Below are 144179 nucleotides of genomic sequence, written 5' to 3'. Positions count from 1 at the left end.
TTCCTAAAATCATGGATCAATACCATAGATAACCAATACAAGGGGCCCAAAAACATGGGGCTCAATAATAATAATAATATAAAACAATACCACGGGCCAAGACCATAGAATCAAGAACAGCGGGCTAAATACCACAGGCCAAACATAAGAAACCCCACGTGAACGCGCTTCTCTGCCTTGAAGTAAGTGAACTGGGGGTACGCACCTTTTGAACGGGTGACCTGCGTGTATGGACGCACTTCCTGGTTGGCGTACCTGCGGGTACGCATCTTTTGAACTATTCTCCTGCGTACCTCTTAATTTCCAACATTTTGAGAGCCTGATCAGAGTATTGCCACCTGTATGAGTTGCCATCAAGTACAACACATGAATCATAGAGCCATACCAGAAACATAATGCCAACAATCTCCCCCTTTGGACTTGATGGCAACCTCAAAATCTTCAACATCATTCTCCCCCTTTGACATCAAGGGCAAAGGGTTATGCTCCCCCTAAGAACATGCTCCTCCTGAATATAAACCAGATCTGCGAAGAAGAACCATAGTCCACCAAACACCATAAATGACCATGAAAGAGATAGAGACATATTGCAGCAATATCCATGATGTACTTCCTCCATAATGCCAGCAATGCATTATATGTTCCCCCTGAACCTATGCCATTCGATCTTTGACCAATCTGCAACCCAGCAAGTCTACGCATATACCCCAGACGAACCTTGCGTACAACCGTCAATCAAAAGAGATTCAACAACATGATGATGCATCAACAACCCCCAGCTTTTGCCTGAGGTATTCAAAGGTCTCCCTGGGCAATGGTTTGGTGAGTATATCAGCAACTTGTTCCTTAGAAGCAACATACTCCAACTTGACCTTTTGTTCAAGTACTTGTTCCCGGAGAAAATGATACTTGATCGGTATGTGCTTGGTCTTTGAATGCATGACTGGGTTCTTTGAAATGCTGATTGCACTTGTATTATCACATAAGATGGAGATGGGTGGTATACAAGTGATTTGAAAATCCTGCAAGGTCTGCATCATCCAAAGGAGTTGAGTGCAGCAAGATGTAGCAGCAACATATTCCGCTTCAGCTGTAGACAAGGCAATCGAACTCTGTTTCTTGTTGAACCAAGATACTAATCTGGAACCCATAAAGAATGCACCACCACTTGTGCTCTTTCTGTCATCCATGCTTCCGGCCCAATCTGCATCTGTATAAGCATGAAGTGTGAGATCTGTATCTCTAGGATACCATAAGCCATAGTTTTAAGTTCCTTGAAGATATTTGAAGATTCTCTTTACTGCCTGAAGATGAGTTTCCTTTGGATTTGCCTGAAATCTTCCAACTATTCCTACTGCATGCATTATGTCTGGTCGGGTACCTGTCAAATAAAGTAAACTTCCAATCATAGATCTGTAGGTTGGTTGATGCACTGCTGCTGATTCATCATTTTCACTGAGGCTACATCCTGTGACCATGGGTGTACATACTAGTTTTGCATCTTCCATGCCATATTTCTTTAAAATCTGCTTGAGATACTTGGTTTGAGACAAAAAGATCCCTCCTTCTTTTTGTTGGATTTGTAAACCAAGAAAATATGTCAGTTCTCCCAGCAAGGACATTTCGAATTCTTTCTGCATCACCAAGGAAAAGCTTTGACTCATAGTTTCTTCATTGCTGCCAAAGATAATGTCATCTACATACACAACAAGTATTAGCAATTTGTCATTTTCAACTTTTATATAAAGATTGATGTCTACTGATCCTTTTGAAAAACCTTGTTGATGAAGATATTTGTCCAAACGATAGTACCAAGCCCTTGGAGCTTGTTTGAGACCATAGAGAGCCTTTCTCAATCTGCATACAAGATTTGGATCATTTCCAAGAATGAAACCATCTGGCTGCTCAATGTATACTTCTTCTTCCAAGTCTCCATTCAGAAAGGATGATTTCACGTCCATTTGAAATACTTTGAAGTTTTGAAAGCTTGAGAGAGCAAGGAACATTCGGATGGCCTCAAGTCTTGCAACAGGAGCAAAGGTTTCTTCAAAATCTATTCCTTCTTGTTGCGCATACCCTTTACAAACAAGTCTGGCCTTGTTTCTAATTACTTCTCCATTTTCATTCAATTTATTTTTGAAGACCCATTTTGTCCCTATAACATTCTTATCCTTTGGTCTAGGAACCAGCTCCCAAGTGTTGTTCTTTTCGATCTGCTCAAGTTCTTCATCCATTGCTTTGACCCAACATTCATCTTTGCATGCCTCTTTCACATTTTGTGGTTCAGTGGAAGAGAGTAATGCCAAATAGCTTGAAGCTTCTGCAACTGTTCTTCTTCTTTGTACACGTGCTTCTTTCTGCCCCAAAATCTGAGATTCTGGATGATTCTTCTGAACATATCTGGATGGAGTCTTCTCTTCTATTCTTATCTGCTCCTCTGGTTCTTCTTGGGGTTCTTCTTCTTCATCATTCTGTCTTTGAGGGTAGTCTTCATCTTCTTCGATATCTTCATGACTTACTTGCCTAGGAATGTATCCCTTCTCATCAACCACTACATCAATGCTGTCAACAGTTCTTCCAAGTATTTTATTGTAGCACTTGTATGCTTTGCTGTGTGGAGAATAACCAAGAAGAATGCCTTCATCTGCTCTAGGTTCAAGTTTTCCAAGTTGCTCATCAGTATTCTTAATATAGCATTTGCTCCCAAAGATTTTTAAGTGCTTTACCGAAGGAGTCTCACCATACTAGAGCTCATGAGGAGTTTGAGTGTTGTTCACTCGGACATTTGTTTTGTTGAGAATAACAACCATAGCATATGCAGCTTCACCCCAAAAAGTTGAGGGAGTTCCAGACTCATCAAGCATAGCACGAGCCATTTGTTGGACTGTTCTGTTCATTCTTTCCACTACTCCATTTTGCTGAGGAGTTCTAGCTGTAGAGAATTCTCTTCTTATCCCATGTTCTTCACAGAAATCGAAAAATTCATTTGAGGTAAACTCCCCACCTCTGTCAGATCTGAGGCACTTAATTTTGTATCCTGATTCATTTTCAACCAAGGCTTTAAAGGATTTGAATTTTTCGAATGCTTCATCTTTGTGCTTCATAAGTCCTAGCCAGACAAACCTAGAGAAATCGTCAATGAATAATATCAAGTATTCTTCTCCTCGAGGTGTCCTTTTCCTGAATGGTCCACATACATCTGTATGTACAAGCTCAAGAGGCATGCTAGCTGATCCTTCCTTCTCTGGAAAGTTAGTTTTGGTTTGCTTTCCAAACTGACATGATTTGCATATGGTGTTGTCTGGAATTTTGATATCTGGAAGACCGCGAACTGCCTGATATTTGCATTCTTTCCTTATTTGTGAAAAGCTTAGATGCCCCAATCTCTGGTGCCATAACCAGTGTTCATCATCCTTGCTTAGATAGCATTGTTGTTGCCCTTCTTCAAATATGTATAGATTATTTGGAGTTCTTTTACCTTTGATCACCGCTTTACCTGTATCAAGATCACAAACAAGACATCCATTTGATCTAAATATCACCTCGGTTCCTTGATCACACATCTGGCTGACACTCAGAAGATTATGCTTCAATCCATCAACATACAAAACATTTCCAACTTTGACCTTTTCTTTTAACTGAGTAGTGCCTTTTCCTTTTATAGCTGCGGGAGTATCATTTCCAAAAGAAAATTTCTTTCCCTTTTCTAAAGCAGAATATGATTCAAGTTTTTCTTTATCACCTGTCATATGCTTCGAACATCCACTCTCAATGTACCATAGATTTTCCTGTCCCTCTGCATAAAATGCTATCCCACATCTTTCTGTTTGTGGTTCCTTTATTCTCCATGTTTTGGTGCTTGAGGCTTGTTCCTTTGTCTGTTGAAACCTGCTCCTGCATTCAGAATCTTCATGACCAAAGTTATTGCAAATAGAACATTCAACATCATTTTCAAGAACCGAAAATTTGTTATAGGTCCTTTTTGTAATCCCGGTCATACTTCTTTGTTTTTGAGCTTCTCTAGTCATGATCGTTTTATATGCAACACATTGAGCTGCTTTGTGACCAAAGTTATGGCAAGAAAAGCATTGTCCATTGAAGAAATTTCTGCGGTTATCAAATCTTCCGGCCAAACGATTGTAATTTCTATTGTCATTCATTCTTGAAGCAAATTGAGAGGATTTTACCTGTGGCTGGTTGTAGCTTTTGTTCATCCTTAAGACGGATTGCCCCTGGTTTACCTGATAGTCTTTGTTTGTAATTGGTCCCTGCTTTACCTGGTGATCTCCATTGTGCTTTTGCTCATTCCTTCTTGCTGCATCAAGATAACTCTTTGAGGTAGATGCTTGAGAAGTTTCTCCATTATAGCCCAGATCTGTCTTGTTTAGAGGAGAACGTTGTACATTGATGATCTCATCCAGAGTTTCAGATCCTTTGACAAACTTAAGATTAATAGCCTTTGTTTTCTCAATCTTTTTTCTAAGACCAACAATTTCACCTTCTAGCTTTTCAAGATATTTTTCTTTTTCATCAATTTGAAGTTGTAGAGTATCAATGATCCTATTCTTTTCTTCTATACATGTCTTGAGTCTAGAAATTTCTTCATAAAAGCTATCCACATCTATAGCATCCATGTAATCATCATCTTCAAATGCCATTAAAAGTTTATAGTCATTACCTCGTTCATATTCATCACTATTTGATAGACCATCACTATCTTCATGAGTGTAGTAGCTTTTCTTATTTGCATTCTGTATCTTGTTCCATCTAGCAGGTTCCTTTCCTTTGTCAATCTTATCCTTATGAGGAAATTTTGCAGCATAATGACCTACTCTTCCACAAGCAAAGCATTTAAAAGGTAACTTACCTCTGAACCTTCCAGTACCCCTTTGAAGATTTCTGACAAAATTTGATTCTTCTTCTTCTTCTTCTGGCACGTGACTTGCTTCATAGTAGTCTCCTTTGCCTGAAGCCTTGAAAGCAGCTTCTCTTTTGTCTGATCGACCTCCCTTTCTCATTTCATAAGCAGTTAGAATTCTGTGTAGCTGAGACATAGTAAGAATTTGTAGATTTTCCTTTTCTTCTATTGCAGACACTTTAGATTCAAACTTGGGGGACAATGATCTTAAAACTTTTTTAACCACAATAGCCTCTTTTATTTCTTCATCCAAGTTTTTCATGAAATTAACAATCTTGTCTACCCGAAGAAAATAGTTAGCCACACTTTCATCATTATACATTCTGAGATTCTCATACTGAATCCTCAGGGTTTGAAGTTTAGCACACTTTACCTGTTCATCTTCTTCATAGCTCAAGACAATCTTGTCCCATATTTCCTTTGCGGATTTATATTGCATAACCTTTACGAATTCTGTTTGAGATAAGCATCCTAGCAGAGTATTGACTGCTTTAGCATTTGTTTCATATTTCTTCTTCTCGGCCGAATCTGTAGGAGTAGCTGAAGGAAAAGTGTAGCCTGTATCTATGATATCCCAAACTTCTGTACCAAGAGATTGAAGATAGGCAGTAACTCTTACCTTCCAATAATTGATGTTTGTCCCATCAAAGATTGGTGGCCTGATTGATGCTTCCCTCTCGTAGTTGCTCATGATGAATGATCTTCCTTCAAGCGATCAAGCTTCTCTGAAGGACCTGCTCTGATACCAATTGTTGGAAATAATACTGAGAGGGGCGGTGAATCAATATTATCAAGTTCTTTTAATAAATCTTCCTTATTTATACTTTGAATTATTTTTGCATGTCAGTACCATAAAATAATGAGCATGAACAAGAAAAAACAGATAGTCACACCAAAGAACACCAGATATAAGGTGGAAACCCAATGTGGGTGAAAACCACCTGCTGCAATATGTCTCTACCTTCTTTCAAATTAGAAACTCCTTTTACAATGGTTTTGTACTAGTGCAGTCCTTTACCAGTACGCAGGCTGCAACCTGCAGAGAGCTACAACTCTCTCTCATTTTCCAGTCTATCTTGGAAGGGAGCTACAACCCCCTACTTCTTTTCTTTCAAGGACCACTTTTCATAAATTTTCAAACTGGATCCATAAACATCAAGAGATCATCAAGTACAAGTAAATCACCTAGTCAACTGCAGTAACCAGATCAATAATAACAGTAAACTAAACCCATAGTACCTTATCAACAGAAAAATTCAGCCAACAAAAAGTCTTAAGACAGATACGCATTTTTCCTTTATCTAGCCTGCGTGGCTCCGCACTTCACCTTCTGCTCCCCTGCGTATACCCGCAGAGAGCCTTCTGCTGCACCGCGTACCCACGCACTGTCTCTTCGATCACGCCACATACTGTTACTGTAGGCACGCACCCACAGATGCTATCACACCGCGTACTACTACTATAGCCACGCACCCACATATGCTATCGCGCTGCGTACCTACGCACCTGCGGCTTCTGAAGCGACACATACTTTCACTGTGCCTACGCATCTGAACCTCTGTCGCGCTGCGTACCCACGCACTACACCTTCTTCTGCTCTGCATACCCACGCATTGTTCCGTCTTCTGCTTTGCGTACCCACACACTTGCACCGTTAATCACCTGCGTACCTCTGATTAGGGCCGAATTGGCAGTCCCCCAGTGTGCCACAGATAGTCAGATGCTCAGATCTGATCATGCGCTCAAGAGATCACCCTTCATAGATTCGCTTTCAACTTCACTTTTATATAGATCAAGCTTTTAAAACAATAACCCAATATTTCAGATCTTAAGATATTCAATTAGCAAAAAGATGCTTAGCCAAGTGATCTCCTTGGCTTTATATAGGCAAGCTCTTCCTAAAATCATGGATCAATACCATAGATAACCAATACAAGGGGCCCAAAAACATGGGGCTCAAGAATAATAATAATATAAAACAATACCACGGGCCAAGACCATAGAATCAAGAACGGCGGGCTAAATACCACGGGCCAAACATAAGAAACGCCACGTGAACGCACTTCTCTGCCTTGAAGTATGTGAACTGGGGTTACGCACCTTCTGAACGGGTGACCTGCATGTATGGCCGCACTTCCTGGCCAGCGTACCTACGGGTACGCACCTTTTGAACTATTCTCCTGCGTAGCTCTTAATTTGCAACATTTTGAGAGCCTGATCAGAGTATTGCCACCTGTATGAGTTTCCATCAAGTACAACACATGAATCATAGAGCCATACCAGAAACATAATGCCATCAGGTTGTAGCCGTAAGAATACCCAATCACCTACATTGAAACTTCTTTCGCTGTGATGTTGATCTACTTGTTGTTTCATTCTATTCTGTGCCAACACCAGGTTATCCTTTAAGAGTTGGAGGACTTGTTGTTGATGTTCGATGTGATTTTCCACTGCTTAAACCTTAGAATTTTCTCTTAAATATGATGTGATGGATGGTGGTTGATATCCATAAAGTTCCATAAATGGGGTCATTTTTGTTGCTGTATGGAAGGAAGTGTTATACCACCATTTAGCCAAAGGCAACCATTTGACCCATTGTGTCTATTTATCAGATACAAAGCAATGAAGATATCCTTCCAAACATTTGTTTACTATCTCAGTTTGCCAATCAAATTGAGGATGATAAGATGAGCTATGAGCTAACTGAGTACCAAGACAAGAAATTTTTTTTTTCCAAAAATTTCCAGTGAAAATGGGATCTCTGTCACTTACAATAATCTTTGGGTTTCCATGTAGCTTTTGAATTGTTTCCATAAATGCAATAGAAATTGTACTGGCTTTAAATGGATGTGACAATGCACAAAAGTGTGCATACTTGGTAAGTCTATCAACTACCACCATGATGACACTCTTTCGCTCAGACTTGGGTAAACCTATAATAAAATCCATTGAAACCTCCTCCAAACATTGGCTTGGAATGGATAAAGGTTTTAATAGACGCAGGATCTTAATTGTTTCAACTTTATTTTGTTGGCAAACCAAACATTCCACCATAAAATTTTGAATATCCAATTTAAGGCCATCCCAAAAAAAATCCTTCTTAACCCTATGGTAAGTTTTTAAAAATCCTGAGTGCCCTCCTAAGGGAGTAGTGTGAAATTCCATAAGAATTTTTTGTTTGAGTTGCGAATTCTTATAGAGGTATAAGCGATCTTTGTACCATAACGAATCATTTTTCCAGCTAAATGTATCAGATGTACTGGAATCTTGTTGTAACTTTCGAATAAGTGGCCATACTTCTTCATCATTCTTCCATTTCTCCCTTGCTTCATTTATCCAATCTGGTTGGATAATAGAAATGGCACACAAGAATGCTTCCACATCCTCATCCTTTCTTGAGACTGCATCTGCCACATTTTGCTTCCCATTCTTGTAAATGATTTCAAAGTCATAACCCAACGTCTTTGTGACCCACTTTTGTTGCTCTTTAGAGGATAATCTTTGTTTTAAAAAGTATTTAAGGCTATCATGATCTATTTTTACCATTAAGTGTCTTCCCATTAGGTAGGGTAACCATTTCTTAAGTGCATTTAGTATTGCAAACATTTCCTTCTCATAAATAGCTTTGTGTAAAAAACTTTGCCTTGATTGGACGACTTTTGAAAGCAATGGGTGTTTCATCTTGCATTAAAATAGCACCAATTCCATTTCCTGAAGCATCGCATTCCACAATAAAGGTTTTTGTGAAGTCCGATATAGCTAAGACTGGTGCTTGGCACATTGCCTCTTTAAGATGTTCGAAGGCCTTTGTTGCTTCTGGAGTCCATGAAAATGCATCTTTCTTCAATAATGTTGTTAGAGGTGCTGCTATTCTCCCATAATTCTTAACAAGCTTGCGATAATACCCTGTCAACTCGAGAAATCCTCATAGATGCTTTATGGATGTGGGGATTTTCCATTCCTTAATGACTTTAATTTTGCTAGGGTCTACCTTAACTCCTTCATGAGATACAATATTACCCAGATATTCCACCTCTTGTACTCCAAAGAAACATTTGGATCCTTTTGCATATAATTGTTTCTCCTCCAATAGTTGTAGCACCCTGTCAACATGTTCAACATGATCCTTCCAAGACTTTTTATAGGTTAGTATATCATCAAAAAATACTAACACAAATTTTCTAAGGAAGGGTTTGAAAATGGAATTCATCAAACCTTGAAATGTAGAAGGTGCATTGGTAAGGCCAAAAGGCATGATCAAAAATTCATAATGACCCTCATGAGTTATAAATGTTGTTTTCAGAATGTCTTCAGTCTTCATTCTGATTTGATGATATCCTGAACGAAGATCCAACTTGGTGAAGTAAATTGATCCATGCAATTCATCCAGTAATTCATCAATGGCAGGAATGGGAAACTTATCTTTAATAGTGAGCTTTTTGAGCTCCCTATAATCTGGACACATGTGCCATGATCCATCCTTCTTGTGCACCAATACTACTGGAGCAGAGAAAGAAGTTTGACTAGGTTGAATTATACCAGCCTCTAGCATTTCAAAAACCATACGTTCAATTTCACTCTTTTGGGCATAGGGATATCTGTATGGCCTGATGTTTGGAGGAACACTTCCTGGAATCAGATGAATAGCATGATCATGATCACGAATAGGTGGGAGACCTTTCAGAGTCTCAAACACCTTCGAATGATTTTCCAAGACTTTTTGGAGATTTGGAGAAATAGATGATTCTGATGTGGAAACATCTAGCAAACATAATTGAGCAATTATACCTCTTTTTTCCTTTTTTAGAAGCTTTGTCATTCCGTTAGAGCTGATTATCTTTCCTAGTTTCCCTACAATACCCGTTAATTCAACTTCCTTTCCTTCGGCAGAAAATTTCATGAAAAGTTTTTGAAAATTAAAAGATATTGAACCCAGGGATTGTAGCCATTGGACTCCTAGTACAACATCAACACCTCCCATTGGAATGGAAAGCATTGGGCTAGTCAATACATATTCTCCTATGGATAGCTTGATATTATGGCACTTTCCAGAGAAATTTATCGTTCCTCCATTTGCAATCATCACTTGACACTCTAGTGCTGGATATAGGAAGCAATTCAATTCTTTTGCTACCTTACAATGAATGAAATTATGGGTACTTCCTGAATCAATCAACAATATTACCTTTTTCTTCTTGACTTGTCCTTCTATGTTGATGGTTTGAGGAGTGGTAATTCCAGCCAATGCATTACAAGATATGGTCAGATTCATTTCTTCTTTATATAGTCTTTTTTCCTAGAGTATATCCTATTCCTTTGACCTTTCTTGCTCCTTTTCTTCTTCCTCTTCACAATCTATGTAGAATAATTTCTTCTCAGCACACTTATGACCATTAGTGTATTTGCTATCACAACTGTAACAAAGCCCTTTTGCTCTTTTTTCTTCCAATTAGTGTGGTGTCAACCTTATAGGTTGTGGAAGGCTAGGGGTAACAACACTTCCATCTTTGTAGTTGTGATTGGTATGCTTCCTGGTTTCCATCATTTTTCTTTCCATTTTTCTTTCTAACCTAAATGCCTTCTCTAATGAATCAGGTTCCCAAAGGTGAACATCATGTTGGATATTATCCTTTAAAGTCCCTATGAACACATCAATCCTACGAGCCTCCGGAATATTTTTTACCCTTATGTTCAATTTTTGGAACTCCTCAATATGCTCCATTATTGAAGCCTTTTGTTTGAGACTAATCAATTGGCTAAAAAAAGTGTTGCTTTTTGTATCCTCATAATGTGCTGTCAATTCTTCCGTAAAAATTTCCCAAGTGATAATATTTTTATGAGAGCAAAGCCATTGATACCATACAAACTGATTTGGTTCCAAATATAAAGTTGCAATACGTACCTTTTGTGTGTTTTTCACATTATTGAGATCGAAAAATTGCTCCATCTGTAATATCCATGTTGCGGGATCCTTGCCATCAAACTTCCTCATATATATTTTTGGAATATGGTGGGTCTTCGATCCAACATTAGAGTCTATGGAATCATGATTAACATTTTTTTTGTTCTCATCATGAGTTTCCTTTACTACCCTTTCACTATTAGTGACCATTTCTTGTAGCAACTTATTCATATTTATCTTCAATTCTTCCATCTTATCATCCATGCCATCCATTTTAACGTCCATGCCATTCATATTAGCTTCCATGCCATCCATTTTAGCTTCTACACCTTTCTTTAAACAATCCATCTTAGCTTCTACTCCTTTCTTTAAACCATCCATCTTAGCTTCTACATCGTTCATCTTAGATTCTATTACTTTTTGTGCAAGTGACACTTGTTGCACTTGGTCTCGTAATTTTGATAGATCATGTTGCATTTCTTCCTCTTCTTCATGAGTCACGCTAGAGATTTCAGGTTTCTTACTAGGTGTTTGCATTTTATTTCCTCGAGGCACCAATTACTGATAATAATTCTTTACTAGGCCCTTTGGATTCTTCAAACTAATTTTTCAAACCAAGCTTAAGCAAAAATAAAATAAAAAACTACACACCTTTTTTCACTTTGTAGGAGCTTGATATTGAATTTGATGTATCTCTTTAATTTCAGATCATCTAGTTCTAAAATTGCGATTCCTAGTAGCCCTCTGGGTCCTCTTTCCAATGTCTCCAGTCTAATCTAAATTGGATTCTCCAAGAAAGAGTTATACACAATCTCCCAAGATGACCTGATTATAGACCTTTCCAGAAGAGCGAACTTATATGAAGTGCCACATGTCACTGTTTCAACCTATGACACTGAAAAATATATGCAAGAAACTATAGTCCATCTTCTTTCTTTACCTTCTTACAAAATTTCAATCCGATGCTCAGAGAGAAAGTTATGTCGATTTTCCCCAGGTCACCTATTTGGAATGTAATTTAGGAGTCTGCAAAAAGTCCAACTTCCTCAGATCATATCTCCGCAATCATAGCGCGAAAAGCTCTGAAATTTGGACCTGAGGTTCAGTGCGATTTCTTCTCAAATGGGTTTTTTTTTGCTTCTGAAAGGTCGTAGAAACAAACTTATAGCGAAAATGCCACGATGACTTATTTGGAGCAGCGAAACCCTAGAATCCAAAGCTCTGATACAAAATGTTATGAAACCAGCTCACAAAAAGATAGAAAAGAGATATCAACGCCTTAGAATTTAGTCTCTTCGAGGCGGCAACCTCCTTTACATTACACAAATGAACAATTCTTGGATGATACAAATGACAAAACCTCCTTTCTATATATAGGAGTCTATGGAGTCACAATATAACCCAGTCGACCTAACAATAATAATATAAAGCCACAAAAATAATGATAGAGGGATTTTATGGGGCACAGTAATAAAAATATGGGGACAATAGGGGCTCAACAATATTAATAAGGGATACAACTACAATAGTAATGGGGTAATCACTAGTATTATAGGGACCTAATAAGGTAACTCTATTATCTTGCCTCGTAGACATTGTTTTTAGAACTTGACCCCTTCTTGCTTGTCTGACATTTGACCCCATAGCCTAATGGTAACAGACAACACTTTTTCATCTAAGTAAGTGATCCCACCACCAAACCTAAATCTATCCAAGCACAGTCATAACTAGCCTAAACTCAAATAACTAAAAAAAGTTAAATAAAAAAGAGAGAGACCTATCTAAGATTAGGAAGGCTAGATCCTATTCTCCAAAGCTGGTTTGTGGGTACTGTTACACTAAAATTTGTCACCATGACTATTTGCAGTTAGTATGGCTCGATCAACTGTCATACTATCCTCCTTGGCAAGCCTCATACCTCTACTCTCCATGTCAAACTTCAAGAAAGAGAGAAAGTCATTAAAAATCTATATATCTATGGGTACGCAGTTTCTCTTAGCCTTACCTGCGTGTACGCACTCCAAGTTCACAATACCTGCGTGCTTGTACGCTCTGCATGTAAATCAATGGGTGCGTACTCCTGTAAAGGTCAAAAGGCGCAAGTTTCACTCCAAAAAAGTTACTTGTGGTCATTTCTAGAGCCTTCTAGAAGCTTGTTTGACGTGTATGAAGCGCCTCCAGATGGTTCATGTATCCCTACCAAAGAGGAACTTATCCCATCAAGAGGGGAGCTATCCCATCCAAAGAGGGGCTTATCCCATTGATGGTGGACCTGAATAACTTCCTCTAGAGCACTATAAATACAGGCATTGGGCCAAAGGGAGAAAGGTTGAAAGATAAACATTCCTAAGGGTAGATGCTGCTGGAATTAGGACTCCCTTGTAAAGCTTGAGAGGAGAGATTCCCATCCTTTCCTAGCCTTATTTGAGAGTGGGTGAGCTGATCAAAGTAAAGGAAAACTCTTGCTGGACCCTAAGAGGGACTTGCACAACACCAAGGCTCAGGTTGTAATGGTTCCTTTTGTTACCTTTTAATGCAAATGAACTTATTTTTCTCAACAGATTGTTATTCATGGTTTGTTTCATATACTCCTTGGTCTATATGATGGATATGTATTGTTTTATGAGTTTATCAGGTGCTATTTAATCTTTTGGCTTGTTAGTGAATGCAGGTTTCGAAGAGAAGGAGGAGCTCATCCGGATCGGCGAGGTTGGACTACTACAAAGCGTTGGACTAAAGGTATGTTAAAGATCCCCTCATTACTTGTATTTGCAATGCATGTTTAGAGAAAGGTAGCTTTATTTGTCTTGTTTGTCACTAGAAAGCTTTTGCTTCTAGGGAGGTCGGTTGTGTCCGCACTAACGACTCTTTCCGCATGACAAAATGGCGACTCCGCATGAAATTTGATGTTACGAGGATAGTTTGTTCCTCTCTCAACCTCGTTAAAAAATGAAATTGGATGTTACGAGGAAAATTCCTTTTACTGTGTCGACCTCGTTAAAAAATGAATCAGTGGGTGTGAGGAAAGTTCCTTTTACTGTGTCAACCTCGTTAAAAAATGAATCAGTGAGTGCGAGGAAAGTTCCTTTTACTGTTTCAACCTCGTTAAAAAATGAATCAGTGTGTACGAGGATAGTTTGTTCCTCTCTCAACCTCGTTAAAAAATGAAATTGGATGTTACGAGGATAGTTTGTTCCTCTCTCAACCTCGTTAAAAAATGAAATTGGATGTTACGAGGAAAGTTCCTTTTACTGTGTCAACCTCGCTAAAAAATGAATCAGTGTGAACGAGGATAGTTTGTTCCTCTCTCAACCTCGTTAAAAAATGAAATTGGATGTTACGAGGAAAGTTCCTTTTACTATGTCAACCTCGCTAAAAAATGAATCAGTGTGAGCGAGGATAGTTTGTTCCCGTCTCAACCTCGTTAAAAAATGAAACTGGATGTAACGAGGAAAGTTCCTTTTACTGTGTCGACCTCGTTAAAAAATGAATCAGTGAGTGAGGAAAGTTCCTTTTACTATGTCAATCTCGTTTAAAAAATGAATCAGTCAGTACGAGGATAGTTTTTTCCTGTATCAACCTCGTTAAAAAATGAAACAGGCTAGTATGAGGATAGTTCTTTTACTGAGTCAACCTCATTAAAAAATGAATCAGGTAGATTTTAGGATATGTAGGTAGATTGTAGAAAGTAGGGTTTGAGGATAGTTCCTGTTACTGAGTCAACCTCGTAAAAAATGAATCAGGTATGAGGATAGTTCTTTTCTTGTGTCAACCTCCTTAAAGATGAAACAACCCCCTTTTCGAGTCGAATCTTTTCAAGAACTTGAAAGTAAACCTTCATTCCATCCACTAGGTTGAATGCAATGAAGCCTAGGGGGCATGTACCTCACTTTGCATCATTATGCTGGGGGCATGCGAACTTATTGAGCATAGTTCCTTGTCTTGTGTCAAGCTCGTTAAAAAATGAATCAAGGATTTTAGAGCATAGTTCCTTGTCTTGTGTCAAGCTTGTTAAAAAAAGAAACAAGGAGTCATGAGCATAGTTCCTTGTCTTGTGTCAAGCTCGTTAAAAAATGAATCAAGGTTTTTAGAGTAAAGTTTTTTGCTAGGTAGATTGTAGAGCATAGTTCCTTGTCTTGTGTCAAGCTCATTAAAAAATGAAACAAGGATTTTAGAGCATAGTTCCTTGTCTTGTGTCAAGCTCATTAAAAAAAGAAACAAGGAGTCATGAGCATAGTTCCTTGTCTTGTGTCAAGCTCGTTAAAAAATGAATCAAGGTTTTTAGAGTAAAGTTTTTTGTTAGGTAGATTGTAGAGAGTAGTTATGAGCATAGTTCCTTATCTTGTGTCAAGCTCGTTTAAAAAATGAAACAAGGGTTTTGAGGATAGTTCTTTTCCTGTGTCAACCTCACTAAAAAATGAAACAACTCCCACGAGTCTTTCCAAGATCTTGAAAGTAAAGCTTCATTCCATCCACCTCATTGAATGCAATGAAGCTTGGGGGGCATGTACCTCGTTTTGCGTCATTACGCTGGGGGCATGTGAACTTATAACAAGCATATTTTTTCGTTTCAAGCTTGTGTAAACATGAAACTGAATCCGAGCATAGTTCTTTTCCTGTGTCATGCTCGTTAAAAAATGAAACAAATACTCCTCTACTTGAGTCGAGAGTTTGACTAGATCTCATAAATGTTAAGTATTTAGGTTAGTTATTTCAGTTTTTTGCATAATTTTCTTACAGTTTTAGGTCGAGTCTTTCAAATGATCTCGTAACTCAACTTTCATTCCATCCAGCTTGTGCTTAGTTGAATGAAATGAAGCTGGGGGGCATGCGCTCTAGGAGTTACGCTTAGGGGGCATCAAGCACAGTTTTTTCTCTGTTTCAAGCTTGTGTAAAAATAAAACTACTTTGAAGCATAGTTTTTCTCTGTTTCAAGCTTTTGTAAAAATGAAACCTATCTCGAGTCAATTTCAGTTATTTTCAAGACTCGTTAAACTCATGAAAATCCCGAGATTATTTTGCTATCTTTCATTCTCGTAAAACAAATGAAAATGCCGAGTTCTTTCCGTCTTTTCCTGCTCGTAAATTAAATTGAAAGTCGGCCATATGAGTACATTTTTATCCCTTTTTCGAACTCGTTAAAACTTACGAAAAAGTGAAACCTCAGAGTCATCTTTTAAGCCCTTTTCTGACTCCTAAAACATGAAAAGATTGCCGAGCGTTTCTTTTACACTTGTTAAAACGGAATTAAAAGACGGTCCCCTTATAGCTCTTTTCTGACCGTAAAAACAGGAAAAGATTGCCGGGTTTTTGTCGTTTCAAACTCAATACTGGAAATAAAACGACGTGTCCTTGATCGCTTTTTACTTTTCAGGTCAGAGGCACTAATCATGAAAGTACTCCTTGGTCGCAAGACTAAGCGGTTCTCTCAAGTATTATTTTATACTTTTTCGGGCTTGGGAGACATAACTTTACGAAAAAGTTCAACCTGGAGTCTTCTTAAGTTTTTTCAGACTCTCTAAAAATGAAAAACGCCGAGTTTTTCCTATATTGGACTCGTTAAAATTTCACAGTAAAGGACCTGTTCGATTACAAATAGGAACGGACCACTCCTTCTTAGGGTTTGAATCAAAACTAAGTTGGACTCATCCGAAGGATGAGCTTATAATCAAGCATATGTTATCCTCCTCAAGCTTGTAAAAAATAAAGAGGTACTTGCCATAAATGGTGGGGGAAAAGAGAGAAAAATGAGCCCATTTGTTATCCTTTGTCTCAAAAGAAGCCTTATTACCACTCTTGAACACGACACTTTCATTCACCTGGGTTGGGAAATCCTTTGCCTCACAGTTGATCAAACCACATTGAAAGTCTTCAACCGGGTATTAACTTTGGGTCAAATGTCACCAAGCCATCTGTCATGTCATTATGTGTTCAAGAGGTCTCTGCAATAAAACATTCATCTGCAAAATACCTGTCGTCCATCTTGACCATCCCTGAGTCAGTCCTTACAGCTACATTTCTTCAACTTGATCTATGATTTTGTGTTGTGGGCTTACCTGCAAAAGGTCGCTTTCTATCGACATCAGCACATTATCTAGAAACATGACCTAGGAATCATCAGTACCTTGAAATCTGCATGCATCAACGGCAGGTTTCTCGCCTTTAACGACGGTTTACATCATTGAATTTCGATCAAAGGATTCCGTGAAATGTTTGACATCAACTCATTCATTCACATCTCATGGATTGTACTGGGTACTTTGAGAACCATTGACATCACTGGTGGTCTCTCTCACGCTTGTTAACAGTTTACATCATTGACTGGTAATCAAGTGGTTTCTACCATGTTCGACATCAACTCATTTATTCGCATGGATAGAATCGTGCCTGTTCGAGAAGTAGAAATCAAGACCCTGGATCTAGTTTCCACCATCCAAGCTGCGAGGATTTTTGTATTCATTATACAGTAGACTAATCATAAACAGATGGCTGCATCCATACTGTGTCTACAAAAGTCTATGATTATGATGTACTGCAAAATCATTCCTGTATCAGAGCAGTAGATAGTCAATTAGTTAAAGTTTTCAATCTGAGTATGGGAATGCCTACCTCAGCAATGATATGATTTTATATATGTATTTTGTGTTGAATACTTGCAGGTTCCAACTGGGCTCTCCACAAAATAATCCTTGAAATGATAAAGTACTTCACCCTTCCTAGATGATATGAAACCCTAATCTACTACAGGCTTCGCACTTTAGGGGCAATCTGTTACACTAAAATTTGTCACCATGACTATTTGCAGTTAGTATGGCTCCATCAACTTTCATACTATCCTCCTTGGCAAGCCTCATACCTCTGCTCTCGATGTCAAACTTCAAGAAAGAGAGAAAGTCATTAAAAATCTATATATCTCTGGGTACGCAGTTGCTCTTAGCCTTACCTGCGTGTACGCACTCCAAGTTCACAATACCTGCATACTTGTATGCTCTGTATGTAAAGAAATGGGTGCATACTCCTGTAAAAGTCAAAAGGCGCAAGTTTCACTCCAAAAAAGTTACTTGTAGTCATTTCTAGAACCTTCTAGAAGCTTGTTTGACGTGTATGAAGCGCCTCCAGATGGTTCATGTATCCCTACCAAAGAGGAACTTATCCCATCAAGAGGGGAGCTATCCCATCCAAAGAGGGGCTTATCCCATTGATGGTGGACCTGAATAACTTCCTCTAGAGCACTATAAATACAGGCATTGGGCCAAAGGGAGAAAGGTTGAAAGCTGAACATTCCTAAAGGTAGATGCTGCTGGAATTAGGACTCCCTTGTAAAGCTTGAGAGGAGAGATTCCCATCCTTTCCTAGCCTTATTTGAGAGTGGGTGAGCTGATCAAAGTAAAGGAAAACTCTTGCTGGACCCTAAGAGGGACTTGCACAACACCAAGGCTTAGGTTGTAATGGTTCCTTTTGTTACCTTTTAATGCAAATGAACTTATTTTTCTCAACAGATTGTTATTCATGGTTTGTTTCATATACTCCTTGGTATGTATGATGGATATGTATTGTTTTATGAGTTTATCAGGTGCTATTTAATCTTTTGGCTTGTTAGTGAATGCAGGTTTCGAAGAGAAGGAGGAGCTCATCTGGATCGGCGAGGCTGGACTACTACAAAGCGTTGGACTAAAGGTATGTTAAAGATCCCCTGATTACTTGTATTTGCAATGCATGTTTAGAGAAAGGTAGATTTATTTGTCTTGTTTGTCACTAGAAAGCTTTTGCTTCTAGGGAGGTCGGTTGTGTCCGCACTAACGACTCTTTTCGCATGACAGGTACCTCTAATCATTACTTTCTCAAAAAATCTAGAAAAATATTGGAGAGATAACATCTTGGTGACCATATTGGGGACTTCAATCCCCAGTGTAATAAAACTTTAAGGAAACCTAAAACTTTATCTTATGCCCCTTAAGGTCATCTTTAAGAGTGTCGTTAAAAAGTTTCATAAAAACAATTAAAAAATTAAAATTTTTGCTCCCAAAAAGACTCACTATACCAGGGAAAATCCAGGTCCAAACCCTGCTACCATAGTTGATGACCCAGACAGGGTTTTAAGAAAAACGAAAAAGGTATAAACTCAAGCAAGTAGTAGCCAGTTAGTTAAAGAAAATTCACTCCCAGAGGAATTATCAACTTTAGAGGAAATTCCATTTGATTTTTCATTTGATCTCTCAGTGTTTAGAACTAAATCAAAGAATGCAATTCATGTAACTATGTTAGACCCTAATTTTATTCAACTCATTGAATAAAAAAGGGTGCCTAAACATCCAGAATTAGAGAAATTTGTGTTGGATACTTTTGACAAGTTAGAAGCTTTAACATCCACATTGATAAGCCATATAGATGATTCTTACCTTCAAAAATCTGTTGAACTAGCTTCCCTTACTACTGTTGTCTCTAAAATTTCTACACAATCTTCAAATACTGTAAATACACCTTCATTTACTACCACCTCACCAATTGTATCCACCACAGTCCATTCCCTTAAACTAGTTTTTCATCAACCAAACAACTAAACCTCATTTGGTTCATCTCCATCCATTTCAAGGCCTTCCTCAAGCACCACTAATTTACCCCATAGTCAAACCAGAACCTCAGCCATGGTAGACCGATATGCACCTTTGGTTTTACCAGCTCAGCTCCATGCCATGCCCGAATATTACCAGAGCAAAATCTTTTTGTTTGATGCTACTGGTGAGTATACTACCCAACATCATGTGAACAAAATGACTGACTATTTTGAATTGCATGAGATAGATGAATCTGATGTCAAATGAGGTTGTTTTCCCAAAAATTAACTGGGGATGTTAATAAATGGTTCAAAGATTTATCAGCTAATCCTATTGTAGATTTAGCTACTTTTCATAGATTATTCATTGATAGATTGGAGATAAAGAAAAACCCTTTGCAAATGCTTTCTTAATACGATAACATTAGAAGAGCTCCTAATGAGTCAGTTAAGGATTATTGTAATATGTTCAATAGCATCTACAATGCAATCCATGCTAATATTAAGCCTCCACCTAGCCTAGCATTAATCAAATTCCCTGATGATAGCATCTACAATGCAATCCATGCTAATATTAAGCCTCCACCTAGCCTAGCATTAATCAAATTCCCTGATGGTTTTGACAATGACATTGTTAGGTCCCTATACTACTAGTGTAATGCCTTATTGTTATTAGTACACCCCCCTTATTATGCTGTTGTGCCCATAGAATCCCACTATTTTTATTAGTGTGCCCTTAGATTCTTATTGTTATGTCAGCTCTGATTATATTATGACCCCTTAGACTACTATATATAGAAAGGAGGTCTTGTCATTTGTATCATCCAATAATTGTTCATTTGTGTAATGTAAAGGAGGTTTCCCCCTCGAAGAGGCTGAATTCTAAGGTGTTGATCTATATTTTCTATCTTTTTTTGAGCTGGTTTCACAACATTTGGTATTAGAGCTATGGATTCTAGGGTTTCACTGCTCCAAACAGGTCATAGTGGCATTTTCACTATAACTTTTTCGCTACGAAGTTTTAGAAGCTAAAAAAAAAACATTTTAGAAGAAATCGGTCTGAACCATGCATCCGAATTTGAGATCTTGTCTCGCTATATTTTCGGAGATATGATCTCAGGAAGTTATGGTTTTTCTAAGCTCCAGAATTTCATCTCAGACAGGTCATCATGAATGTTTCACTATCATATTTGTTCTACGAAGGTTCAGAATCTGAAATTAAAACCCATTTGAAACACAATCTTGGTGAATCTCGGGTCTAAATTTAAAATCTTGTCTCACTATATTTTCGGAGATATAATCTGAGACATTTAGGGTTTTTGTAGGCTCCCGAGTTACATCCTAAATAGGTGACCTTGGGAAAATCGTCATAACTTTCTCTCTGAGCATCAAATTTAAGTTTCGTAAGAAGTTGTAGAAAGAGGATAGACTGTAGTTTTCTATGTATCGGTTTCATGTCCTAAGGTTGAAATAATGACATGAGGCACTTCATATAAGTTCGATCTATTGAACCAGTCTATAATCAGGTCGTCGTGGGAGATTTGACATAACGCTTCCTTACAGAATCCAATGTTGATCAGACATCCAGTATTGGAAATAAGACAAAGAGGGATACTACAAGATGAAATTTTAGAACTTGGAGATCCAAAATTATAGAGTTACAGTTGTTTCAATATCGAGCTCCTAAAATCAAGAAAAGGAAATATGAGGAAGTTCGATACAAGGATCCGATAAATTGGATACTATAGATGGAGCAATATTTTGATCTACATGAGGTGCAATTGTTACAAAAGTTATGTATTGCATCTTCATATTTAGAACCATATAAATTTTTATGGTATAAAGGGTTTTGTTCTCGTAGAGCACTTGTCAGTTGGTCAATTTTCACGGAAGAAATGATAGCACATTATGATGATACAAAGAGTAACACCTTCTTTAGCCAATTGATACATCTCAAACAAAAGGGTTCAAGGGCAGAGCACATTGAGGATTTCAAAAAATTGAATATAAGGGTAAATGATATTCTAGAGAAGAAAATGATTGATGTCTTCATAGGGACTTTAAAGGATAACATTCAACATGAGGTTCGTCTTTGGGAACCTGATTCATTGGAGAAGGCATTCAGGTTGGCAAGAAAAATTGAAAGAGAAATTATGGAAACAAGGAATCCCACCACTCATGACTATAATTATGGAAGTTCTTTTTCTCCTAGACTTCCACAACTGTTATAGACATTTTTGGGCACTGCAACCCCAATCAAATATGTCCATAAACCAAGGGCTCCTAAGTCCTTAAAAGTGTTGTTCCAACCCCTAAAAGAACAATGTCAACTGAATACATCATCTCCCAGAAGTTCTCCACAAAAAACTACTCAGAAATGGTCAAAATTGGACCATACTGATTGCTCAGTGATGAGGGTGCGATGCATCCCACCTAAATGCACACGAGAGGTGTGATGCATACTGAAAAGCCCTTCTATAGGGTGCGATGGATGAGAATAGACAAGTGGCAGAGACATTTTACGAGGTGGATGATCATGGAATCTTCCAGAAACTTCTCCTGTGACACTTGCCTCTCAGAATCGCCCAAAGATGAGTAAGAGGTCAATGAGATCTCCAAGTGGAAACAAGAACTATCAGAGAGAAGACACTAATCAAAAACCTAGAGCTGACTCACACCTTTGCAAATATCTATATATAGATCTCTCATCCCAGAGATCCAAAGGTTGGAGGTTAGAATTTTGTATCTTGTAAGGAGGTACTGCTGGTTTCTTGGTGTAACATCATAGTGTTGGGTGATCTAAGCTTTTCAGGAGGTGAAGAAGGGCTTTCTTACTGAGAGGATGATGGTGGGTCAGAACAATTGGTTGTAACCCTCTTTGCTATTCTTGATTATTAATAAAGCTATTCAAGTTTTCCTCCACATTCTTGTATGATTGATGATATATGCATTTGTGTGGTCAATATATATCTGGTTCTATATTGTTTATGATAGTAGATCTCTGTTCTGGGATAGCGTTATGCTGCTTTGATTCTACAGGTACTCTTTGAAGCTAGGTAAATGAGGAAGCAAGTGGCAAAGATCTATCAGAAGGGAGAGGAATCAAGCAAGGAACCAAGCGCAAGACAGAGGTTGGTCTCCTTCTTTCCCCTCTTATCTAGTTCTCACAAATGAAAACAAAAGTGGTTTTAGTTTGTTTGTTTCTAAGGTAGCTACCAGCCTTAGTGGGACTAGCAACTCTGCATAGACACTAGATTTCCTGATATAAAAATGGCAACTCTATTGGGGAGCGAATAGATTGTTTGTTTGTCTATATTTATTTGCTTTATAAACTTACAGACAGATCCTAAAGTCAAGCCAGCTAGCCTTCGAACTTCATTTTCTATGCAAGTGCAAAGTAGATTAATGTTGCTTCAGTCTATCTCCGGGTTTTGTTTATGAACTGAACAATAGATTTGCAAGCTCTCTATTTGCCCTTGTGGTGGCTCTAGTAACCTCTTTAGATCTACCCCTGTGATTTATTTACTGATTACTACTTGCTCGGCCTAAATCCATGAACTGAGCTGCAAACTGTGACCCAGAACCCAGTTGAAGTCTCGTCCCTGGACCATCACACTGTCTCTTCTTTGGAATCTGGATGCATCGCACTTCCCGTGTGTAGTAGGTACACTGCATCTCACTTTCCCTATGTTACAGCTGTGCTAATCAAACAAGGCCTCTTCTGCTCTTAGATTTTGGTTTCTGTGTTCACTCTTTTCAACCTTATTCAGGGGTTTTGTTGTCTGTAGTCAATATACCTCTGTTGGAAACCCCCTTCCTTGCCATTACTCCACCTCTATTGTGCAAAGAACTGTAAATGTTTTTATGTATTGTGATCCATTTTCAGTTCTCTTTTACAAAGAAGTAGCGTAATTGAACTGTCGTTTCTTGATTTGGAAGTGTCGCAAGTGTCATTTTCATTCATAGAAGAGAATCCGGTTGTTCTTGATAGTCGATTACACTGGTACTCTTGTATTTGATTTGAATTAATAGTTTTTCAAGTGTCGAAAGCAAGTTTTCAATTCCAAATAACAAAGTGTCATCATTGTATTCATTTTGTCTTGAAAAGAAACTTGTTAGTAATGTCACTTTGAAAAATAATTTAGATTTGCACTTAGCTTTCTTTTTATCATTCACACATTAAGAAGGCTGAAAACAAATACATGCATGTGCATTTGCATTTAGACTATTTGTTGGTTTGATTTAGGATAGTGCATATAGTGTGTGCTCTCTACTCTATGTTGAAATAATGTCGTCTCTCTTTCCTTAGTAGCTAGGATTTTCATTACAAAAAGAAGATTAAATGATTGTTTATCACCTTAGATTGCATTTTAGGAAATTGTATATCTACATCACGTGGTGAACTTGAAAGGCAAATTTCTTAATCAAGATCAATTGTAAAAGAAATTTAATGAATCTAAAAATGCTTTGGAACCTAATGCACAACATTTAGAAGTCTAGGCTAGAGACGTATTCCGGTATCGTAAAGCCTGGTAACTGTTGTTTTCATTGCTAGTTGGGTGATTCCTCCACTTTGGGATGACAAGTGCCAGTACCAACTTATGCTCCCACGTACCGTCGAGTATATATTGGGAGACCACAATAGGCTTTATCCTTTATCCATAGGAAGCCATGTCTGCCGCCCTATCGAGCGCAATGCACTGAACACAGCATTCGGGAAGATTGATTGCCGTAGCGTAAAAAGTATTCTATAGTTTTGCGATTGGTTTGGTAATCCCTCTGTCTAAATTTCCAGAGTAGTCTCTTTCGTTCCTTTTTAGACTCCTTAAAAGAAAAGATCCATCTAAGCACTTGTCACTTCAAGCTCATTAAAAATCAAAGGCGACTAGAGTCATCTTTTGTTTTTTCTCGACTCTTAAAAATTGAAAAAAAATGTTGTGTCAAAGCATCTAAAATTCATTTAATTTGGAAACATATTTCCCCTTGATTTTTAATTGATTGAGTAATCCGCAATCGTGGAAGAAAGTCAATGGAAATCGCTAGAAAATCTTTTGGATAGACTAGATATGTCTGAACAACCATCGACATCCAGGACTGTGTCATCTGACGCAGCATCGGCAGAGCCTCCTGCTGCTACTCCAACGATGTTCGCCGGTATACCATCTGTCCGGGCAAGTTATCAACAACAAGCCAGAGTCCAATCAGGGACTATTTCGACGACATGGTTAGTTCCTATTTCTTCATCCGGATTACCATCTGGTATTTCTTATGTTGAAACTCAACAAATTGATCCAATGTGTCTTCAAAGGCCAATCTACCCTTTAAGTACTGGATTGCCACCATATGGAGGGCAGTATACCTTTTCATTGTTCCCTCCCGGAGAACAACCATATGGGAGTTTACAGCAAAGTTTAGGTCAAACTGGAATTACATCTAGCGGTTGGGTACCAATACTGCCTCAGCAACCAAGGGTTGTATATTCAATGCAACCAGTCCACCCTGTGTCGAATATTCCAACTATACCTGCTATGGTGACTGCATCGCAAGTACAAGCGCTACCTGTTGTATGTCAACCCCAAGTTTCTCAGGTTGCAATACAACAGCCTCTTGTCTCAACGACTCAATCACAACCTCAGGTTAGTGCCTCCTTATCTGGAGCGACTCAGGCTCAAACAGGTACTATAAATCCTCATCTTGATCAATCATCCAGTATTGGACAACAGAAAATGGTCCAACAACCATGGCTGGTTCAATCTCGACAACTGCAATTCCAACAATCATATCAAGGACCTGAGCAACAAGTCTTTGTAAGTAGTGGGCAACTGCATTTCCAAAGCAGTTATCAACAACCATACTATAATGGTTATGCCCATCAACCTTATCAAAGTTACCAGCATCAAATACATTATGCTGGTATGCAAAGACCCACCGCTCAGGCGATTCCATCTTATCTTGCGTATGCTTCGCCTAACCTAAATCAACAGTTGCCCTTTGTAGCAACTCTAGAATTACCAGATTTAAACCTGCTAACGAATGATCCAATTGCTTACGCCCCTTGGTGGCTAGTGACTCTGCATAAACTTCCGTCAGATATTCCTAAATTTAATGGAAATCCAGGTGAAGACCCGTCGAATCACATGATGACCTTTCTTCTATGGTGTTCATCCAACACTCTCAACGATGATTCGATCAGGCTTCGCCTTTTTCAGAGAACGTTAACTGGTCAGGCAGCATAATGGTATATCGAATTAGCTAGAGCTTCGTTTGATAACTTCAGTACCCTAACCACTACCTTTTTAACCCATTTTCAATTACCCATAAAGTACGAAACGGGAACAGAACTTCTTACCAATTTCAAGCAAACGATGGCCACTCACATATCTGATCATATTCATGAGTGGCGACGTCATCGCAGAATGGTAAAAACATATGTTCCTGATCAGCTGCTAGCTGAATGGTTTATTAAGTCATTATTACCTTCTATCACAGAAGATGTGGCAAAGGGAGGAGTCATCACTGAAGAGCAAGTTATTGCTCGTGCGCAATATTTAGACTTGATCTATACTCAGTCTGGCACACTCTACGATAAAATACCTGATGCTCCTAAACCAGAATTTTCCATTCCTCCCCCTCCTAAATCAAACAAGGAATCTCATGCCGGTGATGGCGTGATAGGTACGACAAGCATGAAATTGACAAAGGCTACATCTAAGAAAGCCCGTAAGATTTCTGATCAAAATGCAAATGAAGAACTTCTCACCTCGGAGGTAAATTCCGTGTCGATCGACAAGGGCAAACAACTGAAGCAACCAGGGGACAAGAAGAAAAAGAAAGGGAGAAAAAAGAAGCAGGATGAGTCATCTCCTGAGAAACCTTTTGCAAACCCTTATGGGCAAAGGAAACCCCCTGCGGGGTGTCAAATATGCGATGAGGATCATCGGACGAGAGATTGTCCACATAAAGCTGAAGTTAAGAAACTCTTTAAGAGTTCAAAAACCTCAGCAGTATTGACTGATCCGTTTCCAAACCCGGGAACCAAACTGGTTGCTAATCAAAATGCTTCCTGATCCCAAGTGCTTATGTTGTCTATCTCATAGCAGAAAAATGATGCTTTGACAAGGAATAAAGATTATGGGAATCCACAGCTGTCGAATAACAAGGCTAATGAACAACATAGTAGTTCGACAACAACTTTGACTGAATTTGTGCCACCCATCATTCCTGAACCAATGATAAAGCTGCCAAAGGGAGTAGTACACAAATCGACATTTAATCCTCGTGCCAAAGTAGCACAGAATTATAATATAGTAGAGGACCTGGCCCAATCACCGTCCGCTATGTCGACACTTGAGGTACCGCAAAATTGCCTCTCCCAAAAGCAGGATCTATTATCAGTAATAGGTGGGATTGACCCAATGGATTCCAATCTTGTATCCTTTAATCACAAAGGATATGACCCTCAGTTACCAGCTCAACTATCTTTCCTTATTCAAGTGAAAGCTCTCGACAAAACTATTCATCAAACAATTATTGATGAGAGGGCATCTACATGTATTATGTCGATGAGTTGCTGGAAAAATTTAGGCTCACCACCCTTGTCGCGATCATCAACAATGTTAAAAGCATTTGATGGATGATCATACACTCCATAAGGGATTTTAAGTAACTTGAAAATTGAACTAGGGGGCAAAACAGTAGAAATTGATGTTGAAGTAATCAACGGAAACCTCGATTACAACATCCCACTGGGAAGGCCCTGGATATATGCCATGGCCAAAGTTGTGTCGACCTACTTCAGGAAGATTGCATTTCCCTTTCAAGGAGGAATTACAATCATCGACCAACAAACATTTCTCCCCAACAGTTCACAAGTTACGGGAAGCATTCCAATGATCCATGGAAGCAATCATTCGCTTCAAAATATTGGAGTAGGTCTCCTAAAAGACCCTGCCTTAATGGGTACTTTTTCCCTACTACCTCCGAGTAATCTGGCGGAAGTGGCCACAGTGGAAACCTGCAATATGAAATCTTCTATATCTAATGGATTCAGAAGATTCCTAAACATTTTTTCAGCATGGATCGTCGCCATTTTAGAAATATTGTAGCAATCAATTTTCTTGGCCTCGGGGGCAAACCCAAATCAATGCTCATCAAGTGTTTGGATATATAGATCTAAGGAATATGGTACCTCTTCAGATCCTTGGTCACATGTACATTCTACTGACAAAGGAATCATTCAGTCAATGATGTTAGGAGAGGTACCATGGGAAGATTACCACCATCATTCCCATCTTTCGGATTACAACGAAGATTATTCCAATGACCTTAATCATCCTTTAGTTTTTGATTTTCTATCAAATACTGTAATTACGGTGGATTTCGAGGACGGTTCTTATCTTGTGTTATGAAACCAGCTCAAGAAAAGATAGAAAAGAAAGATCAACACCTTAGAATTCAGCCTCTTCGAGGGGGCAACCTCCTTTACATTACATAAATGAACAATTCTTGGATGATACAAATGAAAAACCTCCTTTCTATATATAGGAGTCTAAGGAGTCACAATATAATCAAGCCGACCTAACAATAATAATATAAGCCACAAAAATAACAATAGAGGGATTCTATGGGGCACAATAATAACAATATGGGGGTAATAGGGGCACAACAATATAAATAAGGGGTATAACTACAATAGTAATGGGGTAATCACTAGTATTATAGGGACCCAACATGCCCCTCTCCTTCAAAAAAGTGTTGTCCTCAACGCTTGAGTAGTTCTGGATACTTCTGCATAAAATTCTCATCCTCCCATGTGGAATCTTCAGCGGATAAGTTCTTCCACTTGATAAGATACTCTGAAATTGATCGATTTCGTAGCTGTCGAGTTCTTGTTTCTGTGACTGCTTCCGGTTCCAATATAATTTTTCCTTCCTCGTCAAGTTCTGGCAATATTGTTTGAATTGGGAGCTTGTCACCTATAACCTTCTTTAAACATGAAACATGGAAAACTGGGTGCAATCGAGAAGCTGCAGGAAGCTCCAATTTGTATGCCATAGTACCAATCTTTTGCAACACCTTGTACGGACCATAATACTTTGGTGATAATTTATTATCCTTCTTAGCTTGCTTTAGGGACATTTGCTTATATGGTTGTAGCCGTAGGAATACCCAATCACCTACATCAAAACTTCTTTCACTGCGATGTTGATCTGCCTGTTGTTTCATTCTATTTTGTGCCAACACGAGGTTATCCTTTAAGAGTTGGAGGACTTGTTGTTGATGTTCGATGTGATGTTCCACTGCCTGAACCTTAGAATTTTCTCTTAAATATGATGTGATGGATGGTGGTTGATACCCATAAAGTGCCATAAATGGGGTCATTTTTGTTGCTGTATGGAAGGAAGTGTTATACCACCATTCAGCCAGAGGCAACCATTTGACCCATTGTGTCTGTTTATCAGATACAAAGCAACGAAGATATCCTTCCAAACATTTGTTTACTATCTCAGTTTGCCCATCAGATTGAGGATGATAAGATGAGCTATGAGCTAACTGAGTACCAAGACAAGAAAATAATTCTGTCCAAAAATTTCCAGTGAAAATGGGATCTCTGTCACTTACAATAATCTTTGGGTTTCCATGTAGCTTTTGAACTGTTTCCATAAATGCAGTAGAAACTGTACTGGCTTTAAATGGATGTGATAATGCACAAAAGTGTGCATACTTGGTAAGTCTGTCAACTACCACCATGATGACACTCTTTCCCTCAGACTTGGGTAAACCTGTGATAAAATCCATTGAAACCTCCTCCCAACGTTGGCTTGGAATGGATAAAGGTTGTAATAGACCCGGTGTCTTAATTGTTTCAACTTTATTTTGTTGGCAAACCAAACATTCCGCCACAAACTTTTGAATATCTGATTTAAGGCCATCCCAAAAAAATTCCTTCTTAACCCTGTGGTAAGTTTTTAAAAATCCTGAGTGCCCTCCTAAGGGAGAAGTGTGCAATTCCATAAGAATCTTTTGTTTTAGCTGGGAATTCTTACAGAGGTATAAGCGATCTTTGTACCATAACGAATCATTTTTCCAGCTAAATGTATCAGAAGTACTGGAATCTTGTTGTAGCTTTCGAATAAGTGCCCACACTTCTTCGTCATTCTTCCATTCCTCCCTTGCTTCGTTTATCCAATCTGGTTGGATAATAGAAATGGCACACAACAATGCTTCCACATCCTCATCCTTTCTTGAGAGTGCATCTGCCACCACATTTTGCTTCCCTTTTTTGTAGATGATTTCAAAGTCATAACCCAACATCTTTGTGACCCACTTTTGTTGCTCTTCAGAGGATAATCTTTGTTCTAAAAAGTATTTAAGGCTATCATGATCCGTTTTTACCTTGAAGTGTCTTCCCATTAGGTAGGGTCGCCATTTCTTAAGTGCATGGAGTATTGCCAACATTTCCTTCTCATAAATAGCTTTGCTTAAAAACTTTCCCTTGATTGGACGACTTTCAAAAGCAATGGGTCTTTCATCTTGCATTAGAACAGCACCAATTCCATTTCCTGAAGCATCACATTCCACAATAAAGGTTTTTGTGAAGTCCGGTGTAGCTAAGACCGGTGCTTGGCACATTGCCTCTTTAAGATGTTCAAAGGCCTTTGTTGCTTCCGGAGTCCATGAAAATGAATCTTTCTTCAATAATGTTGTTAGAGGTGCTGCTATTCTCCCATAATTCTTAACAAACTTGCGATAATACCCTGTCAACCCAAGAAATCCTCGCAGATGCTTTATGGATGTGGGGATTTTCCATTCCTTAATGGCTTTAATTTTGCTAGGGTCTACCTTAACTCCTTCATGAGATACAATATGACCCAAATATTCCACCTCCTGGACTCCAAAGAAACATTTGGATCTTTTTGCATATAATTGTTTCTCCTCCAATAGTTGTAGCACCCTGTCAACATGTTCAACATGATCCTTCCAAGACTTGCTGTAGATTAGTATATCATCAAAAAATACTAACACAAATTTTCTAAGGAATGGTTTGAAAATTGAATTCATCAAACCTTGAAATGTTGAAGGTGCATTGGTAAGGCCAAAAGGCATGACCAAAAATTCATAATGACCCTCATGAGTTCTAAATGCCGTTTTTGGAATGTCTTCAATCTTCATTCTGATTTGATGATATCCCGAACGAAGATCCAACTTGGTGAAGTAAATTGATCCATGCAATTCATCCAGTAATTCATCAATGACAGGAATGGGGAACTTATCTTTAATAGTGAGCTTGTTGAGCTCCCTATAATCTGGACACATGCGCCATGATCCATCCTTCTTGTGCACCAATACTACTGGAGCTGAGAAAGAACTTTGACTCGGTTGAATTATACCAGCCTCTAGCATTTCTGCAACCATACGTTCAATTTCACTTTTTTGGACATAGGGATATCTGTACGGCCTGATGTTTGGAGGAACACTTCCTGGAATCAGATGAATAGCATGATCATGATCACGCATAGGTGGGAGACCTTTGGGAGTCTCAAATACCTTGGAATGATTGTCCAGGACTTTTTGGAGATCTGGAGAAATAGATGATTCCAATGTGGAAACATCTAGCGAACATAATTGTGCAATTACACCTCTTTGCTCCTTTTTTAGAAGCTTTGTCATACCATTAGAGCTGATTATCTTTCCTGGTTTCCCTGCAATACCCCTTAATTCAACTTCCTTTCCTTCCACAGAAAATTTGATGAAAAGTTCTTGAAAATTAAAAGCTATTGTACCCAAGGATTGTAGCCATTGGACTCCTAGTACAACATCAGCACCTCCCATTGGAATGGAAAGCATTGGGCTAGTCAATACATATTCTCCCATGGATAGCTTGATATTATGGCACTTTCCAGAGCAATTTATTGTTCCTCCATTTGCAATCATCACTTGACACTCTGGTGCTGGATATAGGAAGCAATTCAATTCTTTTGCTACCCTACAATGAATAAAATTGTGGGTGCTTCCTGAATCAATCAACACTATTACCTTTTTCTTCTTGATTTGTCCTTCTATCTTGATGGTTTGAGGAGTGGTAATTCCCGCCAATGCATTACAAGATATGGTCGGATTTATTTGTTCTTCATCTAGGCTTTGTTCCTGGAATATATCCTCTTCTTTTGACCTTTCTTGCTCCTTTTCTTCTTCCTCTTCACAATCTATGTAGAATAATTTCTTCTCAGCACACTTATGACCTTTTGTGTATTTGCTATCACAATTGTAACAAAGCCCTTTTGCTCTTTTTTCTTCCAATTGTTGTGGTGTCAACCTTGTAGGTTGTGGAAGACTATGGGCAACAACACTTCCGTCTTTATAGTTGTGAGTGGTATGCTTCCTAGTTGCCATAATTTTGCTTTCCATTTTTCTTGCTAACCTGAATGCCTTCTCTAATGAATCAGGTTCCCAAAGGCGAACATCATGTTGGATATTATCCTTTAAAGACCCTATGAACACATCAATCCTATGCTCCTCTGGAATATCTTTTACCCTTATGTTCAATTTTTGGAACTCCTCAATGTGCTCCATTATTGAACCCTTTTGTTTGAGACTTATCAATTGGCTAAAAAAAGTGTTGCTTTTTGTATCCTCATAATGTGCTATCAATTCTTCCGTAAAAATTGCCCAAGTGATAAATTGTTTACGAGAGCAAAGCCATTGATACCATACAAACTGATTTGGTTCCAAATATAAAGTTGCCATACGTACCTTTTGTGTGTTTTGCACATTATTGAGATCGAAGAATTGCTCCATCTGTAATATCCATGTGGCGGGATCCTTGCCATCAAACTTCCTCATATCGATTTTTGGAATATGGTGAGTCTTCGATCCAACATTAGAGTCTATGGAATCATGATTAACATTTCTTTTGTTCTCATCATGAGTTTCCTTTACTACCTTTTCACCATTAGTAAGTATTTCTTGTAGAAAATTTGTCAAATCTGTCTTCAAATCTGCCATGTCTGTCTTCAAATCTGTCTTCAAATCTGCCATGTTTGTCTTCAAATCTGTCTTCAAATCATCCATCTTAGCTTCCATGCCCTTCATCTTAGATTCCATGCCATTTATCTTAGATTCCACGCCATTTATCTTAGCTTCTGTTAGCTTTTGTGAGCGTGACATTTGTTGCACTTGTTCTTGTAATTTTGATATATCATGTAGCATTTCTTCCTCTTCTTCATGAGTCATGCTAGAGCTTTCAGGTTCCTTACTAGGTGTTTGCATTTTCTTTCCTCGGGGCATCAGTTACCGATAATAATGCTTTACTATGCCCTTTGAATTCCGTTAAACCAAGCTTACACAAAAATTTAAAAAAAACTACACACCTTTTTTCACTTTATAGAAGCCTGATATTGAATCTGATGTATCTCTGTAATTTCATATCATCCAATTCTGAAATTGCTACCTGTAGTAGCCTTCTGCGTCCTCTTTCCAATGCCACAAGTCTGAGCCCAATTGGATTCTCCAAGGAAGAGTTATGTGAAATCTCCCACAGTGACTTGCTTTTAGACTGGTTCAGTAGAGCGAACTTGTACGACGTGCCACGAGTCACTGTTTCAACCTTTGAATCTAAAACACATAGAAAATAAACTACAGTCCGTCCTCTTTCTGTACCTTCTTACGAAATTTCAATCCGATCCTCAGAGAGAGAGTTATGACGATTTTCCCCAGGTCACCTGTTTTGAATGTAATTCAGGAGTCTGCAAAAAGGCCAACTTCCTCAGATCATATCTCCGAAATATCACGCGAAAAGCTCTGAAATTCGGACCCAAGGTTCAGCGCCAATTCTTCTCAAATGGGTTTTTTTTGCGACTTCTGAAACGTCACAGAAAAAAAGTTATAGCGAAAATGCCACGATGACCTGTTTGGAGCAGCGAAACCCTAGAATCCAAAGCTCTGATACCAAATGTTATGAAACCAGCTCAAGAAAAGATAGAAAAGAAAGATCAACGCCTTAGAATTCAGCCTCTTCGAGGGGGCAACCTCCTTTACATTACATAAATGAACAATTCTTGGATGATACAAATGAAATACCTCCTTTCTATATATAGGAGTCTAAGGGTCACAATATAATCCAAGCCTACATAACAATAATATTGTAGGGCACAACAATAACAATAGTGGGCTTCTATGTGGCACAATAGTAACAATATGGGGGTAATAGGGGCACAACAGTATAAATAAGGGGTATAACTAGAATAGTAATGGGGTAATCACTAGTATTATAGGGACCCAACATCTTGTGTCGACCTCATTAAAAAATGAAACAAGGAGTCATGAGGATAGTTCTTTTACTATGTCAACCTCATTAGAAAATGAAACAATTTCCTTTCCAAATATCAAAGGTAAACCTTCATTCCAACCATCGAGTTGAATGCAATGAAGCTTGGGGGGCATGCACCTCGATTTGCGTTATTATGCTGGGGGCATGCAAACTTATCACGAGCAGTGTTACTGTAGGGTTCAAGCTCGTTAAAAAATAAACCCGCCTCGAGCAGTTTTAACGCGGAATTCAAGCTCGTTAAAAAAACATAAGCAATGAGCAAACGTTCCCCCAGAGTTTAAGCTCATTAAAAAATGAACCGATTTCGGGTAAATAACCATTGTGAATGCATTATCATCAGCCTCTTAAGCCTTGGTCACGTTCTCATCATCACCTCCACTGTATATTGGCCGGTCATTCACCTCCATTTGATTGTTTACCATTTTTGAGGAACAGCTTCGAAGAGTGATCCTGTTATCCATCCTTGTGACACTGCCATGATTGGAAAATTTCAAACCTTACATAGAATTAGTTGCTACCGAATTTATCACTCGTTCCTCAAAAAACGAGTCTCCTTTAAGCTCTTTTCATCTGACTCGTAAAATATGAAAAGATTGCAGAGCAATTGGCCTCTCCAGCTTGTTAAAGTGACTGGAAGTGCTATCCATTCTTTAGATTTTAATCTTTTTGGACTTGAGGGATTATTACACAAAAAGATCGAGCACTTGTTTTGTTCGACTCATTAAAATTACTGAAAGTTCATCCCTTTTGTATTATTTTATACTTTTTCGGACTCAAGGGATTATATGATGAAAAAGGATTATTGGAGTTTTCTTTACGTCCCTTTTTAGACTCTCTAAAATTGAAAAGGACCTAGTTATCTTTATCGTTAAACTCGTTAAAACCGAATAGCGACGAACTTGTCCATACAGACAAGAACGAGTTTCACTATCGCTAGGCTCATTAAAACATAGCGATGGATTTGCCCGAAGGGAAAATTATAGAACAAGCATATGTTATCCTCCTCAATCTTGAAAAAAAATAAAGAGGTATTGGTCAGCAATGACTGGGGAAACATTGGGAAGAAAACTTGAAGAAACTTTATTGGTAGCAAGTCGCTCTTGAACATGACACTTTCACTCCACATCCGAGTCAGGTTGGGTTGTTCCGTTCACTGGTCATATCACCATTGGTCCGTCACGCCATCCATATTTGGGGTTAACGCTACCAATCCATCATGTCAGTGTCGCTGATATGTTCAAGAGAAGTCGCTTAGAGAATTCACCTGTGTCTCATCCACTGCAATACATTTACGCTCCATTCTTTCATGACCGCCACCCTGAACCTTATGTCATCAGATCGTTTTCACCTCCATTAAAATCATTTTCTCCGTTCCGTGTCATTGATGTGGGATTCACTAAGGCCCTCCTATGATGGATCACTTCTTGTCGACATCAGCTCATTATCCAGGAAGTCGATCTAGGAACAACCCTTTTAGTACTTTGAGGCTTGCATGCCTCAATGGCAAGTTTCTCACTTCCGGCGACAGGTTTACATCAATGGCCTTCGACCGAAAGATTTTGCGTGGTGTTCGACATCAAGTCCCTTTTTCCCACCACGTGAATTGTACTGTCGTACCTTGAGGGTCATCATCATTATCAGTGATTCCTCTCGTGCCTGTTAATAGCTTACATCACTGGCTGGTAATCAGGCGATGTCTTTCCATGTTCGACTCCAGAACATCTCTCACATGGATTGACTTGTACTTTGAGTGACGCTTGAATGAGATTGAAGACCCTGGATCTAGTTTCATCCATCCGGGCTACAATATATATTCAAGAAAATAAAGACATCAAATGTACATCACTGCTGCACTGATAATCATCCAATCTAAGGGATGATGGCTCTACCAGAATCATCAGTCTGCACTCAGACGATTGTTTGTCTTATGTACATGAAAATGAATTTATAAAGTTGAGCATGGGAATGCCCGCCTTAGCTAGATCATGGAAATACTATGAAGATAATGTATTGTATTGTATCTTATTATAGGTCGCCTTCCAGTTCGAAAAAACTTCGGATCCTCATGATAAAGCAATTCCCCCGACATCAAAAGATTAACGACCTCATGCTTTAGGGGGCAACTGTTATAGACATTTTTGGGCACTACAACCCCAATCAAATATGTCCATAAACCAAGGGCTCCTAAGTCCCTAAAAGTGTTGTTCCAACCCCTAAAAGAACAAGGTCAACTGATTACATCACTCCCAGAAGTTCTCCACGAAAAACTACTCAGAAATGGTCAAAATGGGACCATACTGATTGCTCGGTGTTGAGGGTGTGATGCATCCCACCTAAATGTACATGTGAGGTCCGATGCATACTGAAAATCCCTTCTATAGGGTGCGATGGATGAGAATAGATAAGTGGCGGAGACAATTTGCAAGGTGGATGATCATGGAATCTTCCAAAAACTTCTCTTGTGACACTTGCCTCTCAGAATCGCCCAAGGATGAGTAAGAGATCAATGAGATCTCCAAGTGGGAACAAGAACTATCAGAGAGAAGACACTAATAAAAAACCCAGAGCTGACTCACACCTCTGCAAATATCTATATATAGATCTCTCATCCCAGAGATCCAGAGGTTGCAGGCTAGAATTTTGTATCTTGTAAGGAAGTGCTGCTGGTTTCTTGGTGTAGCATCATAGTGTTGGGTGATCTAAGCTTTTGATGAGGTGGAGAAGGGCTTTCTTTCTTAGAGGATGATGCCAGGTCACAACAATTGGTTGTAATCCTCTTTGCTATTCTTGATTATTAATAAAGCTATTCAAGTTTTCCTCCACATTCTTGTATGATTGATGATATATGCATTTGTGTGGTTAATATATATCTGGTCCTATATTGTTTATGATAGTAGATCTATGTTCTTGGATAATGTTATGTTGCTTTGATTCTAGAGGTACTCTTTGAAGCTGGGTAAACGAGGAAGAAAGTGGCAAAATCTATCAGAAGGGAGAGGAATCAAGCAAGGAACCAAGCGCAAGACAGAGGTTGGTCTCCTTCTTTCCCCTCTTATCTACTTCTCATAAAGGAAAACGAAAGTGGTTTTAGTTTGTTTGTTTCTAAGGTAGCTACCAGCCTTACTGGGACTAGCAGCTCTACATAAACACTAGATTTCCCGATAACAACAACCTACAAGATTTACATCGCAACAATTGGAAGAAAAAAGAGAAAAAGGGCTTTGTTACAATTGTGATAGAAAAACACTAAAGGTCATGAGTGTGCTGAAAAGAAATTATTTTACATAGATTATGAAGTGGAGGAAGAAAGGAGTCAAGAAACATCAAAAGAAGATGATATACACCAGAAACCAACCCTAGAGAAAGAAGAAATGAATCCGACCATATCTTGTAAAGAATTGGAAATAATTACCATTCCTCAAACTCTCAAGATAGAAGGACATATCAGGAAGAAAAATGTTCAAGAAGTGAAAGATCACATCGAGAAAGAAGAAATGAATCCTATCATATCTTGTAATTCATTGGCCGAAATTACCAATCTTCAAACTATCAAGATAGAAGGACATATTAAGAAGAAAAATGTTCGAGAAGTGAAAGATCACATTGAGCATCAAGAAATGAATCTGACCATATCTTATAATGCATTGGAAGAAATTACCACTCGAACTCTCAAGATAGAACGACATATGAAGCAGAAAAAGATTCAAGCAGTGAAAGATCAAATCCAGCATCAACAACAAGTTCTCCAACTTTTAAAGAATAATGCCACTTTGGTGTAGAATAAAATGAAACAAGAGGAAAATCAACATCGCAGTGAAAGAAGTTTTGATGTAGGTGATTGGGTATTTTTACGGCTACATCTCAAGCAAGATATTGATGAGAAGGAAACATTGGAAATACTACATGCACTTAAGAAATGGAGACCTTACCTAATGGGAAGACACTTTAAGCTAAAAGTGGATCATGATAGTCTGAAATACTTTTAGAACAAAGATTTAGAAGAAAAGAAAAAATGGGTCACAAATATGTTGAGCTATGATTTTGAAATCATCTACAAAAATGAGAAGCCAAATGTTTTTGCAAATGCCCTCTCAAGAAGGGATGAGGATATGGAAGCATTGTTTTGCGTTATTTATATTATCCAACCGGATTGGATAAACGAAGCAAGGGATGAATGGAGGAAGGATGAAGAGGTGCCGCCACTCATTCAAAAGTTGCAGAAGATCCCAGTTCAAACAATATTACCAAAACTTGACGAGGAAGGAAAAATCATATTGGAACCTAGAGCAGTCATAGAAACAAGAACCCAACAGCTACGAAATCAATCAATTTCAATGTATCTCATCAAGTGGAAGAACTTACTCGCTGAATATTCCACATGGGAGGACAATAATTTTATGCAAAAGCATCAAGAACTACTCAAGCATTGAGGGAAATACTTTTTGAAGGAGAGGGGCATGTTAGGTCCCTATACTACTAGTGTAACCCCTTATTGTTATTATTACAACACCCTTATTATATTGTTGTGCCCATGTAGTCCCCATATTGTTATTATTGTGCCCCATAGAAGCCCACTATTGTTATTATTGTGCCCTTAGATTATTATTGTTAGGCTAGCTCTGATTATATTATGACCCCTTAGACTCCTATATATAGAAAGGAGGTCTTTTCATTTGTATCATCCAAGAATTGTTCATTTGTGTAATGTAAAGGAGGTTGCCCCCTCGAAGAGGATAAATTCTAAGGCGTTGATCTATCTTTTCTATATTTTTGTGAGTTGGTTTCATAACAGACATGTCATACCAATTAAGGGAAAGAAACCTTGAAACATTGGAACAAATGCAAAGTAATGTTAATAGTGTAGAGGCCAATCTATTAGGCAAGAAAGCTAGAATGAGAAATGAAAAAAGAGTTGTCCTTAAAGAGGAAACCTCCACTTCCAATGGTAAAATAGATAGTTTAGAAAAGAGTGTAGGGAGAATAATGGATAGATTAGAAAACATGGAAAGAAAAACTCAGTGCGAGAATCAACAGCCACCCCTAATAAGAAACCCCAACTTCAGGAAGAATCCTAACACTAGAAATAATGCTATACTAGATCAACAAATTTGGCCACCCTTCCAGAAAAACTATGCTGAGGGTTCACAGAGCCATGAAGGAGAGGATGGCACCCAGATAAAATTATTAGGAATAAAAAATGAAGATGTTTTTTTTCTTACACAAGAAGAATAGGAATTGTATATTCTGCAACAATCGCAATTAGAATCTGGAGAGTCCTATGACTTTAAACAGGGCTATGAATCAACCATATATGAGGTTCGAAAACTCTATAGTCTAAGAAGTAAAAACAACACTCAAGCTCCCACTAAAAGATCAATCCAGACCCAAACTAAAAGGATAACAGAAGCTCCTGTCACTAAAGTTTTACAAATCCTCCCTAGGGGAACATAAGAGACTTCTACTCCAAAAATTGTATATATAACTTCATCCAAAACTCAAACTGAAACTGCTACTAAAATCACTCCAAATAGGAGTAATCAAAACAAAACTGTTGAAACACAGATTGAAATGTCAAGTTTTGAAAAACAAGATAAAAACACACAGATCACATTTGTTAAGGAAGATATCATCCAATTAAGAAAATCTCAACTGCCTTTCAACATTAAGACGAAAATAGCAAAATTGAAAATATCACTCCCTCTGACTGAGCTAGTGAAAAATGAATCATATAGATCACAAATCACTCAAACAGTGAATACAGGTGAAGGGGAAGATGTTGTGAATTTAAATGATGATCAGCCTGAGTTATTGTTTGGCCCTAAAGTAAATGGCACCCATCAGCAAGGGGGTATCCATCCTTCCTACATTAGTTTGAACATTCATGACAAAATATTACATAATGCTATGTTGGACTCAGGGGCATCCCATAACTTAATGCCAAAGGAAATCATGGAGAGACTAAACTTAGATATCACCAAAACATATAAGGACCTATTTTCCTTTGACTCTAGCCAAGTTAAATGCCTTAGCCTGATCAAGGATTTGTGTGTAACTCTAGTCAAGTGCCCAACAGAGAGTACTGTGATGGACATAGTAGTTGATGACATCCCACCCAAAGATGGAATGTTGTTATCTCACTCATGGGGAGCAAAATTGCAGGGATATTTACAATTAGACATGTCATATGCTGCCATCTTTGTTTTTGGTCAATAGAGAAAACTTTATAGAGAGACCTTGATGAAATACATGGTGAGAAGTGTAGAAAAGACACAAAATTTCCCTATATACTCCATCCATTCTGATATGGACTCTTTTATATTGTACAATTCAGACCATGAAAAAAAGGAAATCACGGCTGTGGAACAGAAATACAAAACAACTGATAGTGAAAACATTTTTCATGAATCACTATGGCATTTTGATTTTGATGGATCTGTGAATAGACTTGGAGCAAGTGCAGGAGTGTGGTTTCAAAGCATGGAGAATAATCATTCTGAAGGTCATGCATTTACGTTAAATTTTAAATCTACAAATAACATGGAATAATATGAAGCTCTGATCTTTGAATTACAAATGGTTAGAAAACTTGGAGCCAAGAGAGTTTCTATATCGGGAGACTCAGAATTGATTATTAAACAAAACAAAGGTGAATACTCTATAAATAATCCCAGACTGTGTTAATATAGAGAGACTGTCCTAGATTTGATCAAAGACCTTCTGGAAACAGTCTTTACTACCATTCCTAGGAAACAAAATATGCAAGCCTACAGTCTGGCCACTTTTGCTAGTACCTGCAAACTGCCTTTTCAGCCCACCCACTAGTACACTAGAGAAGTGAGACATATGCCTGTCATACTTGGCAATTTGAAATATTGGCATATCTTCTCACAAGATTCCCAAATTTATGATTTCATGAATGTTGAAGGTGAGTTTCAAAATTGTAATATAGATATAGATTGTATAGTAGACAATGACATAGATAGTGGGATAAATGTGTATATTTTATATATAGGTAAAACCACTAATTTCACAAAACTAGAAGTAGATAAATTAGAAAATGTAGAATTAGAGGAAATAATGAATGATGATCCTGAAATTCTAAATCTTAAAAATACTTTTTCTCCTAAGGGATCAGTCCCCTTAGAAGATCTGTTTGATTCCAATGATGTAGCTAGGAAGCCGAAAATGGGGTCTTTAAGATTATATATAGAAGAATGTAGCATAGGAATTGAAGAAAAACCTAAACTCATTAAAATATCAAAAGCCTTACCTCCAGATGAAAAGGTTAAATACATAAATCTGTTTAAAGAGTTTCAAGGTGTATTTGCATGGAGTTATGAAGACATAAAGTCTTATGACATCAACATAATTCAACACAAGATACCTATCAAAGAAGATCATAAACCTTTTAACTAGAAACTTAGGAGAATTAACCTAGTTCTTATGCCATCTATTGAAAAGGAATTAAAGAGAATGTATGATGCCTAAATTATAGCTCCCATTAGATATTCATATTGGCTCTCAAACTTTGTCATTACTAGGAAAAGGATAGGAGAAATCAGACTCTGCATTGATTTCATAAATCTAAACAAGGTCTCATTGAAAGACAACTATCCTCTTCCAAAAATGGACCATATTCTTAAGATGGTAGTAGGTTCATCCAAAATTTGATTGCTTGATGGATTTTCTGGATATAACCAAATCTTAGTTCAACCATAGGACCAGGCACAAATTGCATTTACTACTCCTTGGGGTACTTTCATGTACTTGAAAATGCCTTTTGGATTAATGAATGCAGGAGCAACATTTCAAAGAGCTATGGATATAGATTTTTCCAAATAAATCCATGACTTCATAGTTGTTTACCAAGATGACATCACAATCTTTCCAAATTGAGAAGAGCTTTCATTAAATGCAGAAAAGTTGGGATTTCCTTAAATCCCAAAAAGACACTCTTTGGTCTAGAAGAAGGTAAATTGTTGGGACATATAATATCCAAAGATGGAATTAGAATAGATCCTTCTAGAATAGAGGAAATCTTGACCATCATCGTCCTAGAAACATCAAATAATTGCAGTGATTTTTAGGAAAGATACATTTTCTTAGGAGATTCATTTCAAATTTAGCAGAATTGATTAGAGAAATAAATTACATGTTAAGAAAAGATTCAACACTTAAATTGACATTAGAAGCTAAACAATTTTTTGAGGCTATCAAACAATCCCTTACCAAAACTCCAGTTCTTATCAGTCCTGACTTTCAAAAAAAAATTATAATTTTTTACTTTTCTTCAAAACATAGTATTGCAGCAGTCTTGTTGCAAAAGAATGATCAAAGATATGAACAATCCATTGCATTTTTCAGTAAATCTTTAAGAGATGAAACCTCAAAATACAACATAATGGAGAAATAGGCATTAGCTTGAGTGAAAGTTATCAAGGATTTTAGAGTATACATCTTGTATTCACACATAATTTCTTATGTTCCAAACTTAGTAGTAAAGGACATTTTGACACAAAATGGGCTTGAAGGGAATAAAGGCAAATGGATTACCACAATTTTGGAATATGACATAGAAATAAATCCTACTAAACTTATCGAAGGCCAAGGTTTATCCAAACTCATGGACGAATCAAACTGCCATGCTCTAGAGATAAATTTCATTGGTGCCCTTGATGATCAGGAAGAGATGACGACTCCACAAATCAGTGAAACTTTTACAAATTCACCTTTGTATGCAGATATCATATTTGTCTTACTAAACTTAGAAGCTCATCCTAGTTTATCTAGAACCAAAGGTAGATTTTTGAAATTGAAATCAATAAGATATTGTATCATAAATAATTCTTTATTTTGGAAAGACAATGGTTGTATTCTATTAAATTGTTTACTGAAAGATGAAGCTAATAAAATTATGAAAGAATTTCATGTAGGAGATTATGTAGGACACTTGTATTGGAAGACTATTGCTAACAAAAGTTTGAGGGTTGGTTTTTACTGGCCCACTCTTTTTGCAGATGTTAATAAACATGTGACCTCCTATCATAAATGTTAGATATTTTAGGAAAAAGAAAACTTTTACCTTTACCTCGCAAACCCATCTGCACAAAAGCTCCATTTCAACAATGGGGTTTAGACTTCATTGGAGAAATTCACCTAGCCTCCTCAGCCCAACATAAATGGATTTTGATAGCCAATGATCATGTTACCAAATGGATAGAAGCCATCCCTTCTAGAAAAGCTATAGATTCTGTCATTATCTGCTTCCTTGAAAATAATATTCTATCAAGATTTGGATGCCCCCAAAATCTCATTAACGATAATGCAACTACCTTTAAATCCAAGAAAATGGTAGACTTTTCTAACAATTACCACATCACCCTTGATCACTCCATTGCCTATTACCCTCAAGGTAGTGGACTTGGAGAATCTTCTAACAAAAGGCATGTCAATATCATTAAGAAATTACTGGAAGACAACAAAGAGACATGGAACAAAAAGTTGGTCAGTGCCTTATGCGCAGACATATTAACTACCAAAAAGTCCATTGGTACATATCCCTATTAGTTAGTATATGGGATGGATGTTGTTTTTCCATCCTCTTTGGGAGTGGCAGTGATGAATACCATATAGGAGTTAAAGGTAGAACCAAATGATATCCAGTGGAGGATAAATCAAGCAATACACTTGCAACAGACTAGAGAAGAAGTCTATGTCAAACCACAAGTAATCCAGGAGAAAATCAAAAAGATTTGTGATAAAAAGACTAAAGATGGAAATTTTTACATAGGTGATAAAGTACTTAGATGGGATTCTAGAAGAGAATACAATGGCAAACATGGAAAATTTGACTTTCTGTGCCAAGGCCCTTATGTAATTTATGGTTACAGAGGTAAAAATGTTTTTTTTTTAGAGAGATAGATGGATCAGATCTACCAGGAGGACCTGTCAATGGTAGAATGCTGAAGCATTACTTTTCCATAGATTAACAATAGTTCACTTTACTTTACTCATTGTATATAACAGTGTAGAGTTTATATTGGATTGGATGGTACTCTTTTGAAGTTGAAGCCTGGAGAGAAGGCCCTGATCTTTGAAGGGTTAACCATCATAAGTATGAATAAAACAGAATCACAGAAGAACGATTTACGAGGTAACTTCAGCCACATTTTCAAAGGCTACTAATCTTGAAGTTCTTGACATTTCACCAGGAAATTCCATCCCCATGTGGAACCACGGTTAGGGTCCTATAATAATAGGATTCATAATTTTGAATTGGCTATGGTTAGTCTTGTAATATTGTACATACTTTTTCTTTCTCAAAAATGTTTTCCATATTAAAAAATAAAAAATGTAAAGAGGGTATGTCCTAAAAGAATAATCAAAGGACAAAAAGAAAAAGAAAAGATCAAAAAACTGAAAAATATGAACCCCAAACAAAAAATAAAACAGATCATGAAAGTGTGCAAATTCAAGTGTCACTACTTGTTACTTTAATATGCAAAATAATGTTTGTATGTAGCTTCTCATAAATGCCACATCCCATGATGGTAAAATAGCTTAATCTTGACTCATTCATGTTTTGAATTTTATGTTGATAGATAGAGAATAAAGATCTAGTCAAACTGTTTAACCTTGGTAGATCAGTGGTTAGGTAGAGAATAAAAATGTGCTCATCAGCTTAATCTGAACCATTGGAAGTTATAAGGTTAGAATTAGATATTTTTCTTGTCAAAAGAAAAGGAAATGAAGGGTCTTCTATCTTAAATGCACCCAAGGAAGTGAAGAAAAAATGTTAGGATAAATAATGGGTAGGTAGGAGAAAGGTTGCAAATGTACAAGGTTGCTCAGTAAAAAGCACATTTATCATGCTTAATCCTATGTTTCATGTACAAGAGCACATATGAGAGTGAAAAGATGTTCACAAGCATGTTTTATTAACTACCCCTCATTTCATTTCACCCCCACATACATACTTACTAATTTCCTCATCATCCCATCATTTTTCATTGAATACCCTTTTTCCCTGCATTTTGACCCTTATCCCTTGGTTTCACACATTTTCCTAGTAAAGTACCTTCCAAAATTTACGCCCTACAAAAAAACCCCTTTTCCCTAGCGTGAAACCCATTCGCTATTGCAAAAATCAGCTTCCCCCTTATTAATTTCCTTATTTTCCCTTCAAAACCCATAAAAACCCCTTATCCTATTTTTTTTATCCCCCCCACATTATTTAAATTAATTCCTCGATTCATATTTCCCCCATAATAACCTTTTAACCCACCAACCCTTGGTGCAGTGAGACTAACCCCGCCACATTAACCCCTAGTCCCACTCCATTAGACCCGCTAATTATATTTTAAATCCCTACCATAGTTATTAATTAATTACAATTAATTGTAATTAACTCCCTGGGCCCCACAAATCCTGAATCTATTTCCCTCCATGAATATTGACCACACGAAAATCGTCTGATCTTCCACCCCCAGATCTGACAGCATGCATCCATATCGCACTCGTTCAATATCTAACTGTTACCAGCCCAAGAGCATGCAGGATTCACAATTTTTCCCAGGCACTATTTTGCTATGTCGCAGCCCCAGGCGAGATCACTTGCTCTCAAGGAAATATCGCCCGCTCTCCAAAAGCGGTGCAATGGCCCAATAAACCGCATCCCCACCCAAACCAAAACCATCCTCTATTCATTTTAAAATTAAATGCCAAATTGTAGCTATTGCCGGTTAAAAGGCCGGAGAAGTCCATTTCAACTCTTTTCGCTCATTTGCACTGTGAATTCTTCTCAAGCCTTTCTGAGACACCCTAAACCTCTGTGACCAAAATTGACCATCGTTTACCTCCCGAACAACCTCTAGATGCCTAATTCAAGCATCCAGTTCACAACCAAAGCCACCGTTCCATATGCAATGACCATTCAAACCAGTTTGCAAGCCATACCACCATATTCCAGGTATTTTTGGGAAAACTAGAACGACCCTCTCTATTTGAAAATGTACAGTCTAGTTTAAAGATCAATTAATTGAAATTAATTAATACATTTGCCTAATTGAAGAATAATTTTGCTATATACCCAAAACCCCTCTTTTGCAAACTGCAATTACCCTCTCACTATACTAGAGTTTCCCAAACCTCACTTCTACATCCAATACAAGCCTAATCCCTGTCCATTTACTCAATCATGGCTTCCTCAACCTCTCTGGACGTAAGACCTATGTCAACCCCTCACCTGGACGTCAACCATTTGGCACTAACAGATAGGGATTTACAAATAAAGGATACTACCTCACTATCCTACCTTCTGAAGCTCCACTATTGGAGTAAGGATAGATTCCTGAACCATACCAATGACATCCATCTATGGGAATCCAATTTACCCAAATATCTATTCGCAGAAGTTCATCCATTCCCTAATGTCATACATCTTTGTCATGCCTGCTATATCCCTAGCCAAAGATCTATTGTTTCCCTTAACCAGCAGCTCTTATTCACCATCACTCCAGAGTCTATCAACCAAATGATACAAGTCCAACCTAGCCCTAATGAGACCCCATTATCTGTTGGAGACCTATTGGACTTATATATCACACTAGACCTAGTTAAGATAAGACAAATCTTCTAGACTTTCATCATAGAAGATCCCCATACTCCCACAAATACTCCACGTTATGTTGCCACCATTTTTTCAGAGACAGGCAAACATATAATCACCATGCTCTCTTGCATCCTAAGATATACAATAGATGAGCATGTGGATGAGGTCATCCTAGCCTTTTTTTCCATTTTTAGCCCAGGCAAGCCTCCTGCTATCATGTATAATTATGCTCATTTCATTGTAGACAGGATGCATGAACAATTCATCAGATTGCCAAATGAAAGATTTTTCAAATACTCTTCATTGTTATTTCACATGTTTCTTTATTATCAAGTAGATAAATTCCCTGTAAGCATCTAGAAGTTGGATACCAAGGGAAAAGAGAGATCAATGGTCTACTGGACACCCTTGATCCAGAAATACTCCACATTATTCACCTACAATGAACCCCTAGGTTAGGCGAAGGAGAAATTGTGGGCCAATATCGTTGACTCTGCCTATGATATTTGGCCATCCATCCAACTTATTTTTGAACAGATTGATTTCATAAAGTACGCTACAGAAGCCATACAAAGAGTCAAAGTAGAACTTGGAGACATGCCAGAGGAAGTTGCAAGGATCATTCACTTCCTCAACTCCAAGAACAAGTATGAGGTGCAGGAATTAGAGACACCTGACAGAATAGGTACAATTTTGGAAGTGAAAAGGGTCCTCACCAAGAGGAATTTAATGTTAAACCTGGAAGACAAGTGCCAAACCATGCAGCTGGCCATTGACAGATTCATGGTCAAATTTTAAATTTTGAGGCAAAAAGGTTTACCGAATCCCTTAGTAATAAATGATAAGCTAATGACACAAGAAGACTATAATAGAAAAATCCAAGAAGTGGCCAGAGATCAGGTGAATACTTCATCCATGAAGGGCATACCTATTGGTAAAGTGTTATATCAAACTTTTGAGAATTTGTTTTACCTCTAGCATGAAGTGAAACACCTTTTTGTCAATAAAGCTACATTTGGCAAGTATACAAAGGCAGATGAGATTTTCAGGAAAGCGATCAATATCCAATTACTATATGATGAAACATGAGAGACATTAAATGACTTACAGTAAAAAATCAAAATGTAAAAATGTACATTAAAAGTAAAAGGGCACAGTAAAACAACAATGATAGGTCAGCCAGGTCAAAGTGTATCAGGTGAAAGTGTATCAATTGAGAGATCAGAGTGAATAGAGCATCCAATGTGAAGACCAAACAACAAATTATAGATTAAAGTGCAAAATATCAGAGATTAAAGCCAGCAGAACCTAATAAGCAAGGACAGCAAGCATCAGTTCAATAATTGTCTCTATCTTCTTGCATGAAGATTTTTCTTTCTCCTATATTAGTTCCCAAGATAGTTTGGGATATTTTGTAAATCATTTTTGTATAAATACTTAATAATTCTAAGTATTGAGTGTGGATTGTCGTATATTTATAAATTTATTTTGATCATAAACCTGAGGGTTATTGTACCAATTTTCAAGTCAGCAGAATGGAGAAAGTAATAAAGAGATTTCATTACAAGATTCATGTGTATAGCTATTACAGTGAAGTATTTTCTTTGTCAATTTGATATTTTCTTATGTTTTTCACAAACTTAATTGTTATCTAAAGTTGAATGAATTAACTGGAAATTTATCTCAGAATTTGTTTAAGTACACACTGTTTTCCACAGTCAATTATTTACATGTTTTATTCTAATATCCGGATCTAAGAATCCTTAATTGTTCTCCCATCCTGGTTGGCCTCTTTCACTTTCTTCATAAACCAGCCTAAGGAACCATTAATTTCTCTTTGGATCCAATTGGAAACCACTTCGCCATCCAACCTTGAGATCTAAAGTAACTCTGCTTTCTTGCCCCATAGACACTGTTTTTAGAACTTCATCCAGTCTTGTTTGTCTGACATTTGACCCCATAGCCCAATGGTAAAAGACAACCCTTTTTCATCTAAGTGATCCCACCACCAAATCTAAATCTAAATCCAAGCACAATAATAACTAGCCTAAACTCAAATAACTAAACAAAGTTAAATAAAAAAGAGAGAGCCCTCTCTAAGATTAGGAAGGCTAGATCCTAATCTCCAAAGTTGGTTTATGGTTACCTCTAATCATTTCTTTCTCCAACACTCGAGAGAAATATTGGAGCAATAACACCACCCAACTTTTTGTCTTGGTCATCCTGAGCCTTGTCTAGTATACTTGTTGCTACCTCAAGATATTTTTCCTTTACAAATCCTGAGAGCATTACTACAGAAAATTTCTTATTTTCTTGATCTTATTTCATTTTTTGTCCTTTCTTGTACCTGATTTTAGGGTTTTCATGAATGGAGGATCCGATATTGTACCTGCAACCTCAATCTATGTTCCCATAGTCATGGCATCTGTAAAATTCATATGGCATAAACTTCCTACTCTCAAAGTCGTGGTGAAACTTGTCTTGTGGTCCTGCAAAACTTCTTTTATGGTTTTGATTCCATTGATAATATCTTTGATAATTGTACCTATTATAAGTTTGAAAATATCTAGCCATATGTCCAAATTTATCTCATGAAAAATAATAACCATTAAACAAATTTGTGTATCTGAATGGTTCATCTTATCTAAATGGTCTTCTGTAGTCATTCCTTCTTGGAGCAGGAATTATCTCTTGGTTTCTTCTTGGAGTTGTGTCATTTTTAATTTTATTTTGTCTTTCATTTTTATTTGGCCTTTAACTACTCATAAACTCATCCAATTCTCTAGAGCTACTTGCAAGGTTTTATTGGACATTCCACCTTTCTTCTTCTTTTCGTAGAGAGACTATTTCGACTTCTAGTTATTACCTTGCCTTATTGCTTTCTTTTAACTCATTCCTAAGTGATTCTTCAATTCATTTGACTTCTTCTAACTGTACCATGAGACTAATGGTTTCTTCTTCATTCCTTTTGTTGAGGTTGTTGGCATGTTCTTTTACTTACTTCAATTCAACTACCAAAGAATTGACATTTTTCCTTTCTATTTTGATTCTTTTATAACTCCGACAACTTCATTTTGAAATTCCATTTCAGGGATTTCTTCATCTTCTTATTCATTAGGTTCTTCATTATTTTGTGCTTAGCCATAAATAATACACTTTCTTTGTTTTCTTCATCACTATCACACTCTTCTTTAGATGAAGAGCTATCTTCCTTGGAGAAGAAGCTTTTCTTAAATCCTTTCCTCTTGTTGAAATTCTGTTGAACTTTCATTCCTTTTGTATATGTTTCATTCTTATGAGGACACTTATCTGCAAAATTACCAATCTGACCACATTCGAAACATTCTAATAGAATTTTTCCTTTGTACTTACATTTTTCTCTTTTCATCTTCCTTGTAAGGTAGGAAAATTCTTCATCTGGAAATTCCTCTTTTCTTCCTCTTCTTTGCAATTAAAAGATCTTGGTTTAGATACGTGTTTTCCATTACCAATCTTCTTGGGTGTTGTGAATGTTATTTCTATATTAGATGAACCATATTATTATTTAATTTTCATTTCATAAGATGTAAGTATCCGATGTAGTTTGTCCATACTTAGGTTGCTTAAATATGATCTATCTTCTGAGACAAAAACCTTAGGATTAAATATTGTTGGATGAGTTATCGGAACTTTCCAAATAATGACCTTTTTTTCGACTGGTTCTCTTAATCCTTCCAACGCATTTGTTAGTTCATCTACACATTGAAATTAAGTTGCAATGTTATCATCTTATTTCATCCTTAGTTGTTCAAATTGAGATCTGTAAATTTTAAGTTTTGCTTCCTTGATCTTCAAGTCACCTTCATATATGTTTTGAATCTTGCCGCATAATTCCTTAGCTTTTTTACAGCCCAATACTTTAACATAAACATTTTTAGTAAGTCCACTTATAATAATATCCTTTGCTTTGGCATCATTATTTATATTTTTCTTACCTTGTTCATCTGTTGTTTCTTCATAGCCTTGTTCAATTATTTCCCGAACTTCATATCCATGCCCAAGTAAATGGACCTGTATCCTACTGCTCCATAGTTCATATTTATCTCCATTAAATAGAGGAACTCTATTCTTGGTGTACTCCATGATATCCTTCTAGTTGTTAAACTTCTAGCAAAGGAACCTTTCTCTGATACCAATTATTGGAAATACTGAGGGGGGGGTGAATATAATATTTCTTAGCATTAGCATTTTATTTAATATTTCCATATCATTAGTTAATCTTCAGTTACTATTGTTATTTAGTAAAATAAGTAAATAAAATTGCAAAATATAGAGAGAATAGGCACAAGATTTTTAGGTGGAAAAACCCCTTTGGGTCAAAAGCCATTGAACTCTTTTCTAATAAATTATTTAATCTTGATCCCTAACTGAAATGAAAACTACAAGTTCCTAAAATTATAGAAAAAATTCTTCTCCAGGTCCCACTTGAAGGATACCCCAATGCCCTGGTTTTATCAAGAGACAAATGAAAGGATTCCCCAACATCCTAGTGAGCCACAACTCACCCTAGCAGCACCCTACCACCATATAAAGACAAAAATAAAACATAGAAATTTTGGACTCTCATACTAGGGACAATGGTCCACTTATGATATTTTTAATTTTATTTCTTTGAAAGACCAACAATAATAGGACCTATTCCCTTATCTCGATAAACTAAGACTATTGTCTGAAAAAAAAAATGTCTTTATCCCAAAACATATTTTTCTTCTTCAACTCCATGAAATGACATATTTTTTATGATTATAATGATGTACAATGCTTTGACCTCAATTACGAAAGGACTCTAAGAAAACTCTTTACAATAATTTGACAATCTCTGCACATGTTATCCTTGATTCTTGCTGAAGAATAAATTTCTTGTGTTGACAACAATCTTCAAGGCTTGGTTACTTGTGGTATTTTGAGCTATCCTTTAGTGATAATTCTCTACGATGTTGCCCTTTCATGTCACTTTTCCAGAGCTTTAGGTGATGTATTAAGTATTTTCTTGAAGAAAGTATTGTACCTACAAAAATGTATTCAAATGAGACCCAATTCCCAAGACAAGAAACTTTCTAAAACCCTTCAAAAAATATTACCTCGGCTACAAAATAATTAGTCCATTAATAACAATTTTACAATGATGATATTGCAATAACAACCTACAAGAAATACTCTAAATTTAATGCAAGAAAAAAGATCATAGTCATTCTTACCTAGACCTTCCTTGAAAGTGTTTAAACTAAGTTGTTGTATATTTACATCAGATCTCAAATGTTGTAATTATAGTCAATGTTACCTCCTTTTGTTGCAATGAAAGAAACAAAAGAAGTCCAATCTTCATTGTAGATAATCAAAGGTATCTTATGATTAATGTAACCCTTTCCTTTTAGTTTCAAACATCCACACTATACTATCTTCAATTGAGCTATTGTTGCACTGGACTATATATATATATATATATATATATATATATATATATATTGACTTAATTTCTTATATGTAGCCTTATATATGAATTGGCTTCACCACACTGCTTCAAAAGATAAGTTGATGTGATACTTAATTGTTGTAGGTTTCATTTGAATGTAATCACTAATTGCTGACAGGGTAACTTCCTTTTATAGTCACCACATAATTTTACATGCCTTGTTGATCATCTTTTAAAATTTGACTTTCATATATATATATATATACACTTAAAACTTAAACAATTTCTTTAGAAAAGTAATTTCATGTATAAGCTTTTGTTGGCATTATGGCTAAAGTGTTGTCCTTGATGGCAACCCATTCAGGTGATAGATCACAGTACTTCAAGTTAGCAGCAGAGATTGATGATCAGCTATCAAATATTGAAGAAAATAAGGGGTACGCAGGTACACCTTACCTAAGGTGCATACACGCAGGTATATCTTACATAAAGTGCGTACATACACGCGGTTATCCTGTTCATGAGGTGCGTACCCCCAGTTCCTTATTTTAAGGAAAATAAAAAGCACACGTGGGGTTTTCTTATGTTTTACCCTTGGTATTTAGCCGACGGTATTGTGTTATTATGGTTTTGGCCCGTGGTATTGATCCATGATTTGAGGAAGAGATTGCCTATATAAAGCAAAGGAGATCATTTGGCTTAAGTATGCTTTTGGGTTGAACATCTTATGAGAGCTAGATCTGAAATATTATGATCTCTTGGGAGTAATGTCTAGATCTAAATAAGGCGAATCTACTGATGAATTGAGATCTCCTCGGCGCATGATCAGATCTGTAGATCTGACTGTCTAAGTTATTCTTGAAGTCTTGAAATTATCTATGCCCGAAGGTACGCAGCTACAGTGAAAGAAAAGTGCGTACATACGCTAGGACGAAGAGTTTCAAGTGTGCCGGTATGTAGGCACAGAAGGGTTGCAGGTACGGAGGTCCGCAGGCAGTTCAATAGACACAGAGCGTAGGTAAGCAGGTGAACAGTTGAGTACAGTGCGTACGTAAGCAGGTGAGCAGTTCACTACAGTGCGTATGTAAGCAGGCGAGCAGTTGTGCAGAGTGCGTACTGTAAGCAGGCAGTACATGGGTGAAGCTGCTTACTTCTCTTAAAATCTCTGTTTATCATTTTTATGATCTGGGTTGTTGAAGTAATGTTTGGTTCTGGTATTATGTTCAGATAACAGCAGTGATTGAGTGAATGATTATGATTAACTTCATTTTTTTTGGATGAATGAATCGGTTTAAAATGACTTATCTTCATGTGATCTGATGTACTAGATCTGGTTGATAACTCTCATAATATCATTGTATATGTATGGATCTGGTGATTGGGTGATTCAGAAGGTTGTTTGATTATGAGCTTCAAAGTTGTTGTTGGGTCCAGTATGAAAATTGGATGAAATGTGGCCTTTCAGATTATGTGTTGTGCTTCAGTGTATCCAGTCTGAAAATTGATGAAACGTGGTACCTGGAGGAGAGAAGATTGTAGGCCAGCGCCTACGTACTAGTATCTAAGCTAGTCCAAAAGCTAAGGGAGATCTTTGGAGCATTGTAGCAGGTAGCAGCCTGCGTACTAGTAAATGGATCGGCTAGTACAAGAGCAAAGGGGGTTGTAGCTCCCGTACTGGTATAAGACTGCACCAGTACAAATACTGTAAAAGGATTTTCTTATTAAGAAGAAGATTGAGATGACTTACAGCAAGTGGTTTTCTCCCGCATTGGGTTTCCACCTTATATCATGGTGTTCATGTGTGTGCCTTATGTGTGATGATCTATTCTATGTTACTGCATTTGTTAACTGATAATATGGTTGATAAAGTTCTAATGCACTCATTGAAGATTAATTAACTTAATCATAAGGAGTTGTGGAAGTAGCATATATGAATCTGATTATGGAAATGAAAAAGTTTTATTAATGTGATAATACTGATTCACCCCCCCTCTCAGTATTATTTCCAACAATTGGTATCAGAGCTAGTCCTTTGATAGAAGTTTGATCACTTGAAGGAGATCCGTGGAACAATGGGAAAGAAGCTTAAGAAGAAAGCACCTAAGAAAAAGAAGGCATCTCAGAAGAACTATGACAGTGGGAGAATCGATTGGGGATCACGCATAAGAAGCTCCTCAGATTCAGAATCATTATCAGGTATGAATGTGTTATCCTCTGATGTTCCAGCTATATTTCCTTGTGAAAGAAATGGAAGTGATAGTGAAACTACTGAACTTGCTCTTATGGGTGAACAAGAAAGATATCAAATAGAGGCAGAATTTAAAAGGCTGACAGAAAAAATTAGAGATCAACAAGATCTATTGAACAAAAGGGAATGTGACTTCAAAGAAGAAGCTACCAAACTGAAGGCCCAACTAGAAGAAGGAAACAAGGTAAGAAAACTACTCAAGGACAAGGAAGACCAATGTCAAAAATTGCAGCATGAAGTGACATCATTAAGAAAAGAAGTCAACGAAAGAAGCACAACCATCAAGAAACTCAAAGATAGATCCAGCTACTATGAAACTCTTGAAGCTACAATCCTCTCACTAAAGTGAGATCTTGAAGAATCAAAGAAGTAGAATGAAGATCTACATCAAGCAATTGAAAAACAAGACAACGAAGTGATCAGCTTAAAATCTGAGCTGGAATGTGCCTTCCAAGTTCGTCAAATGAAGCAAGATCTGAATGAAGAACAAGAAAAGGAGATTCTCAAACTAAGGGAACAAATGGAAGAAGGAAGAAAAGCTGAAGAAGAAATGAAAGATCAATCTCATCATCAACCAAGGAAAGAGATTCCTCAAAGAAAATCCTTTACTCCTCCTATGAATAATGTTGAATGTTATGTATGTCATAATCTTGGACATGTTGCAGCTAGATGTAGAAGAAGAAGGGTTCAAGATCATTATGCAGAAAGGTCATCTCAATCGAGGTACTTTTATGGATATTGCTTTGTTTGCAATATGTTTGGTCACAAAGCTGCTGATTGTTACAGGAGGAATATGAAACATGTAAGATGTTATGCATGTAACAAGCTTGGACATATAGCTAAGGAATGCAGGAACAAAGTGTGGGCACCATATCAAAAGGAGAAAATGTCATCATCACGCTTGAAGATATGGAGGAAAAAGGAAGTACAGTCAGAAAAAGGTGGCACAGCACAATGTACAGACATACCAAAATCAGAAGGAGCTGAAAGTACAAAACTTCAGTGTCCTGAATCCCATATGCAAACTCCATAAAGGGAAGTCGCATATATACGCGAGTTGGATACTGCACAATCGCGTATATGATTGTTTGAAGAAAGGCAGTAGGAAATGTGAAGTTGATCTATGAAGTATGATCTCTTGAGCACAATATCAGATCTGGAAATCTGAATTGGGTCCTAATCTAAGGTACGCAGATCATTCATTATGAAAGTGCGGGCGTACGCAGCAGAGCATAAGACTGGGCGCGGATGTAAGCAAGTGAAGACACAGTCCCTGTGCGGAGGTACGCGGCTTATCAGAAGAGCACCTGCGGACGGACGCGGGGAGACAGAATAAGAGGTGCGTAGAAAGATCGAAGGTACGCGGCGCGATAGAAGGATAACCTGTGTAGGTTCATAGAAGTACGTAGCGTGATGGAAGAATAGGTGCGTGGGTACGCTTTGTAGTGGAAGACTGTCTGCGTATGTACGCAGTGAAGCAGAAGGATCTCTGCGACTGTACACAGGGGAGCAGAAGATGAAGTGCGTGGCTATGCAGGATAGATAAAGAACAACTGCGTACCTGTCTTAAAGCATTTATTGGCTGACTCTTCTTATTGATATGCATGATCAGATCTGACAGATGGCACAGGTTTAGGGGGAGCATATGTTCTTAATGCATTGTTGGCATTATGGTCCTTGGTGATGATGCTTATGATTCATCTTGCTATGGTTATGAGTTGGTCACATGGTCCTTGGATCAGATTTGTGGTTGATTCTCTAATGGTTCTTACATGGAGTCTTTATTGTTCTTGGTACATATATGGATGAAGATTGTTGGCTGGATACATGGATGATTATTCAAAGTTTCATTGTTGGAGACATGATGATGATGAGATCTTACCTATATGATGATAGGTTTCATTCGTATGTTGATTGATGCAGATACTCCCATTTGATGACTCTTAGTTCATGCAGATCTGGATGGCTATGGTGTTTCTCATACCTTGGAGATTCATGCACTAATGCAAGTTGATGTTGACAGATACTATGAAGCAGATCATACAGTGTTGATTGCTGATATTTATCTTAAGTGATTGGTCTTTATATAATAGTGTGTCTCTTTTGTAGTTATCTTTTCAGGTCATGTAACGGCCTTTGTTTCCCCACTATGCCTAGGATGAATGATATCATATGTAAACTTTTGATGTATCACCATTGTGATAAATGTATGTATTGAGTCTTTTGGTGATAGGAAGGTCATTTATGATATATAGAGTCATGTTCTTCTTGTAGAACATCTTTTTGCTGTCAGGGGGAGCTTGAGCATGAATAGCACTATATAGCAGAGCAGACATCTCAGCTTGTTCTCAGAAAGAGCATTATCAGATTGGAGAACCATGGCATATACAAAGGGGGAGTTCATTCAGAGACTTCAGCAGATCTGGTTTATAGAGCATGTTCTTAGGGGGAGCATAACCCTTTGCCCTTGATGTCAAAGGGGGAGAGTGATTTGGTGTTGTTGCCATCAAGTCCAAAGGGGGAGATTGTTGGCATTATGATGCATTTGTTGTACTTGATGGCAACCCTCTCATAGAAGATCATCTCACTTATATACATTCAGATGAATCTACAAAAGAGATATTAGATGTGACATAATACATAGATGCAGGACAGCTCAAAGGAATCAAATGGCAAGTTCTTAGTAAGCTTTGCCATCAAGTCCAAAGGGGGAGATTGTTGGCATTATGGCTAAAGTGTTGTCCTTGATGGCAACCCATTCAGGTGATAGAACACAGTACTTCAAGTTAGCAGGAGAGATTGATGATCAGCTATCAAATATTGAAGAAAATAAGGGGTACGCAGGTACACCTTACCTAAGGTGCGTACACGCAGGTATATCTTACATAAAGTGCGTACATACACGCGGTTATCCTGTTCATGAGGTGCGTACCCCCAGTTCCTTATTTTAAGGAAAAGAAAAAGCACACGTGGGGTTTTCTTATGTTTTACCCTTGGTATTTAGTCGACGGTATTGTGTTATTATGGTTTTGGCCCGTGGTATTGATCCATGGTTTGAGGAAGAGCTTGCCTATATAAAGCAAAGGAGATCATTTGGCTTAAGTATGCTTTTGGGTTGAACATCTTATGAGAGCTAGATCTGAAATATTATGATCTCTTGGGAGTAATGTCTAGATCTAAATAAGGCGAATCTACTGATGAATTGAGATCTCTTCGGCGCATGATCAGATCTGTAGATCTGACTGTCTAAGTTATTCTTGAAGTCTTGAAATTATCTATGCCCGAAGGTACGCAGCTACAGTGAAAGAAAAGTGCGTACATACGCTGGGACGAAGAGTTTCAGGTGCGCCGGTACGCAGGCACAGAAGGGTTGCAGGTGCAGAGGTCCGCAGGCAGTTCAATAGACACAGAGCGTAGGTAAGCAGGCGAGCAGTTGAGTACAGTGCGTACGTAAGCAGGTGAGCAGTTGACTACAGTGCGTACGTAAGCAGGCGAGAAGTTGTGCAGAGTGCGTACTGTAAGTAGGCAGTACATGGGTGAAGCTGCTTACTTCTCTTAAAATCTCTGTTTATCATTTTTATGATCTGGGTTGTTGAAGTGATGTTTGGTTCTGGTATTATGTTCAGATAACAGCAGTGATTGAGTGAATGATTATGATTAACTTCAGTTTTGTTGGATGAATGAATCGGTTTAAAATGACTTATCTTCATGTGATCTGATGTACTAGATCTGGTTGATAACTCTCATAATATCATTGTATATGTATGGATCTGGTGATTGGGTGATTCAGAAGGTTGTTTAATTATGAGCTTCAAAGTTGTTGTTGGGTCCAGTATGAAAATTGGATGAAATGTGGCCTTTCAGATTATGTGTTGTGCTTCAGTGTATCCAGTTTGAAAATTGATGAAACGTGGTACCTGGAGGAGAGAAGATTGTAGGCCAGCGCCTACGTACTAGTATCTAAGCTAGTACAAAAGCTAAGGGAGATCTTTGGAGCATTGTAGCAGGTAGCAGCCTGCGTACTAGTAAATGGATCGGCTAGTACAAGAGCAAAGGGGGTTGTAGCTCCCGTACTGGTATAAGACTGCACCAGTACAAATATTGTAAAAGGATTTTCTTATTAAGAAGAAGATTGAGATGACTTACAGCAGGTGGTTTTCTCCCGCATTGGGTTTCCACCTTATATCACGGTGTTCATGTGTGTGCCTTATGTGTGATGATCTATTCTATGTTACTGCATTTGTTAACTGATAATATGGTTGATAAAGTTCTAATGCACTCATTGAAGATTAATTAACTTAATCATAAGGAGTTGTGGAAGTAGCATATATGAATCTGATTATGGAAATGAAAAAGTTTTATTAATGTGATAATACTGGTTCACCCCCCCCGTCAGTATTATTTCCAACAGCTTTCAACTCCAAATTTGGCATTACTCAATCACTAAAGTTTGGCTTACAATACTCTTGCTAGAATAAGTGATGTCCCTTTTATTTAGATGTTCAATTAGACATGACTCTGTAGTTCTCTTTGTCTTATTTTTAAAAAGGGGTCTCAAATACTGCAAAAAAATATTATTTTCTTCATAAATGAGTGCCCTAATAGTTTCCTCAAATTCGCATAATATAGAGGCATAGAATAGTACAACAAAGGAATTTGTCAAAGGTTTTCAATGTAAATTGAACCTGCAACAAAAATACCCTAACAAATCCCCTGTTCCAAAAACAAAAACCCTTGCTTTGACTTCTATTGAATGTTAGTTATAGGACGAAAGAGTAGAGGACTTGCTACTATGTAATCTGGTTTCCAAAACTTCACTCTCTTAGCTGCTAGAGAAAATATCTACTTGAAATTTGAACCTAACCAAAACCTTGTTATTAAAAGCCATTCCTTCAGATCTATCTATACTTGCATGGGCAGTCGAATAAATTTCCGAGGTTATTTACCAAAGATCATTCATTATCAGTGCATATATTGGAGATATGCCAGGGTATATTTTTATAGATGATCATTTGATTAGAGAGGGATTTTAAGATGATGACCACTAGAGGTTAAGAGTGGCCTCAAAGATTAGACGCTTAGGGATGTTAGGTGTTTAAATTATTTTGAAATATTTAATTGTTAAGATGCATTGCCTTAATCTCTAAGGAAGGAAGGTTTTGGTGTCCTTGAATATTTTAAATTAAATTTATGAAACCCTTAAGGACCCTATTTAATATTTGTGTCAAGGATATTACCTAGAAATATTTTCAATTCCACATAGAAATGTGAAACCAATGACTGTCTTAGTGCATATGGTCCTAACTAGTTGTGAATTTAATGATTAGTTTATCTCCTTTAGTTCTTGAATTTATCCAACTTAAAAACAATGAGATTGCAGCGAGAATCCATGACATATATTGATAACCATATGTGAATAAGATGTCGTGTAACTACCCCCTGCGGTTTTATCCCACAAAACTGGGTCTTCCATGGAAACCCAATTTTCTCTTAAACCAAAAGGAACCATGAGGCATACCATATATCAATAGAAACATATCACCAAGGAGAATTCATCTAGAAGGATCCCGATATGGGGTTCCATGAATTTCCATGTCAAAATATCCATTGAAGATCGAGGTAACTCCTTGTTATACCTAGGATGACATCAATGAAAACCACCTATCAACATCCTTCTGTAGATTTCAACCTACACAAATTCATGTAATTTAAATTTTGAGCTTTATTTTGTATCATAATAAAAAATAAACTATGGTTTTTCCCTGTTGTGTTTCCACGTTAATAGTTTGTGCCAAGAAGTTATGAGGTTGGTGTGTTATTGTTTATTATTGTTCGAATGATTATTTCTACTTTTAGAAGGTAATTTTTAAAATTGCTAAAATACTAATTCAATCCTCCTATAATTAGTTTCCTAGTTTCTAACATGGTAACCCTTGTATTAAGCCTTGGAGGGCCCCCTGCAGGGCCTACCAAAAGAAAATTCATTAGAAGTCATTTTTTGAGTGATTTTTCTGTGTATGGATTTTTCTTGGAAATTCTATTACACATCATTTTGGTCCATGGTAATGTAACTTTGATAAAGGAACTATAGTTCTATTGTAACATAAGGTTAATAGGTTGGTAGATTATGTAGTCCATAAGATATACATATTGTATTATAACATCGTAAATATAATAGTACAAAAAATAAGGAGGTGTAGACTTTGAACATTTTTCTAGTTTCCTTGATTTGGGTTTCCAATGTAAAATATGTATGTTAAATGTGTGTGTGTGTGCACAATTGTATTTTTTCTTTTTATTAAGAATTTTTTTGTAGCAATTAATTATACATGGTTAAAACCAACATGATGTATTATTATGAGGACTTAATTTATTCCACTCTATAATAAATCGTAGCATCAATTAGTCATTTAGATGTTTGTTTAGTTAGAGATTTCACATTCTTTGTGGGATAGATTTAAGTAACCTAATTTTATTTTTCTTGTAATTATTATTTGTGGTCTATTTCAAGATAGCTTGATAATATATAATTCTCAAGCATGCTACAATTAATGAAATTTAATTTAGTTGTTAATATAGATTGATATAAAAGGAAATATTGATATTTAATTTAGGGATATACAAGATGTATATATTTCCATAGATATTTCTCTATTATGTAGTTTAATCCTACTTTGTCTTTATTTCCCAGTTTCTCTCTATTCATAAATCGAATATAAAATTGTGAGTTAGCATTTAACAACTAAATTCATTTCAATATCTTCCTCTAAATATGAAGGGCCCACTCTAAGGGGATAAATTCCACGTTTTTTGTATTTTATCAATTATTAATAATACTCTTTTTTGTAAATTGAACTTATATTACCCTAAAAAACCATGATTACATCTGAAAATTACATATCCAATCTGGTCTCTCTACTGGGAGACTCGACCATAGCGAAAATTCAATCCTATGCAATCTCACAAATGACATACAAAACATAAAATGATGAAACTATAACAGATCTATATTATAGTGCAAGCCTATCCAATAATAGACAGAAATAGTTTCATGAAAGAGCTTAAAACCACGTGTCTACATCTGATCAAGGAAGGGGATCTGCGTCCAATGTCACTACTGGAATTAGACTTGCCTGGTCAACCAAGAGTCATGGTGTTGTCAGATGTATCCCAAGGTGATGAGCCTCATCATTGGGTAATTATACGAGACTTAATTCACCTCCTAGCTTAGTCAAACCAACTATTCTCACAACTTATTGCATACTTTTGATTATATTTTGCTTATGAGATGAGTTAGAGTTGGATATTTTGGTATGTGGTCAAATGTGCATGTAATGCTAGATTAAAGGGTAAAAACAAGGCATTTTGGCAAAGATCTTGGTTTAAACTCAAATGGGACAAGGGAGAGGAATTATGGGAGGGAAATCCTCCTCATTTACTACCCCTCCATTCGAATATTCCTTCATCAGCTTGGAGTGCAACCAGCCAAAGCATGAGGACTAGAAGGTAGTTGAGCAAGTGAAATTCAAAGCACCAGATATCTCAAGTTTGGGAGCCGAGCCTTCCTCGGTTTAAGGAAGTCATTGAAGACTTCAGAAGTATAAGTAGAGAGGCCTAAGACCTCAATAGGATTTGATTTTTATGCAGACTTTTGATTGTAAAACATTACTTTATTTTCAACTTACAAGACTTGCGACAGTTGTTGATGTAATCCATTGTTTTTGATAATAAGTGTCGGAAATACTTGGGGGGGGCGCGGGGTGGGGGGCCGGGCGGGGGGAATCAGCATTTCTTTTTAAATGTTCTAGTTATTTCCAAAAGCATACATACATACATACATATACATATATATATATATATAGATATAGATATAGATATAGATATATATATATATATCTATCTATATATATATATATATATATATATATATATATATATATATATATATATATATATATATATATATATATATATATATATATATATATATATATATATATATATATATATATATATATATATATAGAGAGAGAGAGAGAGAGAGAGAGAGAGAGAGAGAGAGAACATAGAAATCAACAGCTGGAATGAATGCTTTTATTAAACACAACACAGTGTAATAAAATAAATACAATATAAGAATATATCTGATTGTGATTAATTTCCAAGCTCCAACTTGGACTTCAATGAGGCTCCAACCTCTTGGGCTCCAACCCAAACTTGGTATAAAGTGGTATGTTGCTAATCTCTCTTCATCTGAGGTTCCCCTTCAATCCTACTCTCCTTCCTCTGCTACCTCTACTGCTTCTGCTACCTCTACTGCCTCTGTTGCTTCTGCTACCTCACACTCTGGTTCTTCACCACAACAACAACAAACACAATTCTCCGTTTTTACTATTTTATTCATTCCCATGCATCTATCCATTTGTTTCCTCTTACACCGCCTCTTAGGCTTCCTCCTTGGTCACTGCGAATTCCTATGCGTTGTGCAGGTTTACTGACTTTTCGGGGACATGTAGAATTCATTATACAGGTCCAAAATATCCATGGAGAACACATCTTCCTGGTTTACCGTAAGCCACAGAGTTCTTTCAATTAAACAGAGATGTTTTATCCTAGTCAAAATCATAATCACCATGATTCACCCCTTTCAACTAACGTTCAGCCTTTTGAACCATCAGAATATCCATCGTAAGCCTTTCAGCTTAAAACACCCAGTGCAAGCCAAAAATTCCATTACATAGAGAATATGAGAAAAATAGTCAAACAGACTACAAAGTGAACTTGAGGAAATATTACAATTGCACCTATTTATGTATCGGGTCCGGTCCATATTGTAATCGATGCTTTAGACTTCTGAAGGTCCTTGATACATCAATACCATGGCATCACCGATGGCCAATGACCGATCCTCCACTGGACGCGATATTATATTAAGCCATGCTATAATGTTTAATTGGGTCCACACGCTTTATCGCATTACAGGATTCATGTGTATAGCTATTACAGTGAAGTATTTTCTTTGTCAATTTGATATTTTCTTATGTTTTTCACAAACTTAACTATTATCTAAAGTTGAATGAATTAACTGGAAATTTATCTCAGAATTTGTTTAAGTACACACTGTTTTCCACATTTAATCATTTACATGTTTTATTCTAATATCCGGATCTAAGAATCCTTAATTTTTCTCCCATCCTGGTTGGCCTCTTTCACTTTCATCATAAACCAGCCTAAGGAACCCTTAATTTCTCTTTGGATCCAATTGGAAACCACTTCACCATCGAACCTTGAGATCTGAAGTAACTCTGTTTTCTTGCCCCATAGACACTATTTTTAGAACTTCATCCAGTCTTGTTTGTCTGACATTTGACCCCATAGCCCAATGGTAAAAGACAACCCTTTTTCATCTAAGTAAGTGATCCCACCATAAAATCTAAATCTAAATCCAACCACAATAATAACTAGCCTAAAATCAAATAACTAAACAAAGTTAAATAAAAAAGACAGAGCCCTCTTTAAGATTAGGAAGGCTAGATCCTAATCTCCAAAGTTGGTTTATGGTTACCTCTAATCATTTCTTTCTCCAACACTCTAGAGAAATATTGGAGCAATAACACCACCCAACTTTTTGTCTTGGTCATCCTGAGCCTTGTCTAGTATACTTGTTGCTACCTCAAGATATTTTTCCTTTACAAATCGTGAGAGCATTACTACAGAAAATTTCTTATTTTCTTGATCTTATTTCATTTTTTGTCCTTTCTTGTACCTGATGTTAGGGTTTTCATGAATGGAGGATTCCATATTGTACCTGCAATCTCAATCTATGTTCCCATAGTCATGGCATCTATAAAATTCATATCGCGTAAACTTCCTACTCTCAAAGTCGTGGTGAAACTTGTCTTGTGGTCCTACAAAACTTCTTTTATGGTTTTGATTCCATTGATAATATCTTTGATAATTGTACCTATTATAAGTTTGAAAATATCTACCCATATGTCCAAATTTATCTCATGAAAAATAATAACCATTAAACAAATTTGTGTATCTGAATGGTTCATCTTATCTAAATGGTCTTCTCTAGTCATTCCTTCTTGGAGCAGGAATTATCTCTTGATTACTTCTTGGAGTTGTGTCATTTTTAATTTTATTTTGTCTTTCATTTTTATTTGGCCTTTGACTACTCATGAACTCATCCAATTCTCTAGAGCTACTTGCAAGGTTTTATTGGACATTCCACCTTTCTTCTTCTTTTCGTAGAGAGACTATTTCGACTTCTAGATATTACCTTGCCTTATTGCTTTCTGTTAACTTATTCCTAAGTGATTCTTCAATTCATTTGACTTCTTCTAACTGTACCATGAGACTAATGATTTCTTCTTCATTCCTTTTGTTGAGGTTGTTGGCATGTTCTTTTACTTACTTCAATTCAACTACCAAAGAATTGACATTTTTCCTTTCTATTTTGATTCTTTTATAACTCCGACAACTTCATTTTGAAATTCCATTTCAGGGATTTCTTCATCTTCTTATTCATTAGGTTCTTCATTACTTTTGTGCTTAGACATAAATAATACACATTCTTTGCTCTCTTCATCACTATCACACTCTTCTTTAGATGAAGAGCTATCTTCCTTGGAGAAGAAGCTTTTCTTAAATCCTTTCCTCTTGTTGAAAGTCTGTTGAACTTTCATTCCTTTTGTATATGTTTAATTCTTATGAGGACACTTATCTGCAAAATTACCAATCTCACCACATTCGAAACATTCTAATAGAAGTTTTCCTTTGTACTTACATTTTTCTCTTTTCATCTTCCTTGTAAGGTAGGAAAATTCTTCATCTGGAAATTCCTCTTTTCTTCCTCTTCTTTGCAATTAAAAGATCTTGGTTTAGATACGTGTTTTCCATTACCAATATTCTTGGGTGTTGTGAATGTTATTTCTATATTAGATGAACCATATTATTATTTAATTTTCATTCCATAAGATGTAAGTATCCCATATAATTTGTCCATACCTAGGTTGCTTAAATATGATCTATCTTCTGAGACAAAAACCTTAGGATTAAATATTGTTGGATGAGTTATCGGAACTTTCTAAATAATGACCTTTTTTTCGACTAGTTCTCTTAATCCTTCCAAGGCATTTGTTAGTTCATCTACACATTAAAATTAAGTTGCAATGTTATCATCTTATTTCATCCTTAGTTGTTCAAATTGAGATCTGTAAATTTTAAGTTTTGCTTCCTTGATCTTCAAGTCACCTTCATATATGTTTTGAATCTTGCCCCATAATTCCTTAGCTTTTTTACAGCCCAGTACTTTAACATAAACATTTTTAGTAAGTCCACTTATAATAATATCCTTTGCTTTGGCATCATTATTTATATTTTTCTTACCTTGTTCATCTGTTGTTTCTTTATAGCCTTGTTCAATTATTTCCCGAACTTCATATCCATGCCCAAGTAAATGAACCTGTATCCTACTGCTCCATAGTTCATATTTATCTCCATTAAATAGAGGAACTCTATTCTTGGTGTACTCCATGATATCCTTCTAGTTGTTAAACTTCTACCAAAGGAAAATTTCTCTGATACCAATTATTGTAAATACTGAGAGGGGGGGTGAATATAATATTTCTTAGCATTAGCATTTTATTTAATATTTCCATATCATTAGTTAATCTTCAGTTACTATTGTTATTTAGTAAAATAAGTAAATAAAATTGCAAAATATAGAGAGAATAGGCACAAGATTTTTAGGTGGAAAAACCCCTTTGGGTCAAAAGCCATTGAACTCTTTTCTAATAAATTATTTAATCTTGATCCCTAACTGAAATGAAAACTACAAGTTCCTAAAATTATAGAAAAAATTCTTCTCCAGGTCCCACTTGAAGGATCCCCCAATGCCTTGGTTTTATCAAGAGACAAATGAAAGGATTCCCCAACATCCTAGTGAGCCACAACTCACCCTAGCAGCACCCTACTACCATATAAAGACAAAAATAAAACATAGAAATTTTGGACTCTCGTACTAGGGACAATGGTCCACTTATGATATTTTTAATTTTATTTCTTTGAAAGACCAACAATAATAGGACCTATTCCCTTATCTAGACAAACTAAGACTATTGTCTGAAAAAAAAAAATGTCTTTATCCCAAAACATATTTTTCTTCTTCAACTCCATGAAATGACACATTTTTTATGATTATAATGATGTACAATGCTTTGACCTCAATTACGAAAGGACTCTAAGTAAACTCTTTACAATAATTTGACAATCTCTGCACATGTTATCCTCGATGCTTGTTGAAGAATAAATTTCTTGTGTTGACAACAATCTTCAAGGCTTGGTTACTTGTGGTATTTTGAGCTATCCTTTAGTGATAATGCTCTACGATGTTTCCCTTTCTTGTCACTTTTCCAGAGCTTTAGGTGATGTATTAAGTATTTTCTTGAAGAAAGTATTGTACCTACAAAAATGTATTCAAATGAGACCCAATTCCCAAGACAAGAAACTTGCTAAAACCCTTCAAAAAATATTACCTTAGCCTACAAAATAATTAGTCCATTAATAACAATTTTACAATGATGATATTGCAATAACAACCTACGAGAAATACTCTAAATTTAATGCAACAAAAAAAGATCATAGCCATTCTTACCTAGACCTTCCTTGAAGGTGTTTAAACTAAGTTTTTGTATATTTACATCAGATCTCAAATGTTGTAATTATAGTCAATTTTACCTCCTTTTGTTGCAATGAAAGAAACTAAAGAATTCCAATCTTCATTGTAGATAATTAAAGGTATCTTATGATTAATGTAACCCTTTCCTTTTAGTTTCAAACATCCACACTATACTATCTTCAATTGAGCTATTGTTGCGCTGGACTATATATATATATATATATATATATATATATATATATATATATATATATATATATATATATATTAACTTAATTTCTGAGATGTAGTCTTATATATGAATTGGATTCACCACATTGTTTCAAAAGATAAGTTGATGTGATACTTAATTGTTGTAGGTTTCATTTGAATGTAATCACTAATTACTGTCAGGGTAATTTCCTTTTATAGTCACCACATAATTTTACATGCCTTGTTGATCATCTTTTAAAAGTTGACTTTCATATATATATATACACTTAAGACTTAAACAACTTCTTCAGAAAAGTAATCTCATGTATATGCTTGCAACTACAAATTTGGCATTGCTTAGTCACTAAAGTTTGGGTTACAATAGTCTTGGTAGAATAAGTGATGTCCCTTTTATTTAGATGTTCAATTAGACATGACTCTGTAGTTCTCTCTGTCTTATTTTTAAAAAGGGGTCACAAATACTGCAAAAAAATATTATTTTCTTCATAAATGAGTGCCCTAATAGTTTCCTCAAATTCGCATAATTTAGAGGCATAGAATAGTCCAACAAAGGAATTTGTCAAAGGTTTTCAATGTAAATTGAACCTGCAACAAAAATACCCTAACAAATCCCCTATTCCAAAAACAAAAACCCTTGCTTTGACTTCCATTGAATTTTAGTTACAGGACGAAAGAGTAGAGGACTTGCTACTCTGTAATTTGGTTTCCAAAACTTCACTCTCCTAGCTGCTACAGAAAATATCTACTTGAAATTTGAACCGAACCAAAACCTTGTTATTAAAAGCCATTCCTTCAGATCTATCTATACTTGCATGGGCAGTCGAATAAATTTCCGAGGTTATTTACCAAAGATCATTCATTATCAGTGCATATATTGGAGATATGCCAGGGTATATTTTATAGATGATCATTTTATTAGAGAGGGATTTCAAGATGATGACCACTAGAGGTTAAGAGTGGCCTCAAAGATTAGACGCTTAGGGATGTTAGGTGTTTAAATTATTTTGAAATATTTAATTGTTAAGATGCATTACCTTAATCTCTAAGGAAGGAAGGTTTTGGTGTCCTTGAATATTTTAAATTAAATTTATGAAACCCTTAAGGACCCTATTTAATATTTGTGTCAAGGATATTACCTAGAAATATTTTCAATTCCACATAGAAATGTGAAACCAATGATTGTCTTAGTGCATATGGTGCTAACTAGTTGTGAATTTAATGATTAGTTTATTTCCTTTAGTTCTTGAATTTATCCAACTTAAAAACAATGATATTGCAGCGAGAATCCATGTCATATATTGATAACCATATGTGAATAAGATGTCGTGTAACTACCCTGTGGAGTTTTATCCCACAAAACTGGGTCTTCCATGGAAACCCAATTTTCTCTTAAACCAAAAGGAACCACGAGGCATACCATATATCAATAGAAACATATCACCAAGGAGAATCTATCTAGAAGGATCCTGATATGGGGTTCCATGAATTTCCATGTCAAAATATCCATTGAAGATCGGGGTAACTCCTTGTTATACCTAGGTTGACATCAATGAAAACCACCTATCAACATCCTTCTGTACATTTCAACCTACACAAATTCATGTAATTTGAATTTTGACCTTTATTTTGTATCATAATAAAAAATAAACTATGGTTTTTCGTTGTTGTGTTTCCACGTTAATAGTTTGTGCCAAGAAGTTATGAGGTTGGTGTGTTATTGTTTATTATTGTTTGAATGATTATTTCTACTTTTAGAAGGTAATTTTTAAAATTGCTAAAATACTAATTCAATCCTCCTATAATTAGTTTCCTAGTTTCTAACAGGTCACCCTTGTATTAAGCCTTGGAGGGCCCCCTGCAGGGCCTACCAAAAGAAAATTCATTAGTAGTCATTTTTTGAGTGATTTTTGTGTATGGATTTTTCTTGGAAATTCTATTACACATCATTTTGGTCCATGGTAATGTAACCTTGATAAAGGAACTATAGTTCTATTGTAACATGGGGTTAATAGATTGGTAGATTATGTAGTCCATAAGATATACATATTGTATTATAACATCGTAAATATAATAGTACAAAAAATAAGGAGGTGTAGACTTTGAACATTTTTCTAGTTTCCTTGATTTGGGTTTCCAATGTAAAATATGTATGTTAAATGTGTGTGTGTGTGCACAATTGTATTTTTTCTTTTTATTAAGATTTTTTTTGTAGCAATTAATTATACATGGTTAAAACCAACATGATGTATTATCATGAGGACTTAATTTATTCCACTCTATAATAAATCGTAGCATCAATTACTCATTTAGATGTTTGTTTAGTTAGAGATTTCACATTCTTTGTGGGATAGATTTAAGTAACCTAATTTTATTTTTCTTGTAATTATTATTTGTGGTCTATTTCAAGATAGCTTGATAATATATAATTCTCAAGCATGCTACAATTAATGAAATTTAATTTAGTTGTTAATATAGATTGATATAAAAGGAAATATTGATATTTAATCTAGGGATATACAAGATGTACATATTTCCATAGATATTTCTCTATTATGTAGTTTAATCCTACCTTTTCTTTATTTCCCAGTTTCTCTGTATTCATAAATTGAATATAAAATTGTGAGTTAGCATTTAACTACTAAATTCATTTCAATATCTTCCTCTAAATATGAAGGGCCCACTCTAAGGGGATAAATTCCACGTTTTTTGTATTTTATCAATTATTAATAATACTCTTTTTTCGAAATTGAACTTATATTACCCTCGAAAACCATGATTACATCTGAAAATTACATATCCAATCTGGTCTCTCTATTGGGAGACTCGAGCATAGCGAAAATTCAATCCTATGCAATCTCATAAATGACATACAAAACATAAAATGATGAAACTATAACAGATCTATATTAGTGCAAGCCTATCCAACAATAGATAGAAATAGTTTCATGAAAGAGCTTAAAACCATGTGTCTACATCCGATCAAGGAAGGGGATCTGCGTCCAATGTCACTACTGGAATTAGACTTGCCTAGTCAACCAAGAGTCATGGTGTTGTCAGATGTATCCCAAGGTGATGAGCCTCATCATTGGGTAATTATACGAGACTTAATTCACCTCCTAGCTTCGTCAAACCAACTATTCTCACAACTTATTGCATACTTTTGATTATATTTTGCTTATGAGATGAGTTAGAGTTGGATATTTTGCTATGTGGTCAAATGTGCATGTAATGCTAGATTAAAGGGTAAAAACAAGGCATTTTGGCAAAGATCTTGGTTTAAACTCAACTGGGACAAGGGAGAGGAATTATAGGAGGGAAATCCTCCTCATTTACTACCCCTCCATTCGAATATTCCTTCATCAGCTTGGAGTGCAACCAGCCAAGACATGAGGACTAGAAGGTAGTTGAGCAAGTGAAATTCAAAGCACCAGATATCTCGAGTTTAGGAGCCGAGCCTTCCTTGGTTTAAGGAAGTCATTGAAGACTTCAGAAGTATAAGTAGAGAGGTCTAAGACCTCAATAGGATTTTCTTTTTATGCAGAATTTTGATTGTAAAACATTACTTTATTTTCAACTTACAAGACTTGTGACAGTTGTTGATGTAGTCCATTGTTTTTGATAATAAGTGTTGGAAATACTTGGGGGGGGGGATCAGTATTTCTTCTTAAATGTTCTAGTTATTTCCAAAAGCATACATACATACATACAGACATACATATATACATATACATATATATATATATATATATATATATATATATATATATATATATATATATATATATATATATATATATATATATATATATATATATATATATATATATATAGAACACAGAAATCAACAACTGGAATTAATGCTTTTATTAAACACAACACAGTGTAATAAAATAAATACAATATAAGAATATATCTGATTGTGATTAATTTCCAAGCTCCAACTTGGACTTCAGTGAGGCTCCATCCTCTTGGGCTCCAACCCAACCTTGGTATAAAGTGGTATGTTGCTAATCTCTCTTCAGCTGAGGTTCCCCTTCACTCCTACTCTCCTTCCTCTGCTACCTCTACTGCTTCTGCTGCCTCTACTACCTCTGTTGCTTCTGCTACCTCACAGTCTGGTTCTTCACCACAACAACAACAAACACAGTTCTCCGTTTTTACTATTTTATTCATTCCCATGCATATATCCATTTGTTTCCTCTTACACCGCCTCTTAGGCTTCCTCCTTGGTCACTGTGACTTCCTATGCGTTGTGCAAGTTTACTGACTTTCCGGGGACATGTAGAATTCATTATACAGGTCCAAATGATCCATGGAGAACACATCTTCCTGGTTTACCATAAGCCACAGAGTTCTTTCAGTTAAGCAAAGATGTTTTATCCTAGTCAAAATCATAATCACCATGATTCACCCCTTTCAACTGACGTTCAGCCTTTTGAACCATCAGAATAGCCATCGTAAGCCTTTCGGCTTAAAACACCCCATGCAAGCCAAAAATTCCATTACATAGAGAATATGAGAAAAATAGTCAAACAGACTACAAAGTGAACTTGAGGAAATATTACAATTGCACCTATTTCTGTATCGGGTCCGGTCCATATTGTAATCGATGGTTTAGACTTCCGAAGGTCCTTGATACATCAATACCATGGAATCACCGATGGCCAATGACCGATCCTCCACTGGACGCGATATTATATTAAGCCATGCTATAATGTTTAATCGGGTCCACACGCTTTATCGCATTACAGGATTCATGTGTATAGCTATTACAGTGAAGTATTTTCTTTGTCAATTTGATATTTTCTTATGTTTTTCACAAACTTAACTGTTATCTAAATTTGAATGAATTAACTGGAAATTTATCTCAGAATTTGTTTAAGTACACACTGTTTTCCACAGTTAATCATTTACATGTTTTATTCTAATATCCGGATCTAATAATCCTTAATTGTTCTCCCATCCTGGTTGGCCTCTTTCACTTTCTTCATATACCAGCCTAAGGAACCCTTGATTTCTCTTTGAATCCAATTGGAAACCACTTCACCATCCAACCTTGAGATTTGAAGTAACTCTGCTTTCTTGCCCCATAGACACTGTTTTTAGAACTTCATCCAGTCTTGTTTGTCTGACATTTGACCCCATAGCCCAATGGTAAAAGACAACCCTTTTTCATCTAAGTGATCCCACCATAAAATCTAAATCTAAATCCAACCACAATAATAACTAGCCTAAACTCAAATAACTAAACAAAGTTAAATAAAAAAGAGAGAGCCCTCTCTAAGATTAGGAAGGCTAGATCCTAATCTCCAAAGTTGGTTTATGGTTACCTCTGATCATTTCTTTCTCCAACACTCGAGAGAAATATTGGAGCAATAACACCACCCAACTTTTTGTCTTGGTCATCCTGAGCCTTGTCTAGTATACTTGTTGCTACCTCAAGATATTTTTCCTTTACAAATCCTGAGAGCATTACTACAGAAAATTTCTTATTTTCTTGATCTTATTTCATTTTTTGTCCTTTCTTGTACCTGATGTTAGGGTTTTCATGAAGGGAGGATTCCATATTGTACCTGCAATCTCAATCTATGTTCCCATAGTCATGGCATCTGTAAAATTCATATGGCGTAAACTTCCTACTCTCAAAGTCGTGGTGAAACTTGTCTTGTGGTCTGGCAAAACTTCCTTTATGGTTTTGATTCCATTGATAATATCTTTGATAATTGTACCTATTATAAGTTTGAAAATATCTAGCCATATGTCCAAATTTATCTCATGAAAAATAACAACCATTAAACAAATTTGTGTATCCGAATGGTTCATCTTATCTAAATGGTCTTCTGTAGTCATTCCTTCTTGGAGCAGGAATTATCTCTTGGTTTCTTCTTGGAGCTGTGTCATTTTTAATTTTATTTTGTCTTTCATTTTTATTTGGCCTTTGACTACTCATAAACTCATCCAATTCTCTAGAGCTACTTGCAAGGTTTTATTGGACATTCCACCTTTCTTCTTCTCTTAGTAGAGAGACTATTTCGACTTCTAGATATTACCTTGCCTTATTGCTTTCTTTTAACTTATTCCTAAGTGTTTCTTCAATTCATTTGACTTCTTCTAACTATACCATGAGACTAATGATTTCTTCTTCATTCCTTTTGTTGAGGTTGTTGGCATGTTCTTTTACTTACTTCAATTCAACTACCAAAGAATTGACATTTTTCCTTTCTATTTTGATTCTTTTATAACTCCGACAACTTAATTTTGAAATTCCATTTCAGGGATTTCTTCATCTTCTTATTCATTAGGTTCTTCATTATTTTTGTGCTTAGCCATAAATAATACACTTTCTTTGTTTTCTTCATCACTATCACACTCTTCTTTAGATGAAGAGCTATCTTCCTTGGAGAAGAAGCTTTTCTTAAATCCTTTCCTCTTGTTGAAATTCTTTTGAACTTTCATTCCTTTTGTATATGTTTCATTCTTATGAGGACACTTATCTGCAAAATTACCAATCTCACCACATTCGAAACATTCTAATAAAAGTTTTCCTTTGTAATTACATTTTTCTCTTTTAATCTTCCTTGTAAGGTAGGAAAATTCTTCATCTGGAAATTCCTCTTTTCTTCCTCTTCTTTGCAATTAAAAGACCTTGGTTTACATACGTGTTTTCCATTACCAATCTTCTTGGGTGTTGTGAATGTTATTTCTATATTAGATGAACCATATTATTATTTAATTTTCATTTCATAAGATGTAAGTATCCCATGTAATTTGTCCATACTTAGGTTTCTTAAATATGATCTATCTTCTGAGACAAAAACCTTAGGATTAAATATTGTTGGATGAGTTATCGGAACTTTCCAAATAATGACCTTTTTTTCGACTGGTTCTCTTAATCCTTCCAAGGCATTTGTTAGTTCATCTACACATTGAAATTAAGTTGCAATGTTATCATCTTATTTCATCCTTAGTTGTTCAAATTGAGATCTGTAAATTTTAAGTTTTGCTTCCTTGATCTTCAAGTCACCTTCATATATGTTTTGAATCTTGCCCCATAATTCCTTAGCTTTTTTACAGCCCAATACTTTAACATAAACATTTTTAGTAAGTCCACTTATAATAATATCCTTTGCTTTGGCATCATTATTTATATTTTTCTTACCTTGTTCATCTGTTGTTTCTTTATAGCCTTGTTCAATTATTTCCTGAACTTCATATCCATGCCCAAGTAAATGGACCTGTATCCTACTGCTCCATAGTTCATATTTATCTCCATTAAATAGAGGAACTCTATTCTTGGTGTACTCCATGATATCCTTCTAGTTGTTAAACTTCTACCAAAGGAACATTTCTCTGATACCAATTATTGGAAATACTGAGAGGGGGGGGTGAATATAATATTTCTTAGCATTAGCATTTTATTTAATATTTACATATCATTAGTTAATCTTCAGTTACTATTGTTATTTAGTAAATAAGTAAATAAAATTGCAAAATATAGAGAGAATAGGCACAAGATTTTTAGGTGGAAAACCCCCTTTGGGTCAAAAGCCATTGAACTCTTTTCTAATAAATTATTTAATCTTGATCCCTAACTGAAATGAAAACTACAAGTTCCTAAAATTATAGAAAAAATTCTTCTCTAGGTCCCACTTGAAGGATCCGCCAATGGCTTGGTTTTATCAAGAGACAAATGAAAGGATTCCCCAACATCCTAGTGAGCCACAACTCACCCTAGCACCACTCTACCACCATATAAAGACAAAAATAAAACATAGAAATTTTGGACTCTTGTACGAAGGACAATGGTCCACTTATGATATTTTTAATTTTATTTCTTTGAAAGACCAACAATAATAGGACCTATTCCCTTATCTAGACAAACTAAGACTATTGTCTGAAAAAAAAAAAATTCTTTATCCCAAAACATATTTTTCTTCTTCACCTCCATGAAATGACACATTTTTTATGATTATAATGATGTACAATGCTTTGACCTCAATTACGAAAGGACTCTAAGCAAACTCTTTACAATAATTTGACAATATTTGCACATGTTATCCTCGATGCTTGTTGAAGAATAAATTTCTTGTGTTGACAACAATCTTCAAGGCTTGGTTACTTGTGGTATTTTGAGCTATCCTTTAGTGATAATGCTCTACGATGTTTCCCTTTCTTGTCACTTTTCCAGAGCTTTAGGTGATGTATTAAGTATTTTCTTGAAGAAAGTATTGTACCTACAAAAATGTATTCAAATGAGACCCAATTCCCAAGACAAGAAACTTGCTAAAACCCTTCAAAAAATATTACCTTAGCCTACAAAATAATTAGTCCATTAATAACAATTTTACAATGATGATATTGCAATAACAACCTAGGAGAAATACTCTAAATTTAATGCAACAAAAAAAGATCATAGTCATTCTTACCTATACCTTCCTTGAAAGTGTTTAAACTAAGTTGTTGTATATTTACATCAGATCTCAAATGTTGTAATTATAGTCAATGTTACGTCCTTTTGTTGCAATGAAAGAAACTAAAGAAGTCCAATATTCATTGTAGATAATCAAAGGTATCTTATGATTAATGTAACCCTTTCCTTTTAGTTTCAAACATCCACACTATACTATCTTCAATTGAGCTATTGTTGGACTGGACTATATATATATATATATATTGACTTAATTTCTTAGATGTAGCCTTATATATGAATTGGCTTCACCACACTGCTTCAAAAGATAAGTTGATGTGATACTTAATTGTTGTAGGTTTCATTTGAATGTAATCACTAATTACTGACAGGGTAATTTCCTTTTATAGTCACCACATAATTTTACTTGCCTTGTTGATCATCTTTTAAAAGTTGACTTTCATATATATATATATACACTTAAGACTTAAACAATTTCTTTAGAAAAGTAATTTCACGTATAAGCTTTCAACTCCAAATTTGGCATTACTCAATCACTAAAGTTTGGCTTATAGTACTCTTTCTAGAATAAGTGATGTCCCTTTTATTTAGATGTTCAATTACACATGACTCTGTAGTTCTCTCTGTCTTATTTTTAAAAAGGGGTCACAAATACTGCAAAAAAATATTATTTGCTTCATAAATGAGTGCCCTAATAGTTTCCTCAAATTCGCATAATATAGAGGCATAGAATAGTCCAACAAAGGAATTTTTCAAAGGTTTTCAATGTAAATTGAACCTGCAACAAAAATACCCTAACAAATCCCCTGTTCCAAAAACAAAAACCCTTGCTTTGACTTCTATTGAATGTTAGTTACAGGACGAAAGAGTAGAGGACTTGCTACTCTGTAATTTGGTTTCCAAAACTTCACTCTCCTAGCTGCTACAGAAAATATCTACTTGAAATTTGAACCTAACCAAAACCTTGTTATTAAAAGCCATTCATTCAGATCTGTCTATACTTGCATGGGCAGTCGAATAAATTTCCGAGGTTATTTACCAAAGATCATTCATTATCAGTGCATATATTGGAGATATGCCAGGGTATATTTTTATAGATGATCATTTGATTAGAGAGGGATTTTAAGATGATGACCACTAGAGGTTAAGAGTGGCCTCAAAGATTAGACGCTTAGGGATGTTAGGTGTTTAAATTATTTTGAAATATTTAATTGTTAAGATGCATTGCCTTAATCTCTAAGGAAGGAAGGTTTTGGTGTCCTTGAATATTTTAAATTAAATTTATGAAACCCTTAAGGACCCTATTTAATATTTGTGTCAAGGATATTACCTAGAAATATTTTCAATTCCACATAGAAATGTAAAACCAATGATTGTCTTAGTGCATATGGTCCTAACTAGTTGTGAATTTAATTATTAGTTTATTTCCTTTAGTTCTTGAATTTATCCAACTTAAAAACAATGAGATTGCAGCGAGAATCCATGTCATATATTGATAACCATATGTGAATAAGATGTCGTGTAACTACACCGTGGGGTTTTATCCCACAAAACTGGGTCTTCCATGTGTTATGGCCACCAACAACCCCCCCTCTTTGTTTGGTATTAGCAATAACACCAAGCAAATGGGGACCCTTAATAAAAAATCCAAAAAACATTTTTTGAAAATTTTTGTATTTCAACTCCTTAAAGCTGTATCGCATCGCGAGAAGAGAATGAAATGTTTTTTTTTATGAGCATAATAAACTGCGAAGAAGCGACGTGAAATTCATCGCATCGCATACATTATGAAGCGTTCTTAAAAGAAAAATCTTAAGAAACCTCCGACGGCCGATATGCGACGTCGCATATCGCAACATCGCGTAAGCAGCACACAATGATTGAATGACTAAGCGCGATCTGCGATCTGCGATGAGTGCGATTTGCGATAAATGTGATCATAAACTTCTGCGATGACACATCTTGACGACGCGATCCGCGATGCTGCGATGCGAGTCGCAGAAATCACCCATCGCAAATTTTCCTCGGCGCAGTATTCAAGGAAAGTTGTCTGTAAACCAAAATTGGGCGCGCGCCTTAAAAGAAATTAATGATTGTACGCCAAAGTATTCAAGAAGGACAGTTGTGTGTTTTTCGAAGAGTCAGTTCGTTATGAGTGTCATGATTATGCATTCATAAGAGCTTAAAGCTTTCATGTCAATCTTTATTATCGTTATTATTTTCCTTTGCGTAAACTGTAAGACAGAAAATAACATGAAGCAATGTGCAGGAAACCTCTAAGGAAAACGGGAAAGCATCAATGCTCGGAGAACAGAGAAGAGATCCCTTCAGAGACGGATTTCGCATGCAACAGGACCACAGATTCCAGAGTATCACTCAACAGATGCTGATGTCAATAGGCCATCCAAAACTCAGAGTCAAAGGCGCACAAAAGCAACATGTTTACAAAAGATCCTGAAGCTTATGGGTAAAGCAAAAAGAAAAAGATGCTAAAGAAGGAAAACGCACCAAAAAAGCCCGAAACAGAAAACGAAGGCATTTTTCGATGCAGAAAATTGTTCAGAGAGAAAAGTCCCTAACTTATTCAGTCATTCGCAAGGCCGGAAACCGAAATAGCAAAAGCAGAATCAGTTTGAGAGAAATTTGGGTTATTACCAAGTATACACGCAGTGAATACACCCAGCCAGAGGAAGATTCTCAAAAGTATCTTCTAGTTTACCAGAAAGTGGTGCCAGCACTTGTTATTTCTATTTTCATAGCTCAAACGAAAGCAGAAGGCGACCAGCCGACTCTTCCCAGGCGAATGTTGCATGCTTGCAGCACTAAGGAGAAAATACAGAAATGGTTAGGAATTAGATTCAATTTTTAGAAATAGTTTTGTTTTAGCAGAAGGGCGGTCATTTAAAACCGTATCCTAAATTTATGTATTAAGTTAATTAGTTAGAAGTATTTAAACCCTTCTCATGCATTTAGAGAAGGGTCCAGAAATTTGTCAAAAAACTTGTCCTCAGAACATGCACTTTTGCACCCTCGAAGGGGGTTTTGATGAATGGATGGATCAAGGTTTATTAATGTTTGCATTTGATATATGCTACTGATGTTGCACTTCTGTACTCTTAGTAGATGTTAGAGCAAGGAGAGATAAATCATTGTTGCTTGAAGCTTATGAGTGGAACCAGTCATAAATCGTACTTTTATATCTTGATTGTTTCTGTTTATATTCTTAAAGTGATGTACAGTTTTTTAGTTGTTTATATGTTACTGCATGAATGGATGAGTTACCATTTGGCACTTTTGTACGGTGGAGTCATTTATTTATGTCTGATATATGAATAACTTATTATGCGATATGTTGTTCACAACTGTTTTGCCTAACTTTTTATGCAAAGTGGTTTATCTTAATTGATTTCTATTCTTATGATAGCTGAATGATCTTTATTACCAGTTATTGTTTGAAATGTCTTTAGATCACATAATAGAAGAAATTCACCCCAGGTTATCGTAGATTAGATGTGTTGTTTCTCATTAGATTACAATAGCATAGAGTTAGTTTAGAAGTTTGAATCAAATTAGCTTTAAGTACTCTTAGATCAGCATCATCCAACTCTACACACACACACACCCTTAGATTGGGAAACTGGTCCCATTATCCCCAGTCAGACCCGCTATACCAAACAGATAAGGAGCTGCTAACCAAGGTCCGGACCGGGTGGGTATCCCCCTTGTTGTCGACCCGATTTTCGGGGCTTCAACATATTTGGCGCTAGAAGGAGGGCCCGAACTATGAATGGCATCTAAATCAAAATCTAAATACCATTCTAAGAGTAAATCGCCATCATCAACTCCCCCGACTTCCCCAGTACGTTTAAATCCAGAGTCGGAAGTCGCTCGAGTATTAACCGCTGCTATATACCCTAATATTTGAGACCAATCTACCATTGAATCCCTTGAAGTTCAAACTCTGATTCGCAAACTCTAGGGATTTACTATTTTTACACAGAAGTCTGATAAATCTCAAAGCAGCGTGACTTTGCAGTATAATCCTACTCATCCCATGACCAGATTAAAGAGTGAAAAATTTGGCATCCAGCTAACTGAATTCCCTCTCCCCACCAGGAAAAGAGCAAGGAAAACACCACCAGAGTCTGACAGTGAGACTCTTTCATTTACATCGTCCATTTCAACTACCTCACCGCGAAGTCAGCCACCCACATCTCCATTCCAAACCACTCATCCATCTTCCACAATCCCTCTTCTTCAATCATCTAAGATCATAATATCTTCATCTTCCCAGCCTCAGGGATCATCCTCTGCACTTTCATTTACTAGCATCTCAACGATGGCCCAGTCTCCATGGAACAATCCTGGGGGAGTTTTAATGCCTCCACCCCTGAGCCAAATACCAGCCCATCCTTAGAAATGGCTACCCAAATTCAATCCAGAAGCAGGCATGCTAGCTGAAGAGCACATTAACAATTTCATGCTTTTTGTCAATCTCAACGGAGTTACCAACGAGGATGCTGTTGTCCGGCTTTTTCCCTATACAATGCAAGGAACATGAGGGTCATGGTACTTTTCATTACCTTCCGGGTCTATCACAAGTTGGGACATTTTTCAAAGTCAATTCCTTACCAAGTTTGGTGATGACAGATCAACGGAAACGTTAATCAATTACCTATCCAATCTTAAATCAGAGGCTAGAGAACCCATCAAAGATTTCAATTTACGGTTCAATAAAATCCTCAACAAAATTCCCACTACTTCCCAACCCAGCCAAGAAGTACGATGTGAATGGTATATTACAGCCTTACCATCAAACTTAGCAATCTTCGTGGATAGGGCAAATAAAACAACCGTAGTTGAAAACCTGACAGAGGCGATAGCAGTGGAGAAACGCGTAGTAGCCCTGGAAAAGAGATCTGCGATAGAGGAACGCAAATCTAAAAAATTCACCTTCAAGGAAGACCCCAATAAGAAACAAACGAAAGATCCTTTTGATTTGGAAGGATTGCAAAAAGTATTAAAGACCATGTCCAATGAGATGATTGACATAAAAAAACAAGTAGCAGAAACTTCTTCAAAAAATCCCTACAGAGCTTTTAAAAGAGGCCCTTCAATGGATGTGAAACCACCCAACGCTATCTCAAATGTCGAATCAGAAGAAGAGGAAGAAGAACAGAGTACCACTGAAGGGCAGACCGATGACGAAGAAGTTGTGGAACTACAAGGAATGTGGGATTTCATCCTCCCACAAGGAGAAGATCAAGAAGCATTTCTGGTTAGCACACGAAGCAAAAATCAACTTGAACCTCCCCAAACTATCCCTAAGCAGAAGGGCGCAAGCCCTACAGCAAAAGATAAAGTTGCAACAAAGAAAACGACTGCTAAAGCGACTCAATCTAGCCCAGTCCAACCAGATCAAACACCTCCATCAATAACACTGATAGTGTCGGATGAAATGGAATACCAGTGTCGGATGAAATGGAATACAATATTATTGATGACATGAGAAAGACTAGGGCTAATATCACTCTTTATGAATTGAGCAAATTAAAGCATCAACAGAAGATAATGATGAAAGAATTACATGTCGTGCCTACTACATCTTTGCGTACAGCTGTAGCTTCCCACAACACGGGAAGACCTCCAACCAACACGATCAATAAGATGGATCCAAATGACATCGCCTTGATTGGAGGAAGATCAAGGTCTCACACTCCCCCTTTTCTTCTCACTTATTAAATTTTCAATAAAAATGTGCACAATTGTTTGGTAGATTCTGGTGCTTCAACGAATATTTTACCCAGATCAATATGTGCCAAGTTGAATGTTCAACCACAAAAATCCACAGTGCGCATAGTCCAGCTTGATCGATCTCAAGTCAAAGTGATTGGTGAACTTAATCAAGTGACCATAAGATTGTCGTCTAACCCGAAGGTATGTCAGGTTATTGACATTCTAGTAGCTGATATCCCATTTTTTTATGGCTTGATTCTTAGCAGGGATTGGTCCGAAAAACTCCATGGATACTTCTCAACCGACTGGTCGCACATGTGGTTACCCTACAATGGTAAACAGAATCAAATAAAGGTTGAACGAGAGTTGTACCAGAAGTACATAGTGACGGAATTGGAGGGATAAAATGAAGCAATAGCATATAACAGCAGTATCATAGGCCATTACTCGGTAGATTCTTTCCTCGGCGATTTCAATGCTCATACATCACCTTACTTAGAAAATTCAGTTTTGTCCCAAGTCGAAAATTTTTCCCAAACTGATAATTCAAATTGTGTTAATTTTGTAGATAAACCTGTAAATACATCTTTGTTTTGGAAATTATATTTTGATGGCTCTAAATCTAATGAAGGAGCAGGAGCATGATGCGTTCTGATTAGTCCAGAAGGAAATAAGACCATGCTTACGTGCATACTTGAATTCGATTGCACAAACAATACAACGGAATATGAGGCCTTGGTGCAAGGCCTATACAAAGCAATCGCGCTGAACGTCAAGTATCTTCAAGTCTTCGGAGACTCTGCGATTGTCGTCAAACAGGTACGTAACACCATACATTTCCTATCAGGTCATTTGAAACACTATCAATCTTTAGTACAAGATCTGACTGAGCATTTTATAGCACTCAATATTTCGTCAATCCCAAGACTCCAAAACACGAGCGCAGACCTTTTAGCTAATGTAGCCTCTAGACTTATTCCCTCCGAAGATTTTAGTCCAGATAGATTCTCAATAGAATTAATCTTTAGACCGTCCATCCCTGACAACATTACAAATTGGAGAGTATTCAATGGCGATCCTGATATTTTAAATTTCCTCACTTCTGAAGGATCCTACTCCAATCAAATAATTGACGAAGACCATCACGATCGACAAATACAACAAGACAGCACTGATAATGTTATACCTAAATCGGTGGTTAAGTTGGAAGACTTATACGATTTGAAAAGTCAGTTTAAAAGGTCTACCAATTTGAAGCTCTACAGTTCAACTCTGAACTACAAATTAGTAAACCTAGGAACCGATGATAAACCACAAAACATTAATCTAGGCCACAACCTAGCCCATGAAGAAAAACTAGCGTATATTCATCTTTTGAGACAATACAAAAATGTTTTTGCCTGGAACTACGATGAGCTGAAGACATACGACACTTCTATCATTCAACATACTATCCCTATGATTGACAACGAAAAGCCTGTCCAACAAAAACTCAGAGAAATCCACCCCAATTTAGAAAATCAGATAAAAACTGAACTAAATAAGTTATTAAAAGCCAGAATAATTTTCCCCATCAGAAATTCCAAATGGGTCTCCAATATGGTACCCCTTAGAAAGAAAAACGGAGATATTAGAATCTGCATCGATTTTCAGAATCTCAACAAAGCCTGTCAAAAAGACAATTTTCCCCTCCCACCTATGGAGCAGATATTACAGGCAGTAGCAGGCTCAGAACTAATGTCTTTTTTGGATGGATTTTCAGGATACAATCAGGTGTTGGTACATCCCGATGATCAGTTAAAAACCACATTCCAAACTAAATGGGGCACATACACATATCGGAAGATGCCATTTGGTTTGATCAATGCCGGTGCTACATTTCAGAGAGCCATGGACATCGCATTCAAGGGTTTAGTCAATAAATCTGTAGTAATTTATTTGGATGATATAACAGTGTACTCCAAGAAGCGAAGCAACCATCTCAAAGACATGAAACAAATCTTTCAACGATGTTTAAGGTATGGGATTTCACTTAACCCAAAGAAATCTTTTTTCGCATTAAGTGAAGGAAAACTTCTAGGATTCATAGTGTCAAAATCTGGTATTCACATTGAGCCTGACAAAATCAAAGAAATTTCTGAAATATCCCTACCTCATAACAAAAAAGCCATGCAATCTTTCCTTGGTCAAATCAATTTCGTGAAAAGATTTGTCCCAGATTTTTCACGAATTGTTTCTCCTTTGCAAACCATGATTAAAAAGAATTCAAATTTTAAATGGGGTCAAGATGAGCATGAGGCATTCAACCTGATCAAACAAGCTATCATTAACGCTCCATCTTTAGCAACCCCAAATTTTTCAGAATCTTTTATCTTATACACATTTGCCTCAGAGAAATCATATGCCGCGATTCTAACTCAAGCAAATCAAGAGAAAGCGGAAGCTCCAATCGCATTTTTTAGCTCGAATTTACAAGGTGCTGAACTCAACTATTCAGACGTGGAGAAACAGGCATATGTTGTTTTCAAAGCGGTCAAATATTTCAGACCTTTCTTACTTAAAACCCATACTAAGGTCATAGTACCGTTTCCGGCGGTAAGAAATCTTCTAATACAGAAGGATGTGGGTGAAAAAAGAGAAAATTGGATCACTGCTTTACAAGAATATGACCTTGAGATCAAACCAGCAAGCATTGTGAGAGGTCAAGGCTTCTACAAAATGTTGGCTGGAGCATCGCAAATTCCTGAAAATTCATCTGAGGAGGTACAAATGTATGAGGTAAGCCTAAACAATGCAGAGTCATTATATGCTGACACCATTTATTATCTTAAGAACGGGTATGCTCCATCACACCTGGATCACACCAAGAAAAGAGCTCTGAGATTGAAAGCTAAACAATATCAGCTCATAAATGATGTTCTGTTTAAATGGAATTACAATTTTGTTCTTCTTAGGTGTCTTGAGAAAACTGAAGCCGAAAAGGTTTTGCAGGAACTCCACGATGGACCAGCAGGCGGACACTATGCTAGAGACGCTACTGCACATAAAATCTTATGTGTAGGATATTATTGGCCCACGCTATTCAAAGACTCACACAGTTACGTGAGGAAATGCCAAGTCTGCCAAACTACTGCAGGGAGACAAAAGAAACCGTCCATGCCACTACAGCCGGTAAACATCGAGCAACCATTCAGTCAGTGGGGCTTGGACATAATAGGTGAGATCGTTCCTCACTCTTCTAAGCAGCATAGATACATCCTCACGGCAACAGATTATTTTACTAATTGGGTAGAAGCAGTTCCTCTCAAGACAGCTAATTCTGAAAACATCATTGAATTAATAGATCAATTTATAATCACTAGGTTTGGATTGCCAACGGCTTTAATGTTTGATAATGCCTCATACTTTTCTGGGAATGCAATGACTGAGTTTGCACTTAAAAGAGGGTTCAAACTGAAATATTCGGCCAACTACTATCCACAAGGTAATGGATTGGCCGAGTCAACAAATAAAAACCTAATCAAGATTACTAAAAGAACAGTTGACCAGAACCAAAAGAATTGGCACAAAGCTTTGGTAAATGCTTTATGGGCAGATAGAATAATGAAGAAAGCTTCAATCGGCACTTCTCCCTTTAATTTAGTTTATGGGAAAGAAGTGGTTCTTCCAACTCACTTAGTCATCCCCCCTTTGTCTTTAGTACAATACATCGATGAAGTATCTACTTCCTCCATACAACTAAGACAAATGGAAATAATTAAATTAGAAGAACAACGAGAACAAGCTAAGAAAACCCATGCTCATCACCAAGCGCTAATAAAATCCTCTTTTGACTCGAGCATAATGACCAGAAAAAATTATCAGATGGGAGATTTAGTTTTGAAATGGGATAAGGCTCATGAAGAAAAGGGAAAACATACAAAATTTCAGAAGATGTGGCTTGGTCCTTTTCAGATTGTAGAAGTCATAGGCCCATCAATGTTTATGTTGCAGGATTTAGCAGGTAGAAGGGATTCTTTCCCTGTTAATGGACAAATCTTTAAAATATATTTTCCATAGAAGATTACTCTTCTATTCTGTAGGATAGTTTTAGTTTTTCTTTTTCTTTTTCCATAATAAAACCAGTTGTAGATGGTTACTACAGGGGCTCACGAAAAAGACACCAATTCTCTATCAGATTTTGATTTTTTTTTTTTTTCGCTTGTACAAGTAGTAAAATTTTCGAAAGATCTGATCTTTATTATTGACAGATAGAGTTAACTTTAGCCTAGATATGATACTAGTTTCTACTTCAAAAAATTTGATGAAAGCAACCTTTAGCGAAGAAATTGTTTTATATCAGCACAATGAAAGGTATCAATAACAAAATAAATATTCTCTGTAAAACTGCTGTTTTCAAACTCTATTATTGTCATCCAGAGCTTTCTTAAGGAAAAACAATGACTTCCTCCCTGCTAAAGAAAATCGCAGCATTCAGAGGAACAATCCGAGAAAACACTATATCTCAAAGAATAAGAGGTCTCATCACGAGCCGGCTTATCATGATCACAGATATTATAACTTGCTGACTTTGCCAATACTGTCCACCAAAACAGGGCAACGACTCAAGATTGTTGCAATCAAAAGACAAGGGGTCTCATCACGAGCCAGCTTGTTCAGCAAAAGTGTAAATCAAGTGAATGATTGTGTCATAATTTGGCCACCAAACCAAGACATTGTTCTTTAGAGAATAAAAAAGGAAAAAGTGTCAAAATGGGTTTTTCTCTGAAAAGTTGTAAATAGCCTTAAGCAAGATAAAGGATCATTGTTGGGTAACAGGTAACCCTGTCGAGGCTATGGACGCCTGCTGGCAACAGAGGCTCTACCTACGATAAATGAGCATATTTTAAAAGCCAACACACAGAGAAGACCTTATTTTATCTTTAAAAGACCAAGTAATGGCTGATGTAAATGCAAGGACTAAGCCTGAGGAAGCAAACAATTGGAATTGGAAAAGGTCGAAACAAAATATCATTGATAGGATAAGGCATAATGTACTCTATCTGTCCATAACAAAATTTAGACTTATGAAAGTTTTTCTGCTTTGGAAGTTAAAATTCAATAGAAAAGCAGAGATAACTGGTTCTTCCTAGTGAATCGCCATTGTTGTGGCCACTAAAAACCCCCCCTCTTTGTTTGGTATTAGCAATAACACCAAGCAAATGGGGACCCTTAATAAAAAATCCAAAAAACATTTTTTGAAAATTTTTGTATTTCAACTCCTTAAAGCTGTATCGCATCGCGAGAAGAGAATGAAATGTTTTTTTTTATGAGCATAATAAACTGCGAAGAAGCGACGCGAAATTCATCGCATCGCATACATTATGAACCGTTCTTAAAAGAAAAATCTTAAGAAACCTCCGACGACCGATATGCAACGTCGCATATCGCAACATCGCGTAAGCAGCACACAATGATTGAATGACTAAGTGTGATCTGCGATCTGCGATCCGCGATGAGTGCGATTTGCGATAAATGTGATCATAAACTTCTGCAATGACACATCTTGACAACGCGATCCGCGATGCTGCGATGCGAGTCGCAGAAATCACCCATCACAAATCTTCCTCGGTGCAGTATTCAAGGAAAGCTGTCCGTAAACCAAAATTGGGTGTGCGCCTTAAAAGAAATTAATGATTGTATGCCAAAGTATTCAGGAAGGAAAGTTGTTTGTTTTTCGAAGAGTCAGTTTGTTATGAGTGTCATGATTATGCATTCATAAGAGCTTAAAGCTTTCATGTCAATCTTTATTATCGTTATTATTTTCCTTTGCGTAAACTGTAAGACAGAAAATAACATGAAGCAATGTGCAGGAAACATCTAAGGAAAAGGGGAAAGCGTCAATGCTCGGAGAACAGAGAAGAGATCCCTTCAGAGACGGATGCCGCATGCAACAAGACCACAGATTCCAGAGTATCACTCAACAGATGCTGATGTCAATAGGCCATCCAAAACTCAGAGTCAAAGGCGCACAAAAGCAGCATGTTTACAAAAGATCCTGAAGCTTATGGGTAAAGCAAAAAGAAAAAGACGCTAAAGAAGGAAAACGCACCAGAAAAGCCCGGAACAGAAAATGGAGGCAGTTTTCGATGCAGAAAATTGTTCAGAGAGCAAAGTCCCTAACTTATTCAGTCATTCGCAAGGCCAGAAACCGAAATAGCAAAAGAAGAATCAGTTTGAGAGAAATTTGGGTTATTACCAAGTATACACGCAGTGAATACACCCAGCCAGAGGAAGATTCTCAAAAATATCTTCTAGTTTACCAGAAAGTGGTGCCAGCGCTTGTTATTTCTATTTTCATAGCTCAAATGAAAGCAGAAGGTGACCAGCCGACTCTTCCTAGGTGAATGTTGCATGCTTGCAGCACTAAGGAGCAAATACAGAAATGGTTAGGAATTAGATTCAATTTTTAGAAATAGTTTTGTTTCACCAGAAGGGCAGTCATTTAAAACTGTATCCTAAATTTATGTAATTAAGTTAATTAGTTAGCAGTATTTAAACCCTTCTCATGCATTTGGAGAAGGGTCCAGAAATTTGTCAAAAAACTTGTCCTCAGAACATGCACTTTTGCACCCTCGGAGGGGGTTTTGATGAATGGATAGATCAAGGTTTATTAATGTTTGCATTTGATATCTGCTACTGATGTTGCACTTCTGTACTCTTAGTAGATGTTAGAGCAAGGAGAGATAAGTCATTGTTGCTTGAAGCTTATGAGTGGAACCAATCATAAATGGTACTTTTATCTCTTAACTGTTTCTGTTTATATTCTTAAAGTGATATACAGTTTTTTAGTTGTTTATATGTTACTGCATGAATGTATGAGTTACCATTTGGCACTTTTGTACGGTGGATTCATTTATTTATGTCTGATATATGAATAACTTATTATGCGATATGATGTTCACAACTGTTTTGCCTAACTTTTTATGCAAAGTAGTTTATCTTAATTGATTTCTATTCTTATGATAGCTGAATGATCTTTATTACCAGTCATTGTTTGAAATCTCTTTAGATCGCATAATAGAAGAAATTCACCCCGGGTTAGCGTAGATTAGATGTGTTGTTTCTCATTAGATTACAATAGCATAGAGTTAGTTTAGAAGTTTGAATTAAATTAGCTTTAAGTACTCTTAGATCAGCATCATCCAACTCTACACACGCACACACCCTTAGATTGGGAAACTGGTCCCATTATCCCCAGTCAGACCCGCTATACCAAACGGATAAGGAGCTGCCAACCAAGATCCGGACCGGGTGGGTATCCCCCTTGTTTTCGACCCAATTTTCAGGGCTTCAACACCATGGAAACCCAATTTTCTCTTAAACCAAAAGGAACCACGAGGCATACCATATATCAATAGAAACATATCACCAAGGAGAATCTATCTAGAAGGATCCTGATATGGGTTTCCATGAATTTCCATGTCAAAATATCCATTGAAGATCGGGGTAACTCCTTGTTATACCTAGGTTGTCATCAATGAAAACCACCTATCAACATCCTTCTGTAGATTTCAACCTACACAAATTCATGTAATTTAAATTTTGACCTTTATTTTGTATCATAATAAAAAATAAACTATGGTTTTTCACTGTTGTGTTTCCACGTTAATAGTTTGTGCCAAGAAGTTATGAGGTTGGTGTGTTATTGTTTATTATTGTTTGAATGATTATTTCTACTTTTAGAAGGTAATTTTTAAAATTTCTAAAATACTAATTCAATCCTCCTATAATTAGTTTCCTAGTTTCTAACATGGTAACCCTTGTATTAAGCCTTGGAGGGCCCCCTGCAGGGCCTACCAAAAGAAAATTCATTAGTAGTCATTTTTTGAGTGATTTTTCTGTGTATGGATTTTTCTTGGAAATTCTATTACAGATCATTTTGGTCCATGGTAATGTAACCTTGATAAAGGAACTATAGTTCTATTGTAACATAGGGTTAATAGATTGGCAGATTATGTAGTCCATAAGATATACATATTGTATTATAACATCGTAAATATAATAGTACAAAAAATAAGGAGGTGTAGACTTTGAACATTTGTCTAGTTTCCTTGATTTGGGTTTCCAATGTAAAATATGTATGTTAAATGTGTGTGTGTGTGTGCACAATTGTATTTTTTCTTTATATTAAGAATTTTTTTGTGGCAATTAATTATACATGGTTAAAACCAACGTGATGTATTATCATGAGTACTTAATTTATTCCACTCTATAATAAATCGTGGCATCAATTAGTCATTTAGATGTTTGTTTAGTTAGAGATTTCACATTCTTTGTGGGATAGATTTAAGTAACCTAATTTTATTTTTCTTGTAATTATTATTTGTGCTCTATTTCAAGGTAGCTTGATAATATATAATTCTCAAGCATGCTACAATTAATGAAATTTAATTTAGTTGTTAATAAAGATTGATATAAAAGGAAATATTGATATTTAATTTAGGGATATACAAGATGTACATATTTCCATAGATATTTCTCTATTATGTAGTTTAATCCTACTTTGTCTTTATTTCCCAGTTTCTCTCTATTCATAAATCGAATATAAAATTGTGAGTTAGCATTTAACTACAAAATTCATTTCAATATCTTCCTCTAAATATGAAGGGCCCACTCTAAGGGGATAAATTCCACGTTTTTTGTATTTTATCAATTACTAATAATACTCTTTTTTGTAAATTGAACTTCTATTACCTTCAAAAACTATGGTTACATCTGAAAATTACATAGTCCAATCTGGTCTCTCTACTGGGAGACTTGACCATAGCGAAAATTCAATCCTATGCAATCTCATAAATGACATACAAAACATAAAATGATGAAACTATAACAGATCTATATTATAGTGCAAGCCTATCCAACAATAGATAGAAATAGTTTCATGAAAGAGCTTAAAACCATGTGTCTACATCTGATCAAGGAAGGGGATTTGCGTCCAATGTCACTACTGGAATTAGACTTGCCTGGTCAACCAAGAGTCATGGTGTTGCCAGATGTATCCGAAGGTGATGAGACTCATCATTGGGTAATTATACGAGACTTAATTCACCTCCTAGCTTAGTCAAACCAAATATTCTCACAACTTATTGCATACTTTCGATTATATTTTGCTTATGAGATGAGTTAGAGTTGGATATTTTGCTATGTGGTCAAATGTGCATGTAATGCTAGATTAAAGGGTAAAAACAAGGCATTTTGGCAAAGATCTTGGTTTAAACTCAAATGGGACAAGGGAGAGGAATTATAGGAGGGAAATTCTCCTCATTCACTACCCCTCCATTCGAATATTCCTTCATCAGCTTGGAATGCAACCAGCCAAAACATGAGGACTAGGAGGTAGTTGAGCAAGTGAAATTCAAAGCACCAGATATCTCGAGTTTGGGAGCCGAGCCTTCCTCGGTTTAAGGAAGTCATTGAAGACTTCAGAAGTATAAGTAGAGAGGCCTAAGACCTCAATAGGATTTGATTTTTATGCAGACTTTTGATTGTAAAACATTACTTTATTTTCAACTTACAAGGCTTGTGACAGTTGTTGATGTAATGCATTGTTTTTTATAATAAGTGTTGGAAATACTTGGGGGGGGGGGGGGGGGGGGGGGCGGCGGGGGGCGGGGGGAATCAATATTTCTTTTTAAATGTTCTAGTTATTTCCAAAAGCATACATACATACATACAGACATACATATATACATATACATACATATATATATATATATATATATATATATATATATATATATATATATATATATATATATATATATAGATATAGATATAGATATAGATATAGATATAGATATAGATATAGATATAGATATATATATGTATGTATGTATGTATGTATGTATGTATGTATGTATGTATGTATATGTATATGTATATATATATATATATATATATATATATATATATATAGAACATAGAAATCAACAGTTGGAATTAATGCTTTTATTAAACACAACACAGTGTAATAAAATAAATACAATATAAGAAGATATCTGATTGTGATTAATTTCCAAGCTCCAACTTGGACTTCAGTGAGGCTCCAACCTCTTGGACTCCAACGCAACCTTGGTATAAAGTGCTATGTTGCTAATCTCTATTCAGCTGAGGTTCCCCTTCACTCCTACTCTCCTTCCTCTGCTACCTCTACTGCTTCTACTGCCTCTACTGCCTCCGTTGCTTCTGTTACCTCACACTCTCGTTCTTCACCACAACAACAACAAACACAGTTCTCCGTTTTTACTATTTTATTCATTCCCATGCATCTATCCATTTGTTTCCTCTTACACCGCCTCTTAGGCTTCCTCCTTGGTCACTGCGACTTCCTATGCGTTGTGCAAGTTTACTGAATTTCCGGGGACATGTAAATTCATTATACAGGTCCAAACGATCCATGGAGAACACATCTTCCTGGTTTACCGTAAGCCACAGAGTTCTTTCAGTTAAACGAAGATGTTTTATCCTAGTTGTTGTGGGGAAAAGTATCCGACTCGGAATGACCCTATCCCTACTCTAAGGGTGATAGTTCCTTAGCAACAACTGAAAGTAAAGCTTTGATATTTTTCCTTTATGAAAGTACAGAGAAGGAAGAAAAGATTGACCAACCGATGTCTTTCGCTTTTGTCGATCCTGTCTTCTCTCTTTGCCTCTTGTTCCCAGCTCCTTGCTCCCTTTGCCGGCCCAGCTACACAAAGATCCTGCAAAAACAAGAGAGGGAAACTACAAGAAACATGTACTCATAACTGATGCATGGATTAGAATGGATCAAATATACAGATAAAAACAATACATCATTGCAATACAAGTATATAGGAGAACATCAAAAGCTTTATTGATAGAAGATAAAGGTTCTCAGAAGGTTACAACCATAAATGGCTCCAATCCAGCAGCACCTCCTCAGCAGCAAGAAATCTCCTCTTCTCCTCTATAAAAGCAATCACCCAATAACTCTAACTGTAGACCAACAGCACTTCCTTACTTTGCACAAAATTCCAGCCTCCCTAGACCTCATAGAAGAGCTCTATATATAGGGTAGAAGGAGAAAGGATGATTCAGCTTGAGACTGACATAAAGCTGCCTTGTGTCCTCTCCCTCTTCAGTTAAACTTCAGTTCTTGAGTCCACTTGGAGATCCTTGCTTCCACATGGAGATCAAGTACCTATTACTCATCATAGGGCGAATTCCTTGAACCAAGTGTCAGTTTGGAAGCTTCCTGGGCAGTTGACACCTTGCATAATGACTGTGCCACTTGGCCAATCTCGCCCAGCGCAGGTAGCCTTCATTGGTTTTGAATTTCAGCGCAGGTACAAGGAGGAGCAGTTGACATTCAGCTCAGATGCTCAGTGGAGCAGCTGACATGATCCAAAAATAGCCTGTTTTTGAGTGTTTTCAGGTGGAGAACTGATGGGAAGTGCTGTGGTTTGCTGACCTCGTTCCTCTAGGGGTAAGAACAACATGTTTAGGGACTGAGGATCCCTGTAATTATCGACATTTCATGCTCCATGCTGCGAGGCACAAAAATGTCTATAACAGTTGCCCCCTAAAGTATGAGGCCGTTTATCGGGTGAAATGCTTTATCCAGAGGGTCCGAAGTTCATTCAAGTGCTGAGAGGTGCCCTGTAATACAATACAATACAATACATTTTTTTTCATTCTGTTTTCATGATTTAGCTGAGGCGGGCATTCCCATGCTCAGCTTTATAAATACATTTTGGTACATAGAACAGACGATCGTCTGATGGTAGACTGATAATTTTCTGCTGAAATTATCATCCTTTGAGTAGGATGATCATCTGCTGCAATGATGTACATGACAAATGCTTTTATATTTCCTGAATATGTATCGCAGCCCGGATGGATGAAACTAGATCCGGGGTCTTCAAACTCGTTCGATCTTCACTCTAAGTACAAGTCGATCCATGTGAGAATTTCGCTGAAGTCGAACATGGAAAGACATCGCTTGATTACCGGTCAATGATGAAAACCGTTAACAAGCGCGAGAGGAATCACCGATAATGATAATGACCCTCAAGGTACTGCAGTACAATTCACGTGGCGTGAATAAAGGACTTGGCGTTGAACGCCACGCAAAATCTTCTGGTCGAAGGTCATTGATGTATACCTGTCGCCGGAAGTGAGAAACTTGCCATTGAGGCATGCAAGCTTCAAAGTACTGATGGGGTTGTTCCTAGATCAACTTCTTGGATAATGAGCTGAAGTCAACAAGAAGCGATCCGTCAAAGGAGGGCCTTAATGAATCCCACATCAATGACACGGAACGGAGCTAATGATTTTAGTGGAGGTGAAAACAAACTGTGACATATGATTCAGGGTGGCGATCATGAATGGATGAAGGATAATGTATGGCAGTGGATGGGACACGGTTGACACTTTCAGAATGACCTCTCTTGAACATATAACGACACTGATGCGATGGATCGGTAGCATTACCCCAAAATGTGGATGGTTTGGCGAAGACCATGGTGATGAGACCGGTGAATGAAACAACCCAACCCGATGTGGTACGGAAGAAAAGTGTCATGTTCAAGAGCGACTTGCTACCATTAAGCTTTGATGTTCTCCCAATTTTTTCCCCAGTCATTTCTGACCAGTACCTCTTTATTTTTGTCAAGCTTGAGGAGGATAACATATGCTTGTTCTATAACCTGCCCTTCGGGCAAGCCCATCGCTATGATTTAACGAGCTTAGCGATAGGGAAACTCGTTCTCGTCTAAAGACAAGTTTGTCGCTATTTAATCATTTTAACGAGTCTAACGACAAGGAAAACTCGGTCCTTTTCATTTTTAGAGAGTCTGAAAAGGTACAGAAAGTTAACTCCATAATTCCTTTTTCGTCATCTAATCCCTTAAGTCCGAAAAAGTATAAAACAATACAGAAGGGATGGGTGTTCGGTACTTTTAACGAGCCGAACGAGACAAGCGCTCGATCTTTTTGTGTAATAATCCCTCAGGTCCAAAAAGATTAAAGTCTAAATGAGGGATAGCTCTTCCGGTCCTTTTAACGAGCTGGAAGGCCAAAACTCGGCAAACTTTTCATATTTTACGAGTCTGAAAAGAGCTCAAAGAGGACTCGTCTTTTGAGGAACGAGTGATAAACAGGGATAGCAACTGATTCCAGGTACAAGTTGGAATTTTCCAATCACGGCAGTGTCACAAGGATGGCTAGGTGAAATCACTCTTCGCAGATGTTCCTCAAAATGGGTAAACACACAAATGGAAGTGAATGATCAGCCAAATGACGGTGGAGGTGACGGTGCACAAACACGACCAAGGCTTTTATGGCTGATGAATTTACGATCTCGAAAGGGTATTTACCGGTTCATTTTTTCTGAATGAGCTTGAACTCTAAAGGAAAGCCTGCTCATAAACTTATGTTTATTTTTTAACGAGCATGAACTATGCGCTAAAACTGCTCGGATCTTGCGTTTATTTTTTAACGAGCATGAACTATGTGCTAAAACTGCTCGATATACCAGTCATAAGATAAGAATGCCTCCTCTAAGGATCCATTTTTTATAGAGCTTGCGCCTTACCACAGCTATGCTCCAACTCATCCTTCCTTTATGTAAGTTCGGAAAACGGTTAATCTTAAAACCAGATAAATAACCGCCCCTAGCTTGCATTCCAGAAGGTTTGCATGCCCCCAGGTATAGGATAGAATTTCGAGGCTGCCCCTCCTTTCCCCTACCTCTGCTTTTCTTTGGGTGTTCACAGTTACTTGTCATCTTGCCAATCTAATGTTAACGATACTAGTCTTCTCGTTATTTTAAGGGGTCTTACGCGGTACTCAGTCTTCCCGTCGGCCCAACTTTTAACGAACAGCTATTTGTGACAAGAGAAGAACACTTCTCAAAGACAAAACATTGGTATTATTGAGGGAGGCTTGCCTCTTTCTTATTATCCGAAGAGGGTTCTATTTGCTGCCGCAAATCAATCTCTTTCTTCGGCGATGTCTATCATTAGGTTACTCAAAGATGGTTACCCTATGTCACAACAATAGAATCTCTTTCTTTGGAGGCTGCCCCTACTTATCCTTCAAAACATTTGTTTTAATGGGTGAGGCTTGCTTTTCCCCAAAGATGGTTACTGCTTGTCGCAATAAGGGAATTCCTACTTGGGCATTGCCCACCTCTTTAGACAAAGGTGAATGACTCTTTTACCAAACACATAACTTTAACAAAAGAATACTATTCCAGAACAACCCCTCTTCCATCCACGGATGGGGTACGGACTAGTCATATTCTTCTGCGGAAATTCTACCTTATACCCAGGGTTTCTTCTGCCCGAAGCAGACCAGGGTGCATGCCCCCTGGGTTCCAGTCTTTCTTTCCGAATCACTCGCACTCATCGGGAAGGAGGACTGGGGGTGGAGGCGAATCCTGTGTGAACAGATCATTTAGGAATGGTATTTGACTATTTGCGATGCGAGATCCCGGAAATGAAAGTTGGTCTACGAGCTTGACCATCCTTCCTTCGTGTGGAAAACACATTACTCTAAAGAGTGAGGAGACTATCGCTCCCATGCAATAAATATAGTCACGTCCAAGGAGTAGGTTATAATCCAAGGGTCCTTGGACGACCATCACGTTCAAATTAACGGTCTTCCCTTTCAATGTAACAGGTACATTGGGGAGGATTCCTAATGGTCGACTGGTTCCTTTATCAAAACCTGAGAGATTTCTTAACTCAGGTAAAAGCGTCGGGGAACCCAGTGCTTTCCAAGCAACAGAGGAAAGGATACTCACAGACGCCCCTTCATCAATGATAGTACCAGCCATGATCATTCTATAGATCTGGACAATGATTCTGAATAGTACACTGGCTGGTAACTGGGGTCTGCCTAGTTGATTCCAATCAAAGGATACAACCAGGTTGCTTGGTGGTGGGACCGAATATACGGCCGGATATGACCCTGATGATGTTCCTTCCTGCGATAAAGGAATGGGCGCATTTCCCTGACGCTCATCAGAGTCGGTGCTGATGAAAAGAACCTGGATGGTGTCATCCTTATTCTCTTCAGTGAGGGTATCGCATGAAGATGACTCTTCGGCGACGGTGTCATTTGAAGATGAAACTTCTTAAGGTAGAACCGGGTCAACTGCCGTATCGACCTTTGGACTTTCGTCCGGTCTGGATTCAGTAGGTTCATTTTCAGTGACTGACGCTTCAGCCGACCACTTGAGCGGGCCAGCTGTATTTTCAACCAACGAAGGACTTGGCACAAGTTTTTTGTATCCAGGAGGAAGTTTTACCGGTGAAACCGAAGGATCTTCCAAAACTCTCTTCGCTTCGTCTAAGAAGGGACAACGGTGGATGGCGTGACTGCCTTCACACAACTTACAGAGGAATCTTACTCCCCCTTTTTGTCTTGATCCTTCACTTTCACTGGTTGACGGAAAGCAATCAACCTGATTGTCAGAGGTTGATGCCTCTGAATTGTGCAGACGAGGGGACCAGTCCCTTAGTATCCGGGGAATACAGGGACAATCTCTGTGGAAATGGTCTCCTCTACATATGACACATGGCGATTTAGGCCCGGTCTGTGCAGTGTGTGGGTTTTTGTCAGATGCCTTTTGCTTGCCCCCAGTCACCTTAGGCTCCTTCTTCTTCTTCTCTTTCTTCTTCTTCTCCTTCTTCTCCTTGGGAGGCTGACTTTTGTCGGCTCTACCTTGCGAAGATGAAGGATTGGAGGAAGAGTTATCAGAAGTAGAAGGCTGGTGGGCAGCTCTAGACTGATCTAATAGTTGACTCGATTGATCAGGAACCATGGTGGCCTGAACTACATTGCTCGAGAACAGCCAAACTGGAAGGCCTATTGTCAGTCCTGGAAGCGACAATGTGGCCATATGGGGCGCACCAACTTCTCCCCAAGAGGAGAAAGGACTAGGATTTCCATCTTGTGGACTTCCTTGGTTGGGGCGTTCCATGTTCTCAACTCACAGATCAACGCGGGAATAAGAGGTGTTTATGTTCCGTTTAAAATGAATTTTATAACGACGCTTTATTAGACACAACTTTGCTTTTTCATGTTTTAAGAGTCGAGAAAAAGCTAAAGATGACTCTAGTCGCCTTCGATGTATTAGCGAGCCCGAAGTGACAAATGCTCGGCTGGACTTTTTTAGTTATAGAGTTTGAAAAAGGCCAAAAGAAACTGCTCTGGAGATCTAGGCAGAGGGTGTGCCAAACTTTTCGCGAAACCACAGAATACGTTTTACAGTACGGGTGGTCGATCTTCGTGAATGCTGTGTTCACTGCATCGCGATCAGTAGGGCGGCCGACACAGCTTCCTAAGGATAAAGGCTTTATTCCTATAGGGGTCTCCCAATATACTCGACGGTACGCGGGAGCACAAATCCGTATTGATACTTATCGCTTCACCGTGGAGGAATCACCCAACCACTCAACGCTAAGATATCACGTTTAACGACGCCGGAACACGTCTCTAGCTTAGACCTCTATGTGTTTGCGTTATGTTTCAATGCGTTGTTATGTAAATTCAATTCATTTTAATGTTGATCTTGCTTAGCAGTTTGCCTTTAAGGATCACCATGAGATGTATATATACAACTTCCTAAATGCAATCTAAGATGAGAAGCAAAACTTTTCAATCTTTCAACTTTGAAAACCTTAATCTACTGAGGGAAAAGAAAGACATCAACTTTTCACACAGATCATGGAACACACACTAAATGCACTTTTTCCTAAATCAACATGAAAATTGTCAATAATGCACATGCACAATGCAGATATTTCTTTTCTTTATCCTTAATGTTGATGTAAGACAAAAAGGAAACTGTTGTGTAACTTTGAATCTAATTTCAAGCGGAAGTAAACAAGCTTGTCCAAAATCAAAAGACACCTTAAGATCGACTTGTTTAGACACTGGAAATGTATAGATTCAAACCACAAAATGAAAAACGAACAAACTCAAACAGCCATGAACAGTAATAAAACTAGCTCTTAAGATCACAAAGACACTTTTACAGTTCAGGATCTAAGAGGCCACAGCTATACTGGTTTGCTTTTCACAATGGGAAACTGTAACTGAAACAAGAAATACTGAAAGAAAAATCACAGTTTCATCACACAACTGAGGCGGAATAATGTCAAGGAAAGTTGGTTTACAGCAAGTACAAATGACAAGCAATCAGCAGCAAAATAACAGTGAAAACAGGGCCAAGACTCAGTAGGAAACCTCAGCAAGACACTGGCTAACTGGTCCAGCGCAGGCTCTGGTCTGTCAAACAAACTTTCAGCGCAGTTCCCGAAGGGAGTACCTGTGCTGAAATGCAGACTGCCTTTGGGCAGCCTGCACTGAGACACGAGAGTTGCGTTTACAAGGATTTCCGGGTCATAAAAAGCTAAAAAATTCACTGTTTTTGCTGAAATAAAAAGCTATAGGTCAAGTACAAGCTAAGGGATGATCAAGAGGATGAAAAGCTATCACAAAGAGCACAAGAGTCCTTGTGGATCAGCTCTTCAAATCATAAACTTGCTCAGAAACTGAGCCAGAGCAGCTGCCCTCTACTTTGCAATTGAAGGACTCAATTGCAGTTCGATTTGGTGCTCTCCTTGTTTATGAGATGAATAGCAAGAAACACAATAAACCAACAAGATACTAGGCTCCCCAGCGGAGTCGCCAGTTTGTTGTGGGGAAAAGTATCTGACTCGGAATGACCCTATCCCTACTCTAAGGGTGATAGTTCCTTAGCAACAACTGAAAGTAAAGCTTTGATATTTTTCCTTTATGAAAGTACAGAGAAGGAAGAAAAGATTGACCAACCGATTTCTTTCGCTTTTGTCGATCCTGTCTTCTCTCTTTGCCTCTTGTTCCCAGCTCCTTGCTCCCTTTGCCGGCCCAGCTACACAAAGATTCTGCAAAAACAAGAGAGGGAAACTACAAGAAACATGTACTCATAACTGATGCATGGATTAGAATGGATCAAATATACAGATAAAAACAATACATCATTGCAATACAAGTATATAGGAGAACATCAAAAGCTTTATTGATAGAAGATAAAGGTTCTGAGAAGGTTACAACCATAAATGGCTCCAATCCAGCAGCACCTCCTCAGCAGCAAGAAATCTCCTCTTCTCCTCTATAAAAGCAATCACCCAATAACTCTAACTGTAGACCAACAGCACTTCCTTACTTTGCACAAAATTCCAGCCTCCCTAGACCTCATAGAAGAGCTCTATATATAGGGTAGAAGGAGAAAGGATGAGTCAGCTTGAGACTGACATAAAGCTGCCTTGTGTCCTCTCCCTCTTCAGTTAAACTTCAGTTCTTGAGTCCACTTGGAGATCCTTGCTTCCACATGGAGATCAAGTACCTCTTACTCATCATAGGGCGAATTCCTTGAACCAAGTGTCAGTTTGGAAGCTTCCTGGGCAGTTGACACCTTGCAGAATGACTGTGCCACTTGGCCAATCTCGCCCAGCGCAGGTAGCCTTCATTGGTTTTGACTTTCAGCGCGGGTACAAGGAGGAGCAGTTGACATTCAGCGCAGATGCTCAGTGGAGCAGCTGACATGATCCAAAAATAGCCTGTTTTTGAGTGTTTTCAGGTGTAGAACTGATGGGAAGTGCTGTGGTTTGCTGACCTCGTTCCTCTAGGGGTAAGAACAACATGTTTAGGGACTGAGGATCCCTGTAATTATCGACATTTCATGCTCCATGCTGCGAGGCACAAAAATGTCTATAACACTAGTCACAATCATAATCACCATGATTCACCCCTTTCAACTGACGTTCAGCCTTTTGAACCATCAGAATAGCCATCCTAAGCCTTTCGGCTTAAAACACCTCGTGCAAGCCAAAAATTCCATTACATAGAGAATATGAGAAAAATAGTCAAACAGACTACAAAGTGAACTTGAGGAAATATTACAATTGCACCTATTTCTGTATCGGGTCCGGTCCATATTGTAACCGATGCTTTAGACTTCCGAAGGTCCTTTATAAATCAAGACCATGGCATCACCAATCGCCAATAACCGATCCTCCACTGGATGCGATATTATATTAAGCCATGCTATAATGTTTAATCGGGTCCACATGCTTTATCGCAATTTACACTTGTAGTCAGACAACCTCTGTGTAGCATTATGATGGGTGGATGCGATATGGTATTAAGCCATAGTTAATATGCCTGTCAGGTCTGCAACTTTATTGCAATCAATGCTTTCATGTGGCAAGGCTTTACGACTTGCGATATAGTGACGGACGCGATAATACATTAAGTGATATTACACTATGTAGAAAATTCCCACTGTAGATCACTTGGTAATGTAATGTACAAACAATTGAGCAGAAGCTTAATCGAACATGAGAAACATCAAGCATGAATAGATATAACTGAGAATGAGAAGTAATCAACCATAACACAGAAGATATATCACTAGGGAAAGCACCATCTTAAAACCCAAACTCTGTATTATCATGCGAGTGGAAATCTTGTTCAAGTTACAAAAAGAATTAGCTCTCCAGCTATCTTGATCTCTTTGTAATCAAATAATACAGCTCACATACTCACTAGACATAGAATATATCTTCCTCAAGCCCTCCAAGCCTCTTATTTCCTTGCGCAGTTTTGATTGGGGTCCAATGATATCACATGTGTGAATTGGCCTCATCACGCTCACTCTTACCACAGGTCCAACTACGCAATCCATGAGGAATAATATTCCTTTTTCTTGCAAGCAATATTCACCAAGGAATATCCTAGCAACTGATAGTACACTATCCCTCCATCTGATCTCAACTGGGTCTCTGACTAAACTGACATGCATGAGTTATCCATGAGTGAATACTCAGTTATTTGAAATAAAGTAGTTATATGCATGCAAGCATTAACTAACTAAACTCTCATTAATTTAACAAACTATTAAATTAATCTAACTGGACTTGACTAAGTTAAACTAAGTCAAATAATTACAACTCAATATTACAACTCATCCTTATCTCTTTAACTGAAGGTTAAATTCCTCAATTAATGTAGAAATTGTTGCATGTCCTCACATAGACTTCAAGTTTGATTTTCCTTAACTAATTAACTCAAGATGAATTAATTAATTAATTTCCAAACTGTTTTTGATATCAAATTCGAATTTTGCTTCCTATGTTTAGTCCAGGGACTGACTAAAATAAGAAGCGATCCTGAAATGCTATTTTTTGAAAAGCTATTTTTAGCACTTTCACTTTTCACCCATTGTAGCTAAGACCTCCAATGGCTGAACTGCTATTTATAGCTCGGCTATTTATAGCAGTTGTTATAGACATTTTTGGGCACTGCAACCCCAAGCATGAAATGTCCATAAACCAAGTGCTCCTAAGTCCCTAAAAGTGTTGTTCTAACCCCTAAAGGAACAAGGTCAACTGATTACAGCTTCTCCCAGAAGTTCTCCATGAAAAACTGCTCAGAACTGGTCAAAAGAGGATCATTTCAGCTGCTCCATAGGCAAAGTGCATTGCATCTCACCTGAATACACTGTGTGGGTGCGTTGCATTTCAAAAATCCCTTCTATGGGGTGCGATGGGCGAGAAGTGACAAATGGCAGTGTCATTCCGCAAGGTGGAGAGGCATGGAATCTTCCAGAAACTTCTCCTGTGGCACTTGCCTCTCTGAATTTGTCTAAGGATGAGTAAGAGATCATTAATCTCCAAGTGGCAGCAAGAACTATCAGAGGGAAGACACTAATCAAATCACAAGCTGACTCATCTCCCTTACAGATATCTATATATGGATCCCTCATCCCAGAGATCCGAGAGGCTGGAATTTTGCATATTGTAAGGAATTGTTGTTGGTTTCTTGAGACAACATCATAGTGTTGGGTGATCTAAGCTTTATATGAGGTGAAGAAGGGCTTACTTGCTGAGAGTATGATGCTGGGTTAGAACAACTGGCTGGAACTCTCTTGGCTCTTTCTTGTTTATCAATAAAAGCTATTCAAGTTTTCCTCCATACTCTTGTGTCATTTATGTTTTATGCATTTGTATGGTCAATTTACATATAATCCTAGATTGTTTATGATTATAGATCCATGTTCTTGTATAGTGTCATGCTACTGTGATCTTACAGGTACTCTGTGAAGCTGGGTGTACAAGGGAGCAAGTAGCGAAAGACTATCAAGAGAGAGAGGAATCGAAGTAGGAGATTAGCGCAAGACAGAGGTTGGTCTTCTTTGTTCTTCTCTCATCTATATTTCATAAAGGAAAAATGAAAGTAGCTTTACTTTGTTTGTTTCTAAGGTAGCTACCACACCTTAGTGGGATAAGCAGTTCTGTGTAGACACTTTTCCCTGTAACAAAATGGCGACTCCGCTGGGGAAGAATTGGTTTGTTTGTTTATCTTCCTTGTTGTCTATTTTATAAACTTATAGTCAGAGCCTGAAGTCGAGCCAGGTAGCTTTCGAACTGCATTTGCTATGCAAATGCAAAGTAGATAAATGTTGCTTCAGTCAATCTCTAGGTTTTGTTTATAAATTAAACAACTGATTTACAAACTCTCTGATTGCCCCTTGTGGTAGCTCTAGTAACCTCCTTAGATCTACCCCTGATTGTTGCTTTACTGATTACCATTTGCTCGGCCAAAACCCATGAACTGAACTGCAAACTATGACCTGGAACCCAAGCAATGTCTCGTCTCTGGCCCAACACAGGTACTATTCTGTGAATCTGAAATTCAGCGCACTTCCCGAGTGTAGTAGGTGCGCTGCATTTCAAATTCCCTGTGTTACAGGTGCGCTGATCAGACTAGGCATTGTTCAGTTTTGGTTTCTGTGATTCATTCTTTTCAGTTCTATTCATGAATTTTTCTACCTGTAATCAATATATCTCTGTTTGAAAACCCTTTTCCTTGCTGTTATTCCGCCTCCATTGTGTAAAAGAACTATAAATGTTTTTATGTATTTGTTGGGTCATTTTCAGTTCTCCTTTGCAAAAAGTAACGTAATTGTATTGTCGTCCTTTGATTTGAAATTGTCGCAAGTGTCGTTTTCAGTCATAGGAAAGAGTTTGGTTGCTATTGATAGTCGATTGCCCGTTACTATTGTATTTGGTCTGAATTTGTAGTTTTTCTAGTGTCAAAAGCAAGTATTCATTTCCAAATCGTAAAATGTTGTGATTGTCTCCGTTTTTTATTTTGAAAAGAAACGTGTTAATAATTGTCGCTTGAAAAGTAATTCAGATTTGTGCATTAGCTTTCTTTTTACCATTCACATACTAAGAAAGCCGAAAACAAATACATGCATGTGCATTTTCATTTAGACTGTTTGATTGGTTTGATTTAGGACAGTGCATTTAGAGTGTGCTCTTTGCTCTTTGTGAAAGAATATTGTCTCTCTTTCCTTAGTAGCTAGGATATTTATTGCACAAAGAAGATAAAAGATTGTTTATCATCTTAGATTGCATTTTAGGAATTGTATATCTACATCTCGCGGTGAACCTGAAAGGAAAATTTCTTAAGAAAGATCAACTATAAATTAAATTTAATGAATCTAACAATGCTTTGGAACCTAATGCACAACATCTAGAAGTCTAGGCTAGAGATGTATTATGGCGTTGTAAAGCCTGGTAACTATTGTTCTCACTGATGGTTGGGTGATTCCTCCACTTTGAGACGATAAGTGCCAGTACGGACTTGTGCTCCCATGTACCGTCGAGTATATTTTGGGAGACCACAATAGGCTTAATCCTTTATCCATAGGAAGCCGTGTTTGTCGCCCTATCGATCGCAATGCACTAAATACAGCATTCGGGAAGATTGACTACCGTACTGTAAAAATTATTCTGCAGTTTTGCGATTGGTTTGGTAATCCCTCTACCTAGATTTCCAGAGCAGTCCCTTTCATTCCTTTTCAGACTCCTTAACTGAAAAGGTCCATCTAAGCACTTGTCACTTCAGGCTCATTAAAAATCGAAGGCGACTAGAGTCATTTTTTGTTTTTTCTCGACTCTTAAAAATTGAAAAAACAAGTTGTGTCAAAGCGTCTAAAATTTATTTTAAACGGAATAATTGTCACCCTGTCCTACGTTGATCTTAGGTTGAGAAAATGGAACCCACCAACCAAGGAATTCCCCTTGGAGGAAATCCTAGTCCCTTCTCCTCTTGGGGAGATGTTGGTGCACCCCATATGGCCACATTGTCTCTTCCAGGATTGACAATCGGCCTGCTCGTATGGCTCTTCTCAACCTCTGTCATTCAGAACACCACAATTCCTGAGCAATCGAGTCAGCAACTAGATGAATCCAGAGTTACCCACCAACCTTCTACTTCCTCCAATTCTTCCTCTCCTCCTTCTTCTTCGCTTGATGGGGTTGGTAAAGCCAAAAATCAAGTACCTGAGAAGAAGAAGGAAAATAAGAATAAAGAGAAGAAGAAGAAGGAGCCAAAAGCGAAAGGGGGCAACCAAGCATCGTCTAGCGAAAATCCACACACTGCACCGACCAGGCCTAAATCGCCATGTGTCATTTGCAAAGGAGACCACTATCATATAGATTGTCCTTGCATCCCTTGGATATTAAGGGACTGGTCTCCTCGTTTGCACAACCTGCTGTCGTCAACCTCTGATGATCATGTTGAAAACACACCGTCGACTAGTGAAAGTGAATCCCCAGGACAAAAAGGGAAATATAGATTTCCTTATAAACTATGTGAAGGTGATCATGCCGTCCACCATTGTCCCTTCTTAGACAAGGCTAAAAGAGTTTTGGACAATCGTCCGGTTTCACCATTACGACTTCCTCCTGGATATAAAAAACTCTTGCCGAGTCCGTCACTAGTTGAAAATCTGGCTGACCCACCCAGGTGGTCGGCTAAAGCATCTATCATTGAAGACAAACCATCTGAACCCATACCAGACGAAAGTCAAAAGGTCGAGGTGGCAGTTGACCCGGTCTTGCCTTCAGAGGTTCCATCTTCAGATGATACAGTCACAGAAGAGAATAAGGATGACACCGTCCAAATTCCTTTTGTAAGCACAGACTCCGATGAACATGGGGGCAATTTACCCATTCCTTTACCGCAGGAAGGAAGTTCATCAAATTCGTACCTAGCCGTCTATTCTGTCCCACCTCCAAGCAACCTAGTTGTCTCCTTCTACTGAAATCAACTAGGCCGACCCCGTTTACCGGCTAGTGTACCATTCCGAATTATTGCTCAAGTATATAGAATGGTTATGGCTGGTACCATCATATATGAAGGGGCTTCTGTGAGTATCCTTTCCTCGACTGCTTGGAAAGCGATTTGTTCGCCATCACTTTTGCCTGAGATGAGAAATCTAACAAGCTTTGACAAAGGAACCAGTCGACTGTTAGGGATCCTTCCCAATGTGCCCATAACATTGAGAGGGAAAACCATTCACATGAATGTAATGGTAGTTCAAGTACCACTGGATTATAATCTACTCCTTGGACGAGACTATATTTATTGCATGGGAGCAATTGTCTCATCACTCTTTAGAGTAATGTGTTTTCCGCACGAAGGAAGAGTGGTCAAGCTCGTAGACCAGCTTTCATTTCCCGGATCACGCATAGAAAATAGTCATATACCATCCCTAAATGGTCTTTTCACACAAGGAATGTCTCATCAATCCCTAGTCCATCCACCTGATGAGCGCGAGTGATTCGGGGGGACATGACTGAATCCCAGGGGGCATGCACCCTGGTCTGCTTCGGTAGGAAAACTTCGGGTATAGGGTAGGTTTCCACGAGAGATATATGACTGGATTGTACTCCCGTCTGTGATTGGAAGAGGGGGTTAGACTGGAATAAGATTCCCTCGTGAAAGTTATGTGAGTGGATTGTCTCACCTTTGTCTATTTCGATAAACATCGCCGAAGAAGTGTTTTGTTTGCGGTGTGAATAGAACAATCTTTGGTAACCTGAAAGAGGTAGAACTTTCCTGATAAAAAAAATGTTTTGTCGGTAGAATGAAAGGTGACCTTGAAACTTTATTTTATACCTGGGGGCATGCAAACCCTTTGGCGTGCAAGCAAAGAGCGACTATTTTTTTTTTTTAATTTGTAGGTCCTCTAACCCTTTAAACTCGTAGGATTGGTCGTTTCCTAACTTGCATAAAGAAAGGATGTGGGGAAAAACTCTAAAAATTTCCATCTTAAAATGGGAAATTCTTATTATACGACTAGATTAATCGAGCAGTTTTAGCACATAGTTCAAGATCGTTAAAAAATAAACATAAGTTATGAGAAAATGTTTCCCCCAGTGTTTAAGCTCAATAAAAAAAAATGAACCAATTTCCGGTAAATAACCATCGTGAATGTAGTATTTCAGCCTTTAAGCCCTGGTCGTGTTCTCATCATCACATCCACTCTGTATTGGCTGATCATTCACCTCCATCTGATTGTTTACCCTTTTTGAGGAACAGCTGCGAAGAGTGATCCCACTAGCCATCCTTGTAACACTGCCGTGATTGGAAAATTCCAAACCTTACCTGGAATCAGCTGCTACCCATTTTTATCACTCGTTCGTCAAAACACGAGTCTCCTTTAAGCTCTTTTCAACTGACTCGTAAAATATCAAAATATTGCCGAGCCATTGGCCTCTCCAGCTCGTTAAAGGGACCGGAAGTGTTATCCCTCCTTTAGATTTTAAGCTTTTTGGACCTGAGAGATTATTACACAAAAAGATCGAGCACTTGTTTTGTTCGGCTCGTTAAAAATATCAAAAATTCATCCCATCTGTATTGTTTTATACTTTTTCGGACTTAAGGGATTAGATGACGAAAAAGGAATTTTGGAGTTTCCTTTACGTTCCTTTTCAGACTCTCTAAAATTGAAAAGGACCGAGTTATCTTTGTTGTTAAACTCGCTAAAACTTAATAGCGAGAAACTTGTCCATAGCAGACGAGAACGAGTTTCACTATCGCTAGGCTCGTTAAAACATAGCGATGGGTTTGCCCGAAGGGAAAATTATAGAACAAGCATATGTTATCCTCCTCAAGCTTGAAAAAAATAAAGAGGTACTGGTCAGCAATGACTGGGGAAAAATTGGGAAGAAAACTTGAAGAAACTTTGTTGGTAGCAAGTCGCTCTTGAACATGACACGTTCACTCCGCATCCAAGTCGGGTTGGGTTGTTTCATTCACCGGTCACATCACCATGGTCCCATCACACCATCCACATGTGGGGTTAATGCTACCAATCCATCACGTCAGTGTCTCCGATATGTTCAAGAGAAGTCATTCAGAGAATTCACCTGTGTCTCGCCCACTACAGTACATTTATACTCCATTCTTTCATGACCGCCACCTTGAACCTTATGTCATCAGATCGTTTTCACCTCCATTAAAATCATTTTCTCCGTTCTGTGTCATTGATGTGGGATTCATTAAGGCCCTCCTGTGACGGATCGCTTCTTGTCGACATCAGCTCATTATCCAAGAAGTCGATCTAGGAACACCCCGTTCAGTACTTTGAAGCTTGCATGCCTCAATGGCAAGTTTCTCACTTCTGGCGACAGGTTTACATCAATGACCTTCGACCGAAAGATTTTGCATGGTGTTCAACGCAAAGTCCTTTATTCACACCACGTGAATTGCACTGCAATACCTTGAGGGTCATTATCATTACCGGTGATTCCTCTCGCACCTGTTAACAGCTTACATCATTGGCTGGTAATCAGGCGATGTCTTTCCATGTTCGACTCCAGAACATCTCTCACATGGATAGACTTGTACTTCGAGTGAATATCGAACGAGATTGAAGACCCCAGATCTAGTTTCATCCATCCGGGCTGCGATATATATTCAGGGAAACAAAGACCTCAAATGTACATTATTGCTGCACAGATAATCATCCAATCAAAGGGATGATGACTCTACCAGAAACATCAGTCTACACTCAGAAAATTGTCTGTCCTATGTGCATGAAAATGAATTTATAAATCTAAGCATGGGAATGCTCGCCTAATCTAGATCATGAAAATATTATGAAGATAATGTATTGTATTGTATCTTATTACAGGTCTCCCCCCAGCTTGAAAGAACTTCGGACCCTCATAATAAAGCATTTCACCCGACATCAAAAGATTAACGACCTCATGCTTTAGGGGGCAACTATTATATACATTTTTGGCACTGCAACCCCAAGCATGAAATGTCCATAAACCAAGGGCTCCTAAGTCCCTAAAAGTTTTGTTCTAACCCCTAAAGGAACAAGGTCAACTGATTACATCTTCTACCAGAAGTTCTCCATGAAAAACTGCTCAGAACTGGTCAAAACAGGATCATTTCAGCTACTCCAAAGGCAAAGTGCGTTGCATCTCACCTAAATACACTATGTGGGTGTGTTGCATTTCAAAAATCCCTTCTATGGGGTGCGATGGGTGAGAAGTGACAAATGGCAGTGTCATTCCACGAGGTGGAGAGGCATGGAATCTTCCAGAAACTTCTCTTGTGACACTTGCCTCTCTGAATTCGACCAAGGATGAGTAAGAGATCATCAATATCCAAGTGGAAGCAAGAACTATCAGAGGGAAGACACCAATCAAATCACAAGCTGACTCATCTCCCTTAGAGATATCTATATATGGATCCCTCATCCCAGAGATCCGAGAGGCTGGAATTTTGCATATTGTAAGGAATTGTTGTTGGTTTCTTGAGACAACATAATAGTGTTGGGTGATCTAAGCTTTGTATGAGGTGAAGAAGGGCTTACTTGCTGAGAGGATGATGTTGGGTTAGAACAACTGGTTGTAACTCTCTTGGCTCTTTCTTGTTTATCAATAAAAGCTATTCAAGTTTTCCTCCATACTCTTGTGTCATTTATGTTTTATGCATTTGTATGGACAATTTACAACTGATCCTAGATTGTTTATGATTATAGATCCATGTTCTTGTATAGTGTCATGCTACTGTGATCTTACAGGTACTCTGTGAAGCTGGGTGTACAAGGGAGCAAGTAGCGAAAGACTATCAAGAGAGAGAGGAATCGAAGTAGGAGATTAGCACAAGACAGAGGTTGGTATTCTTTGTTCTTCTCTCATCTATATTTCATAAAGGAAAAAGGAAAGTAGCTTTAATTTGTTTGTTTCTAAGGTAGCTACCACACCTTAGTGGGATAAGCAGTTTTGTGTGGACACTTTTCCCTGTAACAGCAGTGCTATTTTTAGCAACTTATATTTTCATCATTTCTTATTTCACACTTTTCAACAATTCCTCTCAACAAGAAAGGGATTATCAGCAACCCCAATCTTGTCTCTATGGAACTCGAACTTGCATTTTGACAATCCATTTGTCAAAATAATTGCATCCTACTCCTCGGTTGAAACATACTGCAACATCACGATCCTCTTGACCACATAGTCCCGTAGATGATGGTAATGGATATCTATATGCTTGGACCTATCATGAAACACTGGATTCTCAGAGAGTTTTATGCAGCTCTGATTATCACAGTATATCACTGTAGGATCCATCATCTGACCAAACAATCCCACTAGAACCTTCTGCATCCAAATGGCGTCACATGTTGCCTGACTCATAGCCATGTATTCAGCCTCTAATGAGCTAAGTGCAATTGATCTATGTTTCCCGGTATACCAAGAAATTGCAGCTAAACCAATGTTGAATATTCCTTCAGAATTGCTCTTCCTGTCTGATGGACTACTAGCCCAATCCGCATCTGTGAGTCCTTGTAGATTCACTCCCTCTGTCCACCTGTACCATAATCTATATTGTGTAGTGCCTCTGAGATATCTCAGCACATGCTTCGTTGCCTTCCAAAACAACTTGGTAGGTTGAACCATAGCTTGAATTAGTTGGTTCACCGCAAAGCATAAGTTGGGTCATGTGTTCACCAGATACATGAGTGAACCCACCAACTATTGATAAAAAGTAGCAGCTACTATCTCACTCGAAGTAGCATCCTCCTTCCTCCAGTTCCCAGCTAGAGGAGTCTACATGAGCTTGCACTTCTCCATGTGAAAGCGCCTGAGTATCTCATTCGCATACTTGCCTTGAGACACAAATACTTCCCCATCTTTCTGCCACACTTCCATGCCTAGAAAGTAGTGCATGAGGCCCATGTCCTTCATCTCAAACTCTCTCGCAAGGTCCTCCTTACAAGACTGTATCAGCTTCTCATCAATTGTCAAAATTAGATCATCGACATAGAGTACAATAATCAAGGGTTTACCATCTATCATGATGTGGTAAAGGTTTGCATCTGCTTCACTCTTGGTGAAGCCCAACCCAATGAAATAGCTGTCGATCCTGGTATACCAAGCATGGGGTGCTTGCTTCAGCCCATACAGTGCTCCCTTGAGTTGGCAGGCATGCGACTCATGATTAAAGGTCTCAAATCCTTCTGGTTGCTCAATGTATACCTCTTTGCATCCATCTAATGCCCATCTGAGCTGATAGACCTAGCATCGATCTAATAGATGAGTGTCTTGCTACAGGAGAAAAGGTCTCATCGTAGTAGATCCCCTCAACCTGAGAGAAACCTTGGGCAACAAACCTTGCCTTATGTTTCTCAACACTACCATCAGCTGTGTGCTTTACCTTGTAAAGCCATCGAGATCTAACCACTGATTTGTCCGTAGGTCTAGGTACAACATCCCACACATTGTTTTGTATGATAGAATCATACTCTTCTACCATTGCATCAACCCAGACTGGTTGTTTCACTTCCTCCTGAAAGGAAGAAGGTTCGGTCACTACACACTCCCCAACTAGGGCCATGTAGCCACTGTATCTCTCGGGAGATCTCCTCTATCTATGCTGAGAGGATGGTGTTGGCATTATGACACAGGTTTGGCACTATGATACAAGTGTTTTCCTTGATGGCAACTCACACAGATGATAGATCATATTGCAGCAGATCAGTAGCAAAGATTTGATGATCAGACCACAAAGAATGATGAAAGAAGAGTATATATGCAGGTTCAGAGTATATACGCAAGTTTGCTATATACCAAGTAGGGTATACACGCAGGTTATACACACAGCTTCACTAATACAAAGGCATGTATACACGCGGGATTGTCGATCAAAAGTTGCGTATGTGTATGCACGCACATTCATGCACGGAAAAACGTGTACATGTGGGAAAGCTTATTTTTGGGTCCATGGTATTTAGACCTATGGTTTTGGTCCTTAGTATTGTGTCGAAGTGTTGAACCTAGGTATTGGGTCCCTAGTATTAGTTCTCAATGGTTTTGGACCATGGTATTGAGTAAGGCCTAAGACTATAAAAGGAAAAGAAGATCATTAGGCAAAGGCATGGAGAAAGTCTTGAATATTTGATGAAGTATGAGATCAAGTATGCAGGTTATGGGTTCATGATGCATTGTTTGATCTGAGCTAAGGAGGAATCTCACTGGTTGATGGAGAACAAGATCTAAGGATAGATCAGGATCAAATGGTTTGGAATGAGTCATCTTTATATGGTTTGATTATGGATAGACTAGATCTGAATTATTGACGCATGTTTTATTGTACGAATGTTATGATCTGGGTATAACTGATGTCTGAAATAGCCGCAAAGTCATGATTGAATATTTATAGATCTGTTCGCGGGTTGGTATTGGTTAAAGCGTGTATATACACGGGTTTTTTTCATCGTAGTAGCGTATACATTATGAAGTATGATATTTGAAGTTGCAGTTGGGCCTGATTGTTATTGCAGAGTTCTATTGTCTGCTCTATGTTCTGGTGACTATGTTGTTGACAGGGTTTCAGTGTTTCAGAGATTCAGAGATTGATGATGCTAGTATTGATTGATTTTGTGCTTCAATGATATTGATGGTTCTAGTATGAAAATTGGATGAAACGTGGCCTTCAGATTATAATGTTCTGCTTCAGGAGTATCCAGTCTGAAAATGTATGAAATGTGATCCCTGGAGGATGAAAGGAGATTGTAGGCAGGCACCTACGTACTAGTAAATGGATCGGTTAGTACAAGAGCTAAGGGGTTTGTAGCTCCCATCCAGGAGAGTCTGGAAAATGAGAGAGGGTTGTAGCCCTCTGCAGGTTGTAGCCTGCGTACTGGTAAAGGACTGCACCAGTACAGAATCATTGTAAAAAGAAGTTTCTAATTGAAAGAAGATAGAGACATATTGCAGCAGGTGGTTTTCACCCACATTGGGTTTCCACCTTATATCATGGTGTTCATGTGTGCTTCTTGTGTGTGATGATCTGTTCTGTTTTACTGCACTTGCTTACTATTCATATGGATAATGAAGTTCTGATGCACTAACTAAAGATCAACATTTAATGGATTAACTGAATCATAAGTATTCTGGATATACGCTAGTTGCATTAGACACAGTTGCGTATACACGCGGGTTCCATTAACTGAAGTAGCATATATGAATCTTAATATGGAAATGGAAAAGTTTTATTGATTTGATAATACTGATTCACCCCCCCCCCCTCTCAGTATTATTTCCAACAATTGGTATTAGAGCAGGTCCTTTGGTAGAAGCTTGATCGCTTGAAGGAGATCCGTGGAACAATGGGAAAGAAGCATAAGAAGAAAGCGCCTAAGAAGAAGAAGACATATCAAAAGAGCTATGACAGTGGGAGAATCTATTGGGGAATATGTGGAAGAAGCACTTCAGATTCAGAATCACTTCAAGGTGAAGATCTATCAGGTATGAATTTGTTATCCTCTGGTGATACATCTATTTATCCATTTGAAGACGATGAAAGCGATAGAGAAACAACTGAATTTTCTCTTATGGGTGAGCAAGAAAGATATCAAATAGAGGCAGAATTTAAAAGGCTAACAGACAAAATTAGAGATCAACAAGATCTATTGAACAAAAGGGAATGTGCCTTCAAGGAAGTAGCTACCAAACTAAAAGCTCAACTAGAGGAAGGTGACAAGGTAAGGAAGCTATTCAAGGAAAAATATCAAAAGTTGCAGGATGAAGTGACATCATTAAGAAATGAAGTAAATGAAAGAAGCACAACAATCAAGAAACTCAGAGATAGATCCAATTACTATGAACGACTTGAAGCTATGATCCTCTCGCTAAAGGAAGATCTTGAAGAATCTAAGAAGAAAAATAAAGAACTACTCCAAGCTCATGAAAACAAGAAAATGAAGTTCTTGATCTAAGAAATCAGTTGGAAGAAGGAAGAAATGTTGAAGAAAACATGAAGAAGCAATATCTTGAAAAGGAAGAGCAACATCAGGGTGAGGTAAATATTCTAAAAGATAAATTAGAAGAAAAAGATAAGCTCTTACAATTTGAAGATAGTACTAAGATCTTGGATGATATTCATAGTAGTCAAAGATCTCCTGCTATCAAAGCTGGTCTTGGCTTTCATGAATCTGTTGAAGAAGAATCTAGTTCACAAAGTAAGACAAGGGAATCTAATGCAAAATCTTAAATGCTCAACAAGGAACCAAGGAAAGAAACTCTTCAAAGGAAATATTTTACTCCTTCGATGAATAATGTTGAATGTTATGTATGTCATAATCTTGGACACATTATAGCCAGATGCAGAAGTAGAAGGGTTCAAGACCATCACACAGAAAGAACATCACGTTCAAGGTACTTTAAGGGATATTGTTTTTCTTTCAATATGTTTGGTCACAAAGCTGTTGATTACTACAGAAGGAATATGAAACATATGAGATGTTATGCATGTAACAAGCTTGGACATATAGCAAAGGAATGCAAGAACAAGGTATGGGAACCACAACAAAAGGAGAGAACATCATCTTGCTTGAAGATATGGAAGAAGAAGGAACTTCAGTCAGAAAGATGTGGTACCGCACAATATACTCAGACACAGCACAACATAGACATAACAGACTCAGGTGGAGCTGAAAGTGTACAACTTTAGTGTCCTAAATATAATACGCAAGTTTCATAAAGGGAAGTCACGTATATACGCGCGTTAGACACTGCACAGTCGTGTATATGTCATTCTGAGGAAAAGTAGTAGGGACAAGTTCAGGAAAAGGGTCTGATATGATTCAGTGCATTATTTGCTCTGTTTAATAATAGTTACAAGCTGCTAATGATGTGTGGAAATTCCTTGAAATTTGTAAGGTGTTTAAAGTGTTTTGATCCTAACTTGATGATGATGATGTCGTGATACTTCTTGCTGATATATGCATGACCAGATCTGACAGTAAATAGATGGCACAGGTTCAGGGGGAGTTTATGTTTTGAATAATGCATTGTTGGCATTATGGTTAGTAGTCCTTGGTGATGATGCTTATATGGCTATGGTATGGGTATGAGTTATCTATGACAAATATCATATGATTCTTGGGGTTACATAGTTGATGTTCAAATCAGATTCGTGGTTGATTCTCTGATGATGCATATATGGTTATCTTCATGAGGATAAGGAGAATTATGATGTAGGTTTCCTATAATTCTTGACGCTCATGTGGATGAGGATTGTTGCTGTTGATGATATCAAGAAGTCTTTTCTTGAGCTCTAGATACATAGTGCTATATACAATATGCTGGATATATGGAGTGACATTGATGGAGATATGATGATGATGAGTTCTTACCTAGGTTGATTGATGACTGTCAGATAGAGGATATTCCCGTGTGATGTTACATGGATGGTCATGCAGATCTTGATGATGAGATGACTATGGTATTTTACACATATGATATAATGTGAATTATTTTTAAAAGGATGAGTTGAAAGCTATATGCAGACATACCTTGTTACAAGACATTTACAAGTTGCTAATCTGGAAGTGGTTGTACGCGAGTTTTATGAGGAATATCCGCATATATATGCTCGTTTCTATGGATATAGTTGCGTATATGGTGGTTTGATTTTAGGTGGAACAAGCGCAGAAGGAGAACATGGTTGTTGATCTGAATGATGATTGAGAGATGCTAGTGATGACTTTCATAAAATTATTTTAAATATTTCGTCTCTATGTCATGTATATCTTTTCTTATCAAGGTCATGTAACAGCCTATGTTGGTTTCCCCACTATGCCTAGGATGAATAATGTAATGTACATATTTGTCATATGTAAACTTCTGGTGTACCCCCACTTGGTTGGGTAGATGAGTCAATTCTGGTATACCCCCACTTGGTTGGGAGATGGATGTATGTATGAGTCTTTGGTATAGAGTCATGTTCTTCCTTGTAGAACATCCTTTTGCAGACCTTTCTTACAGCCAGGGGGAGCATGAACAACACGATTCAACAGAATAGAGCATGGACAGATTGGTACACCTTGGCATATACAAAGGGGGAGCTCATTTAGAGATTTTAGCAAGTACTCAAGGGGAGTATGGATAGCGGAATGTATATCAAGGAAGAGAATATCTTGGTTCACCCTTTGCCCTTGATGACAAAGGGGGAGAATGAATTTGAGGATCTTGGGGTTGCCATCAAGTCCAAAGGGGGAGATTGTTGGCATTATGACATAGGTTTGGTGCTATGATACAAGTGTTGTCGTTGATGGCAACTCACACAGATGATAGATCATATTGTAGCAGATCAGTAGCAAAGATTTGATGATCAGACCACAAAGAATGATGAAAGAAGAGTATATATGCAAGTTCAGAGTATATACGCAGGTTTGCTATATACCAAGTAGGGTATACACGCAGGTTATACACGCAACTTCTCTAATAATAAGGTGTGTATACACGTTGGATTGCCGATCAAAAGTCACATATGCGTATGCACGCACTTTCATGCACGGAAAAGCGCGTACATGTACGAAAGCTTATTTTTGGGTCCGTGGTATTTAGACCTATGGTTTTGGTCCTTAGTATTGTGTCGAAGTGTTGAAACCAGGTATTGGGTCCCTAGTATTATTTCTCAATGGTTTTGGACCATGGTATTGAGTAAGGCCTAAGACTATAAAAGGAAAAGAAGATCATTAGGAAAAGGCATGGAGAAAGTCTTGAATATCTGATGAAGTATGAGATCCAGTATGCAGGTTATGGGTTCATGATGCATTGATTGATCTGAGCTAAGGAGGAATCTCACCGGTTGATGGAGAAAAAGATCTAAGGATAGATCATGATCAAATGGTTTGGAATGAATCATCTTTATATGGTTTGATTATGGATAGACTAGATCTGAATTATTGACACATGTTTTATTGTACAGATGTTACGATCTGGGTATGACTGATGTCTGAAATAGCCGCAATGACATGATTGAATATTTATAGATCTATACGCAGGTCGGCATTGGTGAAAGCGCGTATATACGCGGGTTTGGTTCATCGTAGTAGCATATACATTATGAAGTATGATATTTGAAGTTGCAGTTGGGCCTCATTGTTATTGCAGAGTTCTGTTGTCTGCTCTGTGTTCTGGTGACTGTGTCGTTGACAGGGTTTCAGTGCTTCAGTGATTTAGAGATTGATGATGCTAATATTGATTGATTTTGTGCTTCATTGATATTGATGGGTCCAGTATCAAAATTGGATGAAACGTGGCCTTCAAATTATATTTTTGTGCTTCAGAAGTATCCAGTCTGAAAATGTATGAAATGTGATCCCTGGAGGATGAAAGGAGATTATAGGCAGGCACCTATGTACTAGTAAATGGATCGGCTAGTACAAGAGCTAAGGGGGTTGTAGCTCCCATCCACGAGAGTCTGGAAAATGAGAGAGGGTTGTAGCCCTCTGCAGGTTGTAGCCTGCGTAATGGTAAAGGACTGCACTAGTACATAATCATTGTAAAAATAAGTTTCTAATTGAAAGAAGATAGAGACATATTGCAGCAGGTGGTTTTCACCCACATTAGGTTTCCACCTTATATCATGGTGTTCATGTGTGCTTCTTGTGTGTGATGATTTGTTCTATTTTACTGTACTTTCTTACTATTGATATGGATAATGAAGTTCTGATGCACTAACTAAAGATCAACATTTAATGGATTAATTGAATCATAAGTATTCTGGATATACGCTAGTTGTATTAGACACAGTTGCGTATACACGCGGGTTCCATTAACTAAAGTGGCGTATATGAATCTTAATATGGAAATGGAAAATTTTTATTGATTTGATAATATTGATTCACCCCCCCCCTCTCAGTATTATTTCCAATAGATGGCTACCCCACATCCTCTCTCGCATCCTGCATCAATCTGTTAGCTTCCTGTGAGAGTTTCCACATGTCTCTGGAAGACTCTCTAGGAGCGGTGGTCTCCACTACTGGATCCTTTGCATGTGGTTGATCCACATCATTAGGAGGCTCCTCCTCCTTTGGAACTAAAAGTTCCTCATCACCCTGCAACTTGAGCTCCCTCTCAAGTGACACTCACACGACTCTCTGCTTGTCGAACTTCAGATCCCTGCACACTACAGTCCTCTGACTAGCAGGCAGAAACACACGATAGTTATGGGGTGTATCTGTGTACCCCACAAGTATCCCCAACTCAGCTATTGGGTCTAGCTTCTTCCCAACATCTTTGGTCACATGATAAAAAACTGGTGATCCAAACATACGGAGGCGACTCAGATCTGGTCGCTTCCCCAAAAAAGCCTCCATAGGTGTATTCATCCCAAAAATATGACGAGGACTTATGTTCTAAAGGTACACTGTTGTATTGCATGCCTCAGCCCACAGATGAAGTGGAAGGCCTTGGTCATGTAACATCACTCGAGCTACTCCCGCAATATATCTATTCTTCCTTTCGGCCACCCCATTCTATTGTGGGTTATGAGGTGCCGCCAATTCCCATTTAATTCCTTTTGTAGCACAAAAGTCTTTAAACTGCTGGGAAATATACTCTCCACCATTGTTTCTATGCAAGGCTTTTACTTTCTTCCCAGATTCTTTCTCTGTCGAGGCTTTAAACTCAAAAAACCTCAAGAAGGTTTGATCCTTCTTTTGCATAAAGTAGATCCAGCATCTACGAGAAAAATCATCAATGAAAATAACATAGTACCTTTGTTTAACAGTGGAGGCTGTAGAGAATGGTCCACATACATCTGAGTGAACTCGCTCCAAGATTGCTCTAGCTCCACTATCCCGATCCTGAAAGGAAGCTTTCACATAATTACCTAGGGTGCATCCTTTGCATGTGTCTGTTTGCTCCAGTTTTCCCTTGGGTAAGCTAGTAGAAATTTGCTTCATGATCTTCAAGGCCCCGTGATGCAAGTGATCCGGTCTCCTATGCCATAGCTTGCCAACATCTTGGCTTTGTACTACCTCTACTTTGGAACTCAGTGCATCACAGTCATCTACCTCCAGCTTGTAGAGATTCTTTAATCGAATCCCTATTTGCTTGGCCTATCCAGTGCCGATATGCCTCATGAACACTTGTCCTTTACTAAATACTACATCATAGCCTTTATCTTCTAGCATAGCAACAGATAGAATATTCTTTTTCAAACTTGGTACATATTTAATAGTAGATAGGGTGAGAGGAGCACCATGCTCCCTCTAAAACACAACTGTACCTTCACCTGAGACACAGTACTTTCCATCATCACCCATCTCGATCCACATCTAGAGATCCTTCTCCTCCAATGTACTGAAATGATTCTTGTCACCTGACATGTGAAAAGAAGCTCCACTGTCTAGGTACCAAACACATCCCACCATGGATGAAACCATGCATGCAATAAGCAAGAAATACAACTCAAATTGTGAAGCTAGATCATCACCATCAGATCCCTTGGAGGAACCTTTCTTGGATTTATTCTATGGACAATTCATAGCATAATGGCCCACTTCATGACAGTGAAAGCATCACACCTTTGAATTGTCAACCCTCTTCCCACCATGAGAAGATTTGGATTGGGATGTCTTCCCTTTCCCTTTCTTACCTTTACTCGCTAAAGCTAGATTTTCTTCATCATCTTGTTTTGATGAAGATCCATACCTGGTGCTCCACCTTATCTCCTCCTGCATTAGGTCCAACCAAAGTCGTTCCGAATTTGGCAGTTTCTCTCTTCCATTAACTGAGTCTTGGTAGCTATGCCATATCTTTAGAAGACCGAGTAGTGCTAGACTCACCATGTCATCATCAGTAGTCACAACCCCTACACTTGCAAGTTCATCCCTGTAGGTGGTGAGCTTGTTTAGGAACGTAGAGATTGTGTCACCCTTTTCGCACTTGATCTTGCGAAGTTTGTCCTTCAGCACCATATTTCTCTGATCGTTGTTATTCTGATAAAGATATTTCAATGTTCTCCACATCGAAAATGGAGTCTCTTTCCTATGGAGGCTCGAGAAAATGTGATCTCAAACTCCCTCCAGGAGGATTCTCCTTGCTCTAGCCACAAACTTTTTCCATTCCTCCAATTGAGTAGCATCAGTCAGCTTCTAGAATTCTTGATCAATGAATTCCTTTAGGTTGTTATCTTCTAATACTTCCTCCATGCAATCCTTCCAGGCTATATAATTCGAACTTCCAACAAGGGCATATTCGAGTCTTAAACCACTGAATGCCATCGATGAAATAGATGTGATAAGACCCAATTCAATATCCAAAAACCAAACTTTGAAATTATCTTGCTTGTAGATTTTTCTTCCTTGATCACCTTTGCTCCAATACCATGTAGAAATTTCCCACTGTAGATCACCTAGTAATGCAATGTACGAAAGCAAAACACTTAATCTACTTCTACAAACAATTGAGCGGAAGCTTAATCGAACATGAGCAACATGAAGCATGAACATATATAACTGAGAATGAGAAGTAATCAACCATAACATAGAAGATATATCACTAGGGAAAGCACCAGCTTAAAACCCCAACTCTGTATTGTCATACAAGTGGAAATATTGTTCAAGTTACAAAAATAATTAGCTCTCAAGCTATCTTGATCTCTCTGCAATAAAACAATACAACTCACAAAATCAATAGACATAGAATATATCTTCCTCAAGCCCTCCAAGCCTCCTATTTCCTTACATAGTTTTGGTTGGGGTCTAATGATATCACATGTGTGAATTGGCCTCATCACACTCACTGTAGCCTCAGGTCCAATTGCGCAATCCATAAGGAACAATATTCCTTCTGCATGCAAGGAATATTCACCAAGGAATATCCTAGCAACTAATAGTACATTGTCCGTCCATATGATCTCAACTGGGTCTCTGACTGAACTGACATGCATGAGTTATCCATGAGTGAATACTTAGTTATCTGAAATACAATAGTTACATGCATGCAAGCATTAACTAACTGAACTCTCATTAATTTAACAAACTACTAAACTAATCTAACTGGACTTGACTAAGTTAAACTAAGTCAACTGATTACAACTTAATATTACAACTCATCCTTATCTCTTTAACTCGAGGTTAAATTCCTCAATTAATGGAGAAACTGTTGCATGTCCTCACGTAGAATTAAAGTTTGATTTTCCTTAACTAATTAACTAAAGATGAATTAATTAATTAATTTCCAAACTACTGTTGATATCAAATTCGAATTTTACTTCCTATGTTTAGTCCAAGGAATGACTAAAATAAGAAGGGATCCTAAAATGCTATTTTTAGAAAAGTTATTTTTAGCACTTTCACTTTTCACCCATTGTAGCTAAGACCTCCAATGGTTGAATCGCTATTTATAGCCCAACTATTTATAGCAGTGCTATTTTTAGCATCTTCTATTTTTAGCATTTCTTGTCGCACACTTTTCAACACACTATCGCGACGGGTCCACATACTTTATCGCAATCAGAGGATTTAGTGTGGCAAGGCCTTAACCACTTGTGGTATATAATCTCGACATGTCGATGCGATATGAGGTGCCGGACCTGATAGGATCCCAAAACTCTTATGCATATATTTTCAAGTCTGTTTTCTGGACCAGATAGTGTATTTTCCTATACTTAGCCTTGTTGCCTTTTCTGCTTCCCGATAGTGTTAAGCCTATGTATATGGGCTTTCTGTCTGCTGATAGTGTAAGAACATGCATTTGTGGGTTTTACGGGCCTGATAGCATAAATGTATATATATATATATAAGTCTGCACCTCTGATAGTATTAAAAAACACATATGTATGATATATGCTCCTCCACTTGTATCTGCATGCATATAATTCTTTTGTGGCCCGATAGCTCCCGACAATATAAATGCACCCATTGCTCCTCTGATAGCTTTTTCTACTTCCTTATAGCTCTACTTGTTCCTCTATTTCTCCGATGGTTTTCTGCATCCTTTGTTAGCTTTTTTTGCTCTTGTACTTTGCAATATATGGTCCTCGAACGCTGTTTAAATGCATGCACACACACACACACACACACACACACACACACACACACACACACACATATACATTTGGGTTCTGCTCCTCTTGGTTCCTCTTGGCTCCATTTGCTCCTCGAATATTTCCATATTGACATCAATGAAAATCCATGTACAAAAATCTCCCCCTTTGTTATTGATGGCAATATTCTTCTGCTCTCCCCCTTTGACATCAACGGCAAAGGAATGCATACGGACTCCCCCTGTCTTGCTACATCTTTATGAATGAACTTGAGTGATGATAAAGAAATAGCCCCCATCTTTTGACGCAGATGTTCAAATGCTTCTCGAGGAAGAGGTTTTGTGAAAATATCAGCTATCTGCTCCTTAGTATTGATATATTCTAGGACACTGTTTTGTTTAGCTACTTGCTCACAGAGGAAATGATACTTGATTGGTATGTGTTTGGTTCTTGAGTGAATCACTAAATTTTTGCTGAGACTAATTTTGTTGTCACAATATACGGTAATTGGTTGATCTGTACATATGTCGACATCTTTTAGAGCTTTCTTCATCCATAGTATCTGAGTACAACAGTCTGCTGCAACAATATACTTGGCTTTGGCTGTGGATAATGATATGGATGGCTATTTTTTGCTGAGCCAGGATACTAAATAGTTTCCTATGAAGAACACATTTCCAATAGCACTTTTTCGATCATCTATACTTCCAGCCCAATCAGCATCGGTGTATGCAGTTACACTCAGTGTTGAGCTCTTTGGGTATGAAAGATTGAAACCAGAAGTTCCTTTCAGATATCTGAGAATTCTTTTTACAACTAATAAATGGGATTGTTTGGGAGCAGATTGAAATCTTCCCACCATTCCTATTCCCATTATGTTTGGTCTTGTAGCTGTTAATTATAGAAGGGCTCCAATCATTGACCTGTAATGAGTTGCATCTACTAGAGGGGAGTCACCATCATTGCTCAGTTTTCATTTTGTGGTCATAGGTGTGCTCATGGGTGCACAATCCTCCATTCCATGTTTTTTGAGCATGTATTTTAGATATTTGGTTTGAGATATACATAATCCTACTCTGGTTTGAGATACTTGAAGTCCAAGGAAGTGAGACAGCTCTCTTATCATTGACATCTCAAACTCTTTTGACATATTTTGAGAAAATTGATGGCTCATTTCATCATTATTACTAGCAAAAATCAGATCATCGACATAAACAACAATAACTAGTAACTTACCTTCATTTGCCTTTATGTATAGATTACTTCCAGCCACTCCCTTTTTGAAGCCTTATCATTGTAGATAGTGATCCAATCTCGCATACCAAGCTCTAGGAGCTTGTTTCAACCCATAATATGCCTTTTTCAACTTATAGACTAAGTCCTTTCTTGATGTTAGATCAAACCCTTCTGGCTGCTCCATGTAGACTTCCTCCTTGAGTTCCCCATTTTTTATTGTTGATTTCATGTCCATTTGATAGATTTTGAATTCTTTTGAGTAAGCAAATGCTAATAACATCCTGATAGCTTCCATAAGGGCCACTGGTGAAAATTTATCTTCAAAGTCAATTCCTTCAATTTGCGAATAGCCTTTGCAGACAAGCCTTGCCTTGTTTCTAATAACCTGTCCTTCCTCATTCATTTTGTTTTTGAACAGCCATTTGATTCCTATTATGTTTTTGTCCTTTGGACAAGGTACCAGCTCCCATCTCTTGTGCTTCTCAATTTGGGACATTTCTTCTTCCATGGCTTCTAACCAGTGAGGATCCTTACTTGCTTCTGCAAATCCTTCTGGTTCTATCATAGATAGAAGGGAAATGAATTTTTTCTTCGGTGTAAGTGTTACCCTTCTTCAGGTCTGCACACCTTCATCTCTGTCACCAATAATCTGCTCTTCTGGATGATATCTTTGGACATACTTCATCTTTGAAGGGGTATGAGGTGGTTCTCTATCCTGTTCTTCTTCTTCCTCATCTATTTCTTCTTCTTTAGGTTCTTCCTCTTCAATGAGAAAGTCATCTTCATGTTCTTCAATTTCCTTTTCTGGAAGATCTTCATCAACGTTTACATCAATGCTTTCCACTATTTTCTTTAGTCAATAATTGTAGCACTTGTAACCCTTGCTCCATGTAGAGTATCCAAGAAATATCCCTTCATCAACCCGAGAATCAAACTTTCCTGGTGGGCCATCATTGATTTTTACGAAACACTTGCTTCCAAAGATCTTGAAGTACTTCACTGAAGCAGGTCTTCATTTCCATAACTCATAAGGAGTTTTTTCACAATTTGGTCTCAATTGAGTTCAATTTAAAGTATATACAACTGTCCCTACTCCTTCTCTCCAAAATATAGGTTGCAAGTCTGCTGCTAATAACATTGTTCTTGCCATTTCTTGGACTGTTCGGTTTCTTCTTTCAACTACCCCATTTTGCTGAGGTGCTCTCGTAGCAGAGAATTCCCTTTTAATTCCATGAATATTACAAAACTCGCTAAACTAGTTTGATGTCAATTCTCCCCCTTTGTCTATTCTAAGGCACTTAATTTTTGAATCTTTTTCATTTTCTACAAGGGCTTTTAGATTCTTAAAACACTCAAATGTTTCAGATTTATACTTTATAAAATATATCCACATCATTCTGGTATAATGATCAACAAATAACATAATACCTTTCTCCTTTGAGTGCTTGATTTATAGTTGGCCCACACACATTAGCATGCATGATCTCCAAGGGCTTCGATGTAGAGAGTTCCTTTGTCTTGTGGCTGGTTCTGGTTTTCTTTCCATGTTGACATGGACCACATACTGCTTGATTTGGTTTGAACATCCTTGGGATGTCTCATGCAGCTTTGATCTTGCTAATATTGATCAGATTTTTGAAGCTTGTATGTCCAAATCGCTTGTGCCACAACCAAATTTCATCTGTCTGACTCAGGTAGCATTTATTTTCTTCAATCTTGTTCAGAATGTAAATGTTGTCTGATTTTCTCACCCCTTTTGCCACAAGTTCCCCTGAGGTAGAGTTCCTTATTTCACAGTCTTTCGTGTTGAAGACAACCTTATGTCCTTGATCACAGATTTGGCTGACACTCAGGAGGTTGTGTTTGAGTCCGTCAACTAGAAGATAATCTTGAGATTTTCCTTTTCCATTGATTAGAGTAACAGTTCCTTTTCCTAAAATTCTTCCAGATCCGCTTCCAAAGGACACATTCCCTTCCTTTTTGCTCAGTGAGACAAACTTCCTTTTGTCTCCTGTCATGTGTCTGGAGCACCCACTATCCACAAACCAATGGTTTCCATTATTTTATGCATATAGAACCAGGCCACATTTATCCATGCTGGAGTTCTTACTACTCATCTTTCTTCCTTTGAGTGGGCAGTCTTGTTCATAGTGTCCATTATTGTAGGAGAAAGAGAAAGTCAGATCAAATTTGGTTAAGGGGTCAAATGAATTGAATGTTTTGATTTTTCCCTACCTTTTGGGGGCATATGAATTGATTATTCAGTACTTTAGCTTTGGCATTTCACTTCTGCATTTCATGCAATGTCTGGCTTGATGACCAAAGTTTTTACAGTGAAAACAGTGTCCAAGAAAGATGGTTTTGTACCTGTTTAAGCAGCCACAGTTTGAGACGATTTCCTTCCTGGGAATTACTCCTCCCTCATTCTTTGGATTTGAGATGGGCCCTTGGTGGAGTACAAGTTTGTATTTGTTGTAGTGTCCATGATTCAACTCTACGTTATTCTTTGGAATAATTCTCTCTTCATTCTTTGGATCTAGGATGCACTTTTGATAACACACTTTTTCTTCTTTCGTATTGTAGGAAAGTGCATTGGCATAGATTTTTGCACTATTATTTTTGCTTGAGGATTCTCCTTTGAAACCTATTCCATACTTGTCATTTTGAGATTTTTGATTTTTCAGAATAATCTCAAGTATTTGAGAGCTTTTACAGCCCTTTTTAATTTGCTCCAACTCCTTTCTTAGAGACATTATTTCAGCCTCACATTCTTCACAAGTCTCTTCTTTTTCTTTAAGCTTTGCTTCCAAGAGATCTTCTCTCCTTCTTGTTTCCTCATTTTCCACTTTGAGACAAATGATTTGTTCTGTAGTTTCTCATTTTCTTTAATGGCACTTATTAACAGTTCATCTACATTTCCTTCCAGCCCTGAGTCATCATCATCTTCAAGTGCCATGAATAATGTTTCTTGGCTTTCAATATGGACACTTTCCTCATTTGATTTATTTTTGATGACCATAAACTCATCCTTATTACATTCATCTTGCTTAGAGAAGAATTTCTTCTTATTGAACACTTTCTTTTGACTTTGAGACCTTGAATGTTGCATCTTTGGATCTTGGGCCAACTTTCCTCATTTCATAGGTAGGGAGAACTCTGTGGAGTTCATTCATTTTGAGGGTATCTAGATCCTTTGTTTCTTCTATAGTGCTTATTTTGGAGTCAAATCTATCTGGAAGAGATCTTAATACCTTTTGAACAATGGTGCTTTCTTCAATTTCTTCGTCCAATCATTTCAAGAAGTTTACCACTTCAAGTACTCGGAGGAGCTATGCTGCAATATCTTCTTCATCTTCCATCCACAGACTTTCAAATTGTCTTCTATGAGTTTGAAGCTTTTCCTTCTTGACTTTTGAGTCTCCATCATATAAGCCAATTAACTTCTCCCACATTTATTTGGCAGAGGTACAGTGCATGACTTTTGTAAACTTGGACTCAGTGATTCCACTCATGATGGAGTTCAAGGCTTTTGCATTTGCGATGTATCCTTTCCTCTCATCTAGATCTATTGGAAGAGTGGTAGTCATTTAGTATTCATTTTGAACAAAATGCCAGACTTCAGGTCCAAGGGACATTAAGTAGTAGGTCACTCTTTTTTTCCAGAAACCAAAGTTAGTGCCATCAAACAGAGGAGGTCTTCCTGATGCTTCGTGATTTCTCATCATGGATGTGGATCCTTCTTCAAGTTGTTAGGCTAGTATGAAGAAGCCTGCTATAATTCCAATTTTTGGAAATATTGGGGGGGGGGGGGGTGAATAAGTATTTCTTCTTAATTATTCTAGTTATTTCCAAAAGTATCCATATATATATATATATATATATATATATATATATATATAGAAGACAGAAATCAACAGCTGGAATTAATGCTTTTATTAAACACAACACAATGCAATGAAATAAATACAATATGAGAATATATCTAATTATGATTAGTTGCCAAGCTCCAACTTGGACTTCAGTGAGGCTCCAACCTCCATAGCACTAACTCTATTTTGCAGTGGTTCTACACTTAGGAGCACCTACCCCTAATGAGTTCGGTCCTATTCATTTTTGAGGCTCCAACCCAACCTTGGTATAAATTGGTATGCTGTTAATCTCTCTTCAGCTAAGGTTCTCCTTCACTCCTACTCTCCTGCATCTGTTGCCTCTGTTGCTTCTGCTACCTCTACTACCTCTGCTACCCCTACTGCTTCTGCTACCTCTACTACCTCTGCTGCTTCTGCTACCTCTACTACCTCTGCTGCTTCTGCTACCTCAGATTCTAGTTTTTCACCACAACAATAACAACCACAGTTCTATGTTTCTATTGTTTTATTCATTCCCATGACTCTATCCATTCATTTCCTCTTACACTGCCTCTTAGGCTTCCTCCTCGGTTGCTACGACTTCCTCTATGCTATGCATGTTTAATGACTTTCTGGGGACACAGAAATTCATTATATAGGTCCAAATGATCCATGGAGAACACATCTTCCTGGTTTACCGTAATAGTGTTGCTTTAGGCAATGATTATGGGTATACACAGAGTTCTTTCAGTTAAATAGAAATGTTTTGTCCCAGTCGCAATCATAATTGCCATGATTCACCACTTTCAACTGACATTCAGCCTTCTGAACCATCGAAACAACCATCGTAAGCCTTTCGGCTTAAAACACCCCGTGCAAGCCAAAAATTCCATTATATAGAGAATATGAGAAAAACAGTCAAACAGACTAAAAGGCGGCTTGGGGAAATATTACAATCGCACATATTCCTGTATTAGGTCTGGTCCATATCACAATCGACACTTTAGACTTCCAGAGGTCATTTATACATTAAGACCATGGCATCATCGATGGCCAACGACGGATCCTCCACTGGACATGATATTATATTAAGCCATGTTATAATGTTTAATCGGGTCCACATGCTTTATCATAATCAACGCTTGTAGTCAGACAACCCTTTGCGTAGCATTGCAATGGGAAGATGTGATATGGTATTAAACCATAGTTAATATGCTCGTTGGGTCCGTAGCCTTATCGTAATTGGTGCTTTCATGTGGCAAGGGTTTATGATTTGCGATATAGCGATGGACGCGATAATGCATTAAGTCATATTACACTGTCATGGCAGGTCCACATACTTTATAACAATCAGAGGTTTTAGTGTTCCAGGACCTTAACCACTTGCGATATATAATCCTGACGTGTCAATGCGATATGAGGTGTCGGACCCGATAGGATCCCAAAACTCCTGTGCACATATTTGCAAGTGCATTTTCTAGACCTGATGGTGTAAAAACATGCATTCATGGGTTTTACAGGGCTGATAGCATAAATGTGTGTGTGTGTGTATATATATATATATATATATATATATATATATATATATATATATATATATATATATATATATATATATATATATATATAGATATATAGATATAAGTTTGTGCCTCCGATAGTATTAAAAAACACATATGTATGATATATGCTCCTCTGCCTATATCTGCATGCATATAACTCTTTTGTGGCCCGATAGCTCCTAATAATATAAATTCACCCATTGCTACTCTGATAGATCTGGCTGCTTCCTTATAGCTCTGCCTTTTACTCTATTGCTCCGATGGCTATCTGTGTCCTCTGTTAGCTCTGTTTGCTCCTCTACTTTGGCATATATGGTCCCAGAACATTGTTTAAATGGATGCATATATATATAGATGAGTTCTGCTCCTCTTGGCTCCATTTGCTCCTTGAATATTGCCATATTGACATCAATGACAATCTGTGTCCAACAATAAGAATGAGTTTTGTTTTCAGCCAACACTGAGTTAACTCAGAGCGCTGAAGCTCTTGGGTTAGAGCCTAACCCTAGCAGTTAAGGCTCCTCTTTACTGTACATGTATACTGACGTAGACAACATTTTTCTATCTAAGTGATCCCACCACCAAATCTAAATCTAAATCCATGCAGAATAATAACTAGCCTAAACTCAAATAACTAAACAAAGTTAAATAAAAAAGAGAGAGCCCTCCCTGAGATTAGGAAGGCTAGATTCTAATCTCCAAAGATGGTTTATGGTTACCACTAATCGTTTCTTTCTCCAACACTCTAGAGAAATATTGGAGTGATAACACCACCCAAATTTTTGTCTTGGTCATCCTGAACCTCGTCTAATATACTTGTTGCTACCTCAAGATATTTTTCCTTTACAAATCTTGAGAGCATTACTATTGAAACTTTCTTATTTTCTTGATCTTCTTGCATTTTTTGTCCTTTCCTATACCTGATGTTAGGGTTTTCATGAATGGAGGATTCCATATTGTACCTGTAGTCCCAATCTATGTTCCCATAGTTATGGAATTTGTAACATTCATACGACGTAAATTTCCTACTGTCAAAGTTGTGGTGAAACTTGTTTTGTGATCCTGCAAAACTTCTTTTATGGTTTTGATTCTATTGATAATATCTTTGATAATTGTACCTATTATAAGTTTGAAAATCTCTAGCCATATGTCCAAATTTATCTCATGAGAAATAATAACCATTAAACAAATTTGTGTATCTGAATGAATTATCTTGGCTAAATGGTCTTCTATATTCATTCTTTCTTGGAGCAGGAACTATCTCTTCATTACTTCTTGGGGTTGTGTCATTTTTAATTTTATTTTGTATTTCAGTTTTATTTGGCCTTTGACTATTCATCAACTCATCCAATTCTCTAGAGCTACTTCCAAGGTTTTACTCGACATTCCACCTTTTTGCTTCTTTTCGTAGAGAGACTATTTCAGCTTCTAGTTCTTACCTTGCCTTATTGCTTTCTTTTAACTTATTCCTGAGTGATTCTTCAATTCATTTGACTTCTTCTAATTTTACCATGAGACTAATGATTTCTTCTTCATTCCTTTTGTCGAGGTTGTTGGCATGTTCTTTTACTTACTTCAATTCAGCTCCCAAAGAATTAACATTTTTCCTTTCTATTTTGAGTTCTTTTATAACTCTGACAACTTCATTTTGAGATTCCACATTAGGGATTTCTTCATCTTCTTATTCATTAGGTTCTTTTTTATTTTTGTGCTTAGCCATAAATAGTACTATTTCTTTGCTGTCTTCATCACTATCACACTCTTCTTCGAATGACGAGCTATCTTCCTTGGAGAAGAAGCTTTTCTTAAATCCTTTTCTCTTGTTGAAATTTCGTTGACCCTTCTTTCCTTTTGTATATGTTTCATTCTTATGAGGACACTTAGCTGCAAAATTACCAATCTCACCACATTTGAAACATTCTAATATAATTTTTCCTTTGTACTTACATTTTTCTCTCTTCATCTTCCTTGTAAAGTAGGAAAATTCTTCATCTGAAAATTCCTCTTCTTCTTCCTCTTCATTGCAATTAAAGATATTGGTTTAGATACATGTTTTTCGTTACCAATCTTCTTTGGTGTTGTGAATGTTGTTTCTATATTAGATGAACCATATTCTTATTTATTTTTCATCGCATAAGATGTAAGTATCCCATGTAGTTTGTCCATACTTAGGTTGCTTAAATATGATCTATCTTCTAAGGCAAAAACCTTAGGATTAAACATTGTTGGAAGAGTTACCCAGACTTTCCAAATAATTACCTTTTTGTCAAATAGTTCTCCTAATCCTTCCAAGGCATTTGTTAGTTCATCTACACGTTGAAATTAAGTTGCAATGTTATCATCTTATTTCATCCTTAGTTTTTCAAACTGATATCTGTAAATTTTAAGTTTTGCTTCCTTAACCTTCAAGTCTCCTTCATATATGTTTTGAAGCTTGTCCCATAATTACTTAGCTTTTTTACAACCCAATACTTTAACATAAAATTTTTTAGTAATTCCACTTATAATAATATCCTTTGCTTTGGCATCATTGCTGATATTTTTCTTACCTTGTTCATTTGTTGTTTCTTTATAGCCTTGTTCAACTATCTCCCGAACTTCATATCCATGCACAAGTAAATGAACCTGCATCCTACCGCTCCATAGTGCATAGTTATCTCCATTAAATAGAGGAACTCTATTCTTGGTGTACTCCATGATCTCCTTCTAGTTATTAAACTTCTACCAAAGGAACCTTGCTCTGATACCAATTATTGGAAATACTGGGGGGGGTGAATATAATATTTCTTAACAATTAGCACTTTATTTAATATTTCCATATCATTAGTTAATCTTCAGTTATTATTGTTATTTAGTAAAAGTAGTAAACAAAAATACAAAAGATAGAGAAAATAGGTGTTAGTTCCTAAATCTACCTCAGGCTGAAGAAAGACAGGTCTAGGGAAACACCAAACCATGCTTAACCTGGTAGCTAGCCCTACCAGGTCGGTAGAGGGCTCTCTCCTTGTCAATCTCAACTAGAATATGACAACTAGGGCTTGAGATGACTAAAATGAATGTTGATTTTAGGCTAGGTATAGTAGCTCTAGGGTTTGGTTTTGTTTTTTAGATTTTGGTTGCTGGATCAATTAGAGAAGGCAGATTGGATTCAGGAAAACAACTCAGGGATACAGTCATGTTCTGTGGGGCAGGGTAGATAAGAGCTTATGTACTAGCAAAGGATTGAGATGGTAGAGTAGATATCTAAGGAGCTGAAGAGGGCATAAGAAAACTATGAATCCTCTTCAAACAGTGAAAACATTGAAAACCAAATGCATTCCCAAGACAGAGCACTGCAAATGAGTGTATTTTATCTATTCACCTTGAATCATTTAGTTTAGAAGAAAGAGAGAGATTTGGATACATATAAAACATCAGAGAAAATTCATTACAAAGAAGAAATAATACGTAAACTCACTATCACAAGAATCCCACAAAATAGCTATGAAACATGGATTTATTCCTTGCCAATTGCTGATACAAAATGTTCAGTGAGTCCAACACTTCTACCAAAGTCCAACCTTTCCAAATGAGGAAGAAAATACATAATATAGAAATGAAAACCACCTATGCTAGCCATCAAGGGTCGAATCCAAGAAATAAGGGGTTGTTTCAACCATATCTAAACTAGGAACAGGAATATAGGCAGTGGAATAGCTTGCCTCTAAAACCATGGAAACTGTTTCATTCAATTTCAAAACCACCTTTGACTTGATGTATCTACCCTATTAAGTGTTTTACATCCATAATTACATCATATTACATCATTTACCATGATAATTTCACCAAGAGAGCAAGAAAAAGTCAAATGCAGAGAAAACTAGGTGAAATCTAGAAAAACAGGCAAAACTGGCAAAATTCCTCCTATGCGCAACACTTTTTCTCGGCTGCATTTTTACTGAAGTCCAAATCAGGTGCAAGATAGCTCGTTGGAAATCTTGGTGAATTTAATTTCTGGAAAAACTTGAATTTCTAGATTTGGAGTCCATTTGCCCCTCCAAAAATGGAATCTCCCAAGACTGCTTCCTGTGTGGCAAAAAAGTGGCAGAGAGGGCACTTTTTGGGTATTTTTTGCCCTTTTGGAGACCTAGAACTTGTTCAAAATTCTCAGCCATTTCTTAGAATCCATATGTTTCCATGTTGATTCAAAAAATATAAACTTTTTTGCAAGAAAGTGTCCCCAACAAAAGCGCAGTGCCACCGACTGAAAAAGCCTCTTTTTTACATTAAAAATTTCAAAAATGACAAAAATTGCTCCAAATTCCTTGAAATTTGGTGTGAATGATCCTTGTTAGGTGCTTTGATGGGCCAATGATGCTTCAGCCAAGATCTTGAGTTCGTCTTTCTCTTTCTTGTTCCTCAAAACTCGTCTTAGCTTGGCCTTTAGCCTCTTTGTCCTTGGATTACAAATCTTTTTCCTTGATGATCAAATCTTTGACACTCCTTGGATTTTGAGCATCCAAGTCCATGACACTCACCTCTTTTGCCACCTCATTGTACACAAGGACAAAATCTCCATAATCACTATCCATTGGCTATTTTGACTAAAAATGCTAGTGAGGAAAGAAAGGTAGTGTGGGTGAATGATGAGTATGAAGAGATTTTCAAAAAGAAAGCGAATGAGTGGGATGAGACAAGGATATGAGCAAGATTTGATGTGATGTAGGGTTTGAGGGAATAGGGTATGAAGGGGATGACTAGGGTTTTAAGAAGTGATAATATAGGGTTAGGGTATAGGGTTATGTATGTAAGTAGAGTTTTAGGGAAATGTATATCAGGGAATGAGAATGGGAATGGGAATGTGTGTAGGGGTATATATGGAGGGTAGGGTTTTAATGTAGGGTTTGAGAATTGGGAAAATCGATGAAGGGAATGAGGTTTTAGGGAGTAGTGAATGAAGGAAATAAAAAAACAATAAATAAGTGAACTTTCAAAATCTATGAGATAGTTTTGCGGAAAACTAGGGTTTAGTTTTTTAGAGATGAAAATCACAAAAGCTGATTAAAAAACCCTTTTTTAATTAGACGGAGGGCTTTACTTACTTCACAAGAGGCCAATTTAGCAATTTGAGGCAAATTAGAATGATTTGGATCAGTTTGGAGGTCACTAGCTAGGTGTGTAGCACCCTCTCTCAGGTGCACAACGCCTTTTCTATGTGCAGCGCCAGTGTGTTTTTACACTGGAAACCTGCCACAGGTGCGCAACGCCTTTTCTATGCGCAGTGCCAACTGCCAGGTGCGTAATGCCCTTTTGCAGACTAATTTTGGAGGCCTTCTCGGTGTCTAAATTGGGCATGTGATAGCTTGTTAGAAATATTATTGAGTCTACTTTCCATCATAACTTGAATTTTTCAATTTGGAGGTCATTTTCCCTGTCAAATGTCCAATCACCCAAGATTGGTCAAAATGTGCAAAATGAGGTTGCCTAAATGCAGGGTGCTGTTGTAGAGCTCATGATAGCTCATTGGAAAGCTCCTTGTGTCTAGTTATCATTTGACTCATCAAGCAATTCATTTGGCCAACCCGGCTAGGATAAATATTGATTTTAGCAAGGTCACTCCAGAGGTGCAGCAATCCTCCTGAGGCAACTGTATTTTTGACATTTCTCTAAAGCCATGACACCTGTGTAAAAAGTGAAGGAGGTTTTTCTTCCCTAGCCTATTGTGGACAAAAGCATCTCTCACTATTTCAAAATTAATTTTTCTTTGCTGAGAAACATCATTTGAGTAAAACCTATGGTGGTGTGTGGAACATGGGATTTTTTTAAATGAAGTGAAATGAAGGGGATAAGGGGCTTCTAAATTCTTGAGAAAATTTTTGGAAGTAGGGAGGGATGTTAGGAAATAGGAGAAAGTGGAATTTAAAATATTGAGTGAGGGGAAGGGGTCCAAAATGGAAAAACACAAGCCTAGCCTATAAAATTGTCAAATTGTAGCAAGATACTAGGGTTTGTGGGAAAATGAGGAATTTGAGGGTTATCAATGATGGGAAGTGTTTAATAAGGTAAACTAACGATAGGGGAAGGTGTATGAGCATCAGGATGCAAGCCTTGTTGATGATTTGACCATACAAGAGAAATTACCTTCAAAACCCTAGGAGAGGGAAATGAGTCTCACCCAAGCACAACTGGAGCACGAACAAGGTGTAAAATAACCCATTGGAACTTGAAATGATGATGAAAACTCTCTGAATGATGGTACACTCATCTAAATGGTGACATGGACTAACATTTGGAAAACTTTGGAAGGTGTAAAAGGAAACCCTAGAGCTAATACTTAATGACCAAATTTTACTTGAAGACTCACTGAAATGACAAAATTTGACCTTGACACCCTAAGACCACTTTTTAAGAGTATGTTTGATCACTGGTGGAAGGATTCAAAGACCGACACTAACATTGGCTCTAATGGGGATGGTAGCTCCTTGGAGGTGCCAAGAACCACAAATCTTTGGGAAAGTAGATCAGTGCCTTATCCATTGGGAATGGAGTAAAAAAAAATCAAGCTAAAATTACACGACTGAATACTGATGACTCAAAGACACAAGACTCATAACTGAAATGAAACTGATGCAATACTAAAACACAACTGACAAACTGGAAAATATGCTCAAAATGGAGCTTATTCAACAAAACCTATTCTAGCTGTTCCATTCATCACATGATCAAGTGAAGTGAAATAACCAATGGAACCAAGTAAGCATTCTGGCTGTTGTTTGCATTTTCCACAAGTGCTTTCTTAACAACAAGAGAGAACTACTGAAAGGCAACTCCCATGAAAACTTGTAAATAGATCTGTTGAATGATATGGATTCTCTATCTGACTCTAAAAACACTGCATAAGGATCTTGAAATTCATGTGCACTGGGACTTAGCTCATCCAATGGATTAATTTTCTTCTCCTCATACCATGAATGCAAAAATTGATCTAAGCATTGTGATGAGACTCCTGCTAATAATGACAAAGAAACCTGCTACCAGATCAAGTTTATATCATTACACGTTTCAATCTCACAGGTAGCTAATGGAGAAGGACTTTGACTGCAGACATCATCCAACACATCAGCTATTGGATCATGAAAAACTTGAAAAGACTTCTGCAACCCATTTTCTATTGGTTTTGATGAGATTATATGATTCCCTACAGGCTGCCCATTTGAAGATATACTATGCAATTTTCCCTTCAAAAACTGAAATGATTCAAAACAAAATGGTATGGAATCATCTTGCATCATTTGATCATATGTGCCGGCTTCCAAGTCTTCATCTGCAACCTGACATTCAATGGCATTTGGGGGCTGCAAATATGGATATGACAAGTCTTGAACAAGGATTTCATTGCCCTCTAGATGGTCAAGATCGAAACTTATCGACAACTGATTTCTGATAGCATGAAAGTTGCCTCTGATGATCTAAAACGAAGCAAAACAAAAAGGCAAAGATCCTTCACTTACTTCAAAATTTTTTGCACTTTCCTCATCATTTCCAATGGTTGTAGCCGTAGGAATACCCAATCACCTACATCAAAACTTCTTTCGCTGCGATGTTGATCTACATGTTGTTTCATTCTATTCTGTGCCAACACAAGGTTATCCTTTAAGAGTTGAAGGACATGTTGTTGATGTTCGATATGATGTTCCATTGCTTGAACCTTAGAATTTTCTCTTAAATATGATGTGATGGATGGTGGTTGATATCCATAAAGTGCCATAAATGGGGTCATTTTTGTTGTTGTATGGAAGGAAGTGTTATACCGCCATTCAGCCAGAGGAAACCATTTGACCCATTGTGTCTATTTATCAGATACAAAGCAACGAAGATATCCTTCCAAACATTTGTTTACTATCTCAATTTCCCATCAGATTGAGGATGATAAGATGAGCTATGAGCTAACTAAGTACCAAGACAAGAAAATAATTCTGTCCAAAAATTTCTAGTGAAAATGGGATCTTTGTCACTTACAATAATCTTTGGGTTTCCATGTAGCTTTTGAATTGTTTCCATAAATGCAGTAGAAACTGTACTGGCTTTAAATGGATCTGATAATGCACAAAAGTGTGCATACTTGGTAAGTCTATCAACTACCACCATGATGACACTCTTTCCCTCAGACTTGGGTAAACCTGTGATAAAATCCATTGAAACCTCCTCCCAACGTTGGCTTGGAATGGATAAAGGTTGTAATAGACCCGGTGTCTTAATTGCTTCAACGTTATTTTGTTCGCAAACCAAACATTCCACCACAAACGTTTGAATATTTCATTTAAGGCCCTCGGAAAAAAAATCCTTCTTAACCCTGTGGTAAGTTTTTAAAATCCTGAGTTCCCTCCTAAGTGTTATAGACATTTTTGTGCCTTACAGCATTGAGCATGAAATGTCCATAATCTAAGGGATCCAAAGTCCCTAAATATGTTGTTCCTACCCCTAGAGGAACAAGGCTAACAAACCACAGCAATTCACAGAAGTTCTCCACCAGAAACTGCTCAAAAACAAGTCAATTCAGGATCATTTCAGTGGCTACACTAGCTGTTTGCGCTGAATGTCAAAGCCAACATTGGCTACCTACACTGAATGTCAAAGGCAACACTGGCTACCTGTGCTGAGTGAGAGTGGACATGTGGCAAGTTCATTTCTCAAGGTTTCAGAACCTAGGAAGCTTCCAAAATGACACTTGCCTCAGGGAATTCGACTGGTGATGAGTAAGAGGTTCCAAATCTCCAAGTGGAAGCAAGAACCTCCAAGTGGAATCAAGAACTGATAGAGGGAGAGGACACTAGTCAGATCTCAAGCTGACTCATCCTCTCTCCAAACATCTATATATGGATCTCTCCTCCATGAGATCTGGGGGATGGAATTTTGTTATTTGCAAAGAATTGCTGTTGGTTTGAGATTGGAATCATTGGGTGCTTAATGCTTTGAAGGGGGTGAAGATAGGAATTCCATTTGCTGGGAAGGAGATGCTGGATTGGAGCCCTCTGGGTTGTATCTCTTCCTGAACCTTGTTATTCATCAATAAAGCTATCTTGGTTTCTCCTATATACTGATTTATTTTTGATGTATGATTGCATTAGTATGTTTAGCTTATTTCTAATCCTAAACTAGTTATGAATATGAATCCATGTCTTCTGTAGTGTTCTCTTCTTGTGATCTTGCAGAAACCTCTTGAAGCTGGGCGAGCGAGAAGGCAAGTAGCTGGGAACTCTCCAAGAGAAGAGAAACCGGATCGAGGGACAAACGGAAGACACCGGTTAGTCCATCCATCTCTCTTCATTCTTAATTCATAAAGGAAGAATACTAGAATAGTTGTCTCTATTTGTTGCTAAGGCACTGTCACACCTTAGGTGGATAGGATCATCCTGCATAGGCATTTTTCCCCACAACAAATTGGCGACTCCGCTGGGGATATCTGTTTAGTCATTTTATTTGTGTTTCTATCATTGTTTGTTTCATAGACTTGACAACAACAATCGAACTGCATCTGCTATTCTCAGATGCAAAGTAGACAGTTGCTGCTTTGATCCAATCACTGGACTTGTCTATGATCTGAACAATGGACTCACAAATGATTTGATGATCCTTTGTGATAGATCTTAGTACTCCCTCAAAGCATCCCTTTGATTTCACCTTGCTTGTTTCTTTTATTTGGCCTAAAACAGTAGATTAAATAGCGATCTGTGACCTAGAACCAGTGAGAAACGAGAGTTTCTCCTTTAGCGCAGACCCAGTGAAGGGATTTTGCATTTCAACGTAGGTCCCGTGAAGGCTACCTGCGCTGAATGTCAAAACCCCTGTGTTGAGGTTGCACTGAACAAGTTTTCCCTTGTGCAGCTGGGGTTCTCTGCTCTGTTTTGCCTTGTTTTGATCTCTAATTTTTGCAACCTGTAACCAGCATAGGTACCAGTCTGATAACTCCTTTTCTCTGCTTAAATTCCACCTCCTTTTGTACAAAAAGAATGTGAGTGTTTTTATGTGTTTGTGGCATCATTTGCAGTTTTCCTTTGCATGAGTGAAATAATCATCCGTAGCCCTTGATTCAGATCTGTTGATTGTGATATTAGAAGAGAGTTCATTGGCTGTTTGCAGTTGATTATACATTTACTTTTGCATTTGGTTTGAGTTTGTCTCTTTTAAGTGTCGAAACAAGTATTCATTTCGAAAATCGTTAAGTGTTGTAATCTCTTCTACCCTGTCTGATTTCGAAAAAGTAAACTTGTTTGTATTTTTCATTTAAAAGCAAATCCAAAGTTGTACAAAAATCTTTCTTCATAGGCATCAATACTAAGAAAGCGGAAAACAAACACCTGCATTGTGCATTTGCATCTTGATAGTTTGCATGTCTGATTTAGGAAAAGTGCATTAGAGTGTGCTGATTGCTCTTTGAGAAAAGATGGTGTCTTTCTTTTCCCTTAGTAGGTAGGATTTTCAAAGTTGAAAAGATATAAAGCTTTCTTATCATCTTTAGACTGCATTTAGGAATTGTATCATACATCTCGTGGTGAACCTTGAAAGGCAAACTTCTAAAAACATCAACCTAAAATAAATTGAATGAACTTAACAACGCTTTGCAACATAACGCACAACATAGAGGTCTAGGCTAGAGATGTGTTCCGGCGTCGTTAAGCCTGGTGACTGTCGATCTCGTGGATGGTGGGTGATTCCTCCTGAGGGACGATAGCGCCAGTATGGATTGTGCTCCCACGTACCGTCACGTATATATTGGGAGACCCCTATAGGCATAAAACCTTTATCCATAGGAAGCCGTGTCGGCCGCCCTACTGATCGCAATGCACTGAACACAACATTCAGGAAGATCGACCGCCCGTACCCTAAAAAGTATTCTGCGGTTTTGCGAAAAGTTTGGCACACCCTCTGCCTAGAACTCCAGAGCAGTTCCTTTTGGCCTTTTTCAGACTCTATAACGGAAAAAGTCCATCCGAGCATTTGTCACTTCGGGCTCGTTAAAACATCGAAGGAGACTAGAGTCATCTTTAGCTTTTTCTCGACTCTTTAAAACTGAAAAAGCAAGTTGTGTCTAAAGTGTCATTAAAATTTATTTTAAACGGAACAATCACCCCTTATTCCTACATTGATCTTTAGGTTGAAAAGATGGAGCCCACCAACCAAGGAATTCCCCTTGGTGGAAATCCTAGTCCCTTCTCCTCTTGGGGAGATGTTGGTGCGCCCCATATGGCCACATTGTCGCTTCCAGGACGATCCTATCCACCTAAGGTGTGACAGTGCCTTAGCAACAAACAGAGATAGCTATTCTAGTATTTTTCCTTTATGAATTAAGAATGAAGAGATATGGATGGACTAACCGGTGTCTTCCATTTGTCCCTCGATCTGGTTTCTCTTCTCTTGGAGAGTTCCCAGCTACTTGCCTTCTCGCTCATCCAGCTTCAAGAAGTTTCTGCAAGATCACAAGAAGAGAACACTACACAAGACATGGATTCATATTCATAACTAGTTCAGGATTAGAAATAAACTAAATATACTAATGCAATCATACATCAAAAATACATCAGTATATAGGAGAAACCAAGATAGCTTTATTGATGAATAACAAGGTTCAGGAATAGATACAACCCAGAGGGCTCCAATCCAGCATCTCCTTCCCAGCAAATGGAATTCCTATCTTCACCCCCTTCAAAGCATTAAGCACCCAATGATTCCAATCTCAAACCAACAGCAATTCTTTGAAATAACAAAATTCCAGCCTCTAGATCTCATGGAGGAGAGATCCATATATAGATGTTTGGAGAGAGGATTAGTGAGCTTGAGATCTGACTAGTGTCCTCTCCCTCTGTCAGTTCTTGATTCCACTTGGAGGTTCTTGCTTCCACTTGGAGATTTGGAACCTCTTACTCATCACCAGTCGAATTCCCTGAGGCAAGTGTCATTTTGGAAGCTTCCTGGGTTATGACACCTTGAGAAATGAACTTGCCACATGTCCACTCTCGCTCAGCGCAGGTAGCCAGTGTTGCCTTTGACATTCAGCGTAGGTAGCCAGTGTTGGCTTTGACATTCAGCGCAAAAAGCTAGTGGAGCCACTGAAATGATCCTGAATTGACTTGTTTTTGAGCAGTTTCTGGTGGAGAACTTCTGTGAATTGTTGTGGTTTGTTAGCCTTGTTCCTCTAGGGGTAGGAACAACATGTTTAGGGACTTTAGATCCCTTAGATTATGTACATTTCATGCTCAATGCTGTAAGGCACAAAATTGTCTATAACAGTTGCCCCCTAAAGTATGAGGCTATTTATCGGGTGAAATGCTTTATCAGGGGGATCCAAAGTTCATCCAATGCTGGGAGGAGACCTGTAATAAGATACAATACAATACATTATTTTTCATACTGCTTTCATGATCTAGCTGAGGCAGGAATTCCCATGCTCAGCTTTATAAATTCATTTTTCTATACATAGAATAGAAAATCGTCTGATGGTAGACTGATAATTTTGATGAAATTATCATCCTTTGAGTAGGATGATTATCTGCTGCAATGATGTACATGTCAATGTCTTTATCTTTCCTGAATATATATCACAGCCTGGATGGATGAAACTAGATCCGGGGTCTTCAAACTCGTTCGATCTTCACTCTAAGTACAAGTCTATCCATGTGAGAAATGTTTTGAAGTCGAACATGGAAAGACATCGCTTGATTACTGGTCAATGAGGTAAATCGTTAACAAGCACGAGAGGAATCACCGATAATGATAATGACCCTCAAGGTACTGCAGTACAATTCACGTGGTGTGAATAAAGGACTTGGCGTCGAACACCACGCAAAATCTTTCGGTCGAAGGTCATTGATGTATACCTGTCGCCGGAAGTGAGAAACTTGCCATTGAGGCATGCAAGCTTCAAAGTACTGAAGGGTTGTTCCTAGATCAACTTCTTGGATAATGAGCTGATGTCAACAAGAAGCGACCCGTCAAAGGAGGGCCTTAATGAATCCCACATCAGTGACATGGAATGGAGCTAATGATTTTGATGGAGGTGAAAACGATCTGTGACATATGATTCAGGGTGGCGGTCATGAAAGGATGAAGGATAATGTATGGCAGTGGATGGGACACGGTTGACTTTTCTGAACGACTTCTCTTGAACATATGGCGACACTGATGCGATGGATCGGTAGCATTACCCCAAATATGGATGGTATGGCGAGACCATGGATGTGACCGGTGAATGAAACAACCCAACCCGATTGTGGTACGGAGGAAAAGTGTCATGTTCAAAAGCGACTTGCTACCATCAAAGTTTTCTTTAGTTTCTCCCAATTTTTCCCCTGTCATTGCTGACCAGTACCTCTTTATTTTTGTCAAGCTTGAGGAGGATAACATATGCTTGTTCTATAACCTGCCCTTCGGGCAAGCCCATCACTATGTTTTAACGAGCCTAGCGATAGTGAAACTTGTTCTCGTCTAAAGACAAGTTTGTCGCTATTTAATGATTTTAACAAGTCTAACGACAAGGATAACTCGGTCCTTTTCATTTTTAGAGAGTCTGAAAAGGTACATAAAGTTAACTCCAAAAGTCCTTTTTCGTCATCTAATCCCTTAAGTCCGAAAAAGTATAAAACAATACAGAAGGGATGAGTTTTCGATAGTTTTAACGAGTCGAATAAAACAAGCGCTCGATCTTTTTGTGCAATAATCCCTCAGGTCCAAAAAGATTAAAATCTAGAGGAGGGATAGCTCTTCCTGTCCCTTTAACGAGCTAGAAGGCCAAGGACTCGGCAATCTTTTCATATTTTACGAGTCAGATGAAAAGAGCTTAAAGAAGACTCGTCTTTTGAGGAACGAGTGATAAACAGGGTTAGCAGCTGATTCCAGGTACAGGTTGGAATTTTCCAATCACGGCAGTGTCACAAGGATGGCTAGGTGAAATCACTCTTCACAGCTGTTCCTCAAAATGGGTAAATAATCATATGGAGGTGAACGATCGGCCAAAAGAAAAGTGGAGGTGACAGTGCAAACACGACCAAGGCTCTAATGGCTGATAAGGTTACATTCACAGTGGTTATTTACCGGGTAGGTTCATTTTTTATTTTAAAATGAGCTTAAACGCTGGTGGAAACACTTGCTCATTGCTTATGTTTATTTTTTAACGAGCATGAAGTCCGCGTTAAAACTGCTCGGATCTTGCGTTTATTTTTTAACGAGCATGAACTGTGTGCTAAAATTGCTTGATTAACACAGTCATATGATAAGAGTGTCTCATTGAGATTCTATTTTTTGTGGAGGTTCATCTCACAAAGCTTTTCCCCAGATCCTTTTGTTATGCAAGTTCGGAAACGACTAATCCTACGAGTTTAAAGGGTTAGACCTACAGGTTTAAAGGGAGGACCTAAAAATTTAAAAAATAAATAGTCGCCCCTTGCTTGCACTCCAAAAGGTTTGCATGCCCCCAGGCATAAAGTACGATTTCAAGGTTACCTCTACTTCATTTCCGTCAAAACATTTGTTTTAACGAGAGAGGCTTACCTCTTTCAGGTTACCCAAAGATTGTCTCGTTAATCTTTCAAACAAAACACTTCCTCGGCAATGTCTACCGAAGTAAACAAAGGTGAGCGACGCAGCCCGCCAACTCACATAACTTTGACAAAAGAATCTTATTCTAGAATAACCCTCTTCCTAGACGGACGGGGTACAGACTAGTCATATTCTCCCGTGGAAACCTACTCTATACCCAAAGTTTCCCTGCCGAAGCAGACCAGGACGCATGCCCCCTGGTTTCCAGTCATATCCTCCCGGATTACTCGCGCTCATCAAGAGGACGGACCATGGGTTGAGACACTTCTTGCGTGAAGAGACCATTTAGGGATGGTATATGACTATTTGCGATGCGTGATTTAGGAAATGAAAATTGGTCCACGAGCTTGACCACTCTTCCTTCATGCGGAAAACACATTACTCTAAAGAGTGAGGAGACGAGGGCCCCCATGCAATATATATAGTCTCGTCTAAGGAGTAGGTTATAATCCAAGGGTCCTTGAACGACCATCACGTTCATTTGAACGGTCTTCCCTTTCAATGTGATAGGCACATTGGGGAGGATCCCTAAAGGTCGACTGGTTCCTTTATCAAAGCCTAATAGATTTCTCATTTCAGGCAAAAGCGCTGGCGAACCAAGCGTTTTCCAAGTAATAGAGGAAAGGATACTCACAGATGCCCCCTCATCAATGATAGTGCCAGCCATTACCATTCTGTATATTTGAATGATAATTCTGAATGGTATGCTTGCAGGCAACCGGGGTCTGCCTAGTCGGTTCCAGTCGAACGAGACAACTAGGTTGCTTGGTGGTGGGACCGAATAGACGGCCGGGTATGACTCTAACGAATTTCCTTCCTGCGATAAAGGAATGGGCAAATTGCCCCCTTGTTCGTCGGAGTCTGTGTTGAGGAAGAGAATTTGGACGGTGTCGTCTTTATTCTCCTCTGTGATGGTATCATTCGAAGATAGAGCCTCTGAAGGCAAAACCGGGTCAACTGCCGCCTCAACCTTTTGACTTTCGTCAGGCATGGATCCAGACGGTTCATCTTCAATGATAGGTGCTTCGGCTGACCACCTGGGCGAGCTAGCCGGGTTCTCAACTAGTGAAGGACTTGGCAGGAGTTTTTGATATCCAGGAGGAAGTTGCGCTCGTAAAATCGGGCGATCTTCCAGAACTCTTTTAGCCTCATCTAAGAAGGGACAACGGTGGATGGCGTGGTCGCCTTCACACAGTTTGCAGGGAAATCTAGCTTTCCCTCTCTGTCCTGGGACTTCACTTTCACTAGTCGACGGTGAGCTGTCAACATGGCTATCAGAGGTCGACGCTACCGAATTGTGCAAACGGGGAGACCAGTCCCTTAGTATCCGAGGGATGCAGGGACAATCTCTGTGGAAGTGGTCTCCCTTGCATATGACACATGGCGATTTAGGCCTGGTCAGTGCTGTGTGTGGATTTTTGTCAAACGACACTTTTTTGCCCCCAGTCGCTTTTGGCTCCTTCTTCTTCTTCTCTTTCTTCTTCTTTTCCTTCTTCTCCTTAGGAACTTGGTTTTTTGTTTTACCAGTTCCGTCAAGCGAAGAGGAAGGAGGAGAGGAAGAATTAGATGAAGTAGAAGGCTGGTGGGCAACTCTAGTCTGGTCTAACTGTTGATTCGACTGTTTAGGAATGGTGGTGTTCTGAACGACATTGGTTGAAAAATAATGTAT

This window comes from Pinus tabuliformis, chromosome 3_2, assembly GCF_031772625.1.
Source record: "Pinus tabuliformis cultivar Carrire ecotype Pingquan chromosome 3_2, CPIR1, whole genome shotgun sequence".
Taxonomy (NCBI): domain Eukaryota; kingdom Viridiplantae; phylum Streptophyta; class Pinopsida; order Pinales; family Pinaceae; genus Pinus; species Pinus tabuliformis.
This window is presented reverse-complemented; position numbering follows the sequence as displayed.